At 42.3% G+C, this 114,969-nt stretch overlaps 1 protein-coding gene across 1 annotated transcript; it reads left to right on the top strand.

Moving 5' to 3' along the window:
- The first annotated feature begins 22,557 nt into the window (after positions 1-22,557).
- OXSR1 (oxidative stress responsive kinase 1) lies at positions 22,558-113,845 on the top strand. The gene is made up of 18 exons (XM_066350697.1): positions 22,558-22,964; positions 45,889-46,001; positions 51,805-51,913; positions 58,713-58,854; positions 75,200-75,255; positions 82,001-82,110; positions 83,949-84,050; positions 86,814-86,947; positions 90,043-90,091; positions 90,741-90,806; positions 93,528-93,650; positions 97,841-97,873; positions 100,417-100,599; positions 102,646-102,719; positions 106,031-106,083; positions 109,053-109,121; positions 110,306-110,370; positions 111,179-113,845. The coding sequence occupies exons 1-18, from the start codon at positions 22,895-22,897 to the stop codon at positions 111,251-111,253; spliced, it is 1,626 nt and encodes a 541-aa protein (XP_066206794.1). The 5' UTR covers positions 22,558-22,894; the 3' UTR covers positions 111,254-113,845.
- The last annotated feature ends 1,124 nt before the right edge of the window (positions 113,846-114,969 follow it).

The following is a 114,969-nucleotide window of genomic DNA, read 5'->3' as shown; positions in this document are numbered from 1 at the left end:
CTCTCTCCTCTCTAAAATGAATGAATGAATGAATGAATGAATAAAGTGGGCAAGGGACTTGAATAGACATTTCTCTAAAGAAGACACACAAATTACTAATAAGTATATGAAAAGATGCTCAACCTCACTAATCATTAAAGAGTGGTATCAGAGAAGGCTTGCTAAAACAAAAGATTTAAGTAAGATCCAGAGTCTCATAACATAGTAATCAGAATGTCTAGGATTGAAAAACATTCTTCCTACTATGAATCAGAAAAATCTCAACTTGAATAAGAAGAGACAATCAACAGATACTCACACAGACAAGATGACTCAGACACTGAAGTTATCTGACAAGGATTTGAAGCAGCCAGTGTAAAAATGCTTCAATGAGCAATTACAAGCATACTTGAAACAAATGAAAAAATCATCTCAGCAGAGAAATACAAGAGATGAAGAACTAAATTGAAATTTTATAACTGGAAAAAAAGAAAACCCACCTGAAATAAAAAGCTCACTGGCCTGACCAGGCGGTGGCACAGTGGATAGAGCGTCGGACTGGGATGCTGAGGACCCAGGTTCGAGACTCAGAGGTCGCCAGCTTGAGTGCAGGCTCATCTGGTTTGAGCAAAAAGCTCACCGGCTTTCACCCAAGGTCTCTGGCTCAAGCGAGGGGTTACTTGGTCTGCTGAAGGCCCGTGGTCAAGGCACATATGAGAAAGCAATCAATGAACAACTAAGATGTCGCAATGCGCAATGAAAAACTAATGATTGATGCTTCTCATTTCTCCGTTCCTGTCTGTCTGTCCCTGTCTATTCCTCACTCTGACTCTCTGTCTCTAAAAAAAAAAAAGCTCACTGGATGGAGTGGAGAGGACATAGGAAAGAATCAATGAACTCGAAGAATGAATAATATAAATCATCCAATCTAAACAACTGAGTGAGAATAGATAAATAAATAAATAAATAAATAAATAAATAAATAAACAGAGTCTCAGGAATACATGGGACTATGAGAAAAAATTTAATATTTGTGTCTCTGGAGTTCTCCTCTGGTGAGGAGAAAGAATACGGAGTTTAAAAAGTATTCAAATAAATAAGGTTGAAAAATTTCCAGTTATGGCTGACATAAACCCAACAGACTCAAGAATGTGTTTAAATCCAAAACAGGGTAACCCAAAGAAATCTATGCCATGATACAGCATAATCAAATTTATGAAATGGAAAGACGAAGAAAACATCCTGAGAGCAGCCTGAGAGAAAAGATGCCTTCCCCATCATAGAAGAAACAAGCTGAATGGTATCAAACATCAGAAGCCATGAAAGTCAGAAGGAAGTGGCACATTTTTAAAGTGCTCAAAGAAAAAACTGTCAACTCAAAGTCCTATATCCGGTGAAAATCAGGAAGAAAAAATCAAGACATTCTCAGAATTAGAAAAACTACGAGAATTTGTCAATTGTAACAAACCCACCCTTAGAAAAATAGCTAAAGGAAGTTTCTGAAACAATATAAATGAATTTTTATAATCTTGGAACATCAGGAAGGAAGAACAACAGAGAAAAAGATGTTAATACTTTACTTCTCCTCTTGAGTTTTCTAAATTGTATCAGTTGATTTAAGCAGAAGATTAGCGGTTGTGTGCAGGGTAGATTAGGGAAGTTGATAAACAGTGGTCATTTCTGCTTCAAGCCACTACACAAATGAAAAGGAGAAATGAAGTGAGAGCTGGCTGTGAGGGGAGACTGCAGCCCCCACAATTTCCTCTTGCCTCAAAAATTCAAAGCCCCCAGGGTCTAATTCAGTGTCCCCTGTCCTATGCCTTCATGCATTGTCTGATGTTCTCAATTTATGTAGAGAAAATATTTAAGACAGTTATAAATAGGGAAGCGTAAAGGGGCTTGATGGGAAGAAAGGTTTCTATACCTTACTAAAATGGGTAATGTCAAGACAACTAGAACTGAATAAGTTATGTACAAACAATGTTATACCTGGAGCACCTACTAAATATCTATACACAGAGACCCTTTCCAAACATTATAAATAAATCAAAATGAAATTTTACTTGCAATGCTTAAAACTATAGAGATGGAGAATAGACTAGTGATTGTCAGGAGAGAGGGATGGTGGGGGAAGGGGGAAGGCGAATGGCTGTGCTTCTTAACTGTTGTAATAGTTCTGCATCTTCACTGTAGTGGTGATTACATCCACATAGGTGACAAAAAATAGCAAAGAGCTGTACAGACACACTGTACCAACATCAAGTTCCTGGTTTTTGATATTGTGCTACAGTTATAGAAAATGTGTCCATTGGGGGAAATTGTATGAAAGGTCCAGGAACTTCTCCGCACTATTCTTGCAACATCCTGTGAATAATTATCTCAAGATACTATGTTTTTAAAGATTTAATTTAACAATAAAGTAAAAACAAAAGGTTATGTAATAAAGCTTTATTTTCCAACTTATTTTCCCCCAGTTTTATTGAGATATAATTGACATATAGCAATATATAAGTTTAAGGTATAGAGCATAATGACCATATATATATAAATGATTACCACTAGTTAACATGCATCATCTCACACAGATACAAATATATATTTATATATGTTTGCCCTGCTGACAACTCTTAGGACTGCAAGGTTAATTATTAAGTATCATATCGTGCATTACATCCCCAACACTTATTTATCTGCTCACTGGAAGCTTGTACCCTCCGACCACCTTCATTCAATCCCTCCACTTCCCACCCACATTTCTTCTATGAGTTTGGTTTTGGTTTGTTTGTCTAGATTCCACATATAAGTGAGATCATACCATATTAGTCATTCTCGGTCTGACTTATTTCACTTAGCATAATCAAAAATGTATCTTTTAAAAAGTCACATTGCCTGACCTGAGGTGGCACAGTGGATAAAGCGTCAACCTGGAATGCTGAGGTCGCTGGCTCAAAACCTTTAAAACCCCAGGGCTTGCCAAGTCAAGGCACATACCAGAAGCAATGAGTTGATGCTTCCTGTTTCCTGCTCCTCCCCTCCACCGTCTTAATAAAGTCTTTTTTTTAAAAAGTTACATGGTTGCTGACATGTTAGTTACTGCAGGCCTACAATGGTTGTGTCAGTACTGACCACGTACAAGCTTTTTTTTTCTTGTCATTATTCCCAAACAATATACTATAACAGCTATTTACATAGCATTTGCATTGCATTAGGTATAATAATAAGTAATTTAGAGATGATTTAAATTATATGAGAGGATGTGTGTAGGTTATATGCAAATGCTATGCCATTTTATATAAGGAAGTGGAGCATCTGTGATTTTTGGATGTGTGTGTGTGTGTACATCTTAGAACTAATCCCCTGTGGATGACCCTATATATCACAACTTCTTTATCCATACACCCATTGCTGAATATTTAGGTTGTTACCGTGTTTTGGCTACTGTAAATAATGTTGCTATGAACGTGGAACTGTAGATATATCTTTGACATAATGCTTTTATTTCTTTTGGATATATTACCCAGAAGTGTAATTGCTGGGTAATATGGCAGTGTTATCTTAAATTTTTGGAAGAGCCTCCATACTATTTTCCATAGTGGCAGTGCCAATTTACCATCTCACTAACAGCACAGAAGTTTTCCTTATTTTCCACATTCTGGCCAGAATTTATTTACCATCTTGTTTTTTAAAAAGAATAATTTTTATTATAAAAACGATCCCTTATCACATATTTATGTATATATAACAGTCCATGTATTTTCAACCAGCATTTCATTTTCTGTTAGAAAAAACGACTCAAATTTTGCTTTTAAGGACCAATGTTCAATTGATTCTGGTCAAAAGCAGAACAGCCTGACCAGGCGGTGGCACAGTGGATAGAGCGTCGGACTGGGATGCGGAGGACCCAGGCTCGAGACCCCGAGGTCGCCAGCTTGAGCGCGGGCTCATCTGGTTTGAGCTCACCAGCTTGGACCCAAGGTCGCTGGCTTGAGCAAGGGGTTACTCGGTCTGCTGAAGGCCCATGGTCAAGGCACATATGAGAAAGCAATCAATGAACAACTAAGGTGTAGCAACAAAAAAAATGATGATTGATGCTTCTCATCTCTCTCTGTTCCTACCTATCCCTCTCTCTGTCTCTGTAAAAAAAAAAAAAAAAAAAAAAAAAAAGCAGAACATAAACATAAACTAAGCAGGGTTTTGTCCTCAAGGAACTTAAAGCCCAGTTGGAAAATAAAGGAACACAAGCAGGAAAACCCAGAATAACTCAGGAACAGTACATGTAGCCCTCCAGAGCAGATATGCTAGCTGGCAGCAAAGGTAGCATGTCCCACAAGTCCCGAAGACAGAGGGTCTTGTAGGACCAGAAGTGCTGGAAAGAACCCTGCAGGCAGATAACGTTGAGGTGGGCTTTAAAATGTGCCAGAATTGGCCCTGGCCGGTTGGCTCAGCGGTAGAGCGTCGGCCTGGTGTGCGGGGGACCCGGGTTCGATTCCCGGCCGGGGCACATAGGAGAAGCGCCCATTTGCTTCTCCACCCCCCCTCCTTCCTCTCTGTCTCTCTCTTCCCCTCCCGCAGCCAAGGCTCCATTGGAGCAAAGATGGCCTGGGCGCTGGGGATGGCTCCTTGGCCTCTGCCACAGGCGCTAGAGTGGCTCTGGTCGCGGCAGAGCATCGCCCCCTGGTGGGCAGAGCGTCGCCCCTGGTGGTAGTGCTGGGTGGATCCCGGTCGGGCGCATGCAGGAGTCTGTCTGACTGTCTCTCCCTGTTTCCAGCTTCAGAAAAATACAAAAAAAAAAAAAAAAAAAAAATTAAAATGTGGCAGAATTGGTGGAGTAGAGACTAGGAGACAAGGAAGGAGACTGAAACAGGGAATAATGTAGATGCGGAAAGTGAGAGGTACATCCAAGGGCTGGTTGGACAAGACCCTTCAGGTTCCTTAGGAAGCTCCTAGCACGCAGGCCGCAAGCAGGACAATGCGTCTGGGCATGAGAAGACTAGTAAAACCAGACTGTGGAGAAGGCTATTTTAGTGCTATGTGCAGATGTGTTAGGGCAGTCGATAAGCACAGTAGTAATTTCTGCTTCAGGCAAGTGCATAAACAGGAACGAGAAGTGGAGCAACCCCTGACTAGGGGGAGGGACTCTGGGATCCCTCAATTTCCTTTTCTTCAGATCCGACGTCCCCAGGCTCATTGCAGGGGTCCCGCCTAAGCACTCACGCATCAATTCAACCTGCAATGACCTAACCCTGCGGTCATGAGGTCCTGAAGGTGGGACAAGTCCAAGAACCCACAAGGTAAGTATTATGTAGTCTTCGCTATCTCTGGCTCTTCTGACTGAATATCTATAAGTAGCTTTTAAAAACAAAACAAAACACATGTGTTTTAAGAAAATCAGCCTCTGCCCTGGCCCATTAGCTCAGTTGATTCAAGTGTTACCTGGAAATGACAATGTTGTGGGTTCAAGCCCTGGTTAGGGCACGTACAGGAAGCAGCCAGTGAACACAAATGTGGAACTACAAGTGAATGCTTCTCTCTCTCTCTCCCTCTCCCTCTCTCTTAAAAAAAAAAAATCAATCAATAAAAACATATATATTAAAAAAAGAGACTATCAGTCTCATCCACTTCAAGGTACCTCTTTCTAGAGCAGCAGTGTGCAACAGAAATATATGAACTACATATATTTTAAAAAATTTTGGCCCTGGCCAGTTGGCTGAGTGGTAGAGCATCGGCCTGGCGTGCAGGAGTCCCGGGTTCAATTCCCGGCCAGGGCACACAGGAGAAGTGCCCATCTGCTTTTCCACCCCTCCACCCCTCCTTCCTCTCTGTCTCTCTCTTCCCCTCCTGCAGCCAAGGCTCCATTGGAGCAAAGTTGGCCCGGGCGCTGAGGATGGCTCTGTGGCCTCTGCCTCAGGCGCTAGAATGGCTCTGGTTGCAACAGAACGATGCCCCAGATGGGCAGAGCATCGCCCCCTGGTGGGCTTGCGGGGTGGATCCCGGTAGGGCGCATGCAGGAGTCTGCCTCCCCGTTACTTCAGAAGGATACAAAAAAAAAATTTTTTAGTAGCCATGTTGAAAAAGTAAAAAACAGGTGAAATTAAATTTAATATACTTTATTTAACCTAATATATCTAAAATCTAATATCAACACGTAATCTATATAACAACTATGAGATTTCAAAATTCAGAGTGTGTTTTACAGTTATAGCGCATCTCAATTCAGACTAGTCACATTTCAAGTGCACAATAGTCACACGTGGCTAGTGGCTCCCACATGGGGCTGAGCAGTGGTCCAACCACGCTCCTCACAGTGCTGTCCCTGGACCAGCAGCATCTATATCACCTGCTGGAAATAAGGACTCTCAGGCCCCACTCTGGACCGAATTCATCAGATTCTGCACTTTAATAGGACACCCAGGTGACTCATAGGTACAGAAAGACTGAGAAGCCCTACCCCAGACATTTGGGAAGAGAGGTATGGGATACAGGTAAAACTTGGAGATATTGTGGGTTCTATTCCAGACCACCACAATAGAGTATTGCAATAAAGCAAGTTGCAATCTTTTTTTTTTTTTTTTGTATTTTTCTGAAGCTGGAAACAGGGAGAGACAGTCAGACAGATTCCCGCATGCGCCCGACCGGGATCCACCCGGCACGCCCACCAGGGGGCGACGCTCTGCCCACCAGGGGGCGATGCTCTGCCCCTCCGGGGCGTCGCTCTGCCGCGACCAGAGCCACTCCAGCGCACGGGGCAGAGGCCAAGGAGCCATCCCCAGCGCCCGGGCCATCCCAGCTCCAATGGAGCCTTGGCTGCGGGAGGGGAAGAGAGAGACAGAGAGGAAGGAGAGGGGGAGGGGTGGAGAAGCAAATGGGCGCTTCTCCTGTGTGCCCTGGCCGGGAATCGAACCCGGGACCCCTGCACGCCAGGCCAATGCTCCACCACTGAGCCAGCCGGCCAGGGCTGCAACCTTTTTTTTCTGGTGGAGCATCTTGCCTTCCATTTGTCAACAACTCCACCCCTGTGAAGCACAATAAAGAAAAGTGCAATAAAACGAGGTCTGCGTGTACATGGGAGCTTGACTCCTCAGCATCATTTCTCCTCTTCATCCAGCTCCATGCCACAATTTCCCTCAACCCCCAGCTCCATGCATAGATCTCAACAAGCAGCACCTGGCCTTGAGGCAGCACTGTGATTGGTTCAGGCATGTCATGTGACCAAGCCAGAATCCCAGCAACCTGGGAATTCCACTGTGCTTGAGTGAAAAAGAAAGGCTGTTTAAGTTCAGGACCCACTTTAAAACATCAGGGGAGAGCCTGGCTGTATGGGAAACATGTATGGAGGAAAAAAGAGCCCCCCTCATTTGAGCCCCTGCTTCCAGCCCTGCAGCTTGACTTTTCAGACATGTGAGCAAGTTTCCTTTTGTTTAAACTATAGTTTGAGGTGTGTGCTATCTTGTCTCCAAGGCCACTGCCTGACTATATCTCCTTCAACATTCTACCTGTGCTCTCAAGGAGAACACATTAGATTAGTTCGTGGAGGAAAAGAAAGCACAGACTTCTTTTTACGGATGAATGTGCGCATGAACCAGCCATATGTAGTTAACCGTTGCACCATAGCCCACTCTGTTGTGGCTCCAAAAATCAGCAGTAAAGGATAGTCTCCGGTGAGCAGTAGTTCGCTGATCTACCTAAGGTACAGATTTTTTTTTTTTTTTGTATTTTTCTGAAGCTGGAAACGGGGAGAGACAGTCAGACAGACTCCCGCATGAACCCGACCGGGATCCACCCGGCACGCCCACCAGGGGCGATGCTCTGCCCACCAGGGGGCGATGCTCTGCCCCTCCGGGGCGTCGCTCTGCCGCAACCAGAGCCACTCTAGCGCCTGGGGCAGAGGCCAAGGAGCCATCCCCAGCGCCCGGGCCATCTTTGCTCCAATGGAGCCTTGGCTGCGGGAGGGGAAGAGAGAGACAGAGAGGAAGGAGGGGGGGGGGTGGAGAAGCAAATGGGCGCTTCTCCTATGTGCCCTGGCCGGGAATCGAACCCGGGTTCCCCGCGCGCCAGGCCGACGCTCTACCGCTGAGCCAACCGGCCAGGGCCTAAGGTACAGATTTAACATGACTAGTGGGCAGAATGGCCAGCTAGTCAAGAATATGGAAAGAAAAAGATTAGAAGATTGGTGACAATGAGGTCTAGGGGAAAGATGGGCTTCGTGCAATACAGAGAGTGTAAGGATATTTATATCCTGCCTTGGCTGGGTAGCTCAGTTGGTTAGAGTGTTGTCCCAGTATGCCAAGGTTGTAGGTTTGATCCCTGGTCAGGGCCCATACAAAAATCAATGAATAGGCCCTGGGCGGTTGGCTCAGTGGTAGACCGTTGGCCTGGCATGTAGATGTCCTGGGTTTGATTTCTGGTCAGGGCACACATAAGCAACCACCTGCTTCTGCTCTCCTTCCCTTCACCCTTCCCTCTATCTCTTCCCTTCCTGCAGCCATGGCTCGATTAGTTCGAATGCTTCGGCCCTGGGCACTGTGGAGCCTCCACCTCAGGTGCTAAAAATAGCTTGATTGCAAGCATGGCCCTAGATGGGCAGAGCATCCACCCCAGACTGGGGTTGTGTGGGTGGATCTCTGTCTGGAGGCATGCAGGTGTCTGTCTTTCTATCTCCCCTCTTATCGCTTGGAAAAGAAGAAAAAAGAAAATAAAAATCAACCAATGAATGCATAAATAGGTAAAACAAAATTGATATTATTATTTTTTCTCTTTCTAGAAAACAATCAATAAAAAAAAAGAGCCCTGGCTGGTTGGCTCAGTGGTAGAGCATCAGCCTGGCATGTGGAAATCCCGGGTTCGATTCCCAGCCAGGGAACACAGGAGAAGCACCCATCTGCTTCTCCACTCTTCCCCTTCTCCTTTCTCTCTATCTCTCTCTCTTCCCCTCCTGCTGCCAAGGCTCCGCTGGAGCAAAGTTGGCCCGGGCGCTGAGGATGGCTCCATGGCCTCTGCCTCAGGTGCTAGAATGGCTCTGGTTGCAATGGAGCAACACCCCAGATGGGCAGAGCATCACCCCCTAGTGGGCAGGCCAGGTGGATTCTGGTTGGGCACATGAGGGAGTCTGTCTCTCTGCCTCCCCACTTCTCATTTCAAAAAAATACAAAATAATAATAATAATAAAATAAAACAAATTTTAAAAAAGGATAGAAAAAGATATTCATGTCCTACATAATGCTCATCCAAGGGCATCTGTTGTAGATGAGACTCTCAACAATCAGGAGACTCAATGACCCAACTTGTGGACATCAAATGGTCTCTTCCTCAGGTGATCTGGGGCTTGGTTGATAGATCCATTTACAAAGTGGCCACAGTGACAGGAAAAGAGGCTGTGGCTGGGCCCCACAACATAGAGCTACCCTTAACAAGCTGATCTGGCTTCTGCCACCACTTTCTCTGTGGGACGGGTTTTAACTACAAAATCAAAATTCTTAATATATATACGTCTATGCCGGTTGTCTATTTTCTTCTTAAATAAGCTTTGATAATTTCTATATTTCAAGAAATTTGTCCATTTCACTTAAGTTGTTAAGTTTATTGGCACTAAGTTGTGCATAATATTCCCCTATTATCCTTTCCATATCCATAAGGACTGTAGTGATGTCACCTCTCTCATTCCTGATATCAGTAACTGATGTCTTCTCTGCCTTTTCCTGATCAGTCTGACCAGAGGTTTAACAGATGTTTGGTTTTTTTCAAAGAATCAGTTTTTTTTTTATTTCATTGAGTTTCTCTATTGTGTTTTGTTTACCATTTCATTGATTTCCACTCTGGTCATTATTATTTCTTTTCTTCTGTTTACTTAGAGTTCACATTACATTTTTCTTTTCTATTTCTTTAGACTGAGGTGATTGACTTGGGACTGTTCTTATTTTGTAACAGAGGCAGTTAGTGCTGTACATTTCCCAGAGAACTGCTGTTGAGTGCCCAACTTGTTTGTTCAGAAGCTGTGTTGAGCTTTAGAAATGGCACTATCTCGCCTGACCAGGTGGTGGCGCAGTGGATAGGGGCTGGGATGCGGAGGACCCAGGTTTGAGACCCCAAGGTTGCCAGCTTGAGCGCGGGCTCATCTGGTTTGAGCAAAGCTCACCAGCTTGAGCCCAAGGTCGCTGGCTCGAGCAGGGGGTCACTCAGTCTGCTGTAGCCCCCCAGTCAAGGCACATATGAGAAGTCAATGAATGAACAACTAAGGAGCCACAACGAAGAATTGGTGTTTCTTGTCTCTCTCCCTTTCTGTCTGTCTGTCTGTCCTTATCTGTCAAGGAAGGAAGGGAGGGGAGGGAGGGAGGGAGGGAGGAAGGAAGGGGAGGGGAGGGGAGGGAGGAAGGAGGGGAGGGGAGGGGAGGGGAGGGGAGGGGAGGGGAGGGGAGGGGAGGGGAGGGGAGGGGAGGGGAGGGGAGGGAGGAAGGAGGGGAGGGGAGGGGAGGGGAGGGGAGGGGAGGGGAGGGAAGGGAGAAAGAAAAAAAGAGAGAGAGAGAGAGAGAGAGAGAGAAAGAAAGAAAGAAAGAAAGAAAGAAAAGAAAGAAAAAAGAAAAGAAACAAAGAAAAGTGGCACCATCTCCAGGGGAACCAGCCAGACACCTGGATTTCCCCAATAAGTTGGGGAAAGTTATTTGTCTATACAGAGTAGACACATATCATGGGTTTGGCTTTGCCTCCCCTGCCTGCGGTATTTCTGCCAGTACCACCGGTTTATGGACCTGCAAATGCCTTAGCCATCGCTATGCTATCTCACCCAACACTGCTTCCATCGAGGCACCACACGTTATGGCAAATAAAGTATGACAATGGCCTCATGTTTTAGGTTCTTTTGGTTCACTAAATGCTGCTTCTCAGGTCTCTTCCCCTTCCCCTTCCATCTTGTCAAGATGGTGTCTGGGAGTGAGGCACTCAGGAGAAGAGAGGCTCACATGTGACTTTGTGGTAGAGGAAAGGAGCCCCGTACAAGGAACACGTCCTTGTACTGTCCTCTGGTTCTGCCATGGAATACCCAGCCTGACTCCTGAGCTCCTCTAATTCCCTGCTGAGATGCAAGACCCTTATGTGGCCTTTGGAGTGTAATACCAGCACCCAGAGCTGAAGTCTGTGGTTCCCACCATTTGCCACAAAGTCCTACCTTCGCAGCCTTTTTGTCCCAACTCTCTGTACAGCCTTGGCAACACCTCCTCATGCCTTCATGGGGCACGTGGAAGCCTTTTGTTCTTCTGCAGACCGAGTATGGGCCGTGAGGGACCGAACATGGTGTCCTGGTGTTCATAGGCCTAGACTCTGCCCCCATTATTTCTACATTCTTGTTTTTCTAGTATGTTGGACATGATACAAAGCCAAGCACAAGTCTTCTCAGAGCAACTTTCAGCCTCCCCCAAGCCACACCTGATGGGTTAGGAGGTTGTACAGGAGGCGTCCTTGGCACTCCAAATTTGCTTCCTTTCAAAGTCTCCCTGCCAGGTGAAATGTTAAAGTACTGCACACGCCATATGTACACACATTAACAGGTGAAATTACCCAACTACACACTGAGAAAACAAAGGTTTTTTCCAGCTGCAACATAGTCTGTACAGCTTTACTTTCTATAGACCGACTCGGTGCTTGTGCAATCTGCAGTTAGTTCCACATTATTTTCCAGCTTTCAGGCTGTGTCCCCAGGCTTAGTGGGTGCATAGGAAGACCCGATATGACCTGATCGGTGGTGGTGCCGTGGACAGAGCACTGACCTGCAATGCTTATGTCACAGGTTTGAAACCCCAAGGTTGCCAGCTTGAGCGTGGGCTCATTGGCTTGAGCGCAGGGTTGATGGTTTGAGCGTGGGATCATCAACATGACCTCTAAGGTCGCTGGCTTGAATGCCCAAAGTTGCTGGCTTGAGCCCAAAGGTCACTGGCTTGAGCAAGGTGTCGCTGGCTCAGTTTGAGCCCAAGGTCTGATCCCTGGTCAGGGCATGTACGAGAGGCAATCAATGCATAACTAAAAATGAAGCAAGTATGAGTTGATGCGTTCCTCTCTCTCTAAAATAAAAAATATACATGTATATCCATTATAGCACTATTCTATAGTGGTTACCACAAAAATACCGCATATTTCAAATTATTTTTCTCTCAAGTATTTGGGTGGGTTAAATTCTTGGTCAGGCCTGAGCAGGAGGAGGCGCAGTGGATAAAGCGTCAGACTGGGAAGCGGAGGACCCAGGTTCAAGACCCCGAGCTCACCAGCTTGAGCGTGAACTCATCTGGTTTGAGCAAAAAGCTCACCAGCTTGGACCCAAGGTCGCTGGCTCCAGCAAGGGGTTACTCGGTCTGCTGAAGGCCCGCAGTCAAGGCACATGTGAGAAAGCAATCAATGAACAACTAAGGTGTCACAACGAAAAACTGATGATTGATGCTTCTCATCTCTCTCTGTTTTTGTCTGTCTGCCCCTATCTATCCCTCTCTCTGACTCTCTCTCTCTCTGTCCCTGTAAAATAAATAAATAAATAAATAAATAAATAAACAAACAAACAAAAATTCTTGGTCAGGGCATTCTGTAGGACACTTTTATGTAATTCCACCTGAGAGGTCAATGTGGACCTCATTATCTTCATGTCCAACTAGATGCCATGTGGGAAGATGTTATGGGGAGATAGGGGGGTTGCTTCAGGTTAGCACTTACTAGACAAGGTTATTTCCAAAAGACTGAGCAGAAGAATCTGATCATAGTAGGCTAACACCTTTTCTGTGTGCTGGATGGGTGAGCGCAGCAGAGACTCTGTGCTAAGGTCATGGAGAGCCCTCCCTCTGGTATGGTCTACTGCTATTTCCCAGGGAAGTAATAGTAATTCTGGAGTCCTGGTCCCTTTGGCTGGTGGAAGGCAGTCTCCTCGTTAAACAGACTGCTCACCACTGTATACGTAGAGAATAGTTCATAAATGTTTGTGCACACTGCATTTGATAGGGTATTTTGCTGTCTTCATTTCTTATGTAAATTTTTTAAAATAGATTTTTAGAGAGAGGAAGGAGGAGACAAAGAGAAACATTGATTTGTTGTTCTACCCATTCATGCATTCATGCTCTGACCAGGGATTGAATCTGCAACCTTCGCATGTCAGGACAATGCTGTAACCGACTGAGCTACCAGGCCAGGGCTTGTCCCCATTTCTTGATGTCCTGAAATTTCCAATTCAATGCCCAGGCCTTTCCAAGTGAGAGGAGGAGAGATAGAAAGACAGACTCCTGCATTCGTCCTGACCAGGATCCACCTGGCAACCCCGTCTGGGATAAATGCTCTGCCCATCTAGGGCCATGCTCACAACTGAGCTATTTTCTTCCTGAGGCAGAAGCTCCATGGAGCCATTCTCAGCACCTGGGGCCAATGTGCTCAAAGCAATTGAGCCATGGCTGTGGGAGCAGAAGAGAGAGGGAGGAAGTATGGAGGAGAAGCGGATGGTTGCTTCTCCTGTGTGCCCTGACCAGGAACTGAAGCCAGGACATCCACATGCTGGGCCGACATTCTTACTACTGAGCCAACCGGCCAGGGTCAATTTTTAAAAAATATTTTATTTATTGGTTTTTAGAGAGAGAGAAAGGAGTGGGAAGCAACTTGTAGTTGCTTCTCTTATGTGCAAGCCCGAGGTTTCAAACTGGCCGCTTCAGCATCCAGATTGATGCTCTAACCACTGCACCACCACAAGTTGGCCATGGCGGGGGTGGGGGCAATCTCTCTAATTTTGGTAGACCTGAAACCCAGATTTGCTTATTCATGTTTGGTGCTAAAGGCAAACAAGGCTTCCCAATCCATTGAGTAAGCCTTAATTTCCTTAATCAGATTTTGCAATAAGAAATGAGGCAGTGCTATGAGCAGCAGTGATTCAGCAGCAGTGTAATGAGAAGCACATCATGCAGATGGTGGTTGGAACCTGTCTTTCCTGAGTAAGCAGACCTGAGTCAGATATATGGTAGGCACAGTTGCTGAACCGGCATTCCCATAATGCTTTAGAAATGTTCTATTCCCACCGACTAATAAATAACAGTTATTACCTTACTGAACACTTACCACAAGCCAGGCACGCTGCTAAGCATTGCCAGGAATTCCTGGAGGCAAGTTTCTTAACCTTTCTCAGTCTGTTTCCTCATCTGTGAAACCGGCATAAAAATCTTACAAGGCTATTTTAGTGACTGCATGAGGGATTTATATTAGCGCATTGCCTGGCCAACTATAGGCACTTAAATGGCTACGAAGATTTTATTGTGCTTTTTATCTGAATTTATATTATGAAACTAGGCATTAAATCCCATGCTGTCTGAATTGACTCAGTCCCTGAGTTCAGAGCGTGAGGGATACCAAGTTATCAGAAGATAAATAGGAGTATTCAGTTCCTGAGCTTACTAGTGAGATAGCTGTATTTTTGACTGTTTTTATAAACCACACCCATGCCCTGCAGATTCTGATACTCCTGCCTAAGGTTGATGATGAAATGGTATATACATTTTTGCAAATTGTCCTAAAAAAGGAGAGAAATGTTGCTCTTCATAAATTTCTAGACAGCCCTAAGGTAGGCAAACACCCAGCCAGCCCCCAACTCCACAAAATCCTTTACTTCCTTTCTAGTGATAGGGTCCCCCCCCCCCTGCCACCTCATGGGTGACCCACAGCTTAATTTGAAATGCAGAATATTCACAAGAAGGAAAACCTGTGGGTACCTGGCAGCACAGGCCAAGTGCCCAGAAATGGTCTGGGTAAGGCGGCAAATGGACATGACTGCCCTCGGGGCCGGAACAACCTCAGAAAAAGTATTCCAAGCAGGGGGAGGGGCAGGTGATCCATCTGCTGAACCTAGCAGGACCAGTGAGACTTGTGCTGGCGGAGCAGAAGGAACGCAGCATTCCTGGAAGGAGGACCCACCTGAACAACGGGGCAGAACGGGGCACAGTGAAACCAGGCTGAAGAGAGCACTGAGGAAGGGGTATCACCCTGGGTACCCTAAACATTGGCACTGCAAGGCGTGAGACACGAGAAACCAAACTCTAAAGGATGAAATATATTATATATATATATATATATATATATATATATATATTTTTTTTTTTTTTTTTTTTTTTTTTTTTTTTTTCTGAAGCTGGAAACGGGGAGAGACAGTCAGACAGACTCCCGCATGCGCCCGACCGGGATCCACCCGGCACGCCCACCAGGGGTGAGGCTCTGCCCACCAGGGGGCGATGCTCTGCCCCTCTGGGGCATCGCTCTGCCGCGACCGGAGCCACTCTAGCGCCTGGGGCAGAGGCCAAGGAGCCATCCCCAGCGCCCGGGCCATCTTTGCTCCAATGGAGCCTTGGCTGCGGGAGGGGAAGAGAGAGACAGAGAGGAAGGAGGGGGGGGGTGGAGAAGCAAATGGGCGCTTCTCCTGTGTGCCCTGGTCAGGAATCGAACCTGGGTCCCCCGCACGCCAGGCCGACGCTCTACCGCTGAGTCAACCGGCCAGGGCCAAGGATGAAATATATTTTAGCAGAGCACACAAACATATATGAATAGTCAAGGACTTGTATCCCCATCAGCAGCTTAAAAACCAGAACATTACCTGAATCTTGTAAGTCTTTGCGTATCCTGCCCTGGCTGCGTCCTTCTTCTGTCCCCTAGAGCTAACCACCAAACTAATTTATTCGTTGTTGTTTCCTTGCTCTTCTTAAGCATTAAAAAAAAATTTGTTTTAATTTTTTATTTTATCGAGGGTACGTAGGGGGGGGAGAGAGAGAGAGAAACATTTTTTGTTCCTCTTATTTATGCATTCATTAGTTGCTTTTTGTAGGTGCTCTGCTCTAGGATCGAACCTGCAACCTTGGTATATCGGGGATGACGCTCTAACCAACTGAGAGGTACCTGGCCAGGGCATTCTCTTCTTAAGAATTTGAACAGCCTGACCAGGAGGTGGCACAGTGGATAGAGCGTCGGACTGGGACGCGGAGAACCCAGGTTCAAAACCCTGAGGTTGCCGACTTGAGCGTGGGCTCATCTGGTTTGAGCAAGGCTCACCAGCTTGAGTCCAAGGTCGCTGGCTTGAGTGAGGGGTCACTCGGTCTGCTCTAGCCCCCCCACCCCCCCACCCTGTCAAGGTACATATGAGAAAGCAATCAATGAACAACTAAGGAGCCTCAACGAAGAGTTGATGCTTCTCATCTCTCTCCCTTCCTGTCTGTCTGTCTCTATCTGTCCCTCTTTCTGACTCTCTCTCTCTGTCTCTGTCAAAATAAATAAATTAAATTTTAAAAAAAGATTTTTTTTTTTGTATTAATATTTTTCTGAAGTTGGAAACGGGAAGGCAATTAGACAGACTCCCGCATGCGCCCAACCGGGATCCACCCGGCATGCCCACCAGGGGGCGATGCTCTGCCCATCTGGGGCGTCACTCTGTTGCATCCAGAGCCATTCTAGCACCTGAGGCAGAGGCCACAGAGCCATCCTCAGCGCCCGAGCCAACTTTGCTCCAATGGAGCCTGGGCTGCAGGAGGGGAATAGAGAGACAGAGAGGAAGGAGAGGGGGAGGGGTGGAGAAGCAGATGGGCACTTCTCCTGTGTGCTCTGGCCGGGAATCGAACCCAGGACTCCTGCACACCAGGCTGACGCTCTATCTACCACTGAGCCAACCGGCCAGGGCAAAAAAAAAAAAAAGAATTGAAACAGAAAATTTTATTCCATTGTGATTACTTTTGACCTTTATTTTTTTTTAATTTTTTATTTATTTACTTTTGTTTTAGAAATTTTTTAAATTTATTCATTTTTATTAGAGAGAGGGGAGAGAGAGAGCGAGGGAGAGAGAGAGAGAGAACAGGGGGAGGAGCAGGAAGCATCAACTCCCATATGTGCCTTGACCAGGCAAGCCCAGGGTTTTGAACCGACTTTTGACCTTTTTGTGAATGCAATCACACTGTATGTATTCTGTTAGTTTTTTTCTATTAGCAGTGTTTTGAGGTTCAACTGAGTTGTTTTATATAGTTGTAGTAAGTACATTTTCACTGCTGTTTAGTATCCCCTGTTTGAATATTTTTACATTCTATTTGGGTGATTTCCTTTATTTATCTATCTCAAAACATGATGATTTAGGTATTCTTGCATATATTACTTAGTATGTATGAACAAGAGTTTGTTTAGGCAGGGGTAGTCAACCTTTTTATACCTACCACCCACTTTTGTATCTTTGTTAGTAGTAAAATTTTCTAACCACCCACCGGTTCCACAGTAATGGTGATTTATAAAGTAGGGAAGTCACTTTACTTTATAAAATTTATAAAGTAGAGTTACAGTAAGTTAAAGCGTATAATAATAATTACTTACCAAGTACTTTATGTCGGATTTTTGCTAAGTTTGGCAGAATAAATCCTTTTTTTTTTTTTAACAGAGGCAGAGATAGACAGGGACAGACAGACAGGAACAGAGAGAGATGAGAAGCATCAATCATCAGTTTCTCGTTGAGCGTTGCGACTTCTTAGTTGTTCATTGATTGCTTTCTCACATGTGCCTTGACCGCGGGCCTTCAGCAGACTGAGTAACCCCCTGCTGGAGCCAGCGACCTTGGGTCCAAGCTGGTGAGCTCTTTGCTCAAGCCAGATGAGCCCACGCTCAAGCTGGCGACCTTGGGGTCTCGAACCTGGAGAACCTGGGTCCTTCCGCATCCCAGTCTGACGCTTTATCCACTGCGCCACCACCTGGTCAGGCGGCAGAATAAATCTTTATAAAACAACTTACTATAGTTAAATCTATCTTTTTATTTATACTTTGGTTGCTCCACTACTGCCCACCATGAAAGCTGGAACGCCCCCTAGTGGGTGGTAGGGACCAGGCTGACTACCACTGGTTTATGTATGTAGAAATGGAATTGCCAGACTATAGGAGAAGCATAGGTCCTGCTTTTCTAGGTAATACCAAAGTGCTTTTTCAAAGAGGTTGCATTAGTTGACATTCTAACTAGCAAAGGACCAGAGTTTTGTTGCTCTTCATCTTGACTAATACTTTAGTATTCTCTGTTTTAAATTTTGCCTATCTGGTGAGTGTAAAATGGTATTGCATTTCATATTATTTTTCATTCCCTGGATTATTAATGCAGCTGGGGTTTATGTAAAGGGTCCCCAAAATATTTTTGTGGAATTGATCTTAATGAATTGCTTTAAAGAATGCACATCGTTAGTGTTATACAGTATTGGAATATTTTCTCCTTATAGTTCAAACAGCACACATAAAGCAAATGTGTATTACACCTCTGTGCATCTACCAGACCTTCTTCTACAATTTACATACAGTATGTTACGGACCAATGTCTGTGTATCCCCCAAATTCAAGTGTTGAAATCCTATCCACCCAATGTGATATTAATAGGCAGGGCCTTTGGGAGGTAATTAGGTCGTAAGGGTGGAGCGCTTGTGAATGGGATTAATGTCCTTATATGCAGAAACAAAAGAGCTTACTCCAGCCCACTGTCCTGTGTGGATGCAATGAGAAAATGACTATCTACAGGCTAGGAAGCAGGTCCTCACCCAATGCCAGATCTGCTGGCAGCGAGATCTTGAATTTCTCAGACTCCAGAATTGTAAGAAAAAGAGTTTGTGGTGTAAGCCACCCAGTCTATGGTAATTTGTTATGGTAGCCAAGACTAAGGCAATGTAGAAATCAAATTTATCTACAATAGGCTTGTTTACCTTCATTGCTTGCTCACTTAGCTTGAGCTCATCACGTTGGCATGGTGCCAGTCTGGGTGAACCTGAAGCTACTGTCTGGCTCAAACAGCTTGATGCTGAGACTCTACTTTCTGCACGGGCTGATTTTTTCTCCCTGTGCGCCCACCTGTTTCTTATAGGCTTTGAGTGTCTGTTACCATGGACTTTCATTTGAGCCCTGCAACATGTCATCCTTGATGATGTCTTCTTTAGGTGTACTTATAAGATTTCCCCCTCATTTGTCCAAGTAAAAGTATTAAGGAAAATTATATATATATCAGCCTGACCAGGCAGTGGCACAGTGGATAGAGCATTAGCCTGGGATGCAGAGGACCCAGGTTTTGAAACCCTGAGGTCCCAGCTTGATTGTAGGCTCATTCAGCTTGAGCACGGGCTCACCAGCTTGAGTGCAGGGTCTCTGGCTTGAGTGTGGGATCATAGACATGACCTCATGGTCACTGGCTTGAACCCAAGGTCACTGGCTTGAAGCCCAAGGTCGCTGGCTTGAGCCCAAGGTCTCTGGCTTGAGCAAGGGATCACTGGCTCAGTTGGAGCCCCCCCCCCCCCCATCAAGGCACATATGAGAAAGCAATCAATGAACAACTAAGGTGCCGCAATGAAGAATTGATGCTTCTCATCTCTCTCCCTTCCTGTCTGTCCTTTGCCCTCTGTCTTGCTAAAGAAAAAAAAAAGCAATATATATACATCAGCTCCCCCCCCCCAAGGTATTAGCTTTCCATGGGGCTCCAGACCCCTACCTTGTTCATGTGTCCCCTACTTTCATACTCCATCTACTTAATAAACACCATGCCTGAATGTGTGTCTGTGCGGGACACTTACTGTTCCAGGGACAGGCGGGAGGCACACCTATGTGAGGTATGGCTGTTGTCCTTCTCAGAACAAGAATAAGAGATGACATTATACTACATGTGACATGTGATAAGGGATAGATGGGAAAAAGATTCTATCAGTTTAGTTAGTTCTGGCACTGACATAGAACTGCTGAGAAAATCAGCTCATGACAGAGACATGAAATTTTGCTTTTCTTTACATTCGGGTTTCTCATAGTGTACACAGAATTTTCTAGACTTCAAAAACTTTCATTAATGGTGCCCATAAAACCTGAATTAGTGCAGCTGTAATTACTGCTTCAAGGCATCATCAGACGTGAAATCAGTCTTTCCCCCCCTACACTGCAGGTGCTAAAAGCAGAGCACAAGGCAGATAAGTTGCTTTTAAAGGCAAGAAAGGAGCCCTGGTCGGTTGGCTCAGTGGTAGAGCGTCGGCCTGGCGTGCAGAAGTCCCAGGTTCGATTCCCGGCCAGGGCACACTGGAGAAGCGCCCATCTGCTTCTCCACCCCTCCCCCTCTCCTTCCTCTCTGTCTCTCTCTTCCCCTCCCGCAGCCAAGGCTCCATTGGAGCAAAGATGGCCCGGGCGCTGGGGATGGCTCCTTGGCCTCTGCCCCAGGCGCTAGAGTGGCTCTGGTCGCGGCAGAGCGACGCCCCCTGGTGGGCAGAGCGTCGCCCCCTGGTGGGCGTGCCGAGTGGATCCCGTTCGGGCGCATGCGGGAGTCTATCTGTCTCTCCCCGTTTCTAGCTTCAGAAAAAATACAATAAATAAATAAATAAATAAATAAAGGCAAGGAAGAAAGGGAAGTGTGTATATATATTTTCTCTCCTGGTTTTTCAGTGAAGACAGTGATTCTCAATTTTTGGGTTTTTGTAGTATTATAGATGCTGTCTATACTGCTCATATACTTTGGGCCTCCTACTCTGAAGTTTGCTTTCAGAGAGTTCTAGTACATGAGAAAGACTGCCTGTGTCTCTTACCGAAGTGCTTTGGTGACTTTAGGAATGCGTTGAGCTGGGCAGAAGTGCAGGAGCATTAATACATGAGAGAAAGGAGACGGTGGGTGGGAAAGTACCTCACCTTTCTTGCCCGTGGGACAATTCTGATGTGTGTTCATTACTCAGACGGTTCACAGCAGGACTGAGCCCACACAACAACCTCTCATTAATGTGCCCTTTAATGACATTATTCCTTCCTTTCTTCTCTCACTCCTTCAGAGTCCCTCTTAGAAAGTCACCTCCTAAATAAACTGTTTGCACCCGAATCCTGGTTCAGAGTCTGATTTTGGAAGAAATCCAAACTAGGACAAGGCCTCCTTTGAAAATGTGTGGAAAAGCAAGGTTCCTCTCCCCAGGAAACTATGTCATGCTTTTAGGAAACCTAGGTAAGATTTGGTGATACTTTGGTATTAGGGCCAGGGTTCCAGAAGCACCCTAACTCCCCCATCCTTCCCCAAAAGATTACTGAGGGAGCCATACACAAGGACCAGCAGCCTAACAAGAAATGAGAGGATTACTTTATTAATAGCTTCAAAGTGCCTAAAACCCCTTTATACCCTGCTTCAAATACTGTATGTGGCTGGCCCCCATTCCGTTTCTCTTCCAGCGGTCCCCTCCAAACTCCCTCACGCACGGCAGGGAAAAAAGATGTCAGGAGCAATGTCTGACACCCATTTCTACAGCAAGGGTCTGTGGTATGCTTTCAAACTTGGGAACTCGGGCACCTTTGCTGGGGCTGGAATAGTCTATCCTCTTAGTTTCCACCAGTTGAATTAATGTTTCCGTTGCAGGGTCTGGCACAAATGCCACCTCCTCCGGGAACCGTTCCCCAATCCCACCAGCCAAGCGGAAACCTGACAGCTCCATTCCCACAGGGTCCCAGGACCGGTTTGGGTTCGGCTTCCGGTCCCTGACCAGTGAGCCTGCCATCTACAGCGCAGCACAGGGCTTCCAGGGCCTGGCAGGTCAAGGTCAAGGTCAAGGTCAAGGTCTCTTCCTTCAGGATTACCGTTGGTCCGCAAGATGTCCAATAAGAACAGTTCCGCACCAAGCCGAACCCATGTTGATACGCCTCTTTTCCATTTTACCAAGCGCGTTCAATGTTCACCGCATTCATTTCCCCAGTGGGTCTAAGAGGTCCCCCTGAGAAAAATGAAGTTCAGTGAGGTCATACCAAAGTCAAAGCCCTTGAAACCGGCCAGTTCTCAACTGTTTAATGGCCCAACTTTCCGAAGCCCCCACGACAGATGCTCCAGACCCAAGGATGAATGAGAATGAGCGCAACTCGCTCCCAGCCCAGTAAGGTGGTTGAGAACCGCGACGGGCGCTGCAGCAAGAACTTCCGCCCGGGAAAAGGTGTCGTCATGGGGCAAGTTTCCAGTTCCACTCTGTCCGTAGCCCAGGGCCTTTTCTCCTACTTGGCAGCCTTCCACACTCCAAGGCTACCCCACCCAACTACTCCCCCCGGCTTCTCCACACCCTGCGAAGCCGTTTGGACGTCTCGAGGGTGTGACGATTACGCCGTGACGTTGCTCCCGAGAAGGGCAAGCTGGCAGTGTACTAGCGATCTTGAGGGACTGAAGCCCTAGCGCGGAGAAGCGCGTGAAAGCCTGGAGGCAGGACTAACGTATGACTGATGTTCACACGTACCCATTGCCTTTCGAGTCCTTCTCAAACCAACCAATGAATGCAGTAACGTAGACGGCAACGTGCCCCCGCCGCCAGAAGTGACTCCGCCCCCTCCACTTGACCGCCCTTGGTCGCCATGCTTAGTGTGGCTACAGTCTCTCTGCAACTTGAGATTCTTCTCTGGTTCTCCGATATCCTCGCTGAACTCTTTCCTAAGCATTCCTTCCCTGGCATTGTCAACTTCCACCTTCTCGGGCTACTTGCTTGCTCTCTGCTAATCCAGACACACTTGAGATGGCGGCCGGGAGGCCCGGGGCTGAGGCGGGGCGTGACCGGCGCGGTGACGTCAGCGCGCTGCGTGTCGGCAGGTGAAGGGAAAGTTTGGCCCGTGCGTGGGGCTGGGGTAGAGGGCGGGACAGAGGGGCCGGGTCCAGGCGAAGCTCTTTTGGCTGCTGCAGCGGAGGCCGAGGCCGAAGCCGGGACCTGGACCGGTCCAGGGAGTGCTGGAAGTGGAGGAGCGGGAGGCGAGGTCCGCCGGAGCTTCAAGTACCCGCTGCTCTGTCGCGCGGTGACCCCGCACCCCGGCGTCCTCCGGACCCCGTGGCTGTTCTCGAGGAGATTGGTGGGGTCGCGGCGGCAGCGGTTGGGGGTGGGGAGAGGCGCGGCGAGGAGAGGAGAGAGGTCAGCGATTTCGCCGCAGGACCGAGATCTGTGCTGCCGTCATGTCCGAGGACTCGAGCGCCCTGCCCTGGTCCATCACCAGGGACGATTACGAGCTGCAGGAGGTGATCGGTGAGAGCTGGCGCCACTGAGTGGGGAGGCACCGTTCTGGGCAGCGGGTGACCCGCGCCGCGCGAGCTCGGGGAGCGCAGGACTCACAGATAGATAGTAATGGGCACTCGCGGGTCCCGGGGGGGTGTGTGGGGCGCGTGGGTGAGGCTCCGGGTTTGTGCAGCGCGTGTGAAGCAGCGAGGGGGCTTTGAGTGGCGCTCCCGTGGGGCAGGGTAGGTTGGGTTTGAGGGGCACAGGATACGTGTTTGAAGCGGAGCGACAGATGTGTCTTGGAGAGAAAGAAAAGTGCAGGCGTGGGGCAGGCCCTCACAAGGCTGTACAATAAGCGGGACATTGGAGTCGTGGCACAGCCACCTATTTTGGGGATTGTGGGAGAGGGTGCTTTAGTTCACCCCGCATCGGTGCGAGAACCCTGGAGTGCCCACGAAATGCCAGGCGTTGCCGGGGTGGAGCTCGGGGTCCTCTCCAGACGAAGCTGCAGGTACCGTGCTGAGCAACGTGGACACAACTTCCGATTGCTTGGAACTGACTTTCTAGCCGGAGAGGTCGACATTTAAAGAAGTAGGCAAATAAATTACAGGTTTTGGCAAGTGCTAGGAAGGAAATAAGATGTTCTGATAAGGAATAACCTGGAGACCTCGTTAGGGTGATTTCAAGGAAAAATCCATTTTCGAGGCATTTAAGTTGAGCGCAGAAAGATGAGAAGGCGGCTGAAGAAAGAGCATGGGGAAGATTTTTCCTTACTGAGGGGTGAGAAAATGCAAGGTCCTGAGGAGGGAGAAAGCTACACGTGTTTTAGGAGCTGCAGGTGGACTGGGAGGATGGAAAGAAACGTAAGGGAGAGAGGCCAGATCTTCGGGACCTTCTCAGCCCTGGTAAGGATTTTGGGATTTTAAGTGTTATTGGAGGGCTTCAAGCAGGGACATGACATGGTGCGTCTGGCTATTGTGCGTGGAGTGGATTTGAAGGAGGGCCGGGAATACCAGTTGACAGAGACTGAAACTTGCACAAACATAGATTGTAATTCTCAGAGGTACAGTGATTGGGGGAGGATAGGGACTGGGGATGATGAGGGGAGTACTGTTGAACAGCAATAATCCAGGGACTTTAGAAATAACAAAGGGGTGGGCTTAGCCACACAGAAGCTCAGTCCAATTGAACGAGCAGACCGCTGTGTATTGGATGAATGAGATTGTCTACCTGCTAGATCAGCATCCTGTCGTAACATTGGTTTTATAACAAAGACTGGCTGAAAACTCCCTAGTTGTTTTGGGGATGTGTTTATTGTACTGTATCTGTTTTAGAGACACTATGTCATATGTATTTTCCTTCACTTGCCTCTTGTATCAAAACAAATCTGGGCTAAGTTTTATCTGAAAGACATCATTTTTCTTAAGTCATTTCATGGGCTTGTTTTCTTGCTACACGCTGAGTCTTGACATGTACTGGTTGGTTCTAAAGACAGTGAGCTAGGTCTCTGTCTTGATTGATTGCTTCTGAGCCCCTCAGAGTTTCATACTGAAGAAAGGGATTAAATGGGAGATTCCAAAGTAAAGAAAAAAGTCCCTAAGATCATTTTAGATGAGTCTGCTTTCTTGTGTGGTGTACATCTTTCTAGGGAGAAGAGAATGCTTGTGGTCATTCTTAATGTCTTTACTATTAAGGGGACATAGGGCTCTAGAAATTTAGAGACTGGTGTCCTCAGACCAAAAAGGTGTCCCTGAGTGGAGAAGGGGAGTCTCAGTTTTCCGGGATAGGGTTAGTCTTTATCTCATTCTCAGAGTGGTCTATGGATGAAAGGGTAAGAACTACAATGTAATTTTATTTCATTTATTTATTTATTTTTCAGTGAGAGAGAGAGAGAGATAGACAGGAAGGGAGAGAGATAAGAAGCATCAATTTTTTTTTTCCATTTTTTTTTTTAATTTTATTTATTCATTTTTAGAGAGGAGAGAGAGAGAGACAGAGAGAAGGGGGGAGGAACTGGAAGCATCAACTCCCATATGTGCCTTGACCAGGCAAGCCCAGGGTTTTGAACCAGCGACCTCAGCATTTCCAGGTCGATGCTTTATCTACTGCGCCACCACAGGTCAGGCAAGAAGCATCAATTCTTTGTTGTGGCACCTTAGTTGTTCATTGATTGCTTTCTCATATGTGCCTTGACCTTGGGGGCTCCAGCTGAGCCAGTGACCCCTTGCTCAAGCCAGCGACCTTGGGCTCAAGTTAGCGATCTTTGACTTCAAGCCAGTGACCTTGGGCTCAAGCCAGCAACCATGAAATCATGTCTATGTTCCCATGCTGATGCTGGTGACCTTGTGCTCAAGCTGACAACCCTGTGCTCAAGCTGGGTAAGTAAGCCCACTCTAAAGCCTGATGAGCCCGCACTCAAGCCAGGGAGCTTGGGGTTTCAAACCTGGGTCTGCAGCATCCCAGGCCAATGCTCTTTCCACTGCGTCACCGCCTGGTGAGGCTTATTTATTTTTTTAAAATATTGGTTTTACAGAGAGAGGAGCTGGGGGGAGCGAGAAATATCAACTCCTAGTTGCTTCACTTTAGTTGTTCATTGCTTGCCTGTAGTATATGCCTTGACCATTTGTTGTATGTGCCTTGACCAGGTAAGCCCAGGGTTACAACGCGGCGACCTCAGTGTTCCAGGTCTGCGTTCTATCCAGTGCGCCACCATAGGTTAGGCCATTTTAACTTAATACCATACATTTCACACATTTTTAAGTATAAAATTCAGTGATTTGTCTGACCTGTGGTGGCACAGTGGATAAGGCATTGACCCGAAATGCTGAGGCTCTTGGTTCCAACCCCAAGCTTGACCCGATCAGGCATATACAAGAAACAACTATGAGTTGATACTTCCTGCCCCCCCCCTCTCTCTCCTCTCTCTAAAATCAATAAATAAAACCTTTTTTAAAAAGCATATAGAAAAATTTACTGATTTTTTTTTTTTTTTTTACAGAGGCAGAGATAGGGACAAACAGACAGGAACGGAGAGAGATGAGAAGCATCAATTATCAGTTTCTCGTTGCGTGTTGCGACTTCTTAGTTGTTCATTGATTGCTTTCTCACATGTGCCTTGACCTTGGGCCTTCAGCAGACCGAGTAACCCCCTGCTGGAGCCAGTGACCTTGGGTCCAAGCTGGTGAGCTCTTTGCTCAAGCCAGATGAGCCCGCGCTCAAGCTGGCGACCTCGGGGTCTCGAACCTGGGTCCTTCCGCATCCCACTCCGACGCTCTATCCACTGCGCCACCACCTGGTCAGGCCAAATTTACTGATTTTTAGTAAATTTACTATATTACACAACAATCAGCATAATCAAGCTTTAGATCATTTTTATCGCCTCATTGAGATGCCCTGTGGCTGTTACAGTTACCTCCTGCTCCACCCCGGGCTAGGCAACCACAAACCTACTTTCTGTCTCTATAGACTTGTCTCTTTTGTACATTTCATATAAATGGGATCATACAACATGTGGTCTTTCATGTTTGGCTTCTTTCACTTAGCATAGTACTGTTTTTTGAAACAATTTTATGGAGATATAAGTTACATACCAAAAAATCCACCTGTTTTAAATGTATCATTCTATAGTTTTTTAGTGAATTTACAGAGTGGTTCATTCATCACCACAATCCAATTTTAGAACATTTTCATCATTCCATAAAGATGCCTCATGTCCAGTTGCAGTCACTCCCTGTCTCCACCCCTGCTGCAGGCCGCCACAGATCTGTTTTCTGTTTCTATGAATTTGCCTTTTCTGGACATTTTTTTTTTTTTTCCAGAGACAGAGAGTCAGAGAGAGGGATAGACAGGGACAGACAGACAGAACGGAGAGAGATGAGAAGCATCAATCATTAGTTTTTCGTTGCTACACCTTAGTTATTCATTGATTGCTTCCTCACATGTGCCTTGACCGTGGGCCTTCAGCAGATCAAGTAACCCCTTGCTGGAGCCAGCGACCTTGGGTCCAAGCTGGTGAGCTTTGCTCAAACCAGATGAGCTGTGCTCAAGCTGGCGACCTCGGGGTCTCAAACCTGGGTCCTCCACATCCCAGTCTGATGCTCTATCCGCTGTCCCACCACTTGGTCAGGCTGGACATTTCTTATAATCATATATGATCATTTGTGTTTGATTTTTTTTTTTTTTTGTATTTTTCTGAAGTTGGAAACGGGGAGGCAGTCAGACAGACCGGGACCCACTCGGCACGCCCACCAGGGGGCGTCGCTCTGTTGCAACCAGAGCCATTCTAGCACCTGAGGCAGAGGCCACAGAGCCATCCTCAGCGCCTGCGCCAACTTTGCTCCAATGGAGCCTTGGCTGCGGGAGGGCAAGAGAGAGACAGAGAGGAAGGAGAGGGGGAGGGGTGGAGAAGCAGATGGGCGCTTCTCCTGTGTGCCCTGGCCGGAATCAAACCCAGGACTCCTGCACGCCAGGCCGACACTCTACCACTGAGCCAGCCGGTCAGGGCTTGTGTTTGATTTTTTTTTTGTTTGGCATCATGTTTTTCTGAGGTTCATTCATATTGGAGCCTGTACTATGCATCGTCTCCCCCTTTTCCAGACACCACTTGATGGACGTTGGATTTCTGTTTTTTGTTTGTGAGCAGTCACATCAGATCTTCATTTGAACCTGTTTCCTTTTTCTTGCATGTAATTGCTGGGTCATATGGTAAATTTATGTTTTAACTTTTTAAAGTGACTGTACCATTTTACATTTTTATTAGCGATGTACAAAGGTTCCTGTTTCTGTGTATTCTTGCCAGCATTAGTTGTCTGTCATTTTGATTGTAGCCATCCTAGTGGGCATGGAGTGGAATCTCACTGTAGTTTTGTTTTGCATTTTCCTAATGACTAATAATGTTGAGCATCTTTTCATGGGCTTATTAGCCTTCCAGATATCTTTGCTGAAATGTCTATTCAAATCTTTTGCCCGTTTGGGTTGCACTCTGCGTTCTTTTCTTATTGAGCTTTAGGGGTTTGTGTATATATTCATTATGGATATATAATACATGATTTCAAATATTTTCTCCCAATCTGTAGCTTGTCTTTTCAGTTTCTTAATGATGTCAAAATACAAAAGTTTCGAATTTTCATAAACGTTTATCACTTATTTTCTTATTTTTTCCCCCTTCTTTTCCAACTCAGAGGAGATAGAGAGACAGACTCCCACATGCACCCCAACTGGGATTCACCCGGCAGCTCCCATCTGGGGCTGATGGCTCTGCCCATCTGAGGCCATGCTCACAACTGAACTACTTTTAGTGCCTGAGGTGGAGGATCCACAGAGCCATCCTCAGCACGTGGGGCCAACATGCTCAGATCAATTGAGCCATGGCTGCAGGAGAGGAAGAGAGAGGGAGAGAGAGAGAAAAAGAGAGAGAGAGAAAGGAGAGGAGAAGAGGGGGGGCGAAGAAGCAGATGGTCGCTTCTGTGCCCTGATGGGGACTCAAACCCAGGACATCCACACGCTGGGCTGATGCTCTACCACTGAGCCAAACACAGACAGCCAGGGCTGCTACTTTTTTCTTTATTGATTGTGCTTTGGTGTGTAGTAAAGAAATATTTACTAATCCAACATGACAGAAATTTTTCTTATGTTTTCTTCTGAGTGTTTGTTATAGTTTTAGCTCTAAGGTTTAGGCCTCTGATACATTTTGAGTTAATTTTTCTGTATAGTGTGAGGTAAGGTGAACTGGCTTGTTTTACACATGAAAACATAGGCAGAGAAGGGTAAAATGACTTGTGTAAAGTCATAGAGCTAATTAGTGGCGGAGCTAGTACTGGTATCCAACTCTCCTGTTGCCTATTTCAGGATCCTTGTTCGTGCATCTGTATTTGATTGGTTTTTGGATATAAACTGGAAGATGGTGGTCAGAGCCTGACAGATGAAAGGAATAACATTACAATGAAAAAACCTGACAGGAGCAGATAATTTTGTTGATAACCCTTTTATATGTAGTAGGATTTGTTCCTTTTTGTGTATTTTATAATTTTTTTTAAATGTTCTACCTCTCGTTAGTCAATTTCTACTACTCTTCACACATTCTCACTCCATCTTCCCAACAGGGATGGGGAAAAAAAGAGTTTCCTTGAACTACAGTACAGCCTAGTACAAGTGGCAAGGCTCTATAAAGCAGTTTACTCTTAGTCTAACTCTGCTTCCTTACCAAAATGTTTGGAGTACAGTATTTTATAATAATCAGTGGTCTTGAAAATAAATCTTTTGATTTCTTCAGATTACACTCAATTTTTACGGAAAACATGAGCAGAGTCCAGAAAAAGAAAAGGTTATAGGGGGTTATTTGAATTTTCTGTTTTCAAGGGATTATATTTTAAGGAAATGGTATAATGATGTCTCCTTTCTCACCAAAGCACATACATTACTTTGAACTGTAATTTTTTTCATACATGCTATTTAGCACTATAATATTTGGGGGATTAAAATTTTTTTTAATTAAGTGAGATTGGGGAGACAGAGAGACCGATCCCCACATGCTCCCCAACCAGTATGTCAAGTCTTCTATGGGGCAAAGCTCTGTGCATCTGGGGCATTGCTCTATTGCTCAGCAACTGAGCTATTTTTAGCACCTGAGGTGGAGACCACAGAGCCATCCTCAGTGCCTGGGGCCAACTTACTGGAATCAATCCAGTCATGGGTGTGGCTGAGGGAGGGGGAGAGAGAGGGAGAGAAGAGGAGGGTTGGAGAAACAGATGGTCACTTCTCCTGTGTGCCCCAACTGGGAATCAAACCCCAGACATCTACATGCCAGGCTGACACTTAACCACTGAGCCAACTGGCCAGGACCAGTGGGATTAATTTTTTACATTCTATTTTGTTTTCTCTTTTATTTTAAAAAATTTTTTTTGTGTTTTGCTACTGTTTTCTTTTTCTAATTCACTTTAGAAAGGAGATAGAGAGGGAGAGAGAGAGAGAGGAGAGAGACAGAGAGAGAAGGGGGGAGGAGCAGGAAGCATCAACTCCCGTATGTGCCTTGACCAGGCAAGCCCAGGGTTTTGAACCAGCAACCTCAGCATTTCCAGGTCGACGCTTTATCCACTGCGCCACCACAGGTGAGGCCTATTTTGTTTTCTCTTTTTCTGGCAAAATCCTACAGAGAAAAGAAAATTTTCTTCCTCTAACATAATAAAAGCATACAGATTGGGAATTTAAAGGACTTAACTTTTAAAGAATTTTATTATCTCAAACATACTTTGGCAAGATTTGAAGTTCCTTAAGTATGTTTACTTGTAAAAAATATTAGTATTGTTCTCATTATAACATCATCTTTTTAGTGTTTTTGATCTCTTTTATTATATTAGAGTTTCTGACCAGGTATTGTACTGTATTTGACATGTTGAAGCCATGCAAGAGCATGGGCTTTGGGTTAGACTGACCTGGATTCAAATTCCGCCTTTTCCTGTGACAGCCTGTGTGATCTTGGACAATTCCTGTAATGGTTTTAGCGTCAGCTTTTTTCCTGTAAAATGGGATAATGGTACCTACGTCATTGGGGCTGATACATGGATTAAGTGTGATTGCTTGTAGAAAGTGTTTAGCTTGTATTAAATGCAAGGAAGGAAATTTGTTTTTCTTCTTGTCTTTACATTTCCTACTTTTTAATATTGCTGTGAAATACGAATAGGATCAATTTGAAATCTTGTAACACAAATATTTTGAATTTGTTTTAATGCTATTGGATAATCTTTCCATCTTTTACTTCCAGATCTCATTGAGGTTTGGGTGGATTTAAGGATTTATGTTGGACATGGTAACACAGTGGGGTAAGGCTCTGCCACCCACGGTATTACCCACAATGCAATATGATGGCACTGTGGGAACCAGTCTGTCAAGGGCTGTGCCATGTGCCTTTTATTGGAATGCGTCTTGAAAGGTCTCAGTAGACACTGACTGTTTACCTCAGACTAAGTGTAAAAGTGTTTAAGGTCTGTGTTTAGTAAGGTAAGATTCCTCTAGTTTTGACACCAGTGTAGGTGACCCTCTAGCTTGATTCTCTACTTTCCCCTCTCCTTTTTTATTTTTAATGATTGTTCACTTCTAAAATAGTGGTTTCCAAATGCAGATTCCAGGACCCCACCTCTAGCTTCTCCATAAATGTGAACGGCATCATTCTCTCAATAGTGATGCTTAATGGTTAGTTACGGTGACATTTTCAAGAAGGCCAGCTTTGGGCCAACAACATCATAGGGTTGTATCAATCAGGGATTTCATTTGGCTGCCCCAATGGGAAATAAATAATAATAGCATAATAAAATACTTTTCCTCCTTTATATCACAAGAAAGCTGGGGAGGCCAAGGTGCGGGAGGTGCCCAGGCTCCTCGTTTTTCTCTCCTCCACACGCAGCCCACGACTCTCATTCTCATCGTTCAAGGTAATTGTTGCACCTGTAGACTCGTGATTGTGTTTCAGGCAGAAAATTATGGCAAAAGGACAAAGGCGCGTGACAGCTTAGTTGGCTCCCTTCCAAAGGACTTTCTTTCCTGGAAGCCTTAGAGACGTCCGTTTCAATTTTATTGACCAGAATTATGTAATTTAGCCTTTGCAAGGAAGGATGTGAAGTGAAACTTGTTAGCTGGCATGTTATTATTATTATTATTATTATTATTTTAGCTGGGCATATTATTACTTCAAATAAAGCTAGGTGGACATTTTGTTATTAAAGAAGAGGAGAAAATTATAGGTTGGACAGGCAACTAAAATAGTTGGCCTCTTTTTTAAAAAATTAAAATAGTTAAATAAGCCTGACCAGGCGGTGGCACAGTGGATAGAGCATCGGACTGGGTTGCGGAGGACCCAGGTTCGAGACCCCGAGGTCGCCAGCTTGAGCATGGGCTCATCTGGTTTGAGCAAAAGCTCACCAGCTTGGACCCAAGGTCGCTGGCTTGAGCAAGGGGTTACTGGGTCTGCTGAAGGCCCACGGTCAAGGCACATATGAGAAAGCAATCAATGAACAACTAAGGTGTTGCAACGCGCAATGAAAAACTAATGATTGATGCTTCTGATCTCTCTCCGTTCCTGTCTGTCTGTCCCTGTCTATCCCTCTCTCTGACTCATTCTCTGTCTCTGTAAAAAAAATAAATAAATAAAATTTAAAAACAACAACAACAACTAAGGTGTCTCAATGCTCAACGAAAAACTAATGATTGATGCTTCTCATCTCTCTCTGTTCCTGTCTGTCCCTGTCTTTCTCTCTCTGACTCTCTCTCTGTCTCTTAAAAAAGAAAAGAAAAAGCCCTGGCCGGTTGGCTCAGCGGTAGAGCGTCGGCCTAGCGTGCGGAGGACCCAGGTTCGATTCCCGGCCAGGGCACACAGGAGAAGCGCCCATTTGCTTCTCCACCCCTCCGCCGCACCTTCCTCTCTGTCTCTCTCTTCCCCTCCCGCAGCCAAGGCTCCATTGGAGCAAAGATGGCCCGGGCGCTGGGGATGGCTCTGTGGCCTCTGCCCCAGGCGCTAGAGTGGCTCTGGTCGCAACATGGCGACACCCAGGATGGGCAGAGCATCGCCCCCTGGTGGGCAGAGCATTGCCCCTGGTGGGCGTGCCGGGTGGATCCCGGTCAGGCGCATGCGGGAGTCTGTCTGACTGTCTCTCCCTGTTTCCAGCTTCAGAAAAATGAAAAAAAAAAAAAAGAAAAGAAAAGTTAAATAAGACATTGGAAGTGAATAATTTAACCTGATACATAGTAATCAGTTAATAAATGTTAGCTTTAACCTAAAGAGGAGTTGCCTACCAATTAAGAGCATGGTGTTGAAACATCATGTAGTTCTGGTTTTAGGCCCTACCCTGCCTCTTACTAATTAATTTATGACCCAAGTCTTACACTTGCTTACATTGCTTTCCTTACATTACTTTGTAAGATCAATAATGCCTAACACATGAGGTTTTTGTGAGTTGAAAAAAAGAAACCCAATCAATAAAAGTGCTCAGCACAGTACTTGGCACACAGAGCAAGTGTTCAACAATGTTCATACTCACGGTGCTAATTGTGAGGTAATGCCCAAGAATACTGGACTGTTTTTGTCTTTGTTCTGTCCCACGCAGGTAATTTTATTTTCTTGAAAAGATATGGCACTACTTGATTAATTTGTTGAGCACATCCCGAACTCCTTAGATGTCAGGCACCATTCTGGATGCTGGAGATACAGCAGCAAAGCAGACAGACGGAAGTCCCTCTGTTTCGGCGTCAATAATCTAGTGGTGAAGGATAGCAATAGAGCAGGGAAGGGATTAGGGACTGCTCGGGATAGAAGCGAGTTTTAAATAGATCAGTGAAAGCCTCACTGAGCAGGTGACATTGAGGAAGGACCTGAGAGTGGTGAAGAAGCGAATGTTGTCCTTACCTGCAGGAAGTTTGTTCTAAGCAAAGGGAGCAGGAGGCTCAGGGCCCTGAATGGGAAGCATGCTGAGGTGACTAAGGAGTAAGGAGGCGGGAGAGGCTAGGGCACAGTGACACACAGTGTAGAGGCAGACAGGTGAAGAGATCAGGAGAGTCAGGTGGCAGGGACGTGTGGTCCTAACCATCAGGTCGTGTGAAGCCTCATAAACCATTGTGGGTATTTCTTTTGCTTTGAGTAAGATTAAAAATCGTTGCTGGGTTTTAAAGAGAGAATTAATATGATCTGGCTTATGTTTTAAAAGGATAACTTGGGCTGCTAGGTGGAGGATAGTTTTGTAAAGGTTCAAGGGTGAAAGACGAGGTTATCGGTGAGAGAGGTAGTAGGGGAGGTGGTGAGAAGCAGTCAGATGCTGGCTGTAACACTGAAAAATTAGAGAAGTGTCACTGGATTAGTTGTGAGAAGACTTGAAGATTTTTGGCTGGAGCGTCTGGGAGGATGGCATTACCATCCATTGAAGTGGGAAATCACCAGAGTGGACGGGAGAGAAAGGGATGAATGTTGCAAAACCATCGGGCCTGCCTGAATAAGTACCCAAAGCATATAGTGGGTGTCTTTTTTTTCATCTTCGTATGGAGAGAATGGCGTAATTTTTGTGATGACTATTCTTACTGCTGTTTCACCAGTTCTAGAAGCTTTAATTTTCAGCATAACTCTGATAAGAGGCTTTATTTAGAAAAGGGTTTACAAAATTGTAAATTCCTATATTTTGCATGGTTCAGGTGACAATGCCTTACTCATCTTTTATAATGAACAATCTGGGCTAGCTCTTTAATAAATGCAAAACCTTACTAAAAAATACTTAAAAACAAAATCTTTAGAATGTGTATCTGTTGTCATGATGGTTGATTAAAATTTGGGGGGAAATATCTTCAAATGATTTGGTTCATTTGATAGGAATGATACACAATTTTTACTTTCTCTTTTAAATTCCTGGGTCTAGTAAAGTGGAGAGAGACTGGACGTTTTTTATTCCCCATCATGCCTTTGGGCAGGTCCTGTTCCGTCTCAGTAGGTGAAGTTACCCAGTTTGAAGGATTTCAGGAGCAAGTTCATTCATATTTTTGTGCATTAGTTCATTCTGTTGTGTGATGTACACTCACTCTGCAGGTAAAGAACTAACTGGCAGAGACGGTGCAAGTGGGGATGTAGGGAATGGGGCATTGTGATGCACAGCAGTGGAAACCAGTGAAAGTTTGAACTAGGATATTTTACTGGAAGTTGTTTTATACTTGCCATTATATTCTTCGTATTAGGCAGAGGCTCATTCGAGGTCATTGGAGTAGTATAGCTTTCACACCTTGACTAACATATTTCTAACATACCCTTTACATGTTTGCATGTGTATTTGTGCTGAAATAAACATTTTCTAAAATAAATTTTTTTACTATGTGCAGTGCATACTAATGTTTTCTGCTTTATTCTATTTACTGTAAGAAAAATGATGGTTGAAGCCAGTAAGTTGACTTGTAGTTTGAAAAATTCCACATGAAAGAACCTGTTTGAAGAAGAGATAGAATAGTTTCAAAATTTGTATCTCTAATCCTGTTTGGTGCAGACACTGTGGAAAGCAGTATGGAGTTACCTTAAGAAATTAAAACTGGAGCCTGACCTGTGGTGGCGCAGTGGACGAAACTGACCTGGAACACTGAGGTTGCGGGTGTGAAAGCCCTGGCTTGCCTGGTCAAGGCACATACAGGAAGCAACTACTAGGAGATGGTGCTTCCCGCTCCTCCTTCCCTTCTCTCTCTCTCCTTCCCTCTCTCACCTTTCTAAAAAAAATCAATAAATAAAATCTAAAAAAAAAATGTTTCTTTAAAAATGGAACTGCCTCTTAACTCAGCAATTCCACTTCGGAGAATATAGCTGAAGAAACCGAAACACTAGTTGGAAAGAACTCATGCAGCCCTACATTCATTGAAGCCTTATTTACAACAGCCAAGATTTGCAAGCAGCCCTAGTGACCATCAGTAGATGAGCGGATAAAAAAGCTGTGGTTCGCCCTGGCCGGTTGGCTCAGCGGTAGAGCGTCGGCCTAGCGTGCGGAGGACCCGGGTTCGATTCCCGGCCAGGGCACACAGGAGAAGCGCCCATTTGCTTCTCCACCCCTCCGCCGCGCTTTCCTCTCTGTCTCTCTCTTCCCCTCCCGCAGCCAAGGCTCCATTGGAGCAAAGATGGCCCGGGCGCTGGGGATGGCTCTGTGGCCTCTGCCCCAGGCGCTAGAGTGGCTCTGGTCGCAACATGGCGACGCCCAGGATGGGCAGAGCATCGCCCCCTGGTGGGCAGAGCGTCGCCCCTGGTGGGCATGCCGGGTGGATCCCGGTCGGGCGCATGCGGGAGTCTGTCTGACTGTCTCTCCCTGTTTCCAGCTTCAGAAAAAAAAAAAAGAAAAAAAAAAAAAAAAAAAGCTGTGGTTCATTTACGCAGTGGAATACTACTTGGCTATAAAAAAGAAGGAAATCTTACCCTTTGGACCTGGAGATTACTGTGCTAAGTGAAATAAGCCAGTCAGAGAAAGACAAGTACTGTACCCTATTATTTAACTCATATGTGGACTCTAATGAACAAAATAAACTAAAAAAATAGAAACGAACTCACAGAGAACAGACTGACAGAGGGGAGGAGGGTTGTGGGACTAGGTGAAAAGGTGAAAGGATTAAGCAAAAAAACAAACTCAGACACAGACAACAGATGGTGATTACGGGAGGGAGAAGGGGTGGGGAGAGGCGAAAGGGGACATGGGGGTGTCAGAAAGTGATGGAAGGGGATGTGACTGGGCTGGTGAACACAATACAGTGTACAGATGTATTACAGAATTGTCCGCATGAAACCTGTAACATTTTATTAACTGGTGTTACCCCAATAAATTCAATAAAATTTTTAAAAATTCTTTTTAAACTTTATTTTTTAATTACAATTTACATTCAATATTTTGTATTAGTTTCAGGTGCACAGCACTGTTATTAATTTTTACAAAAATTGATGAGTTGTTAAAATCATTATAAATAGTCTGACCAGGCGGTGGCGCAGTGAATAGAGTGTCGGCCTGGGATGCGGCGGACCCAGGTTTGAAAATCCCAAGGTCGCTGACTTGAGCACAGGGTCACCAGCTTGAGCACGGGGTCACCGACTTGAGCAAGGGGTCACTGGCTCGGCTGGAGCCCCCTTGTCAAGGCTCAGATGAGGAAGCAGTCAGTGAACAAGCTATGGTGCTGCAACTTTTATTATTATTTTTTACAGAGACAGAGAAAGAGTCAGAAAGAGGGATAGACAGGGACAGACAGGAACGGAGAGATGAGAAGCATCAATCATTAGTTTTTCGTTGCACATTGCAACACTTTAATTGTTCATTGATTGCTTTCTCATATGTGCCTTGACCGCAGGCCTTCAGCAGACCGAGTAACCCCTTGCTCGAGCCAGTGACCTTGGGCTCAAGCTGGTGAGCTTTTGCTCAAACCAGATGAGCTCTCGCTCAAGCTGGCGACCTCAGGGTCTCAAATCTGGGTCTTCCGTATCCCAGTCCGACGCTCTATCCACTGCGCCACTGCCTGGTCATATAAATAAACTTTTAAGATAGTCTTCCCTATCATATTTACATTATTTGTTGCTATTTTCTGTGAAGTAAAATTTTTCCTAATGAAAGATGGAATACCAGTGGGCATTCTGAATTAGTGGTGTTAAAAGTAGTAAGTTTTTTTGTTTTTTTTTTAAAGATTTTAGAGAGAGAGGAGAGAGGGAGAGAAAGAAAGAAGGGGGGCTGTTGAGCAGGAAGCATCAGCTCGTAGTAATTGCTTCTTATATGTGCCTTGACCAGGCAAGCTCAGGGTTTTGAACTGGCAACCTCAGTGTTCCAGGTCAATGCTTTATCCACTGCGCTACCACAGGTCAGGTGAAAGTAGTATGTTTTCACTGCATTACAATAATCCTTTATGTTAATTCCTTAATATATTTTTCAATTGTAGCATTGGAGCCCTGGCTGGATAGCTCGATTGTTTTGAGCATCATCCTGATACGAGAGGTTGCGAGTTCGATACCCAGTCCGAACACATACGGGAACACATAGATGTTTGTCTCTCTCTCTCTTTAAAATTAAAAAAGAAAAAAAATAGGCAAGTGATCCTACAAGTCTCTTTATTGTCAGGCATAGGAAACATTAACAAGCTGTCTTTTGGCCATTTGTTAATTATAGCAGAATTTAATGTCTTGCTTCAAGGGAGTTTTGTTTATTGAGTGAGTCTTTGAGTGACAAAAAATTATTTTGGTATATAAACAATTATGATCAATAATACCTAGGTTTAGTGTTTCATTATTAGTGAAATTATATATGTGTTTAATTATGACTAGAAATTAATAACAACTCAACTTAAAATCACATGTTCCTATATCTATGTTTTAACCCCAGGATGGTTTTGATTTATGTAGGACATGACACTAGTATATTTAAAGCTAGTATTCAGGTTTTATGTGTATAAGATAAAAAAAAATCAATGTTGAATTATCCAGGGTAGAATTACTAGTTTGAGAATTAATACTGGTTCAGAAGAATTCCAATCAATCAATCAAATAAGTAAAATAAAATAAAGTAAAAGTAAAAAGAATTTCACCAGATAGTACACTTGTGAAAATTAAAATAATAATGAATCAGGGATCGCCTTGGCTGGTTGGTTCAAGCGGTAGAGCGTTGGCCTGGCGTGTGGAAGTCCTGGGTTCGATTACCGGCCAGGGCACACAGGAGAAGCACCCATCTGCTTCTGTACCCTTCCCCCTCTCCTTCCTCTCTATCTCTTCCCTTCCCACAGCCAAGGCTCCATTGGAGCAAAGTTGGCCCAGGCACTGAGGATGGCTCCATGGCCTCCACCTCAGGTGCTAGAATGGCTCTGATTGCAGCAGAGCAACGCCCCAGATGGGCAGAGCGTTGTCCCCTGGTGGGCATGCTGCGTGGATCCCGGTTGGGCATATGCAGGAGTCTGTCTGCCTGCCCTTCCCCTGTGCCCCCCCCTTCTCATGGGAAAAATATTGAATACAAAAAAAAAAAAAAGAATCAGGGATGACATCTATATTAGAAGATGTTTGTTATTTGAGACCAAAGGTACTCTGTAGAGGCACGTTGTATCTTTTGTGATTTGAGAATGCCTCACAGTTTAGGTCAGGGGTCCTCAAACTACGGGCTGCATGCGACCCTCTGAGACCATTTATCCGGCCCCCGCCGCACTTCCGGAAGGGGCACCTCTTTCATTGGTGGTCAGTGAGAGGAGCATAGTTCCCATTGAAATACCGGTCAGTTTGTTGATTTAAATTTACTTGTTCTTATTTTAAATATTGTATTTGTTCCCGTTTTGTTTTTTTACTTTAAAATAAGATATGTGCAGTGTGCATAGGGATTTGTTCATAGTTTTATTTATTTATTTATTTTTTATTCATTTTAGGGGGGGGGAGAGAGTAGAGAGAAAGAGAAGGGGGAGGAGCAGGAAGCATCAACTCCCATATGTGCCTTGACCAAGCAAGTCAGGGTTTTGAACTGGCAACCTCAGTGTTTCCAGGTTGATGCTTTATCCACTGCGCCACCACAGGTCAGGCCTGTTTATAGTTTTTTTTTTTTTTTTTTACAGGGACAGAGAGAGTCAGATAGAGGTTATAGACAGACAGAAGAGAGATGAGAAGCATCAATCATCAGTTTTTCGTTGCAACATCGTAGTTGTTCATTGATTGCTTCCTCATATGTGCCATGACTGCGGGCCTTCAGCAGACTGAGTAACCCCCCCACTCGAGCCAGTGACCTTGGGTCCAAGCTAGTGAGCTTTTTGCTCAAGCCAGATGAGCCCGCGCTCAAGCTGGCAACCCCGGAGTCTCGAACCTGGGTCCTTCCGCATCCTAGTCAGACGCTGTATCCACTGCGCCATCGCCTGGTCAGGCCATAGTTTTTTTTATAGTCCGGCCTTCCCACGGTCTGAGGGACAGTGAACTGGCCCCCTGTGTAAAAAGTTTGGGGACCCCTGGTTTAGGCAGACAGGTATGTGACTTCCTCTCCGGCATTTCTCAGAGGGAGGCAATGGACTCCGACTGAAGGAGAGAGAGAATTCTGTTTTCTTCTGGGTTTGCACACAGAAGGAACTAAGAGAGGAGGGGATGGAGCGGGAGCAAACAATAGCGAGCTCTAACATTCTGCCTGACTTTGACCCATACTCATTCCAGATAAAGAGCTCAGCCAAGAAGCAAACTGCAAACTATTTCCAGAGTAGCCTATTAGATCTTTTCTTTCTTTTTGAAAGTTTGTAGCAGCTTTATTCATAATTGCCAAACTTGGAAGCAAACAGGATGTCGTTCATTCAGTAGTTAACAGTATTGGATGGTTTTTATCAAGCATTGTGTTAGTGTTCCTAAACTGGTGTCAAAATAACTCAAGTACACTATTGGATGATGTCACTGAATGGTAAATGTTTTCTCGTATATTGAATTTTATTTTGAATTTTGCTTTACATGAACTTTGTGCAGAGTTTTTACTTAGTTTGTTATCATTGTGATGGTTGTATGTGTGGCTTTGGTCAGAGATTAACAAACAAAGTCTGTTAAATTGTATAGTTACATATGTAAATTGTTTTCAGTTTTAATGTTCATAGCATGTTAATGTTAGCAATTTGGTGGCATACTTGAAGAGATTTTTTAATAACAGATTTATTGATATATAATTCACATACGAAATTTTCCCTTTTAAAGTGTACAATTCAGGCCTGATCAGGTGGTGGTGCAATGGATAGAGTGTTGGACTGGGACACGGAGGACCCAGGTTCGAAACCCTGAGGTCGCCAGCTTGAGCATAGGTTCATCTAGTTTGAGCAAGGCTCACCAGCTTGAGCCCAAGGTTGCTGGCTTGAGCAAGGGGTCACTTGGTTTGCTGTAGCCCCCTCCTTGTCAAGGCACATATGAAAAAGCAATCAATGAACAACTAAGGTGCCGCAACAAAGAATTGATGCTTCTCATCTCTCTCCCCCTTTCTGTCTGTCTGTCCCTGTGTGTCCCTCTCTCTGTCCATCACCCCCCCCAAATTGTTTAAAGTGTACAATCCAGTATAGTCATATAGTTGTTGTGCAACCATCACCAGAACATTTATTGCTGAATAGTATTTCTCCAACAGTGTTTGTTTAACCATTCATCTGTTGTGTGATATTTGGGTAGTTTCCAGCTTTTGGTTATTATGAATAAAGCTGCTATGAATATTCATATACGGGTTTCTGTGTAAACATATTGATATGTTTTTATTTCTCTGGGATAAATACCCAGGTATACAAGTGCTGAGTTGTACAAATCCACTTTTAGTTTTAAAAGAAGTGGCCAACCCTGGCTGGATAGCTTCGTTGGTTAGAGCATCATCCAGAAAGTGCAGAGGTTGCTGGTTTGATCCCTCCCTGGTCAGGGTACATACAGGAACAGATTGATGTTCCTGTCTGTCTCTCTCTCTCTCCTTTCTCTCTTGCTAAAATTTAAAAAGAAAAGAAAGGAAAAGAAAAAAAGGCCAACCCTGGTCACTTAGTTCAGTTGGTTGGAGCATTGTCCCAATATGCCAAGGTTGTGGGTTCCATCTCTGGTCAGGGCACATGCCCAATGAATACATAAATAAGTGGAACAGAAAATTGATGTTTCTGTCTCCCCCCTTCCCTTCCTCTCTCTAAAATCAATAAAATAAAAAGAAATGGCCATAGAGTTTTCCAGAGTGGCTATAGCAGCAGCAATGTGTGAGTGATCCAGTTTCATCATATCCTCACCAGCATAATTTAGTATTATTACAATATATTTTAGCTGTTCTGAAAGGTTATCAGATCTCCATTGAATTGCTTTTGCGCCTTTGCCAAAAATCAATGTACCATTGGTGTGAATCTTTTTCGTGGTTTTCTTTTTTGCTCTGTGTGTGTGTAGCTCTCTGCCAGTACTGCACTGTCTTCATACTCTTTTTTTTTTTTTTTTTGTAAGCGAGAGACAGACAGGGAGAGAAATCAGAAGCATCAATTCTTCATTGCAGCTCCTTAGCCTAGGGCAGGGGTCTCAAATTCAACTCAGCATGTGGGCCGCAGAGCAAGATCACAGCCATTCGGTGGGCCGCACTAGGTCTACAAAAGGCAACTGTTACGCAACACTTTTCTCACTGCAGTTGAAAACAAAAAAAAATCAGTACAACAAGCACAATCGTACATGCAGTTTACTCAGTGTCACAAAACGACCAGAAACTGTAGTTCGCATCACAACTGCTGTTAACTAAGCTAATATCTAGCTAGGATGCTAGAGAAATGAAAAATACAAGTAGGCCCCTAGGCTTACTTAATTTTATCCAAAATATTTTGAACTTCGTGGATTAGTCTGTGGGCCATATAAAATTGTTCGGCGGGCCGCGAGTTTGAGACCCCTGGCCTAGGGGTACAGCAGAGCGAGTAACCCCTTGTGCAAGCCAGTGACCTTGGGCTTTAAGCAAACAACCTTCAGGCTCCAGCCAACAAACATGGGGTCATTTCTATGATTCCACGCTCAAGCCAGCGACCAAGTGCTCAAGCTGGTGACCTTGGGGCTTCGAACCTAGGTCCTCAGCATCCTAGCATAACGCTTTATCCACTGTGCCATTGCATGGTCAGGCTATTATTTATTTTAATTAAAAAAAATTTTTGAGAGAGAAACATTGATTTGTTGTTCCACTAATTTATGCACTTGTTGGTTGATTCTTGTATGTGCCCTGACTGGAATTGAACCTGTAAGTAACCCTTGTGTATTGGAATGATGCTCTAACTGAGCTATCCAGCCAGGCTGCCTTTTATTTTTATTTTTCTTTATTGTGGTTGCTAGGATTTCCAATACTGTGATCAATAAGAGGGATGAGAATGGACATACTTGCCTTCCCTTCCACTCTTCCAGGGAGAGCATTAAATTTTTCTTCATAAAGTATGTAGCTTACCTATTAGGACTTTTTTATAGATATTCTTTATGAAGTTGAAAAGGTTTCCATGAGGCTGAAGAAGTTTTTCTCTATTTCTACCTAGTTTTCTAAGAGCTTTTTATCCTGAATGGTGTTGGATTTTTTTAAAAATGCTTTTCTGTGTTAATTAAAATCATAAAATTTTTCTTCCTTAACCTGTTGGTATTGTCATTAATTTTGATTAAAAAGATCAAATATATTGCTGAGTTTGATTTGCTAATACTTTGTTAAGAATTTTGCTGCTAAGTTCATGAGAGATACTGGTCTGTAGTAGTCTTAGGATGTCTTTGTCTGGTTTTTGTTCTTGTTCATACTGGCTTCATAACATAAGTTGGGAAGTGTCCCGCATTTTCCATTTCTGGAAAACATTATGTAAAATGGCTATTAATTCTTCTTTCAGTGTTTGGTAAGATTCTCCACTGAAATCATCTGTGGTGATTTTTTTCTGAGAACTTATAAATTACAAATTTGATTTGGAAAATAGTTACAGGATTGTTTAAGTTACCTACTTCATCTTGGCTGAGTTTGGTACTTGTTTTCAAAGACTTGGTCCACGTTTTTCTAAATTGTAGAATTATGAGTTAAAATATTTTGTAGTATTTTTTTAATTGAGATAAGTCACATAACATGAAATTTACCATTTTAAAAGAGTACATTCAGTGGATTTTAGTATGATCAGTGTTTTGCAACCATCACCACTGTCTGATTCCAGAGTATATTCATCACCCCAGCAAGAACTCCTTTACCCATCCAGTAGTGACTTCTCATTCTCCTCTTCTCGCAACCATTAATGTATGTTCTGTCTCTGTAGATTTCGCTGCTCTGGACATTCCATAATAGACCATATTCCCCCATGTATAAGACACTCCCTTTTATAAGACGCACCTTAATTTGGGGGCCCGAATTTTGAAAAAAAAATGTATTGCATAAAGTTACTAAACTCAAGTTTTATTCATCATAAATTTCATACAACTCCTCATCACTGTCAGAACTCCCATCCATTAGCTTGTCCTCGTCTGCGTCTGATGACGAATTACTGTCTTCAACAATGAGTGCAAAAACAAGCCCGAAAAAGCGGGAAATGCAAGTAAAAATCTACAATCACTGTATAAGACGCATCCAGTTTTTAGACCTCAGATTTTTAGGAAAAGGGTGCGTCTTATACATGGGGGAATGCGGTTTATGGAGTCATACAGTATATGGTCTTTTGTGACTTTTCTTTCTTTCATAGCATGATGTTTTCATGGTTTGTCCATGTCGTTCCACGTATCAGTACTTGCTCCTTGGCTCATGGCTCGCATTATCCTGACCTGTGCTTTCAGGTATCATATCCTTCTATGATCTTTCTGCTTCCCTTTTTTATTTTATTTTATTTTATTTTTTTCTGCTTCCCTTTTATAAAGACCTTTCTAATTACATTGGGCTCACCCAGGTAATCCAGGACAATCTTCCTGTCCTTAATTTAACTTAATAACATGTGCCAAGTTTTTGCAATATAAGGGAACATTCACAGGTTTTAAAGATTAGGACATGTACGTTTTGGGGAAAGGGCATTCTACCTACCACATGGACTTTAGAAATTTTATTATTATCCCACTGTTCCCTGAGGCTCTCTCTCTCTCTCTCTCTCTTTTTTTTTGACTTAAAGATTTTTATTTATTTATTTATTTATTTATTTATTTGGTATTTTTCTGAAGTTGGAAACGGGGAAGACAGTCAGACAGACTCCCGCATGCGCCTGACCAGGATCCACCCGGCATGCCCACCAGGGGGCGATGCTCTGCCCATCTGGGGTTTCGCTCTGTTGCAACCAGAGCCGTTCTAGCGCCTGAGACAGAGGCCACGGAGCCATCCTCAATGCCCGGGCAAACTTGGCTCCAGTGGAGCCTTGGCTACGGGAGGGGAAGAGAGAGACAGAGAGGAAGGAGAGGGGCAGGGGTGGAGAAACAGATGGGTGCTTCTCCTGTGTGGCCTGGCTGGGAATCGAACCCGGGACTCCTGCACGCCAGGCCAACACTCTACCACTGAGCCAACCGGCCAGGGCCGGCTCTCTCTCTCTCTTTTAATAAATAAATATTTATTTATTAAAATTTTTTTTATTATTATTTATTCATTTAGAGAGGAGAGAGAGAGAAAGAGAGAGAGAGGAGAGACAGAGAGAGAGAAGGGGGAGGAGCTGGAAACATCAACTCCCATATGTGCCTTGACCAGGCAAGCCCAGGGTTTTGAACTGGCGACCTCAGCATTTCCAGGTCCGGCTCTCTTTTAAAGTCTGTTTTCTCTCTGTTGTTTAGATTGAGTAAATTATTTTGGAAATTGAATTTCTCAGTTGTTTGATTTCCATGTAGTACTTTTTTATAACTTCTATTTCTTTGCTGAGATTTTTAGTTTTAAAAAATTTTTAAAAAGAAGTCTTAATTCTTGAAGCATTTTTATCATGGCTGCTTTAGAATTGTCCAACCTGAGATTCATTTTGGTGTTAGGATCAGTGTGAATGTCTCTTTTCATATAAGTGTTTCCTGGTTCTCGGTATGACATGTGATGATGATGATGATGATTATTATTATTGTATCCTGGACATTCAGGGTACTTATGTTAGGAGATCTTGATTCTGTGTAAATCTTCTGTCTTCCTCGGCAGTTACTCTGTGTAAGTTGAGGCATAGGCCTGGCCTACTTTTGTCAGCTGTGTCAATCCTGTGGTAATTTAGTTTTCGGAGCTCTCACAGTGCCAGTCTTTTCTGCTTTATTCTGGCGCCATAGGAACTCCTGTTTGAGCTGTACACGTGTTTCCTGGGCTGACTGTTGGGTGTGGGTCCTCCATTCTGCTGCTACTCAGGGCAGTTTGGCCAGACGTTGCCCGGGGTGACAAGGATGTTTCCCCAGGCGTTGGTAATGCATGGGCAGGATCTAGCCTGTTGCTGTCTGGGTCTGGGGTGGCGACCCAGCTGTCCTGGGTAGGGACTGGGGAATCTGTCTCCCTCTGCATCTCTGCTGAGCTTCCCTTTTCACAGTCCTTTGGCCAGAAAACAAGGTTTTCCCATTTGTTTGTGAGTCTGCCTGTCTGTCCGTGTTGGAGGTTTCGGGTTGCAGTCTGTTCTGGTGCCCACTCGTGGGTGTGTGGGGCATGAAAGCGCAGTGAGCCCACAGCGGTGCTCCTCACACTCCGTGGTCCCTAGCAGTTCACCGTCTTTCTGCATTTCAGAGGCAGTGTATGATGTTGAATTATTTCCAGAGCACTAGTCGTGCTTAGAGGAGTGGGGAAATGCGGGCTCACACCACCACATTCTAAACTGGAGCCCTGGCAATTCTGATAGCTTGCTTTCTTTTTTTTTTTTTTTTTGTTCGGTACTGGTGTTTATTAGCAACTTTATGAAATGGTTGAGGCTTTTGCTTTTATAGACACCCACTTCTTAGAGTGTTCCTCTGCATCTATTGGGTGTAAGAACAAGATAAGGGTTAATTAACTTCTCTTGTTTAAATAGTGTGGAAATAAGAAATGTCATGTTTTTACCTATCTATTTATTTGCTCATTTATGTATTTATCTTTAGGGAGTGGAGCAACGGCTGTGGTCCAAGCAGCGTATTGTGCCCCTAAAAAGGAGAAAGTGGCAATCAAACGGATAAACCTTGAGAAGTGTCAAACTAGCATGGATGAGCTGCTGGTAGGCGCGTCTCCTATTTCTTAAATGGAGAGGTATACTGTGTACGTTCGTGTTAGAGTGGGAGGCACTTGAAGCTTTTTATTCCTTGTCTAAAAGTTTGTGATTTTTTTCATTAATAGTTAATGTTTATTGTAAAACACAAAAATTCAGGTAAGTAGAGAGAAAATATCTAGTTATAATCCTGTCATTCTGAGATCAAGCTTGCTATATAATCTTTCAGACTGCACATTTAAACATCTTTGTATATTCATGATAATATAACCATACACTTTCTCTTTTTATTGAAAAATTTATCACAATTCCTTCTGTGTCTATAAATATGAATTCATGTAATTTTCAATATGTGTGTAGTGTCCCATTAAATATGTAGACCACAATTTATTTACCATATTCTCTGGTATTAGACAATTACCTTGCTTTCTCTTTTTTATTGTTAATAAGTGATGCTTGCTTATTTTTCTCTTTCCTTAAAATAATATCATGCAGTTGTGATTTCTGGGTCAAATGGAATATTCTTTCAAAGGCTCTTGGCCTCCTACGAACATGGTTTGAATCTGCATTCTGATCACTGATGCGTGAGGATGGGTAGAATGACCCGGCAGCATGGGCTCCTGCAAAGGCCAGAACAGGGACGAGAAGAGGAGTCCCAAGGGTTCCTGGCTGCAGGAACTGTTCTGTGGCATTAAAGCTAGTCACACAGGGAGTGTTTTGTGCTTCTTTTATGCACCATGACACCCAGAGTAGTTTATAAGTATGTAGTAAGTGTTCAGCAAGGGACATAAGATAGATTTTCGAATCACTTAACTTTTTAAATGCTCAATTTCTTTGACTTAAAATTGACTTCATGAGGTTTTTCTTGAAGATCAAGTGCCAGAGTACTTGAGAACTATATAAACTGCCATACAAATATGAACTCGTATTATTATTTTATTAAGTAATTTCTTGGAGATCATATACAGCTAGCGATAGAAAGAGCAGGAATTAGAATGTGGCTAATCTGACAGTCCAGAAGTTTTTTCCAGTGCCCCAGACTGGATTTAATTTCTGGTGTCGTCTGTACCGAGTATTAGGGAATAATCGGAATAAAAGGAAAAGAGTGAGTAGAATTAGATCTTGAACTTTCAGAAGACGAGACAAGTGTGTTTCCCCAGGCGTTAGTAATGCACGGGCAGAAGCTGAAGAAGAAGTCGGTTGCCAGAGTGATCTTGAGGTGTCTCTGGTAGGAGAACACACGCTTGCCTGATGGTCTTGGCTTTACAAATGCCAGCAATACTGAACAGCAGTGATCACAAAAGAAACCTAAATCGTAAACTAATTCTGTTAAAGAAAAACAGTATTTTTAACTTATACAGAGAGGGTGGGGCAAAAGTAGTTGTGAGTATGCAAAAGTTTATTCTTGGATTATTTATTAATTATTGTATTATTTTTCCATACGAACAACTGTAAACCTATTTTTGCCCCACCTTGTATATTAAACCAGTAATCTAAGAAGCCCAGTATAAATTCCTATTATTTGCCAGTTATTTTACATAATATATAGATAATGTGAAGATGAATGAAAGTTTTATTATTATTACTTCATGACTAAAGAAACTGAGGCTCAAAGTTTAAATAATTTCACTAAGTTCACATGAAGAGAGTAGCAAACGTCTTTTGGAGCCCTTAGTCACTTAATGTGTATTTTAACCCCATAACCACTGCTGTGAGATAGATCGGAGTTCCATTTAATAGGCAGGGGGAGGATATCATATGATAAGTGTGACAGTCTGGATTAAAAATCAGGTCTTTCTGACTATTTTCCTACTTCATATAATACTAAAAAATGATTATAATCTTAATTCAAGGTTAGAACATCTTTTCTCAAATATCATTTGACATTCTTGAAAGTAGTATTTGTGATATTACAGTAGGACCTTTTAGAGGAATGGAACTTTGACATAGTTTAATTAGGAAAAACATTAGTTAGCCTTCCGTAAATTTTGGCCACATATTTCAGTAAGCTTTATGTTGCAGATGTAGTATTTATATATTTGGCAAATAAGTAAGCATTGGAGGAAGTGACATTTAATAAAGCATGTTTCAGATAATTGTTTTTTTGGGGGGTGGGTTGGGGGGGGCAAGCAGGTAAGTCCCCACTAAACCCAGACACATGAGGAGTATAAATCATGCCTGGCTTATTGGTGGTGTTCATGCTGTCAGAACCCAAGTCTGAGTACTCCAGTTTGGAAATATATGAAGCCCTTGAGTTTACCTTAAAAAGTCTTAAAAAAAAAAAGTCTATAATTATTGATAGATCAGCATAGTAGACTTTAGATGTGCTGATTATAAAGTTCATTTTCAGAATTATCTTTATTTTAATGCAGACGGGTGCTCTGGGTTCTCCAGAGAGTACTGATGGGAACCGACTACAGGGGTGTCGTCTGTGACAGTTATCAGAGGAGACGGCGCATTGCTCCTTTCTCCTGTCAAAATGTTTTCTTGTCTGACAGCCTTTGCAGAGTGTGACGGGAAAACCAGCTGTCAGAGCTTACCACATTTATTTTCTGCAGAGATTTTCCTCATAGGCTTTTCTTTAAGAAGAGCACACAGTGCAGTATTTTGAGGTCTTTCTCTTTACTAGCTGCCAGGACAAACATCTGAGGGCAACATTAAGAAGCTTAAAATGTTTTTCCTTCTACCCCAGAGGCTCACAATATAGTCAGAGCCTAGATGCTCTGTGTGTAAGGCAGAGCATGGCGAATGCCGGGAAGGTTCTCAAGTTATGCAGAAGTAGGAGGAAGAAGCAAGCTCCCTAGTCACGAAGGTGTTTGTGTCTTGGGCCTCTGGGGCTGGGGAGACTTTGAACAAGCAGAGATGGAGACCCTGCCTGGCTGGGGTTTAGAATCAGGAATGAATAGATATTCATATACATATTCATAAGTATTCGGGTAACTGAAAAACATTTGTATAAAACAATTCTTAACTATATTATGTGGAATGCACTGTTTTTTTATTGTTTTCATTTTTTTTTTTTTTTTTAACACAACTGGATTTCATGATCCATATGAGCTACAACCCATAGTTGGGTCATGAAATTTAGTTGCTTTTCATATGTGCTTTGACTGGTGGGCTCAAGCCGAGCCAGTGACCCCTTGCTCAAGCCAGTGACCATGGGGTCATGTCTATGATCCTGCACTCAAGCTAGGTGAACCGCGCCAAGCCGCTGTCCATCAGGGTTTCCAGCCTGGGACCTCAGGGTCTCAGGTCGATGCTGTATCCACTGTGCCAGCACTGATCAGGTAGAAGCCTAGATTCTTGAACACAGTCCTTGTTGATGTGGTCCAGGTAATTAACCAGAATCATTAAAAACCTATTTATCTTTTCTATTTTAGTGTCAGTTGAGTTGGACTTTGTATAGGAAGTTTTCCCTGATAATAACTCCTATTTTTTGATAATTTGCCTCTTGGATGAAGTCATGCAGTGTCTTGTACTTCTCTTATTAAACTATTAAACTGTTTACCCGTCTGTGTTGTAAATTAGTATTTGTCTAATTTCTTTACCAGACTGTAAATTTCATGTGGGCTCACCATTTTTAAATTTTATTTTATTGGGAGAGAGAGACGCAAGACAGAGAGAGGAACGGATAGGGACACACAGGAAGGGAGAGAGATGAGAAGTATCAGTTCTTTGTAGCATCACATTAGTTGTTTATTGATTACTTTCTCATATGTGTCTTGACGTGGTGGGGGGGCTACAGCTGAGCCAGTGACCTTGGGCTCAAGCCAGCTCCTTGGGCTTCAAGCCAGCGATCTTTGGGCTCAAGCCAATGACCATGGGGTCATGTCTGTGATCCCACACTCAAGCCAGCAACCCTGCGCTCAAGCCGGATGGATGAGCCTGTGCTAACTAAACTAAGACCAGCAACCTCAGGGTTTTGAGCCTGAGTCCTCTGCATCCCAGGCCAGTGCTCTATCTACTGCACCACCGCCTGGTCAAGCTGGGCTCACCATTGTGGTCAAGCACTTAACATTGTGCCTGGCATACAGTCAGCACTGGGTAAAAATCGGCTGAAAGCATGAGCTGCTTACCCCAGACAGGCTTACTCACTGTGTTTTATAATCCCTCTTGCATATTTCATCTTTTGTTTTTGTAATTACATATGCCTTTCACCTTGTATTGCTCTAATATCTCCACATCCAGCAGAGCTGAGCCTAGTTTCCACTTCCTCTGTGAAGACTTGTTGCCTGCCCTACCTGTTCTCTCTGGATTTTTTTAACATTTATTATCTTTACTACTCTTTGTCATATATGTGCCTCCTGTGTACTCCCTCTCATATGTACTTATCTCTTCGAATCTGTATAACTATGTCAGCAGACAGGTGCTCATTTTAGTTCCTTCTTCCTTTTCCTCATATTTACTTAGCTTTTAGTACAAAAGACTCTGCTAGTAACCTAGGGGATTGCAGAAATATATACTGTAAGGTCCTTGCCATAAAGCCATTTGAGTAGAGAAGATAAGAAAAGAAAAAGTGGCATTTATTGAGCATTTCTTTGAATCAGGGCTGTGGGCAATTTTTACACGATTGATTTTACTGAACAAATACCAAGGTCATAGGGCAAATCCATGAGTCAGTAAAAAAGCTGTATAAAGTGCTGTAGGATTTGTTCATTCAACAAATATTTATTGAAGGTGTACCATGTGCCAGGCACAATGACAAGTACCAGAAATACAGAGTCTTAGCTCTCATTGAACTTGCAGTTTTGTGAGGGACACTGAAATGTAAACAGGCAGTCACAGTACAGTATGACAAGTTAGTATGTCATACAGAGAAGTGTGGCGAGTTCCACAGTGCTTAGGAATCCACTTTTAATTACTTGTCTTCATGGCACTCTTTCTAGTAAGGAGGGACAGACACACAAGCACCCAGGGGATAGTCAGTACCTGTGGGCCATATTCAGGGAGCTTAGAAGCCGAGAGAAGGGACCCCTAACTCAGCCTGGGGAGCTGAGAGGAAATTCCGACCGAGTTCAGAAGGAAGAATTGGTGTTTCTAGCTAGGCAGAAATAATGAGAGGCATGTACTGAGGCAGAGGAAACAATACGGTTAAATGTCCCCAGTTAGAAGAAGCGTGACTCATTTGAAGTGACTGTGGAGGATCACAGGGCCGAGGTATGGGGGGGGGGGGGGTGAGGGAGCAGCAGTGAGGCTAGAGACCTAAGCAGGGCTCTGCTCACACTGGGCTTTGTAAGGCATTTGTCAGGTCAAATCTAATGTAAATTCATGAACAGAGATTGTGTAAGCTTAGACTTCTGGCTCAGGTTTCTACTTTGGATTTAGTTTATGACCTTGCTTTGTTTCGGCATATTTCTCATTAGAGTGAGAATTGTTAATCGTTCACAAAAATGGCATAAAACAATATTTGAAAGGAAACCCACAAACAAACAAACAAAGCCACCCTCTGCTTATTAGTAATGATCCTCTGTGGCTGTAAAACCAGATTTCCCAAGATGATTTTTCAAGGGCACCTTGAAGTCAAAGTATGTGTCCCTGTGGAGGCCTGTGTGGTGCTGTGCCCGTCACGGGTGTGGTAAATAGTTCGTGTTTCTAGTTTCAAATATGACTAGTGTGAGTGGAATGAGGAGAGTCACAGTGGATTGAGGGAGACTGAGTGGTTTTCATATTAACCATTCTTAGAGATATCAGGGCCACGGAGATCCCAGAACGGTCATGGCATAGTCTTGGGATTCCCAGTCTGTGTTCACTAACTTGTAGTATTGTTTTAGGCTTGCATATAATGAGTTTCCATGTTTTCTTTTCTTTGTAGAAAGAAATCCAAGCCATGAGTCAATGCCATCATCCTAATATTGTGTCTTACTACACGTCTTTTGTAGTAAAAGATGAGCTGTGGCTAGTCATGAAGCTGCTAAGTGGAGGTGAGTAAAATTCAATGAAATGTTAACTTCCATGGGTTGGAAAGTTAATAAAAATGTTCTTCTATTCTGGTTTGGTTTTCATGGACATTTGCATTTGAGGATATACTAAGAATAGTATCTGCTAATGATACTAATATACGAGCTGAGATGAGTCTCACACATTGCATTTGGTTGTCATGCCTCTTAGATTTCTCTTAATCTAGGACGGTTCCCTCCCACTCCCTGTCTTCTGTGACAGGTTTGCTGAAGGGTCTGGTGTGAAAGGTCTGATGGTAACTATCTTATGGACTGTTCCTCATTCCGGACTTATCTAGTTATTTCTTTTTTTCTTTCCTAGTTATTTCTTGATGGTGATGCTTGAACTTGATTTATATTCCTCTATTCTTTGCAAATTGGAAATTGATCTAAAGCCTTGATTATATTTAAGTTAAATATTTTGCATGCAGGATTTTGTAGGTGATGCTGTGTATTTCATATTGCATCGGGCTGGGAAGTATTTGTCACCTGGTTGTCTCTTTAAGGGTGATGTTAATTTTGGTTGCTGAAGATTGTGATAGGCCACTCCATGGAAAGGTTAGCCTTTTTTCCCTTTGCAGTGAGCAAGTACTCTGAGATGATACATTGGCACTGTGAGTATTCTAGTTGCTCATAAATCTTTTGTCTGATGATTTTAGCATCTATTAACAATCCTTGTTAGAATCAATTGTTTTGTCAGGGGTTGCAGAATGGTGGTTTTTCTTATTGCATCCTTTCTTTTACATTTATAAACTGGCATTCTTCTGTGTAGAGGAACTTGACCTTATTAACTGGGGCTGTTTGAATAATCTGTGTTGTTCCTACTGAAAAGGCAAGTTGAATACTTGGTTCTTTTATTTTAAGGACCAGTTTTTGAGTGTAAAGAGTTAGTTTAATAACCACCTCCAGAGGTAGCAAATGAGGGGGTCCCCCACCCCCATTTTAAGGCTGTCAGATTTTTGAATATTATTACATAGACTCAAGAATTTTTTTATGTTCAGTGTCTTTCAATCAATTATACTCTGTTCTTTTGATGCTCAGGTTGGCCAAGATTTTGTCAGTGGGAGTCCCTTCAGGCTTGCTCTTGTGTCCTTTGGAAATGAATCCGTCAATCTTTGATAACTTCCTTGTTTTTTGATCCAAGAATTCTTAGACTCATGTTTCTATTGCTTTTCCCAGATTAAGGACCAGCCAGTATTCTTGGGGGCTCTGAGCTTTTTTTTATGGGGAATGGTATTTCGAAAGCATAACTTGGATGCTTAGGATGCTTTTGCTGTTACTTTGTTATTGCTTCTAGTTGAAAGAGCTTGGAAATGATAGTATATTAAAAACATGTGATGATTTTATAGTAATGCTTCCAATTCCAGTTTAATACTATAGACCTTTAAACTTTCTTCTTTTTTTTATAAAAAAAATTATTAGTTGATTTTAGAAAGAGAGGAGGGAGAAAGACAGACAGAAGCATCAATCTGTTCCTATATGTGCCCCGACTGGGGATTGAACCCACGACCTCTGCATATCAGGACAGTGCTCTAACCAAACGGGCTATCCGGCCGGGGCTAAAACGTTCAAATACACTTGAAATTGTTTCTCTTACACAGAAATTCTTGGTCCCCAGCATTAACATGATTAATTATGTGCTTCATCTTGCAGTAAATATAGTTATTTCTGCTTTAGTCCTTAGAGTAAAATATAAGTATTGTGATTGCAGCAGTGGACCTTTGGCGTGTGGAGAGTGGACATTTTGTTATGGTTACTTGAAGGCCCATGCCAGGCAGTAAATTAGGCATTTTGCTAAGGCATGGAGTTGAACCAGGCGGCAAAAGTGTGAGAGGATTAATGAGTGATGGAGCCACCTGACTTTCCCATTGCTGTTCTGCTTGGTTTTGTTGGCATGTGTATTTTGTGGGAGCATGGTTTTCCATTTTAGAATGCAGGGTTACAGAAAAGAAAGCCCATATTTTTTTGCAATTTTAATATCATACCTTGTTAAACACTTGACTTCCCCAGAGAGGTTGTGAAGGAAAGAGCCTAGGCTTTAGAATGAAATTCTACTTTCTTACTTAGCAGATATATATCATTGGGCAAACAATTTCAACTCTTTGAACCTGTTTACTTGTTTGTTAAATGGGGATACCTTTCTGCATTTCAGGGTATTGGGGACGAGTGAATGAGATGTTTGTAAAGCCTCCAGCACTGTGCTAACATGTAGTAAGGTGCACGAGAAATTTTAGTCATTAAAAATAATAACCCCTTGTTATTTGATGCTTTTCAGTGTAGCCAGAATCACCTTTTTGTTTCAATCCCATTAGTGACACACTGGAGAAACTGGATTGCTTTGTTAAAGGCCCTGTTCATATGATGGTTGGAAGCCTTGCTAACACCAACCACCTTTCAAGATGGTGGTCAAGCATGGTTCTTTCAGTATGGACAGATATGGGAATATTAGGTAATACTGTGTCTTTCGTTATTGATCACGTATAGCATAATTTTTTTTATTGTAATTTACAAAAATGTGTAATACAGAGTTTTTTAATGTTTTGCTAAAAGGTTCCCTGATGAATAGGAATAAATTGTCTGCTTCACTTTCTGGTCCAGACTCGTATGCCAGCCTGTCCTTTCTGCTACCCTCTTAAGCAGAATGGTTTATTTATAGATATAAAGAATCCATGTTCTCTTAGTGAGCATATGTCCTGATCACCGAGGGGGCAGGACATGTATCTGGGTGGTGTCTTAAAGGAACCTCTCTGTCCCTCCTGGTCTTAGGTTTCCTGGCACAGTGTTCAGTTCAATTGTTTTTTAGCCTAGCACTCAGCACCTTTCCTGGAGTATAATTTTCAAACATGTTTCAGGCATTCTTTTTATATGTTTATGAGTCAGCAGAATCTTACATCTAAATCATTTTTTTTTTTGAGAGGTAGGGAGAGAGATGAGAAGCATCAACTCGTAGTTGCGTCACTTTTAGTACTTTAGTTGTTCATTGACTGCTTCTCCTATGTGCCTTGACGGAGGGAGAAGGGCTTCAAGCCGAGACAGGGACCTTAGGTTCAAGCCAGCTACCTTGGGCTTCAAGCCAGTGAGTGACCTTGGGATCATGTCCGTAATCCCGTGCTCAAGATGGCAGCCCCGCACTCAAGCCGTATGAGCCTGCACTCAAGGTGACAATCTGGGGGTTTTGAACCTGGGCCTTTAGTGTCACAGGTCGCTGCTCTGTCCATTGCGCCACCACCGGTCAGACCATCTAAATCTTTTAAAATAATAAAAATTTTGTATTTCTTTTAGGAAAATGAAATCTTGCTTTTATAGTTACAGAGTGAATACACATTTAAACTTGAGATAAATTATGCAATATTAGGAAACAGTAGGTAGAACTAAGCACTACTTTAAATTTTAAAAAATTTTTATTTTAATTCTTTAATTTGTTTAATAAGAGGAAACTGTGTCAAGATAGCTCAATTAAAATTCCATTCATCAAATAATTATTGATCACCAACCAGCACATTGGTGAATCGGACTGTCAATTTCTTGCTCTTATGGATCTCCTAGTTCATAAGGAAAAGTTACAGTTAACTAATTGTTAGTGTTTAGAGTGCCCTGACGAAACAGGTGCCAGACTTAACCTTACTGAGGGAGAATGGATGTGCTGGGTTAACGAAGCCTTCCCTCTGGAGGTGATACTCAGCTGAGACTGAACAGGAGGTGAAGTGGGAGGTGGAGGTGGTGCCAGGGGGAGGGTGGAGAAGGGGTCCAGACAGAGGGAACACTGCACAGAATTGTCTGGAGGTGGGATGGAGGAATGTGGTGTCTTAGGAGCTGGTGGAGAATCACAGCTGGAGCAGGGAGAGCAATAGGAGACCTTTGAATAACTAAAAATGTATACACCCAGAATCAACAAAATGCATAGGTTACCTTCTTTCACATCAACTTTTCCAGCCCAGATATTTAAAGCAAAAGCATATTTTTGATTATGCAACATTGTACTGATACAGAATTTAATAAGCTAATTAAATCTTAAAATGAATTGCAGCTGTTACTCAAAGCCATCAACCAAGTAGACATTATAGTTAAAATAAGCTTAAGTTTGTCAATATTTTAATTCATAATGTTTTCTTGTAATTATAATATTCTTCTTTTGCTAATTAAATATCTAATCTTGAATAATTAGATTTATCAGTGTAGGAAGTTAATATTTAGAAATTAGAAGCACTTTTTATCTAAATAGCTATTTCTACAATTTATAAGCTGCAATATAAGAGTTTTAGAAATCAAAGTAACTAATGAAGCTTTTGAAAGGAAAGAGAAAGGAGTACTTGTTGTTAAATGCTGCCACATGCTAAGGACATCGTATGGAAGAGAAGGGGCAATCTTCCAGGACCAGTATGTTTTAGTCAAGGATGTTGATCTTACTGGATTGATCATCCCTCCACTTATAAAAATCATATCGTTTGGAGACAAACTGAAAAGACATTGTTATCACAGGGGCTTCTCATCTAGCTTGTTCGGAGTATCTGTTCTGGACGTAGACTGGGGCTGTGCATTGCTTTAACTTCCCCATTGATCAGTAGATGATGTGAAATTAATAAAAATCTTCTAAGATTTTGAAAAGGAGTTCCTGCTTCAAACTTTTAAAAACTTTGTATGTGCTCTAGGTTCTTTACTGGTTTATTTCCTCAGTCCACCAGACTGAAGTTTCATAAAAACCAGCAGTCGTGCCATATATATCTTAACATACTCTCTGGCACCCGGTTCTAGATTTCGCGTAATATGGCTTAATTGTTGAATGAATAAGTTGTGTTAATTTTTGATTCCTAGTAGGAATTTCCCTCCCCCTTTGTGGATCAGTCTTGTGAACCCCAGCAGTGAAGAGGGGAAGTGAGGTAATGTATTAGAAGTTATCTGGTGTCTGAAGCCTCGCTGGTTCTTTGTCTACAGAGTAAACCGCCCATCTCCTGCTGCAGGTGCAGAAGGTGGCCTGGTTTCCAGAGAGGGAGGGAAGATCTGGGAGTCCTATTTTCCCTTATGAACTTTCAATCAGTTTTCCTGTTTTCCCTTCTTTCAGTTCCCCCTCACTTGCCCTTATGTGATCCTTATATTCTGAGCTTTTTTGAAGCTCTTGGTAGAGATCACTTTTTCCCAATTGGCATACTTCTCTGTAGGCATTCAAGTTTCAAATTTCTTCACTCTGCTGAGTTACTTTTTCTGCTTTTCCTCTTCCAGAATATTGTCTCTTTTATCATTCTTGTTCTCTTTGTTCTGGCTTTATGCCCTTTAAAAAAAAAATCAAGTTTATCAAGTTAATGGATTTCAAGTGGGAATTAAAGTAAACATGAGTCAGTCTCCCATGTTTTTAAGGATTTCATCTAGACTACTTTTTTTTGTTTTTTTGTTTTTCATTTTTTTTACAGAGACAGAGTCAGAGAGGGGGATAGATAGGGACAAACAGACAGGAATGGGGAGAGATGAGAAGCATCAATCATTAGTTTTTCGTTGCAACACCTTAGTTTTTCACTGATTGCTTTCTCATATGTGCCTTGACCGTGAGGCTACAGCAGACCGAGTAACCCCTTGCTCGAGCCATCGACCTTGGGTCCAAGCTGGTGAGCTTTGCTCAACCCAGATGAACCCGCGCTTAAGCTGGCGACCTCGGGGTCTCGAACCTGGGTCCTCTGCATCCCAGTCTGATGCTCTATCCACTGCGCCACTGCCTGGTCAGGCTAGACTACTTCTTTACATCTCTTTAGAAGTACATTTTTTTGTTTTAAGTGTGTAAAATAAAAAGTGCCCACCAGGGCAAGTTTTCAACAGAAGCAGGTATTTGCTTTAATTTTAGTCTTGATCATGAAGGTCTTGAATTTTAGTCTTGATCATGAAAGTCTTGAATTTTAGTCTTGATCATGAAAGTCTTGAATTTTAGTCTTGATCATGAAGGTCTTGTGCCAAGAAATGGGCATCCGGTATTTGTAGTGCAGTTTATGTTATGTTCCAGCGTTCTTGGTTCAATTTCTAATATTGAAGGTGGTTTTGTTTTGGTTCTGTGATCTTCATGGGCTATTGACTGACAAATCTTACACATCTCTACCAAACTTAACAATTAGCATTCTGTGATTTAATTACCATATAGGTATTTTTTCCCTCTCTTCCCCTAATTTTTAGTAGGAGCATTATTTATCATCCTGGGAAAAAAGGGCTTGGTCATTCATCTGGGCTATTAAGAGAACTGCCATTTTTATTTTTTTTATGTTTTTCTTTGCCTTCCCTAGTTTCTTTCCATTATTTATTAACCTGAAACATAATTTTAACGCTTAAGTTAGTTTGAATAAAAGTGTGATCTTTATTTTTTAAGTATTCTGTAGTTTGACTTGCATTTCAGTTTTATTTTTCTATTTTTATTCACACAGTGTTGCATTCTCTAACCTGATGTCAGAGCCTAAATTGGTTTGTGATATCTTGTATTAAAGTGTTAATTGATGGGCATGGTTAACCGAGGCATTCTTCAGAGGTGGTTAAAAATTCTCTACCTTTCCCAATTTCTAGTTAGAGGTCTGAAGATGACGCTGGCGTGACACTACTGTTTGGGTATTAGCAGGCTGCTTTGTGTTTTAGATTGGAATTGAGCATAAATTATTAATTTTAAACTTTTGTATTTCTTTATATTTTCTAGTTTTTCTTTCTTTCCCCACACAATTAAATTTATCAAAAGGTTTACATGTGTTCTGATTTCAAAATGGCTCTGAATCCTTGAATAAGTTAAGAACTTATGGGAAATTGTGTCTTCTGTTTTCAGGTTCTGTTCTGGATATTATTAAGCACATTGTGGCGAAGGGGGAACACAAAAGTGGAGTCCTAGATGAACCTACCATTGCGACAATACTCAGAGAGGTGTTGGAAGGGTTGGAATACCTGCATAAAAATGGACAGATTCACAGGTATGTGAAAGACAGTATCTTACCGTTTGGATAAGTGCAGTGGTAGTCGTGCTGTATCATTTCATTGAGGCCATTTCTCATTCTTTTGCAGAATTAAACATAAGCTGAGTGCTAACGTGGTTATTTGTATTACTAGTTTCAGTACATCGTGGTTAGGGGTTTAATTAACATAGCTAGTAAGTATTTTAAAATACAAAACCAAAAATAATTCCTAATTTCTTATCTTATGGAACATAATATAAATTGCACTGAAAAGACTGGATCCCATTTCTTGGCATAAGACCTTAATGGTCAGTCACTGCAATCACTGATTAATAGTTTGGAATGTTTCCAGTTTCTTTTATGTGCTAAAATTTTTTAAATCAAAATTGTGTATAATTTTGTCTGTTGCTCTTTTGTTTCTTTTAATTATATCTTGAATATTTTTTCATATTGTAAAATAACATTTTTTATTAAAACTTCAAAAAAATAACACTTAAAAAGCTATATTATACAGTAGTACAATGATAGTAGGGGATTTTAATACCATATATCAGTGGCTAGATCATCTAAACAGAAAATTAATGAGAATAATGGCCTTAAATGTCACATTAGACCAGATGGACTTAACAGATATTTATAGAACATTTTATCCAGCTGCAGAATATACGGTTTACAAATGCTTATGGAACATTCTTCATAATAGACCACATATTAGGCAACAAAATAAGCCTTAAGGATGTGAGGGCAATCTGGCTGCGACATCTGTCACCCTGTTGATCTCCGGGGTTGATTCCGCTGACCTGGCCGGCTAGGTGGCTGTCCCCTTATTCCCTCACCGCTGTATGTGTGTCCCTCCTGAAGCTGCATGCTCCGTCAAAGAGGATGACCTTCCCCCTTAGAGGAGAGGACCGTTCTTTGGTCAGCGATATACGAGTAGCTGCACTCCCCTGCTAGAACCTCCAAACAAGCTCTCAAAATAAGCTTTTATGAAAGAAAATTGAAATCACATCAAGAATCGTTTCTAACCACAATGGCATGAAACTAGAAATCAGCTACAATGAGAAAATTGAAGTAAACACAAATACTGAAGACTAAACAACATGTTACCAAACAGCCAATGGATCAAAGAGTAAATGAAACAGGAAATCAAAAACTATCTAGAAACAATTGAAATGGAAAACACCAACTTTTCAAAATTTATAAGATACAGCAAAACTGTTCTAAGAGAGAAGTTCATAGCTATCCAGGCCTATCCCCAAAAATGAGAAGAATCTCAAATAATTCTAACTCTACGCCTAAAGGAACTAGAAAAAAAAGAACAGACAAAGCCCAAAATAATGAGAAGGAAAGAAAGAGTAATGATCAGAGTTGAAATAAACAAAATACAAATTTAAAAAACAATAGAAAAAAATAAAATTAAAGCTGATTTATTGGAAAGATATATAAGATTGACAAACCTTTAACTAAGCTCATCAAGATAAAAAGAGAGCCCAAATAAAATCATAAATGAAAGAGATGTACAACTGACAGCATAGAAATACAAAGAATCATTGAAGACTACTGTGAACAATTGTATGCCAACACATTTGATAATCTAGAAGAAATGGATAAATTTCCAGAAGTGTGTAACTTTCCAAGACCGAATCACAAAGAAATAGAAAATCTGAAGAGACCAGTTACTAGTGAGGAGATCTAATCAGTCAGAACCTCTCAGCAAACAAAATTCCAGGATTGAATGTCTTCACTGGAGGAGTCTACCAAATTTTAAAAGAAATACAATAATCCTTCTCAAACTCTTCCAAAAAATAAAACAGGAAGGAATATTTCCAAACTCATTTTACAGGGCTGGCATTACCCTGCCAGATACCAAAGCCAGACAAGGATACTACCAGAAAAAAAAATTACAGGTTGATGTTTCTCATGAACATAGATGCAAAAATCCTCAACAAAATATTAGTAAACTGAATTGAACAATACATTAAAAGAATCATACCATAATTGAGTAGGATTTATCTCAGAGATGCAAAGATGGTTCAACATTTGAAATTGATCAATACGCTCTACCACATTAACAAAATGAGGGATAAAAATCATGATCATCTCAAAAGATACAGAAAAAGCATTTGACAAAATTCATCATCCTTACATGATAAAAACTGCTAACTGGGTCTGGAGGGAATGTACCTAACATAATAATATGTTATTATATTATTATACTATGCCATAATAATATGACAAAACCACAGTTTGCATCATGCTCCGTGGTGAAAAGCTAAAAGCTTTCTCTAAGATCAGAACAGGACAAGGATGCCCATTCTCACCACTTTCTTTTTCGTTTTTGAGAGAGGTAGGAAAGGACAGATGAGAAGCATCAGCTCATAGTTGCATGACCTAGTTGTTCATTGATCGCTTCTCATACGTGACTTGACCAGGGGGCTCAAGCTGAGCCAGTGATGACCCCTTTACTCAAGCCAGTGGCCTTGGTTGGGTTCAAGCTAGCAACCTTGGGATTTATGCTCGTCAAACTGATGAGCCTGTGCTTAAGCTTGCAACCTCTGGGTTTCAAACCAGGGACCTCAGCGTTCCAGATCAACTCTCTATCCACTGTGCCACCACCCACCAGGTGCACCCTGAGCTCTGTTATTGAACATGTCACTGAAAGGCCTAGCCAGACCAAGTAGGAATGAAAAAAAGAAACAACATCCAAATCAGAAAGGAAGAAGTTAAACTCTCTTTGCAAATGGCCTGATATTATATATAGAAAACTCTAAAGACTGTATCAAAAAGTATAACTAATAAACAATTTCAATAAAGTTGCAGGATACAAAATCAATGTACAGAAATTAGTTACGTTTCTAAACACTAAGAACACTCTATCAGAAAGAAATGGAAACAATCCCAGTTACAATAGCATTAAAAAGCACAAAACACTTAGCAATAAATTTAATCAAGGAGGTAAAAAAATCTGTTGACTGAAAACCATAAGAGGTTTATAAAAAAAAAATGACACAAATAAATGGAAAGATAGGTTAGAAGACTTAATATTGTTACAATGTCCATATTACCCAAAGTGATCTACAGCAAGCGTCCCCAAACTACTGCGGGTCCGCATGCGGCCCCCTGAGGCCATTTATCCAGCTCCCACCGCACTTCCGGAAGGGGCACCTCTTTCATTGGTGGTCAATGAGTACTGTATGTAGCGGTGCCGCAAAACGCAGCGTCGCTCACGTACAGTACTACTTCTGGTGATGCCGACGCATGCGTCATGGCTCTGGAAGTGCATCATATCACGTTATGGCTAGCAGTGACAAATATGGAACCGGACATTGACCATCTCATTAGCCAAAAGCAGGCCCATAGTTCCCATTGAAATACTGGTCAGTTTGTGAATTTACTTGTTCTTTATTTTAAATACTGTATTTGTTCCCGTTTTGTTTTTTTACTTTAAAATAAGATATGTGCAGTGTGCGTAGGGATTTGTTCATAGGTTTTTTTTATAGTCCGGCCCTCCAACGGTCTGAGGGACAGTGAACTGGCCCCTGTGTAAAAAGTTTGGGGACCCCTGATCTACAGATTCAATGCCATTTCCATCAAAATTGCAATGGCATTTTTCACAGAAATAGAAAAAAACATTTCTGCTTGACCTGTGGTGACACAGTGGATAGAGCACTGACCTGGAATACTGAGGTCACTGGGTTCGAAAACTTGGGCTTGCCCAGTGCAGGTACATAAGGGAAGCAACTACAAGTTGAAATAAGAAAAAACATTTCTAAAATTCATGTGGATCCACAAAGACTCCAAATAGCCAAAGCAATCTTGAGAAAGAACAGCAACACTGGAGGCATCAGTTCCTGGCATAAACACAGACACATAGAGTAATGGAACAGAATAGAGAACTCAGAAGAAATACACCCATGCAAATATGGCAAATTAATTTTTGACAAAGGAGTCAAGAATATACAGTGGGAAAAGGATAGTCTCTTCAATTACTGCTGCTGGGAAAACTGGACATCCTCATGCCAAAGAATGAAACTGGACCCTTATCTTATACCATAGACAAAAGTCAACTCAAAATGGATTGAAGACTTGAACTTAGAACCTGAAACTATAAAGCTCCTAGAAGAGCCCTGGCTGGTTGGCTCAGTGGTAGAGCGTCAGCCTGGCATGCAGAAGTCCCGGGTTCGATTTCTGGCCAGGGCACACAGGAGAAGCGCCCATCTGCTTCTCCACTCCTCCCCCTCTCCTTCCTCTCTGTCTCTCTCTTCCCCTCCCGCAGCCGAGGCTCCATTGGAGCAAAGATGGCCCGGGCGCTGGGGATGGCTCCTTGGCCTCCACCCCAGGCGCCAGAGTGGCTCTGGTCGCAACAGAGCGACGCCCCGGAGGGGCAGAGCATTGCCCCCTGGTGGGCAGAGCGTCGCCCCCTGGTGGGCGTGCCGGGTGGATCCCGGTCAGGTGAATGCGGGAGTCTGTCTGACTGTCTCTCCCCATTTCCAGCTTCAGAAAAATACAAAAAAAAAAAAAAAAAGAAAAGCTCCTAGAAGAGAAGAGAATATAGAGGGTAGGCTTCTTGACATTGTTCTTGGCAATGATTTTTTTTGGATTTGACACCAATAGTAAAAGCTACAAAGGCAAAAATAAACCACTGGGACTACATTAAAAAGCTTCTAAAACAGCAGAGGAGACCATCAACAAAATAAAAAGGCAGCCTACTAAATGAGAGGAAATATTTTCAGACCAGATACCTGATCAGGGGTTAATGCCAAAATATACAAGGAACTTACACAATTCAGAGGCCAAAATAACAACAACAGAAACCCAACCCAATTAAAAAATGGGCAAAGGACATGAATATACATTTTCCCAAAGAAGACAGGTAAATGGTCAATGGGTACATGAAAAAATGCTGGACATGTATGAGGGTAATGCATATGAAAACCACAATGAGATGTCATCTTACACTTGTTAGAATGCCTTTTAGCAAAAAGACAGAAGATGCTGAAAAGGAAACCCTTGTGCACTGTTGGTAGCAATGTAAACTGGTACGGCCACTATAAGAAACAGTATAAAATTTCCTCAAGAAATTAAAGGTAGAACTACCACATGATCCAGCAGTTCCATTTCTAGTATATACCCAAAGGAAATGAAATGACTATCTCAAAGAGCGCTATACTCCCATATCCATAGAAGCTTTATTCAAAATAGCCAAGATATGCATACAACTGAAGTGTCCATCAATGGATAAAAATATGGTATGTATAGAAAAAGGTAAATACCACATGGTACCACTTATAAGTGAAATTAAAAATAAAATGTTGAACTAATTGAAACAGAATAGAAAAGTGGTTGCCAGAAACTGGGGTGTGGGAGAACTAGGGAGAAACTGGAAAAAGGATACAAACTTCAAATTACAGGATGCGTAAGTTCTGAGGATCTAATGTATAGCATGGTAGCTATCTATATATGCAGTAAATTCTTAGTTAACGGTAGATTCTGCAACTTTTAAGCAAAATGATGTGTAATGAACTCAATTTTACCATAAGCAAATTGATATAAACAAGCATTGAGTCGATGCAGCATCTCATTAATATTATAATGAAAAGATGTTGAACAAAGGACATTAATATAGCACTGGCTGTAGTTGGTAACAATATATTGCATTATTGCAATTTGCTAAGAGACTATAATTTAAATGTTCCCGCCAAGAAAAAAAAAAAAGAAATATGTAAAGTGATAGATGTGTTAATATACTCAGTGGGGGAAGATTCTTTCTCAGTACATAACATATCAAACCATCACATTGTACACTTGATATATCTTACAGGTTAGTCAATTATACCTGAATTTAAAAATTGCCTATTTAATCCTAATCCCTCAACAAACAGACAGCAAAAGCCCAGAAAACAACTGATTAAAAGATTGACTACCAAGTTGTAAAACTGAGGTTTTAAGGCAGGGATAGTCAACCTTTTTATACCTACCGCCCACTTTTGTATCTCTGTCAGTAGTAAAATTTTCTAACCGCCCACCGGTTCCACAGTAATGGTGATTTATAAAGTAGGAAAGTAACTTTACTTTATAAAATTTATAAAGCAGAGTTACAGCAAGTGAAAGCATATAATAAGAATTACTTACCAAGTACTTTATGTCGGATTTTTGCTAAGTTTGGCAGAATAAATCTTTATAAATTACTATAGTTAAATCTGTCTTTTTATTTATACTTTGGTTGCTCCACTGCCACCCACCATGAAAGCTGGAACACCTAGTAGTGGGCGGTAGGGACCAGGTTGACTACCACTGTTTTTTTTTGTTTGTTTGTTTGTTTGTTTGTTGTTTTCATTTTTTCTGAAGCTGGAAACAGGGAGAGACAGTCAGACAGACTCCCGCATGCACCCGACCGGGATCCACCCGGCACGCCCACCATGGGACGACGCTCTGCCCACCAGGGGGCGATGCTCTGCCCATCCTGGGCGTCGCCATATTGGGACCAGAGCCACTCTAGCGCCTGAGGCAGAGGCCACAGAGCCATCCCAGCGCCTGGGCCATCTTTTGCTCCAATGGAGCCTTGGCTGCGGGAGGGGAAGAGAGAGACAGAGAGGAAAGCGCGGCGGAGGAGTGGAGAAGCAAATGGGCGCTTCTCCTGTGTGCCCTGGCCGGGAATCGAACCCGGGTCCTCCGCACGCTAGGCCGATGCTCTACCGCTGAGCCAACCAGCCAGGTCCGAACTACCACTGTTTTAAGGAGTTATCAGAACACGGAGAGAAAAAGCAAGGTTACCAGCTCACACATACACACTTTTGAATAGGTTACTCTGAGAATTGCAGCACTTTAAAGAAAATCAGTGTAAAATGGGTGATATCAGCTATTTATAGAAACATCTCATTCTAAGAAAAAAGTAATTCTTTCTGATTGTCTAAATTATCTGGCCAGCTTTAAGTCTTACAAAGAAAAACAAATTCTCATTTATGAAGTTTAACGGAAACGGTTAACTTAAAGTATTTTTCATCTAAATTTATACTAGTTTTATACAAAGTTACAATAAGGTGTTAACAAATGACTTAAAAAGGAGGACTAAAGAATGGGCATTTGGAAATATATTTCCCACACTGTCAGGAAGAAAAGGTGCCCTAAGAACAGGACTCCTGTCCTTTGGATGGTGATAACCCTGTGAACACGTACCTCGATACTGGCAGTAGACATGACACAGTTACTGTCTCAGTTCTGATTCTGTGTTCGTCACACAATGTTCTCGAAATAAATGTGCCAGAGGCTGTTTACTGGCCCCCAATATGACTCACCTTCTTGAATTAAAAAAAAAAACAAGCCATTTTTACTGGGCACATGATCACCATAAGAAAGGCAACATTTCATAGCCATCCATGCAGGTCACTTAGAACCAAAGTGCAGTGCACTATTTACCAGGTTTTAGCACTACTGACTTTGGGTTCATCAGTTCTTTCTTGTAGGGGCTGTCTTGTACATTGTAGGATATATTTCGCAGCATTTCTGGCTTCTACCTATTACGGCAGTAGCACCTCCCCCCCAGTACCCACTGTGACAACCAAAAATGTCTCTAGACATTGCCAAATTCCTGAAAACCACTGCTAACGGAAAGTGGCATAACCTGTATTTCCCCTTTCCTTCCTGTCATTGAAATGTGGATGTGGTGGTAAGCCATCATACACTATGTAGCAAGAACTTAGAGATGGTAGAGCAATAAAATGGAAGGAGCCCAAGTCCCTGACTCTGGACTACCTACTGGGCATGTGGACTGATGTTACTAACACCCAGACTATTTATTATGTGATGAGAGAGAAAAAATTTTTTTCTATAGCCATGTAGCTGGTCAGAGATTGACAAACTATCCTACAGGCTGGATCTAGCCTTATGCCTGTTCCTGAAAACAAATTAAAAAAACAACAACACACACCCATTCATTTTCAGACTGTTTATGGCTGCTTTCCTACTACAAAGACAAAGTAATGGTGACAGGAAATCTGTCCCACAAAGCCTAATATATTTAATTCTCTGGCTTCTAAGAAAGTATTTGTTGACCTCTGGTATAGATGATAATGACAACTAGCATCCACTGAAATGTGTATATTAAAACTACTCTAAATGCATTGTCTACATTACCTCATTTAATCTTCACCGTTAATTCATGAGGTAAGGACTATTATCCCCATTTTACAGATAAGGAAACCTAGGCCAAAAAGTGAGTTAAGTAACTTGCCAAAGGTCACCTACCTATAGACGACAATACTGGGCATGTGGACTGATGGGTATACATTTGTTCAATATCAGTTATACATATTTGTAGTTGCTAGCTCAATAGAATTTAGAGCTGCCACTGAAATTATTTAAATAAACCAAATGGCTTATTAAATGTCAAAGTCTTCACTTCAGAAAACAATAAAAGTATATCTTTTTCCTAAACCTTTACATATGCAGAATTTATATAATTAATAGTAAATTAAGCTGAAATACACATCATGGTCCCTGGCTTTTTTAGAAAGCAGTGAATTGATTCACATGAAGTTCAGGCACCAATTTAGTCTGTGCTCAATTTTATATGATTTTAACATCTACTTTGTAAAATAGATCAGCTCTCATAAATGAGTATAAGAGACAGAAAAAATATTGAAAGAAATAATGGCCGTAACTGCCAAATTTGAAGAAAGACAGTACAAATTAAAGAAGCTTGAACTACAATTAAGATAAATACAAAAAGGTTTATACCTAGACTCCTCTTAGTCACACTGTTGAAATCTGAACACAAAGAAATATCTTGAAAGCTGCAAGAGAAAAACAGCTCCTCATGTGTGTGGGAGGGAGCTTTATATTGAATGTTTGTGTCCTCTCAAACTTCATATGGTGAAAGCCATTCTCCAATGTGAATGGAGAGTTAGAGGTGGGGTCTTTGGGAGGTGATTATGTAATGAGGGTGGAGACCTCATGAGGGGTATTAGTGCCCTTATAAAAGAGGCCCCAGGGAACTCCCTTGTGCCTCTGACGTATGAAGACACAGCAAAAACATAGTCTGTCTCCCAAGGCTCACAGCTCTGGTTCTTAAACTGCCCCTTTTTATTTCTGAAACCAGGATTTCCTTTTTTATTTTATGTTCAGCTATGTGACACATTTCCCCCTAACCTCGCCAGCAGCTCTTTGTGTTTGTGGCGAGGGAATAGTGTGTTTTGATGCAAAGGCCTGTGCAGTAATGATGAAAGCCGTGTTTGCCTCGAATCGTTTGCTGTGTTGCTGGAATGGATGTTCTCTAGGTCAGTGGTCCCCAACCCCTGGGCCGTGGACCAGTACCGGTCCGTGGGCCGTTTGGTACCGGTCCGCAGAGAAAGAATAAGTAACTTACATTATTTCCGTTTTATTTATATTTAAGTCTGAACAATGTTTTATTTTTTTAAAATGACCAGATTCCCTCTGTTACATCCATCTAAGAGTCACTCTTGACACTTGTCTCGTAAGTTCGACAATTATATTTAAAAATACCACAGTTTTTACGCCGGTCGCATAATTTTATTTTGTGCATTTATCTGTCCCACCCTAAAGGCCAGTCCGTGAAAATATTTTCTGACATTAAACCGGTCCGTGGCCCAAAAAAGGTTGGGAACCACTGCTCTAGGTCACTCTCTAAATCAGGGACTTTTTTTTTTGTATTTTTCCAAAGTTAGAAGTGGGGAGGCAGTCAGACTCCTGCATGCGCCTTACCGGGGTCCACCTGGCATGCCCACCAAGGGGTGATGCTCTGCCCATCTGGGGTGTTGCTTTGTTGCTGCTAGAGCCATTCTAGCACCTGAGGTGGAGGCCATGGAGCCATCCTCAGCGCCTGGGTCAGCTTTGCTCCAATGGAGCCTTGGCTGCAGGAGGAGAAGAGAGAGACAGGGAGGAAGGAGAGGGGGAAGGGTGGAGAAGGAGATGGATGCTTCTCCTGTGTGTTCTGGCCAGGAATCGAACCTGGGACTTCCACACACTGGGCCGATGCTCTACAGCTGAGCCAACCAGCCAGGGCCTAAATCAGGGACTTTTTAACCTTGACTACATATTGGGACCATCTGGGGAACGGTAATAAGTACCAATTTCTGGATCCACCATGTAAGGCCAGTGGCTGCTGCCATGGCCATGCAAATTCGCATTGAATTTGGGCTGATGGTAAAGGGACTATGGAGCCAGAAAATGGTGGGCCATTTCGTTTATTAGAGTCTCCTAATGGCGGACGAGCAAACAGGCAGGGAAGACCACTTCCCTCTCACTCAGGGCTCCCAAACCCCCACTCTTTCTCTGCCTTTGGGGACTCACAGGCCCCCACTTGCCTCACCAGGGCTCCCAAGCCCCTCAGCACTCTAGCAAAACAGCTGGGTGGAAATACACCTTTTCTGGCAAACAGTCGCCTCCTCCCTATGGAGGCAGGCAGTTTGCAATTTACAATCTGCCGCCCTGAGGGCAAGTACTGCAACCTTCAGTAGACTATACACACATGGTGCTGCCCAAGCCAATGCAAAATACAAGCCGAGCAAACCTAAACACACTTGTTTACCCAACATACCGCTAAAAATTCATTTAATTGATCTGGGATGAAATTTTGGTACTGGGACTTTTCAAACCTCCCCAAGTAGTTCTTATATGCAGCCAAGGCTGAGAACTGCTGCTATGCTTAGCTGAGAGGTATGCTGAGACTTCAGTAGGCGTGGGGGGGAGTTGTTTTACTGGGAAACAGAGATAGGTATTTGTTGGGCAGATAAAATATATTATGCTCACTTTGTTAAAGATGGCTCTGCCCATGTGGAAACCCATTGCCTAGGTGATATTAATGTATGTTGGGGGTGGGCTGTGGGCAGGCAGGATCCTTGTAGCCTGGGGCTTGGTTTTAGGACTAAGCCTTTCCCACCCTTTTTGATGTGGGGTGGTGCAATCCCATCATGCCTCAGATAAGTGACTTTGTATTAGAGACTTCCCTATTTTGTATATTGGATTAAAGGTTTTGATTTCTGCATTATAAAGTGGGGCAGACCTGGAGCTTGCTCTCTCGGTTCCTGAGATTAGCATTAGAGGAGAAAGCAGAGAGGAGAGCAGAGAGAGGCCACGTGGAGGAGGCCAGGAGAAGCAGCCAAGATGGCAGAGTGTTGAAGTAGAAGCCAGTTTGTGCAGAGAGAAGGAGATGGGGAACAGAGGTGAATAAGGCTGGTGAGCTAGAAATCTTTAATTCTAGGAAACCTGGATAAGTCAGTAGCTTTGTGAGCACTGAATGAGTGGGTTTTGGAGCCCAATGTTTGTTTTACTTGCCCGCAGGTTGCAAGCTAGGATTAAAGTTGATGGCCCACCAGTTCTTGGCTCCATTGTTTCTTTACCGACTATCCGAATCCAATGCGAACCTGCATGGGCCAAGCAGCTATGATGGTGGCTGTGGCCACTGGCTTCACAGTATTTTTAGTAGGTTTTGCTACCTCACATCTCTTTAAAGTCCAGTTGTTTCAGGTTGATTTGTGTTAGCCTGGTGGATCAGGTCAAATAGTTTTCCTCCATCTCTGCTGTGTTTCCCCTTGGTCCTCTAGACTTTAGAGCAGGAGTCCCCAAACTTTTACACAGGGGCCCAGTTCACTGTCCCTCAGACCGTTGGAGGGCCGGACTATAAAAATCTATGAACAAATCCCTATGCACACTGCACATATTTTACAGTAAAAAATACAAAATGGGAACAAATACAATACTTAAAATAAAGAACAAGTAAATTTAAATCAACAAACCGACCAGTATTTCAATGGGAACTATGGGCTTCCTTTTGGCTAATGAGATGGTCAGTGTGCTCCTCTCACTGACCACCAATGAAAAAGGTGCCCCTTCCGGAAGTGTGGCGGGGGCGGATAAATGGCCTCGGGGCCATAGTTTGGGGACCCCTGGCTTTAGACTGGGGTGAATAGGTCCTAAATTAGATTTATACTTTTCTCTCTGTGTCTACTTACCCAAGTATTTTTCCCAGTAAAGAATTTAGCTCTAACAGAAATGTTAGCTGTTTAATCAGTTTAATATGCCTACATGTAGTGTGCTTGCCAGCTTTTGTTATGATTTGTTTCTTTTGACCTTTTCCAAGTTTTCCATAAACTGTTTTGATTGATGAGTCATAAAAATGTTATGGGGAAAAACTTGTGTGCTGTACTAATGAGAAAGTCAAGCATGTCTATGGTATTTCTTTTCATTTTAAAAGGAATTTGTAGCTTTGGTGCAATAGTGACATGTGAGAAATGGCAGTAAGCCATGAGAAACAACTCACCATTCTTACTATTTAAGAGTGGATGGGGCACCTGGATTGCTTTATACTCTTTGTGGCAGAGTAAAAACAGTTCTTGAATCAAGAACTGGATTGATCGCCAGATATTTAGTTGAAAACCTTCTTGAAAGGTCAGTTGTCCTGGTGGTGTGTGAGGACAGACTGGGTGTGTTTGGTTGTCCAGCGAGCCATTTTGCTGCATGACTTTCCTCTGCTTCTCCTCCGGGAAGCGGTTCTGTAGATTGTGCATGACTTTCCTCTGCTCCTCCGGGAAGCGGTTCTGTAGATTGTGCATGACTTTCCTCTGCTCCTCCTCCGGGAAGCGGCTCTGTAGATTGTGCATGACTTTCCTCTGCTCCTCCTCCGGGAAGCAGCTCTGTAGATTGTGCATGACTTTCCTCTGCTCCTCCGGGAAGCGGTTCTGTAGATTGTGCATGACTTTCCTCTGCTCCTCCGGGAAGCGGTTCTGTAGATTGTGCTTGCGGTTTCCAAAGGGGGTCATGAATTCATTATCTGGCAGATGGCTCAGGAAAGGCAAAGGCTCTGCTGAAAAGGGATGACTGACTCTCTACTTATGAAAGACAAAACTTAGGAAACGTTATTAAATAGCTAATACATATACATGTCTTAAAAAGTTCAAACAGCACAAAAGGGCATACGATAAAAAAAAATAAGCCTCACTATCAGCTGTAGCTAAATTATGCTGATACTGTATACTCTTGAGATGATGTGATGAAATGCACTTTACTTCTGTGGTTTTCGCTTCAAGAACTCATAACACCCGTCTAATCATGAAGAAAACACGCACATTCCATTAGATGGGAGTCCTACAGGACACTAGATCGTTACTCCTGAAAACTCAAGGTCAGGCGTCCCCAAACTACAGTGGGCCGCATGAGGCCCCCTGAGGCCATTTTTCCAGCCCCCACCGCACTTCCGGAAGGGGCACCTCTTTCATTGGTGGTCAGTGAGAGGAGCACTGTATGTGGCGGCTCTCCAATGGTCTGAAGGACAGTGAACTGGCCCCCTGTGTAAAAAGTTTGGGGACCCTGCTGGTCATCATAAACAGGGAAAGTCAAAGAAACCATCACAGGCAAGAGGAGCCTAAGTAGAAATAACAACTAAATGTAATATATATACTGAATAGGATCCCCTGGAACAGAAAACGGGCATTAGGTATAAACAAATCTGAGTAAATGTTGGAGTTTTACTTTTAGTTAATAGTAATGCATCAGTACTGGTTTGTTAATTGTGGCAAAAATACCATAATGATGTAAGATGCTAACAGTAGGGGAAACTGTACTAGGTTATGAGAACTCCTCCGCACTGTCTACTCAATTTTTATGTAAATCTAAAACTGTGCTAAAAAATACAAGTCTTCCCTGAACCCCTAGTACTGTGGTCTGAAGGGAACCCACTTCTTGCCATTTTCTTGTGACTCCCTGTGGAGAGGTTTTAGGCCAATATAAACATAATGTGTGTATTCCTCTTCCTCCTGCTTTAAAAAAAAGGCAACATGCTACCTGTAATATTCTTCACTTAAGATTATATTTGGAGATAGCTCCATGTTAACACATATTATATTCATTAGTATTCATAGTATTTCGTTATATAGATATACCACAGTTTAACTGATGTCCTGTTGATGAGTAGTTCGGGTCATCCTATTTGACTGCATTGTATTGGTTTATAACCTTAAGGTTTGGAACAGAGTTAGGAGGAGCTGGCACGATGGGAGGGCATAATCAAGTTTTATTTTGATATTTAGTTTCATTGCTTGTTTTCATACTTCATTTTCTCCAGAAAACAATCAAATTTTATTTTAGTGTTTTCTTGGGTTTATTTAATATCATACTTAGTTCCATAAGAGGTTGAGACAGGCTGTGTCCTTTATGCTTATTGAAATCTATTTGATGAATATCTGGGAGATGCTTCTATGTCCTAATCATAATACTAAATAAATAAGTGCAGGTGATACAGAAATGTATTATGATATAGGAAGTGAGATGGCTCATGATGAAATGAGAAAGACCCAGAAGTATGATCATATTTTCATGATCTGTATTAACATTGTATTGTAACCTGATGTAAAAGCACAGAGAAGGAAGTGGCTAAACTATACATTGTTTTTTCCATTGAGTTTTAGGTGACATCCAGATGAGCTCAGAAAAAAAGGGAGTTGAAGGTTCATGGTTGACTCAGTTGAATGGTCTTTGTCACCAAGGGAAGGGAATGTCCTCAATTTTCTCCTGTTCATAAGTATCTAGAGTCAGAAACTTCAGGTTTGTAGAGCAAAGTAAGTTAGCCTCCACTGTAAGTCATCCTCTGGGAAAATGTCCTGTAAATTGTTTGTATTTATAAGCAGTACAAAATACTCAGCAACATAATTTTCTTATGCTTTAGTATATATTCAGGAAAGGTATTGCATACTCTGATATGGTGATGCTGCTACCTACAGTTGTGAAAACTGTTGTTCCTTGTTTACCAAGGAATGGTGATATGTAAAGATGGGAGAGAACAAGATGGACAGGAAAGGGATAAAGAATTGTGCTTTGCACTGGTCCCTTTTCATGACAAACGAGGCCTTCCTCCATGAGCTAGCCTTGCTTTTCTTTCTTGTCTAGATTCAAGGGCTGGCTCTCTTTTGTTTATTTAATTATACATGTTTTTAATTACAAAATAAATAGATGAGTCTTTTCCTACAAGATATCCAAACACAGTTCCCCTTGACTACAGTCTCACTCCTTCCCACAAAAGGAACCTATTCATTGCTGTCCGTTTGGTGTATACGGAAAGGTGTGTGTGCGTGTGTGTGTTTGTATTTAATATTAATGGTGTCATGCAAAGTGCACTTCTGTTTGATTTGTTCACTTCGCAGGATGTATTAGAGTAGTAGTTTTCAAACATTATTTTCCTCATGGCACACATAAACTAATTACTAAGGAAAAAGAGGGTCACTGACCTTTTCTTTCCTTAGTAACTAATATATTTGTGCCATGAGAAAAAAAATGGTTGAAAAGTGTCTGTATTAGAGGGCATTGCAAGCCGTAACATGTTGAATGACTTTGTTCAGATCTTGGATATAACAGGATTAATTTAACCTTTCTGCTGTTGTTGGCTTTCTAGGCTGTTACCATTTGGGGTTGTTATTCCAAAATGCTCAGTGAACCCCCTTGTCCATTTCCTGTACATTGTAAGAGTTTCTCTAGGTTATCAAGAAGTGGATTTGCTACTCACAGAGTTTAAGGACTTAAAATTTTGCCAGATACTACTAACATGTTGTTGCACGAGAAAAGCAAGTTATAGATTGGAATGGTTAGCATGATATCATTTGTGTTGGGAAGCCCTCTCCCTCCAATTATTTTATAAGAACATATTCCATTAATCCAACTGATAATGGTTGAAAATTTGGAGGAAATACTAGACTTGAGAATAGTTGTAAAAGGGACTTTGGCCTTTTCAGTGATGTTTAGTTTTATAACAGGAATATATTCATGTATTACTTGAGTTGCTATAGTAACCAATAAAATATAGAGATGTTTAAATAATTTATATCTTTATGTTACAGTCATATAATAATTCCTTTTTACCTTTTTTATTTTCTTGAATTTATTGGGGTGACATTGGTTAATAAATGTATATAAGTTTCAGGGGTATAAGTCTATAATAGTACATCATCTGTATATTGAATAACCCGTTTTCAACCACATACCGACCACTTAAAATTTTTGATTATATATTAGGGTGTAGAAAAAAATCAATATATTTAACAAAGTAGAATAGGTGAGGGTCAAATTTTTTGGCCACTATTATTATCCACATCGCATATTTAATCACCTTGGGTTTTCTAGATTTTATACTATAGTAAAAATCTATATGTTGTTATTCTAGCTTTCTATTTATAATGTTTGGAGTCTAGTAGAAGTGACTAAAATTTAAAAATTTTTACTATTGGCCTTAATAGCCTTTAATGCAAAATGCAGCAGTTAAATATTGCTGTGTTATGTGAATATAGTAAACAGTTGCTTAAATTAAATGACTCCAAAGAATACATGTTATTTTAATATGTAACTTTTGTTTTTCTTAAAGAGATGTGAAAGCTGGAAATATTCTTCTTGGAGAAGATGGCTCAGTACAGATTGCAGGTAATAATTAGTATTTCTTTTTATTTTTGATTTAATGATCAATGGAACCACATTACTCATCTTTGTGTTTTCTTCGTTAATTTGCTCTTCTCTTCCCTGCACCGTTTCTAGTCAAGAATCCTATGTTGGCACATCGCTGCTGACTCTCAAGATACTCTTCAGTACTCAATCTTCATTTCTGATCGTAGACATTTCTCTAACCATTCTTCATTACCTTCTAGTTATCCACTCCTTTTACCTCATTAGGTTCTCCTATGGGTTCTTGTAGCATTCTGTTACTTTCCTTTAAAGGAGAACTAGTCAAGAAACCTCATTGAGTTTAAGAATACATATGCTATAGAAAGGTGATTCAGAGCTGCTTCTGTACTGGGAAAGATGGGGTATTTGCCAATTAGGAAGAGGCATTTGACAGGTAGAAGTGCACTTTTGGGAGGTTCAGAGCCTAAGAGATAAGAGTTGGAGCCCAGGGTCTGCCAAAGGTGCTGCTATACTGGTAAAAGAACCCTTGCTTCAGGCTGAGAATCCAGAACGGCAGACCCCGGGTTGTTGAGCAAGCAGATTACCTGAGAAAACCTCAGCTTGGTCCCATGTACACTGTAATAGCAGTCAGGTGCTAGGCAGAAGGATGATAATCACCAAAACTTGGTTCTTTCTCTAGCTTTAGAAGATAACTGAGACACACATTTTCATGTCCTAAGGTAAGGGAATATTTAACCAAGTCACATAGTGCTTTAACTGAAAGGAAAAGATCAATAAATTTAACTCTTAAAATTAGCAGCTTCTGTTCATCACAGAAGCAACCAACAGTTTGTCCCCATTAAAAAGGCAAACCACAGAATAGGGAAGGCATTTGCAGCATGAATACTGGTAAAGGGTTCAGATTTAGAGAATATAAAGAACTTACTAAGAAAAACATCTGATTAAAAATAGATTTAAGATGTTCCAAATGAAGACATCAAAACATAAATGTAATACAAGGTGTTCAGCCTCACTAGTAATCAGTTAAAAGCAAAGTAGAATAACATTAGAATATTATGTTACACTGATTGAGCTGGCAAAAACTTCTAGCAATACCAGTTGTTAGTTTGTTTTAATTTTTACTTATTGCTTTATCTTAAAGGAGAGGAAGGAAGAGAGAGAGAGAGAAACATTGATTGGTTCCATTTATTTGCGTATTCATTGGTATCTTGTATGTGCCCTGACTGGATATTGAACCTGCAACCTTGGTATATTGGTACGACACTCTAATCATTCGGACTATCCGACTAGGACATACCAGTTTTTAGTTTTGATATAAAGCAAGGAAAAATTTTAGACTCTGAGTGTGGGACTGTAAATTAGTATAAACACTGTATTAAGTTAAAGCTATGCATACTCTAAGACTTTGGCTTCTAGATGCATGGCCTAAGAAACTCATGGTGCTTATAAGCATTAAAAGTTTGAAACAGTCCCAGGCCCTTCATTAATATTATAGAATGGATAAATTGTGGTTAGTATATATATTAGAATACTGTCTAGTGATGAAATTGAATAGAATTACAGCTATATACAAAAACATTAATAAATTGTAAAGACAGAATGAAATAAGCCAGTCAGAATACAGGGGTTGGCAAAAGTAGGTTTACAGTTGTGAGTATGTGAGTTTGTTTTTGTATTATTTATTAATTATTGTGTTATTTATTATTATTAACTACTTTTGCTTACCCCTGTATATAGCACGTGATTCTGTTTATGTAAATTCAACATGGGGCAATTGTGCTGCATTGCTTAGAGAAGCAAAATGAAGTGGAAAAAACCTAAAGAGGATTCTGGGAAAATGGTGACTAGGAATCACCAAGAATCTGTCTTCCCACATAGACAGCAATTGAAGTCGTACAATCTGTCTGATACACAGTGAGGTCCTCGAATAACATTTTATGCATCATTTTGTTATGATATTGATGAGATGCTGTAGGAACTTAATTCTTGTTTGTATCAGTTAGCTTATGGTAAAATTTGTTTCATTATACCTTGTTTCACTTGAAATCACAAAACCTATTGTTAAGTGAGGACTTACTGAAACTGTTTTGCAATTCCATAGACCTTTGAAATCTTGAAAATTCTAGAGAAGATCTTGGAAGTTAAATTTTGGTTATTTTGGTCAATTTCAGAGCCTCTCATTCCTCTCCTATTAGCCACATTGCATATGTTTTTGGAACAATTTGCATAGAGCAGGAATCCTGATGGGTGTGATTCCCAAAAACAAAAGCTTTCTGTTCTCCAAATATCAGTCATCTGTGTTCTGATCACTGATTGCTGCTTCTGACATCAAAGGTGCCAGGATTAGAGGCAGGCATCCATTATGGTTACACCCTGCCACCCCAAATGGTTTCCGGGGGCTTCACAGGCCAATACCTTTTTTCCTTTCTAAAATTTTTTTCTTCTTTCCTCTTTTGGAATTAGACATTTAATCCTGGAACATTAAACAAACAACTACATTTGCCCTAGGTGGTAGGTCAGTTGGGAGCATGATCCCAATATGCCAAGGTTGTGGGTTCTATCCCTGGTCAGGGCACATAATACAAGAATCAACCAATGAATGCATAAATAAGTGGAACAACAAATCGATGTTTTTCTTTCTCTCTCTTTCTTTCTCCCTTTACCCCTCCCTCCCTTCCTCTCTTTCAAAAAAAATAGAAATGTTTAAAAAAAAACAAACTACATTTACAGGGAAAATTGGAAAGTGACTACACATGCCAAGGAAAAAGTGCAGAAACGATCTGAGAAGACCTTAAGTTTATACCTCAAGGTGATGTTTGACATAGACACAGTCTACAACAACCTAAAACACAAAAACATTAACAAAAAAACAGCAAACCTTGGAAAGGGGGTAGAATCTGATCTCCACAGTTGCCATATTATTAGATTCAAATCTCCAGTTTTCAACAAAAAAATCAAAGGCATTCAATGAAACGTCAAAGTACAGCTCATTCAAAAGAAATACATAAATCAACAGAAATGGTCAGTGAAAAAGACCTGAAGGCATATCTACTAGACAAAGATTTTAAAACAGCCATTTTGAAGATGCTCAGAGAAGTAAAATGAAAACGTCATTGGAAGAGTCACTTGCGGATTTGAGTTGGCATAAGAAAGAATTGGTGAGCTCGAAGATAGGGAAATGGAAATTAGCAATCTGATGAATAGAAAGGAAAAGGCTTGAAGGAAAGTGAACAGAGCCTGAGGAACTAGTTGGACACCAGTAAGTGGACCAGCATATTGTGGGAAGCCTGGAGAAGAGAGAAAGAGGCAATGAGAGTATTTGATGAAATAATGGCTGAAAATTTCCCAAATTTGATGTAAGACACGAATATAAATATCTAAGAAGCCCAGTGATATCCCAAGTAAGAAAAATGCTTAAAGACTTACACAGAGATACATTATAACCAAATTTATAAAAGCCAGGGACAAGAATCTTGAAAGCAGCAAGAGAGAAGTGACTCATCACAAGGGATACTGAATAAAGTTGTCAGCAGATTCCTCATCAAAAACTTTGGAGGTCAGAAGGCAGTGGGCCAATATATTCAAGTGCTAAAAGAAAAAAATTATCAACCAGGAGTCCTGTATCTGGTAAAACTCCATGAAAGTGAGGAATAAAAAGCATTCCCAGATAATAATAAAAGCTGAGAGAATATGTCTCCACTAGGCCTGTCCTACAAGAAATGCTCAAAGTGTCCGGCAAAGTGAAATGAAAAGATGCTAGACAATAACTCCAGGCAGTATGAAGAAATAAAGATCCAATAAAGGTAAATACACGGGCAAGTATAAAAGCTGTTATTGTAAGTATTATTGTAACAATGGTTTGTAGCTCTTGTTTTTGTTTTCTACATGATTTAAGAGACTAATACCCTACTAAAAACAATTATTGGCCTAAAAGTTAGTATTACAGTAACATTAGTTTGTAACTCCCTCTTGTTTTCTACATGATTTAAGGGACTAATGCATTTAAAAGAATTATTCATTTATGTTTTTGAACACACGATGTTGTAAGATGTAATTTTTTGGCTTCAACAACAAAAAAGTGTGGGAACAGGGCTGTCAAGGAGAAGAGTCTTTCTATGTATTGAAGGTAAGCTGGTATACATTGAAATTAGAATGTTTTAATTGTAGAATGGTAAATGTAATTCCTGTGGTAGCCACATAGAAAATAGCTATAGAATATAGACTAAAATGAGAAAAAAAAATTAAGCTTTTACAACAAAAGCAACTAAACACAAAAGAAGTAATGCAGGAAATGAGGGACAAAACTATAAGACAAAGAAAATAAATAACACAATGTCTAATGTATCTTCATATCAGTAATTGCTCTAAATGCAAATGGATTAATTCTCCAGTCAAAAGACAGAGATTGGCAGAGTGGCTAAAAAACGCATGATCCAACCACATGCTGTCTATACGGGTTTTCAGTGAAATTTTTCGTAAGTCAAAATGGCTTAAAGAATATTGCCCTCTTTCAGAAAGTTATCTTTAAGCCACTTGCTCTCACAAAAACACCTGCATTGGTATAATGGCTTTTTTGGTTAAAGTGAAAATTTTCTTTGGGCTTCTTTTGGTTAGTGAAAACCAGTACTCATATAAGTCTTTTATAAAAGCCAAGTCGCATAACGCAAACTAGAAAGGGGGAGATAGCCGTATTGTTAAAATGTCAGTGCTACCCAAAGTGATCTACAGAATCAGTGCAGTCACTGTCCAAATCCTGAGGATTTTAACCTCAAATAGTAAAAATAGTCTTGAAAATGAATGGCCAGAGCTGGAAGATTGACATTTCCTGTTTTCAAAACTTAATGCAAAATGACAATAATAAGAACCGTATGTTTAGGCATAAAGATAGAGACCAATAAAATAGAAAAGAAAGCCCAGAAATAAACCCTCACAAACAAGAAGTGGCAAAAATAGGTTTACTATTGTTCTTATGGAAAAGAGTACAATAATAAATAATAATACAAGAATAAACTGTTTTGCCTACTCGGAACTGTAAATCTACTTTTGCCCTACCCTGTATATGGTGAAAAATGGTGTTGACAAGGGTGCCAAGACCATTCAGTGGGGGAAGGACAGATGGTGCTGAGAAAAATCATACTCCCATGAAAAAGACCCGTAACACGATATACCGAAATTCACTCGAAATGGATCACAGGTCTGTCTATATAAGACCTAAAACAGTGAAACTCTTAGAAGAAAACGTAGGGCAAAAGTTTAATGACATTGGATTAAGCAGTGATTTCTTAGATAATGATGCCAAAGAAGAAAAAGTAGACAAATTGAAAATTAAAAATTTCTGTGCATAAGACATTACCACAGAGTCAAAAGGCAACCCATGAAATGGGAGAAAATATTTGCAAGTCATATACATGATAAGATACTAATAATGTCCAGAATTTACAGAGAACTAAAACTTAACAAAAGAACAAGGTATTTAAAAGCGTGCTTGAATAGGCATTTCTGCAAAGAAGACATACAAATGGCCAATAAGCAGATAAAAAGCTGCTCAACATCATTTAATCATCAGGGAAATACAAATCAAAACTACAAGGAAAGGCCTCCTGGCCGGGTTGCTCAGTTGGGTGGAGCATCTTCCTGATACGCCAAGGTTGCAAGTTCGATCCCCAGTCAGGGCACATACAAGAATCAACCAATGAATACGTAAATAAGTGGAACAACAAATTAATGTTTCTCTCTTTCCCTTCCTCTTTCTCTCTAAATTAAAAAAACAAAATCCAAGAAGATACCACCTCCCCCCTACCAGGATTACTATTGTCAAAACAAAACAAAATAAAACCCCCAGAAAATAGCAAGGATATGGAGAAATTAACATCCTGTTCACTCTTAGTGGAAGTGTAAAATGGTAGAGCTTGCAGTGCAAAACAGTATGGCAGTTCCTCAAATAATTAAAAATACTGTCTGACCCAGCAGTTCGACTTTTGGGTACGTAGCACCAAAGAACTGAAAGTAGGGACTCAAACAGGTATTTGCAGACCCATTTTTGTAGCAGCATTATTCACAGTGGCTGAATCCTGGAAGCAAACCAAATGTTCATCAGTGGATGACTCAATACACAAAATGTGGTTTGTACATACATAAAATGGATCATTACTGTATTCAATTTATAAAGGAAGAAAATTCTGACATACTGCGTATGACACAGATGAACCTTGAGGAAAATATGCTAAATTAAGTAAGACAGTTATAAACAGAAAAATACTGTATGACTCCACTTCTATGAGCCACTTAGAGTAGTCAAAATCTAGAGACGGAAAGCAGAATGCTGGTTACCAGGGACGGGAGGAGGGGCATTAGGGAATTATTGTTTAAGGGGCAGAGTTTCAGTCTGGGAAGATAAAATGAAAGAATGGAGTGGAGCAAGGAGGCGAACCTGAGATGCTGATGATGGTGTGTGGGGGTAAAGAGGAGTGGAATGAGGACCTGGTAAGCTGGGTTTTAACTTAGTCTAGAAATGAAGCAGTGGCAGGAACTCACTCGAGCTGGCCTGTCCACTCGGATGTATACTTCTTGTTTCTTGCACAGTGGCGCCGCGTCCTGGCCTCTTTCTTTTTCTCTACCCGAATGAGACTTCCTTTGTTCACACACACACACACACACACACACACGTTCAACAGAAGGAAGATGTCATGCTGTTTGTATATAGAACTTTTCATTTATGTTGCTAACTGTTCTTTTAATGCCTTGCGGCTGTTGTATTCTATTTCAGACTTTGGTGTTAGTGCTTTTTTAGCAACTGGTGGTGATATCACCCGAAATAAAGTGAGAAAGACCTTTGTTGGAACCCCTTGCTGGATGGCACCTGAGGTCATGGAACAGGTACTGTGTCTTTTTTAAATGGTTTAGGCTGTTGTTATGAAATGGAAAAAACTGAGCAGTGTTTGCCTTTGTTTGGTGTACAGTACTAGTTAGCTTCAGGAAATACATGTCTGTTTCTCGGTTAAGACTTTCATCCTCCCTTATAAAAAACAAACAGAACTTTACAGAGGATGTATGAAACTAAGGATTTATACCTTAGTACGCATTAAATGACCTGATCGTTTTACACGCAGTCTTGCTGTTGTGGTTCTGGAGGGACTGGTTTTCTCCACGTGCCCATTTCCTGTTTGCTCTCAGACAGCAGCAGTCTGATGTCACTCACCCATCACCTTATGGAAACTGTTAAATCTCAAAACCAGTTCTCATTTCTCATCTTGTTCTCTCTGTGGCATTTGGCTCTGGTGGCCATTCCCACCTTTCCCTTCCTTACCTGTCCAAGTGTCGTTTTCTGATCTTTTCTGCTTGTTAGGCCAGTTCTTTAACTTCTTCTCTGGCTTTCCTTCTACTGCAAAGGACTCTGCTTTCTAGGGCCTTGTTCCTGAACTCTTCTCTTCTCTGACATACTCATTGGATATTCTCTTTGCTTCCCACTTACTAATTATTTCTAAATAGTATCCAGTCCAAGCCTTTGGATAGTTATTTCTAACCCTCTGTATGTGTTTTGAAGAAATGTCTTATTTGTCTATCAAACTCAGTATGTAAAACAATTTCCTTTTCGCTCTGTTACATAAATGCCTTTATTCCCCCTGTTGATGAGAGAAGGATTCCCACAGTAGGGTCATGTGGATGGTTGAACACAACACCTGACACTGGACCGATGAGATGGGTAGCAATTTGTTAGTGGCAAACCTACATAGCTGCGGAGAGGAGGACACTGCCCACCACACAGGCTTGCCTTCAGGAAGAGCCCGAACAGCTGCTGTGAGGGACAGGTTTTGTGGTATCAAGAGAGTGAAATGCCCTTTGGTTTCCTTGTGAAGATATGATTGGCTCATTTGAATAATCCAAGGGCTGGCAGGTAGCGGACACCTGCTACTCAGAATAAGCTGGAATTGTACCTGGTCCATTTGATAAGTAGGGTTGTTGGGCTAGGGGACCGTATCCTCAGGCACAGAGAGGGGAGGGGAATTTGCACTTAGGTCATTAGAGGCCCTCCTATTTACCAAATGGGGTCCAGACAGCACACAATATGGAGTTTTTATTTTAGGTCTCATATGTTCTCCAAATCTATTTTTCCTCCATATTTATTGCTTAGAATAGAAAATTAAACTACTTAGTTATATAATGAGCTGGTGACAGTATAAGAGGAGAGGAATTTGGCAATATATTCATACCAACAGCTTTAAAAATATTCACACCCAGCCTGACCCGTGGTGGCGCAGTAGAGAAAGCATCAACCTGGAACGCTCTGGTCACTGGTTTGAAACCCTGGGCTTGCCCCGTCAAGGCAGAAGGTTACCTGTATAATATTTCTTTAAGTGAATATACCATACTTAATAATTAACCCATTGTTGGTGAACATTCACTCAAGTCACCTCGTTTTTTTTCTTCTTCTCCCTGTTCCCAAGCATATTTAGCTTTTGCCTACTTTAGATATGTTAGGCCATAGCTGGGTAGCTCAGCTGGATAAAGTATCATCCTGATTCTGCCAAGGTTATGGGTTTGGTCCCCGTTCAGGGCACATACAAGAGTCAACCAATGAATGCATAAATAAGGGGAACAACAAATCAGTGTTTCTCTCTCCCTCCCTTCCTCTTTCTCTAAATGTCAATCAATAAAAAAATTAGGAATGCTATTATGGTGGTAAAAGTAATTGAGTACATCTCTGTTCTTCACAGGTCCGAGGTTATGATTTCAAAGCTGATATCTGGAGTTTTGGGATCACAGCGATTGAACTGGCCACAGGGGCAGCTCCTTATCACAAGTATCCACCAATGAAGGTGAGGCTCATACTCACAGTACTGTCCTAGCTCATGTCCCAATTCCAGTAGCAGTTAAATCTGTATTAGATATGTGGTGTTTAGTATTGTACATCGTAGTTGACCTTTTTATATGATGACAGTCTATCCCTGACTCAAACTAGTTGATATTAAGATCTGCTGTCTCTAATTTTAGTGTGTGTTTCTGATAGTCACCTTTAATGGAGATGAAGAGCCTTAATGGGGATGATGATCATTTCCATTTCATAAGGCTGTTGGAAGGGTCACAGAGTAATAGTAATTCTAGCTAACGTTCATTGAGGTCTTATTTTGCCAGGCACTGTTGTAAGTGCTTTTCATGTCTTAAATAAGTGTTCATGTGCCATGTATATGTCTTGTTCTTGTTATTCTTGAATGAAAGTTCAAATAGAAATTTGCTTTGTGGTAGGACACAAAGCAGCTTTTATTAAAAGGCCTGTTGTTATTATTTCCTGATGTAGTAGTTATCTGAAACATAATTGTTAATCCTGTGCCCAACATTAGCAACAGAATAGCTTTTGTGTTCAAGATGGTGCTGCCAGTACTGTTGGTAACCGTTTTGATCTGCGGCCCCTTAGTTGTAATCTGCACATGAATTCTGTTCTTCTGCTTGTAGCTGTAGCTATTGTTTATAGTTCTTCTTGCCAACTTTGCAAGCTCTCCTGTGACTGTTTAAAATGGCAAACCACCATTGTGAATTGTTGTCGTATTGATATTATTCCTATCTGTGTGAGCTGGTGCACTTCAGAACCTTTAAAAGATGTCATCCTGCCCCTTTATGGCTCGAACAGTTTAGAGAGGGGCAAAACCAGTAAAAGGGTATATGAAAAACCTCTTTCTCTATGTCCAAAACACACACACACACACACACACACAAATACATGTTTGACAGGTAAAAATTTTGATTTTGTGGAAGGTTAGTGATATTTTTAAGACCATGGTTAAAAGCTGAAGACTCCTAAGAGAAAGATTTTAAGAAGGATTTTTTTTCATGACTATACGGTAGGAGGCTAATTTTAGGCCAGAGAAATGGCTTATTTTTATTATTTATTTATTTATTTATTTAGTATTTTTCCAAAGTTAGAAGCGGGGAAGCAGTCCGACTCCCACATGCACCCAACCGGGATCTACCCGGCATGCCCACCAGGGGGCGATGCTCTGCCTATTTGAGACGTTGCTCCGTTGCAGCTGGAGCCGTTCTAGCGTCCGAGGTGGAGGCCATGGAGCCATCCTCAGTGCCTGGGCCAACTGCTCCAGTGGAGCCTTGGCTGCAGGAGGGGAAGAAAGAGAGAGAGAGGAAGGAGAAAGAGAAGGGTGGAGAAGCAGATGGGCACTTCTCCTGTGTGCCCTGGCCAGGAATCAAACACGGAACTTCCACATGCTGGGCCGATGCTCTACCACTGAGCCAACCGGCCAGGGCCCAGAAGTGGCTTGTTTTTAAAATGAAGGTTGGAGGTAAAAGAACAAGTTTCACTTTTCATCCATTGTAAGCTGTGACTCCTGCAATTATTGCACAAACATGCAGTGAACATGTTTGCTCAAAATGAGATCACCAACCTCAGTAAGTCTGTTTCAATAAATGTAAATATGAAAAGCAGATAAACATAAGTAATAATTCTGTTGTAGGCCCCTTTTATTTTTTAGTGTTGATTTTATATTTAGGAAAATAGCTTACAATTTTATAAAAACATGGCAAACAATATAGATAAACACAAATCACCAAAGTCCCATCACATAAACATGACATCTATACCCACATCTCTGCATTCAGCTAGTGTGTTGCCATGAAAGTCAGAGAAGGCAGGAATGGGCAGATTAGAAGTTCATCCAAGGGATGGACTTGCTGCGGGTAATGGAGGAAGAAGGAGAACTAAGAAAGGCTCTAGGTTTGTTAACTATGACATCATCAGAGAAGGCCAAGATTACAAAGTATCGAGTTTAAACAGCCATAAATAGGTAAAGTAAGCAAGTTCACACTCTGAATTTTGCCATAGTTTAAAGTTTTTCAGATAGTTTGGCAGTATAAGAGTTGGGACAGAAGACATGAAGAAAGGATTCTAATCAAAGGTTGTACAGTGTGGACACAGTTGAGCCCTGGTGGGCATTTCATCTGGGAATCCAGGGTTGTTGTTTTTTAATTAAAAAAAATTTTTTTTGCCTGACCAGATGGTGGCGCAGTGGATAGAGTGTCAGACTGGGATGCTAAGGACCCAGGTTCGAGACCCCGAGGTCGCCAGCTTGAGCGTGGGCTCATCTGGTTTGAGCAAAAAGCTCACCAGCTTGGACCCAATGTCGCGGGCTCAAGCAAGGGGTTACTCGGTCTGCTGAAGGCCCGCGGTCAAGGCACATATGAGAAAGCAATCAATGAACAATTAAGGTGTCGCAGCGCGCAAGGAAAAACTAATGATTGATGCTTCTCATCTCTCCGTTCCTGTCTGTCTGTCCCTGTCTATCCCTCACTCTGACTCTCTGTCTCTGTAAAAAAGTAATAATAATAAAAAAAAATTTAAAAAATTTTTTTAAATTTATTTTTAATTTTTAAAAATTTTTTAAAATGGAATCCAGTTTTTATAGGCTATTGTTTATGTGGATAACTCTGGGTTCTGAGTAACTGACCTAGATGTGAACTTTTAGAAAATAAAGTCTGCTTGTCTGTTGGGGGTTGTCTGTATTAAAAAATCTTGGCCACAGTATTTAATTTTCCTTTGAGTCTTCAGAAGTTTTATTATATTGAAATTCTTACAGGTTTTGATGCTGACACTGCAGAATGACCCTCCTTCTTTGGAAACTGGTGTTCAAGATAAAGAAATGCTGAAAAAATATGGAAAATCATTTAGAAAAATGATTTCATTGTGCCTTCAGAAGGATCCAGAAAAAAGGTGAAATATGAGCTATAGCTTACTTTGTTGCGAGAGAGACAGTGACAGAGAAAGAGAGGAGAAGCATCAGCTGGTCGTTGCAGCACTTTTAGTTGTTCATTGGTTGATTTCTCATACATGCCTTGATGGAGGGCTCCAGCTGAGCCAGTAACCCCTTGCTCAAGCCAGCAACCTTAGGCTCAAGCCAGCAATCTCAGGCTTCAAGCCAGTGACCTTTGGGCTCAAGCTAGCAACCATGGGGTCATGTCTAGGATCCCATGCTCAAGCTGGCAACCCCGCACTCAAGCTGGTGAGCCCACACTCAAGCTGGAAAGCCTACCATCAAGGGCAACCTTGGGGTTTCAAACCTGGGTCCTCGGCATCCTGAGCCGATGCTCTATCCACTGCACCACCACCTGGTCAGGCTCCACTATATTTTATTATTCTGTTTCATATACATATATATATATATATGTATTCATATTTGACTCAGTTTCTTAGAAACTGAACTAAGAGCACTTTAATTTTGACTTCTCTAATGATCAACAAAAATAAATGATTTAAAATGACTAGAATATTTAATGGGGCTTCAGAATTTACTGTTGGAAATACTGGAAAGGGTAAAAAAAACTGGGAGCAAAGTTCAAACCTGTGTTTTTTCAGACTTTCTGTTTCTGAATAAATTGTTATAAAAGATAGGGAACACTTTGCTTCTGCCACATTAGTTGACTAAACTGAATTCTCTTACTACAAATACCCACAAATGCTGGATAAATCTATCAAACTTAACAACAACAACAAAAAACCCAGAGGTGAGCTTGCGATACAGGGAAGTCCTCCTATGTCAGAAATAATGAGGAAGGCATAAATTCGAGAAGAATCCCGAACTAACCCTGTGGCTGTCCACGGCTGCCCACCCCACTTCCCCATAGAGACTGGAAGTGAGACTTAGGCTCACCCAGGAGAGATTTTGAATTGTGTCTGTGTCTTGAGGGAAAGGATAGACCAGAAAACAAAAAAAAATCTGTCCTTCATCACAAAGACACAATAAAAATCTCTCCTGCATAATCGAGCCCTTAACCAGCATAGTCTTCAGTGTACAGTCTGAATTTTATACTACCCACGTTATCTGGGAAACCACAGGATTGGAAAGTAAAATTATTACCGAGTCAGTTTTATTTTTGGCAGAAGCAGTCGCAAAACTGCACTATTAGAACACTGAAGAGTTCAGGACTGAGATCCTTGCACATGATGCCTCACTGACGAGAAGAGAATAACTCGGAATTACAGAACACAGTGAAATGCGGTACCGTGAGCTAGAGTCAGCAGACAGCAAGCAGAAGCATTAGTTCTCCAAACACTTTGGATAGTAATGCAAAGATATCTAAAAAGGCCATTAAATAAGTGTATTTAAAATAACTTAAAATCATAAAAGAAATCAAAACCATAAGAAAAGAATATGACTATGACAAAAGAAATCAAATAACTGCTAGAAATGACAAATAACAGTAATAAAATTTAAACTTAATGGATTTCCTTCAGTGTAGATCTGACGTTAGTGACTTGCTTTTGATGACTAGGAAATGAAAATGGGAAAGCAGCTTTAGTACAGAGAAACCGGGTAGATACCTTCTTCACCAAGTGAACAAGGTTACCATCACCATTAATAAGACATATCAGTTATGATACACTCCCTGAGATGATGAAGTGAGAAGGTACATTACCTCTGAGGTATTCTTCCCCCAAATCTATGACTTCATCTATAATGAGAAAACATCAGGCAAATTGAGGAATATGCTACAGACTACCTGACCAGTACTTTAAATCCAAGTGTCAAGGAAACGAAAGACTAAGGAGGCGTTACAGGTGGGAGGAGACTAAGGAGAAATGCCTGACCTGTGGTGGCGCAGTGGATAAAGCGTCAACCTGGAAACACTGAGGTTGCTGGTTCAAAACCCTGGCTTGCCTGGTCAAGGCACATATGGGAGTTGATGCTTCCTGCTCCTCCCACTTCTCTCTCTCTCTCTCTCTCTCTCCCTATCTCCCCACTCCTCTCTAAAATAAATAAATAAATAAGAGAAATGAAGACTAAATGTAATATGATATCCTGTATGAAATCCTAGACATTAGTGGAAAAATTGGGGGAATCTGAATAAAGTTTGTAGTTTAGTTAATAGTATTATACAGTGTTAATATTTTTAGTTAATTTTTTTTTTTTAAGTGAGAAGCAGGGAGGCAGAGAGAGAGACTGCCGCATGCACCCTGATTGGGATCCACCCAGCAAGCCTCCTATGGGGCCGTTACTCAGCAACTGAGCTATTTTAGCCCCTGAGGCGAGGCCATGAAGCCATCCTCAGCACCTGGGGCCAACCTGCTCCAACCAAGCCATGGCTGCGAGAGGGGAGGAGAAAATGGGGAGAGGAAAGGGAAGAGAAGCAGATAATCACTTCTCATGAGTGCCCTGACTGGGGATCAAACCCGGGGACTTACACACGCCAGGCCGACGGTCTTATCTACTGAGCAAACTAGCCAAATACAGTATTGTTTATTCTTTATTCTCAATTGTACTCATTTAAAAATTTGTGAAATTGATAATGATGCCTTTTTACTCAAATAAAATAAGTAAGACTAATGCACAATTGAGTTAAAATTGAGTTTAGATTAAATTTGGGGAATATCCATTACATTTAGAATCTTTAGTTTTTTTAACGGATATACATAGTTAACCAAGTTGAAGGGTGCAAAAAGCAGAGGACTTTGAGAGTTTAGATGTATTTTTATACCTTGTTAAAGTAAATTATTTAGCCTACTTCTTGGAAAATAATATTAAATAGCAAAAATATTGGAAGCCACTAAGAAATTATCCTTTCAAAAGAAACATTTCACTAATGATATGTCAAAGAACTTATAATTATTATCAGAACATTTCTGTATGAGTCATTATTGTATTTAGTGTCCTGTACCAAGTTTATCCTACCTTTTTCTTTTCAGCAGGTTAAGGAGTGGAGTACACTGAATTTTATCTTAATGCTTAAGAAATCATTTTCTCGTTTTTGAAGATAAAAACCCACATTACACTTGAATTAACTGTAAAAAACTTTCTTTTCTCGTTTTAGACCAACAGCAGCAGAACTGTTGAGGCATAAATTTTTCCAAAAAGCAAAGGTAGGAAATTCTAACCTCGGATTTTATATATTTGTTTGCTCTTCCTCAGTTACCTAAATTAGGTTCCCTGTTCAGAAGTTGTATTATCTTAAGATGAGTTAGATAAAGTTAGCAGAATGATAGTAGGTCAAATAGTTGCTGAGGGCTGGTCTGTACAGTCCTTGGTAATTCAGATACATGCCTTAGAATAAGTAAATTTACTTTTTATATAAATTAAATGTCAACAGGTTAAATTTATAACAGAAACAATGAATATTACATTTTGCCTTTATAAATATAATCTGTGAAAAAGACTGAACTCTCATTTCAGCGTTTACTACCAAATAAGTAAACATCTCATTTCCCAAATATATCAGATAAGTGAGATGGTACTGTAGTTGGAAATAGTGCAACTATAATCCCAAAGGACATACGGTAGAAAGCAGACTTTTCATAGGTAATGGTTTATAGCAGTGCACCAAAGCTGTCTGAGTTTATAAACCCGGGGTGGTAATGACCTAAAAGAGTTTACGATAAATGAAGCTTTTCTCAAACTTCTTTACAAAAGTTACTTTGTCACATTTTAATATTGGTGAACATTTCTTTGGCGATTTTTTTTAGTTCAATAAAAACTTCTTGTAAACATAAAATACTTGTATTTTCTATCCAGAATAAAGAGTTTCTTCAAGAAAAAATATTGCAGAGAGCACCAACCATTACTGAAAGAGCTAGAAAGGTAAGTGGGTATTTAACTCCGTTTTCCTGGGAAATTTCTTAGAGTGGGTTTACTTTTGCATTTTGAAAGTACAATTAAGTATTACTTTGTTAACAGTATGGGTATACTTTCTTTCAGCCGTTTCTTTAGCATTCTTTGATATATTTATTCAGTAAATATCATTAGTTTGCTGAGTGCCTAAGGCATTCCTCTGCTTGTCTACTAGACTGAAAAGATATGTTAGACATTTGATGAGTTAATTCTAAACTGTTAAATTACTCCAGTGGTATGAGATATGAGTGGTTGAGATACGAGCAGACCAACATACAAATTTTTAAGATACAAGCTGCGACTCAGTCCGTATTTTTGTTCAAGATCCGAGCGAAATTCTGAGATACAAGTCATGATTCGGGAAGCTGCCGCTAGTTGGCGTGTTGGCGCACAGGTCCAGTATCAGCAGCACAACACCAGCATCTCGTTTTTTTCTCATGTGTTACCCACAGAATCAAGTCGAATCTCGTACACTGTACTCGTTCTTGCATCATTTTTGCATTTTTACTACCCTTTTTTGTGCTTTCATGGGGTTGAAGAAAGTGGGTGTAAAGGACAGTGGTGAGAAGAAGAGAATGATGTCGATAGAAGTAAAGCAAGAAATAATAGAAAAACATGAGCGTGGTGTACGAGTGATTGAACTGACAAGGCTATACGACCGCAATACATCTATAATTTGTACCATCCTTAAATTAAAGGATGCCATCAAAAGCTCAAATCCAGCGAAAGGAACTACAATTCTTTCCCAGTTAAGGACAAATATCCATGAAGAAATGGAGAAGCTTCTGCTGGTGTGGGTGAGAGAAAGAGCTGGCAGGAGATACAGTGATGGAGACTGTGATATGTGAAAAGGCACGTATTATTTATGGCGACTTGAAGAAGAAAGAACCATCAACCTCAAAAGAGGCATCAGAAGATACATTTAAGGCAAATCATGGCTGGTTTGAAAATTTCAAGAAGAGATCTGGCATCCACTTGGTGGTGAGGCATGGTGAAGGTGAATTGTATACTTTAAATTGGTTGCTTATATGGTATATGGATTATTTATCAATAAAGCTGTTATTTATTGAGCATTTTGAGAAGGGCAGCATCACCAACAGAAAGCTCTTGGAAACTGACAATATTATAGTAGAAATAAAACACAATACAAACACTATAGAGTCAAGTTAAGGAAATTTCACAGAAAACAAGAATCAAAAGGCCAAGAAATAAATAACAGGAGAGATAAGACAAGAACATCAGAGGATCATACGAAAAGGTTTAACAGATGAGTAAAGAGAGTTCCAGAAAAGGAGAACTTAAAAGAAGAAGAAGGAGGAGAAGGAGGAAGAAGAAGAAGAAAGAAGGAGGAGGAGGAGGAGGAAGAAGAAGAAGAAAGAAGAAGAAGGAGGAGGAGGAGGAGGGGGAGGAGGAGGAGGAGGAGGAAATAATAATAATAATAATTCTGGAAAATCTTCTAAAATCAATGGTCATGAATTTCTAGATTGAAAGAGCCCAAGTACCTAGCACGATGAATAAAAATAGACCAACACTAAGGCCCATTACCACGATAGCTTGGAATACTGAAGGCAAGAAAGATTACAGGAGAAGGAGGAATGCTCACAGACAGATCAGGAGTCAGAAGCACCCTGGAGACCAGATCACGCTGGAGCAGTAAGGTTCCGCTTTATCAAAGAAAATTATTTTTAACCCAGACTTTTGTTTTGTGTTTTAACCAGACAAACTGTCAGTGAAGTGTGGAGATAGAAAAAAGATATGTTCAGAAATGCACGGCTTTAGTAAGTGAGCCATGCTGATAGTATAGGAAGTACACTGAGAACAGGAAGCACGGTCCTCTGGATGACGGCAGAGTGAAGTCTGAAGTGCCGGACCTGGTGGGAAACCTGTCCCAGGGTGGAGCAGGTCGGGAGGCTCTGTGGGAGGCTTCCTCAGGAAGATGAGGTTGATACAGAATATCTCATGTAGATGAATGTGCTGAGAGAGGATTCATGTAGCTGGGAGAGAACTGGGGAGTAAATTTGCCAAGTACTTAGAAATAAGCAACTGTTAACTCCAGGGAAAACAAAACTGTTACGCAAAAAAGAAAAGTAACTATATGGTATAATAAGACTCAGCTGTATTAATTATATAATCAGGTTATGTAAATACTAGGTATTGATTTAAACACAAGTACAATATATCTTGAGAAAGTAGAGGGCTTATAATAGGGTTAAAGACTCATCTTCCATAGTGGGAAATCTAATAGATAATTCCTAAAACCAAAAAACTCCAGGGGTAAATAATGAGACCATGTTACACAGAGAGGTGAATGTAAAGTCCAAAAGAATAAGCTAAAATGGGTTTGAAATGGTTGCTTGTGGCAAAAAAAATGAAAGGTAGGAGGTTGTTGTTTTTTCTAAATAACTGTACAGGTATAATCATGATTTTAAAAAATAAAATTAAAAAGAAAAAAGCAGAATACTCATTTGGCCAATGATGTCACATAAGAAGGACTTGCATGATGTTCGGGTTCAGGGTCTAAAAGTGTGGGGACATCAGTGGTTGTAAGAACGAGATTGTGAACAGAGCCAGCAAGGGGTGGAGATACTTACAGGGAAAAGGATGATCCGCATACCGTCTCAAAGTACAGAAGGAGACGAACATGGTAAATGTCAACATTATTATAACCTACCTCTCTCTTCCAATGAGCAGGTTCGGAGGGTACCAGGCTCTAGTGGCCGTCTCCATAAGACAGAAGATGGTGGCTGGGAGTGGAGTGATGATGAATTTGATGAAGAAAGTGAGGAAGGGAAAGCAGCAATTTCACAACTCAGGGTAAGTTTTGTTAAACTACATGCTCTAGTTAGGCCTCTTTCTGTCTGAAGCCTCTGAGGCTTTCTATATTCTGTGATTCCCGTCAGCCTGTCCAGCTAAAATACACAGCTTACAGAAGTGAGGGATATTTCAAAAATGAATATGCAGTGATAAAATATCCCCTCATTTTTGTGAGCAGTATATAAAAAATGCATATGTTAGTGACAGAATATATTTTGAACAACTTCTCAGTATCAGGAGCCCCAATTAATTTTACCTGGAAAAGTGGACTGGCGGGTCTGTTTGAATATGCTAATATTTAGGAATATGCAAACGATTATAATCTCAAATCTAGAGATGAAGACTACAGTGTCTAAAATGAAAATACATTGAGTAGGAATAATGGCTTGATTATGCATTGCAAGGAAAAGATTACTGAACTTGAAAGACTAACAATAATAGAAACTTTGTCCCTGAGGTCTGCCTGCCTTCTATCTGACAAATAATAGTGTATCTCGTGTTCAGTTGGTATCTCTTGGATTGGAGCGGGGGGGGGGGGGGGGGGGTGTGTGTGTGTGTGTGTGTGCTAGAAACAGTGAAGATAGGGGTCTTATTTTTGTTTGTTTCATCACTCTTGCCTAAAGTTAATGCCCCACGTTGAGCATTAGGACTCAATCCCAACAATAGAAAACAAACAGAAAATCAGATTTATAGAATATTCTAATGCCTGAGATGGAAAAGAAATTGGATGGGATTAGCAGCAGATTAGACACTGTAGAAGAAAAGATTAATGAATTTGAAGGCTAGCAATAGGAATTGCAAAATTAAACTGAGAAAAAAAATAATTTTTAAAAAACGAAAATAGACTCAATGAACTAATACAAACATTAAGAAGCTTAATACAGGCCCTGGCCGGTTGGCTCAGCGGTAGAGCGTCGGCCTGGCGTGCGGGGGACCCGGGTTCGATTCCCAGCCAGGGCACATAGGAGAAGCGCCTATTTGCTTCTCCACCCACCCCCCCTCCTTCCTCTCTGTCTCTTTCTTCCCCTCCTGCAGCCAAGGCTCCATTGGAGCAAAGATGGCCCAGGCACTGGGGATGGCTCCTTGGCCTCTGCCCCAGGCGCTAGAGTGGCTCTGGTCGCGGCAGAGCGACGCCCTGGAGGGGCAGAGCATCGCCCCTGGTGGGCATGCCGGGTGGATCCCGGTCGGGCGCATGTAGGAGTCTGTCTGACTGTCTCTCCCCGTTTCCAGCTTCAGAAAAATACAAAAAAAAAAAAAAAGAAGCTTAATACATGTTATTGGAGTCTTCAGTGTTTATAGGAAATATTAATTTTGAGGTCATTCTAGCCTTGTGACTGCTCAGACCTTTTGTGGGATAAGAAATGGGTGGTGGTATATCTTGGCCTGCTTCTTGGAGAAATGGCTGATTCCAGGGCTTAATGCAGGTAATATACAAGATGAGTCTGGAATACCTTCTTTTGTCAGAAAGAAAATATTTCTTATTAAAACAGAAAGTCATAATAATATAAGGCTGTTTGATGGAGCTCCCAGTGGCCAAATTAATGAGAGTTTAACCATCAAAATCATCAAGTTCAGTAATAAATTACAAATAACTTGAAAAATAGGAATCTACGAACCCATACCAAAAATTTGAGGAAAGGGGATAGTTTTTCATTATAGTAAACTGCCAGTGCTGACTTGTAAATGTTGTGGAGTGTTGGAGAGGAAAAGTTATCATTATCATCATAAAGATTAGATCAGCAAGGGTGATTGATCATCAGATGCTAAGTATAGGGGAAGATTTTGAATAGCAAGATATTGACATGATTTTAATGTGTCTCTCCAAAGTGCCTTTTAGTTGCAAGGGACAAAGTAGTTTCTGCATACTGGAGAAATCAGAAAATGCCCTGAGTCGATGATTAAAATGAACATCACTAATGAGGGGCAGATAAATGTATGATTCCCTAAGACAGGGGTCAGGAACCTTTTTGGCTGAGAGAGCCATGAACGCTACATATTTTAAAATGTAATTCTGTGAGAGCCATACAATGACCCGTGTACATTAAGCATTATCCAATAAAAATTTGGTTTGTTCTGGAGGACAGCTGTGATTGGCTCCAGCCACCCGCAACCATGAACATGAGTGATAGGAAATGAATGGATTGTAATAATGAGAATGTTTTCTATTTTTAACATTATTTTTTTTATTAAAGATTTGTCTGCTAGCTAGATGCAACCATCAAAAGAGCCACATCTGGCTTGCGAGCCATAGGTTTCCGACCCCTGCCCTAAGATATGATATCCTAGGAAGGGCACATCTCTGTGTAGAACCTAGCTGAGAATACATATAATAAGTCAAATCAAAAGGAGCCATCAGATAAACCACAGATCAGGAGAATTCTATTCAAGTAAAGTGTGTATGGGATCAGGGGAGATATTCTTCAAAAATATTTATGTGCTAGATATAAAGAATCTGAAGAGACATGACAGGCCTGACCTGTGGTAGCGCAGTGGATAAAGCATCGACCTGGAATGCTGAGGTCACCGGTTCAAAACCCTGGGCTTGCCTGGTCAAGGCACATATGGGAGTTGATGCTTCCTGCTCTTCCCCTCTTCTCTCTCTCTCTCTCTCATCTCTCTAAAATGAATTTTAAAAAAAGAGAGACATGACAGCTAAATACATGATCGTAGAGAACATCCTATTTTGAAAAAACAAACAAAAAGACATCATGGAATTGATTGAAAAAGTTGGATTATGGATGATAAATAAAATAAAAAATAGTATTATTACCCTGGCCGGTTGGCTTAGTGGTAGAGCATCAGCCCGGCATGTGGAAGTCCCAGGTTCAATTCCCAGTCAGGGCACACAGGAGAAGCACCCATCTGCTTCTCCACCCCTCTCCCTCTCCTTCCTCTCTGTCTCTCTCTTCTCCTCCTGCAGCCAGGGCTCCATTGGAGCAAAGTTGGCCTGGGTGCTGAGGATGGCTCCATGGCCTTTGCCTCAGGAGCTAGAATGGCTCTGGTTGCAGCAGAGCAACGCCCCAGATGGGCCGAGCATCACCCCCGGTGGACATGCTGGGTGGATCCCAGGAGGGCACATGCGGAATCTGTCTGTCTGCCTTCTCCCTCACCCCACCTGCTTCTCACTTTGGAAAAAATACCAAAACAAAAAAAAATAATAATATTGTTAAATTTACTGAAGTTGGTAACTTCAGCAGTGTTCTGTAAAAGAATGTCCCAATTAAGAAATACTCAGTGACTATTATTCATTGGTAAAAGCTATGATATATGCAGCATATTCTCAAATGATATGAACAATATGATTAATGGTATTATATATATTATATATGTGTATCTTTAAAAAGAGAGAACATGAGCATTGAAATAATAAAGTAGATGAGTAAAGGCTATGAGTGGGTGATCTGGTAAAGGGTATACTGGTGTTCTTTCTGTTGTTTTTTTATATAAGTCTGAGATTTTTCCTAAATATGAAGTTAGCAAAAAAAATGGTTTGGGGTTGGCCACATACTTGCTGTGATACATTAGCTATTATCCAAACCTGGATTCTCCTTAACAAAATAGTGGTGAAAATTTTAAAACAAGCCTAAGCTTACCTTTTAAACAGTGTAAATTGATATTTGATAAGGGAGAAGAGTTTTCTTTTTATCTTTTAATTCTTCGGTAGTATCCAGAATTACTTCTGGTTTTGATTTTTTAAATAAATTTAGCCTAGATTATTTTCATTTGGCAGATTATAATTGGTTTTTCAATTTTAGTTCAAGAATTTTCTCCATTAAGGCCCTTACTCAAAATTACTCTGTGTTAAGAATGTATTAAGTAATTAGCTTGAAGGTTGACATTGGTCTGGGATATTATGCATATGTGTTTATAATTAGTTGTAAGAATTGTACTTTGAAAAATGTGACCTTTCTACTATCTGAGAACTCAATCTCATTATGTTTGCTTATAAACGTCAAGTTGTGATTTCTTCAAATACTGTGAGCACAGCCACCTGGACAAGGAATTCAATAGTATGATGACAGTTTTCTTTTTCCAGAAAACTTGCGGTAGAGTTACCAGTGAGTTCATGTGTGGATCAGAGTGAAACGGAGTTGACTTGCATTTCAACATTCCGTGCAGTTTGGAACTGACTGCGAGTAACCTGAGTTTTGAATTAACAAGCTTTTTTTTTTTTTTTGTATTTCTTTTAGTCTCCCCGAGTGAAAGAATTATCAAATTCTGAGGTAAGTGGTTGTGATTATTACCTCATTAAAGAACATGAGCTTTTGGTTTGGTTTTAATGTTTAGCTTATTTTTTTTAAATGTGCCCAAAATGGGAATGAGACTTTAAACAAGTCAGATTTTATCAGATATATCAATTCTGAGTTTGAGTGGACCTTTGTGCACTCATTTTAAAAGTTGGCCTAAGAACCCAGAAAGTTCCTCCTTGTTTGCTTGACTTTATGAATTACATTTTTGGCTTGGGCAACTTGAAGTAAAAAGTAATTTTTTGGCATTAATCTGTCCAGAAATGTGTCATATGCCACCTTTACATTTTTGGATTTTTTCCCCAGCCTCTTAACTATATAGATTCATGTGTCTGTAGTGACTGCCCCAGTGTGGTGGAGAACCCCACTGGACAGAATCCTGATGGGCCGGCCTGCCCGGTTCTCAGGACCTGACAGAGGCATCGTTTCCTGGCTGCGGTGTCGTGCGTTCTTCCACCGGCAACATCTGCATTCTGAGCTCAGTGTTGGTTTTAATGGCACAAGTCTGGCTCTTAAACCAATTTGTTCTTGCCCCTGTGCTTAAAAGTAGCTTTTTTCCACTTTATTTGTGTGCATAGTTTACAATTTAGGTTCACGATTATGTATAGAATTTGTGTGCATAGTATTATATTGTTTAAGACTAAAAATAAAAACTACTTCAGCATATTAACTGGCCGTATCTGACAGTTTATACCAGTTAGAACTGTTCATTAAGATCTCTGGCGACTCCTCTTCTTGGAATGTGATCGAATTGCGTTCCCCGGCCACTTGAGGTTATGCGCGGCCGTGGCAGTTACTTCAGCCAGTGAAATATGAGCAGGAGGAGCAGCCACTCTTTGGTCCGCTGGCTCCCTGGCCTCTGCCACCATGACTGGCATCCCTGAATGAAGAGGATACCTACCTTAGCCTCCGCTGGCCAGAGTAGACATGAAGTGTGTGCAAGCAACACCTTTTGTTCTTGTCATTACTGAAAAATTTAAGATTGTTACCCTCTAACTTACTACCTTGACTAATTTTTAGTTTCTCTGAAATTGAATGAGGGGGTATTTTAGAGATTATCCAGTTTTTCTTTTTAGTCTTGTTCCTTTACCTAAATAGCATCTACCATTGCTCATACTTACATTCTCATGCTTATTACTTTGTTGTTGATTTTTAAATTATGGTAAAATATGTATAACAAAATTGACTACCTTCACCATTTTTAAGTGTACAGTTCAGTGGCATTAAGTACATTCACACTGTTGTGCAGCCATCACCACCACCCAACTCTAGAATTCTTTTCATCTTGCAGAACTGAAACTCTGCCCCCAATAACTCCTCAATTCTCTCCTCCCTGCAGCTCTGGGTAACCACCACTTGTCTCTGAATGTTACTACTCTAGACATCATATAAGTGGAATCACACTGTATTTATCTTTTTTGTGGCCGGCTTATTTCACTTAGCATAGTGTTGTCAATGTCCATAAATGTGACATGTATTGGAATTTCCTTACTTCCGTTTTAAGATTGAATAGTACTCCATTGTATGCACGTATCCTCTTTATTGACCCATTCATCTGTTGGTGAACACACAGATTGCTTCTGTCTTTTGGTTATTGTTAATAAAGCTGCTATGACTAGCTGCATAAATGCTTATTTGAGTTCCTGCTTTCAGTTCTTTTGGGTCTGTACCCAGAAGGGAATGTCTGGATCCTGTGGCAGTTCTAGTTTTAATTTTTTAGGAATCACCATAGTGTTTGCCCGATAGCTGCACTGTTTTATGTTCCCACCTGCAACGCACAAGTTTCTAGCTTCTCCATAGTCTCTCATTATTTTGGTCTGTATAACCTTTTTGTCTTTATTTTTGGTAAACATATATGTGCATGTTTCATTCTGAAATAGTATTAATAATTATATTAACATTTGATAACTCTTGGTTTCTTCTATATGAAGCTAAATTAACACCAAATTTTACTTCCTTGATTTTGTTTCTCTGTTATGGGCTGTTAGACCTCTCGTATCGCCCTTCTAATGCTTTTTCTCTTTTAACTCTAAGTTTTGGCCACTGCATTCATTTCTTTTCACTTTTTGCCCTCCAAGTTACATAATTAGAATTTATAAAATATTTCAGACATGTAAAATAATATATATAATGTCTGTATTAGTTATAAAATTTTATATCCATTTTGAAAAAGCCTTTAAGATATGTTAAGGAATTGTTGGTTGATTTTCTTTATAAGTAATGGACAGTTCCTAGACATAGAAAGAAAAATGTAGTTTCTATAATTTTGTATTGCATACTTAAATCTGTATTTTGGACATGCAATTTTGCTGAATAAAGGGGACAGATAGATGTAGTTAATAAATATGATATAATGAACGGCTATTCTGAAGAAAATAAAAGTGAACGGCTAATAAATGCTGCCGCATCACCAAACCTCAAACAACCATGCTCAGTGGAAGTTGCCAGAAACAAAAGAATGCAAGTGGCGCTGAGTGAAACATTCCTCAAGGACATGCATCTGTGTGCTTTTGTTACAGCTGTTTCCAACAACTGATCCTGTGGGTACTTTACTTCAAGTTCCAGAACAGACCCCTGCTCTCCTACCTCAGCCAGCCGGGCCGACACCCACACAGCCGACTCAAGTCTCCCTCCCGGTCCCGGTCCCGGTTCCGGTTCCGGTCCCGGTCCCCGTTCCTGCGGAGCCCGCCAGACCAGCTCAGGTGAGGCAGGCCCACTTCGCGACTGGTCTTCCACGACGCTGTAGAGCAGGGGTCCCCAAACTTTTTTCACAGGGGGCCAGTTCACTGTCCCTCAGACCGTTGGAGGGCCAGACTATAAAAAAACTATGAACAAATCCCTATGCACACTGCACATATCTTATTTTAAAGTAAAAAAACAAAACGGGAACAAATACAGTATTTAAAATAAAGAACAAGTAAATTTAAATCAACAAACTGACCAGTATTTCAATGGGAACTATGCTCCTCTCACTGACCACCAATGAAAGAGGTGCCCCTTCCGGAAGTACGGCGGGGGCCGGATAAGTGGCCTCAGGGGGCCGCAGTTTGGGGACCCCTGCTGTAGAGCGTGGAGGGATGTGGGACATGACCCAGTGTATAAGGTTGATGTCTTGGGAGATTTTGAAACAAGTTAGAATTCTTTTTTCACACTGTTAAATGTATGCAGATAAGAGAGTTTTATAAGGATCATACAGGTTTCTAAGCAAAAAATAACAATAAGTTAACAATGGAAACATTTCAAACATCAAAAATCTGGGAGTTAATTTATTGTCAGCTTTTTATTAGATTATTATTCTGTTGACTTCATAAGGCAGCTGACAGTTACGTTGACACTAGGAAGTTCGTTACCTGTTCTCTTTTGCTCACTTGCATTTGTGTTATTTATTGATACTGTCTCCCATTCATGATTTTCCTGTGTTACTCTTTTAAAGATACTTGTCAATTTTGTGAGGGTTGCTCATATTAAAATGAGATATGAGAATCTGTAAATCCATGTGATCAGGCGCACAGAAGCTTCTGAAAGCAGCTGAGGGAGTGAGGGCCCCACGGTGCCCCCGGGCACTGCGGCTCCCACTGCTTCCTCAAGAAACCCGAGACCCTGCGCAGCGTGGGACCTCTGCTCCAGGGTTAGAGGAAGGGTTTACGTGTCTAGGTATTTGTTCAGTATTAGAGGCTTCATTTTTTTCTAACTTTTAAAAAATTTTTATTTTGTAGAGAGAGAGGGGAGGGACAGACTGAGAGGAAGGAAGAGAGATGAGAAGCATCAACTCATAGTTGCGCAACAGCACTTTAGTTGTTCATTGATTACTTTTTCACATGTGCCTTGACCACGGTGCTCTGGCCAAGCCAGTGACCCCTTGCTCAAGCCATCGACCTTTGGACTCAAGCCAGCGACCATGAGGTCATGCCTGTGATCTCACACTCAAGCCATTGACCCCGCACTCAAACTGGTGAGCCCTGTGCTCAAGCCTGTTACCTCGGGGTTTTGAACCTGGGTCTTCAGCATCCCAGGCCGACACTCTATCCACTGGTCGGGCTTTTCTAACATTTTATATGGAAAGAACTAAAAATGGGAGTTGTGATTTTTTCTTTTACGCCCCAGTGGTGGTCTGCCTTTGGAGACCCCTGAGCACTTCCAGTTCGTCATGGTGCTAGCTTCCTGTCACCTTTTCATCACCCAAGCTGTCCATTTCTGCCACCATGTGAGAAAAGATAAGGTTGTCTTATGAGGACTGATGCCAAGATCAGATTCATTTTATAAACAACTTAAATAGAATGTATATCATCCAGTAAGCAAGAGATGGCTGTCCGATTCAGAAAGGATTAGTTTAGCCGTTCTGTAAGACCTGGAGCCTCCAGGGTGGGTGGCTTTCCGATGGGGCCAGTTTAGACCCTACCTATGTGTCGTCCTAGGATACATGGGCAAATTTTTTAAAGGGAAGGACCCAGCATTGTGGTTTTCACCCTTGCCGAGAGAAATACAGATCTGAAAACGTGCAAACTTTAACTGTGGCCATGTGCAGTTTCATGTGGATTTGGGGTTATCTTTCCAATCATGTGTGACTCAGGCGAGCCTTCAGCTCTTGCTGCTCCCTGGAGTGCAAATCCTCCCACCCAAGGGCCTGGGATGGCCTCACCTGGAGAAGGAGAAAATGCTGCAAGTGGACAGTTCCTGTGCAGACGACCAGCGGTCACCCCCGTGCCTGATGGTCTCGGCACTGACTTTCCGCCTTTCACTGTGTTTAGGCTCAGTCTTCAGGAGGTTCAGGAGCAGCTTCACAAGAAACCAGGATCCCCATCAGCCTCGTACTAAGATTAAGGTAAGTAGACAGCTTTGTTCTGGTTGTTTTCTGATACTCTGCACATGCTGTTTTCTCTTCGAAAGTGACTCCTTGTTCTGTACCTGAGCTGTCTGTGCCTGAGAGGAGCCGGATGGGATCGTGTGCTGTTTGTCTGCAGGTGTAGTATTTCCCTCAGAAATAGTAGCAAGCGAGGCCCTGATGTCAGCAGGCCAACTGGTACATTCTTTTAGTTGTTTCTCCATTAATAGTGACAAATTTGTGCTTTTGCGATATAGATAGTGTAGGTTAGGAATACGGTCTTTAAATGAGGAACAGCTTCTAAGGGAGCAGCATGAAGTTGGCTTATATGAAAATTAGTCTTGTGATTGTAACCATATAAATATCCTGGACTCTGGCCCTGGCCGGTTGGCTCAGTGGTAGAGTGTCAGCCTGGCGTGCAGGAGTCCCGGGTTCGATTTCTGGCCAGGGCACACAGGAGAGGTGCCTATCTGCTTTTCCACCCCTCCCCCTCTCCTTCCTCTCTGTCTCTCTCTTCCCCTCCCGCAGCCAAGGCTCCATTGGAGCAAAGTTGGCCTGGGCACTGAGGATGGCTCTGTGGCCTCTGCCTCAGGTGCTAGAATGGCTCTGGTTGCAACAGAGCTTCGCCCCAGATGGACAGAGCATCGCCCCCCTGGTGGACATGCCGGGTGGATCCCGGTTGGGCGCATGCAGGAGTCTGACTGCCTCCCTGTTTCCAACTTCAGAAAAATACAAAATATATATATATATATATCCTGGACTCTGAGATCAGCTAACCCAAGAGTGGAGTGCTTTCTGACTATGATAGATTGAATGAAGGCCTTGTTCTTAACAATGAAAGGGGAGACCTCTAAGCATGTATTTGGTCTGTTTCTTTATTTTATTCATTTTAAAGAGGAGAGGGAGAGACAGAGAGAGAGAGAGAGAGAGAGGAGAGACAGAGAGAGAGAGAAGGGGGAGGAGCTGGAAGCATCAACTCCCATATGTGCCTTGACCAGGCAAGCCCAGGGTTTCGAACCGGTGACCTCAGCATTTCTAGGTCGACGCTTTATCCACTGCGCCACCACAGGTCAGGCCTGTTTCTTTATTTTAAAGCAAGTGCTCTAAGCTGATGCTTCTGGGTGGCCATGACAGATTGCTCAGAGGAAGCGCCATAGGTAGTCTGTTCACGTTAAACCTCCCTCTCTTTGCAGGCAGTTGGATTAGGATTCCAGAGCATTCTTACCAGGATAGTCAAGAGTTCTACTAAATTACATTGACTGTTCCTCCTTCCACCTATGAATTCCTAGTCATCTTCTCAGTCTGACACTGATTAGAAGTAGAGAGGTAGCAAGAGCTGTTTTGAGAATGTTTTGTTTTTACCACTAGGAGCAATGAAGTAGGCCACAGATGTGAAGGAAGCAGATTTGGTTCCTTTCCTTCATAGAAGTCTGCTCACTACACCTTGTCTCATCTCAAACAGTTCTGAATTAATAGAATGTTGTAGTAATCTCATCCTACTTACATTGTACATAAAGAAAACCACTTATCTCTTTTTGAAAATGTTTTGATGTCTTATAGCAGTCAGTAGTTACAGCAGTCAGTAGGTATAGCAGTCAGTAGTTACAGCAGTCAGTAGGTATAGCAGTCAGTAGTTACAGCAGTCAGTAGGTATAGCAGTCAGTAGGTATAGCAGTCAGTAGACAGTACAGGAATCCTCTTTGACTTGTGCTTCAGGAAGAGACTTATAATTGATGTGGTCAGCTTTTTAAGAGGGTGGTTTTTTTCTTTTTTCTTTTTTTAGTGTTTGCTTTATTGAGTTTTGGGAGGAGGAAGGGGGAGAGAAAGAGACAGAGAGAGAGAGAGAGACAGGAACATCAGTCTGTTCCTATATGTGCCCTGACCAGGGATCAAACCGGCAACCTCTACACTTGGGGGGATGCTCTGGCCAACCAAGCTATCCAGCCAGGGCGAGAGGGTGGTTTCTTAATGGACTATGTTGCAGTCCTATGTATAGAGGGCGAGGCTTGACTCTTACTGTCAGTGATGAAGACTTTGAAGTTAAAAGAGTAGAATAGATTTAGGCCAAATAGTATATTGTCTTTAAAGGTATTTGTGCTTGGCAAGTCAGTTAAATCAGTAAAGTGATGCCTGACATTTTATCTCAATTTCAATGAGCTTCGGGAACAAATAGATTGAACAATTAGGTAGCTAGCAGACTATCTATAGCATTCTTAGCTATTGTGGAAGTATACCAAGAAAGCAGAAAACGAAATACTTCACTTGATAATTGAGTCTAGATTGGAAGTTGATTTGAGTTATTTACTAGCATAGCTAAAAACAAAGTTCAGGTAGTGTACATGCAGAAGTGTAAGTCTGTAGATACACAAATGTGCAGAGAAAGCAGTGCAAGGGACAGAATCAGTGGGGGCAGATTGTTTTGGAAATGGGAAGCTGTATTTTAAGCTCAATTTCAGGAACATCCTCAGGTATTTGTCAGATAGACCTAAGCCCTCTGCATTGCTTAGATAAAATGGATTTGGGTCCTCAGTGATCAGATATGTGTGCCGTTAGACATAATGTTCTGATTTCTCCACCTTCAACCAGAGCCTCCAGGGAGCCTGGTTAATCTTGGTGCATGGTGTGTGTGGTGAGTGAGTGCTGTCATTGTCCTCACCAGTCACATGTGTGAGTGTATGGAGTCATGTATTAACTCTGCCTATATGGGCCCAATTGTTTTTCTGTCTTCTCAGACTGCCCAGATCCTACCTATCCATTATTTCCAATCTAAAAACTACTTCTAAAGTTTTTTCTTATCCCATTAGGATCAATCATATGATCTATTGGAACAAACCAGTCATTTTATTTATTTTTTGTATTTTTCTGAAGTGAGAAACAGAGAGACAGAGAGGCAGACTGCTTGTGCCCAACCGGGATCCACCCAGCATGCCCACTAGGGGACAATGCTTTGCTCATCTGGGTCTTTGCTCCAATGCAACCGGAGCCATTCTAGCGCCTGAGGTGGAGGCCATGGAGCTGTCCTCAGCGCCTGGGCCAATTTGGCTCCAGTGGAGCCTTGGCTGTGGGAAGGGGAAGAGAGAGATAGAGAGAAAGGAGAGGGGGAAGGGTAGAGAAGCAGATGGGTGCTTCTCCTGTGTGCCCTGGCCAGGAATTGAACCTGGGACTTATACACACCAGGCCAACACTCTACCGCTGAGCCAACCGCCAGGGCCACAATCCTTCTTGAGGTACAGCTTTCCTGATATATGTTGGCAGAGTCTTGTGCGTAAATTCAGAAACTGACTTCACACATTCTGGTTTTTTTCCCATAGGAATTCCAAGAAAGAACTAAATGATATTCGATTTGAATTTACTCCTGGAAGAGGTGAGTTATCAAAAACATTGGAAACAAAATAACTTCTGATTTGTTTAGTGAAATGTGTTAAGTTTTCATCCTTGAGATAGATATATTTTACTATGTTAAAGGATGATAAAAATATCCCTGATTCAAAGAATTTTTAGGGGCATGTGAATAAAATTAAAATGTAATTTATTTACTACTGACTTCATTGAGAAAACCTAGTACAGTTGACCTGTGGACAGCATGAGTTTGAACTCCGTAGGTCCACTTATACACGGGGGTTTTTTTGTTTGTTTTTTTGGGTTTTTTTTTTACAGAGACAGAGAGAGGGATAGACAGGGACAGACAGACAGGAACAGAGAGATGAGAAGCATCAATCATTAGTTTTTCGTTGCGCATTGCAACACCTTACTTGTTTATTGATTGCTTTCTCATATGTGCCTTGACTGTGGGCCTTCAGCAGACCATGTAACCCCTTGCTCGAGCCAGCAACCTTGGGCTCAAGCTGGCGACCTCGGGGTCTCAAACCTGGGTCTTCTGCATCCCAGTCCGACACTTTATCCACTGCGCCACCGCCCAGTCTACACGGGTTTTTTTCAGTAAATACTGTGAATGTATTTTGTCTTCCGATTTTCTTAATAACATTTTCTTTTCTCTACTTTATTATTAGAATACAATATATAACACATAAAACATACAAAATATGCATTACTTGACTGTTATTGGTAAGGCTTCCAGTCAGCAGTAGGCTATTTGTGGTTAAGTGTTGTGGGGAGACCAGAGTTATACACGGATTTTCGACTGCAGCGGCGGTCAGACTCTAACCTACCCACACCCTCCGCATTGTTCAAGGATCAGCTATATTATAGCGACAGTAATTAGAATAGCTCTAATTTTCTGCTTATTGTAGGCCAGGCGTGTGCTCAGATAATGCACATTATCTCATTAAATTCTCAAAACAGACCCCTAAATAAACATTATTATCAACATCGTACGGATGATGAAATCAAGAGAGGTGAAACAGCTTGTTGCAGTTCAAACAGCTGGAAAGCGGTATAGCCGGAATTCAAACCCACACCTGTCATAGTGCGAAGTCCTGCTCTTATCACTGGACTTGGTGTTCTCCCTGACAATAAAGAAGAAACAAGGCACCCAGTCTCCTGTCTCCTGAGGCTGAAACTGAGCCAGTTGTGCATAGTTTCTGGCCGTGAACTTCTCCCTGTTTGTCACTCAGGGTTCAGATTTGGGGAGTGGCCAGCAGCAGACACATACCTACCTGTCCTTGGTGCCATGCTCAATCTTCCTGCTGTCTGGGTCTCATCAGCAACTCTCAGCAGACACATACCTACCTGTCCTTGGTGCCATGCTCAGTCTTCCTGCTGTCTCGGTCTCATCAGCAACTAACTCTCAGCAGACACATACCTACCTGTCCTTGGTGCCATGCTCAGTCTTCCTGCTCTCTGGGTCTCATCAGCAACTAACTATCAGGGAGAGTAGATGCAGATGTACAGAGGTGTGTTCACCTTACTTTTTGTTTGTTTGTTTGTTTTTTTGTATTTTTCTGAAGCTGGAAACTGGGAGGCAGTCAGACAGACTCCCACATGCGCCCAACTGGGATCCACCCGGCATGCCCACCAGGGGGTGATGCTCTGCCCATCCGGGGCGTCGCTCTGTTGTGACCAGAGCCACTCTAGCACCTGAGGCAGAGGCCATGGAGCCATCCTCAGCACCCAGGTCATCTTTGCTCCAATGGAGCCTCGGCTGCAGGAGGGGAAGAGAGAGACAGAGAGGAAGGAGAGGGGGAGGGGTGGAGAAGCAGATGGGTGCTTCTCCTGTGTGCCCTGGCCGGGAATCGAACCTGGGACTCCTGCACGCCAGGCCGACACTCTACCACTGAGCCAACCAGCCAGGGCTCACCTTATTTTTTAAAAACCAGGCAGAGTCACATATTCAAGAATTAATTCAAATCACTGGTTGTCTGCACAAGTGTGCACACCCCTTCCTGAGGTCCTCCCGTTCCCTCTTTGAGGCTCCTCGGTAGGGGCAGCACTGAGTCAGTTGCAGGCGAGATTAATTGGGGATACTCTCTTTTTTTTTTTTTTTTTCACAGAGACAGACAGACAGTAACGGAAAGAGATGAGAAGCATCAGTCACTAGTTTTTTGTTGCAACACCTTAGTTGTTCACTGATTGCTTTCTCAAAAGTGCCTTGACCGTGGGCCTTCAGCAGACCAAGTAACCCCTTGCTCAAGCCAGCGACCTTGGGTCCAGGCTGGTGAGCTTTTTGCTCAAACCAGATGAGCCCGCGCTCACACTGGCAACTTCAAGGTCTCAAACCTGCGTCCTCCGCATTCCAGTCCGACGCTCTATCCACTGCGCCACTGCCTGGTCAGGCTGGAGATACTCTCTCTTCATCCTTTTAGTTTCTCTTTACACCCATTGTTCAGATTATACCACTCAAAATAATTAGATATAAAGAAAAGCTCATCATAATAAAAAGTGATTTTAGCAAAAAACTTGGGGTATGATCCCCCAAAACAAGAGATATCCTTTTGGTTTTTCAAAATTTAATTGAGAAAAAAATATCATGGTTTTATTTGCCCTGGAGACGTTGCAGACGCGTCGTCTTGTCTCAGCTCATCGGGCTCTGGTCCAGGGCTGCCCTCGGATGGGAGTTTCCACTGCAGAATCCCTGCTGGGTGCTCTCCCAGCAAAGGCCTGAAACCCACCCAAGTGACACCATTATTTAGAAAGTTACTTGTACATTGAGCTGATCGTTGCTGTCTGGGTGTGTCACCTTGCCCTGTAGCTGATCTGTGAGAATCCCTCACTTGAGGTAATCTTAGTGGTTGGAAAACTTTGTGTGAGAGGAAGATCCCCCCACCTATTGGTTCTGTAGATTTAGCAGCTAAAGTCTGGCAGTGCGGACACCTGTGCTGAGAGCTAGCGTGCTGTGCACGCGCAAGAAATGGAGTGCCTTCTTTGTTCTTGCAGATACAGCGGAGGGTGTCTCTCAGGAGCTGATTTCTGCGGGCCTGGTCGATGGGAGGGATTTAGTCATAGGTAAGTCATTCTTTGCCCCTGTGTGTCTGTCTCTGCACTTAGGACCAAGAGAGCCAGACTTTCATTGCATTGAGCATGCCAGTGGTTCTTGGGATGATTCTTGGCTTGGCTGAAATGACTCATTGGGGACAGTTTCTTACAAAAAAGAAAATGTCACTTCTGAATGTGCTTTGTGACCTCCAGTGGTAGTGAAAGCCTACCCAGGTCTCTGGGAGACTCCAGTAGAAGTGAGGACAAAAGTCACAAGGTAAAGTAAGCTTGGCCATGTCTAATCCATTTTGGAGGATGAACTCTACCCTGTGGAGCTAAGAGATAGGCAAAAAATTCTTTAGAGATACAGTCCTAGAAAAAGCAGGAAGTAAGAAAAGGCACAGTCTGGCCATAGGGACATATTCTTTTTTTTTTTTTTTTTTTAATTTATTAATTAATTTATTTATTTACAGAGACAGAGCGAGTCAGAGAGAGGGATAGACAGATAGGAACGGAGAGATGAGAAGCATCAATCAGTTTTTCGTTGCGCGTTGTGACTTCTTAGTTGTTCATTGATTGCTTTCGCATATGTGCCTTGACCGCGGGCCTTCAGCAGACCGAGTAACCCCTTGCTGGAGCCAGCGACCCTGGGTCCAGGCTGGTGAGCTTTTTGCTCAAGCCAGATGAGCCCGCGCTCAAGCTGGCGACCTCGGAGTCTTGAACCTGGGTCCTTCCACATCCCAGTCCAGTGCTCTATCCACTGCGTCACCACCTGGTCAGGCAGGGGACATATTCTTAAAGACCAATGTCTAGGGCAAGTCAGTAAAGATTCAGAGTACTAGTTTAGGCTTTGTGGGTCATATCCAGTCTTCATTGTTTTTAAGTCATTCTGAGCTCGCAGACAGAACAGAAATAGGCCACAGGCCCTGGTTTGCCAACTCTCTGGTCAGAAAGTGGCAAATCATGCCTCTTTCACCTGAGTGTCTTTCCTAAGTTAATACAGCATCTTAAGGCTCATTTGACCATGATTCGAGATTTATTTGTGCTACTTGGGAGTTGAATGTAAAAGATACTTTAACTTGGCAGTGACTTAACTTTCTGCTTCTATTTTAATTGTACATAGAAGATTCTAAACTACCATTGAACTGCTTAAAATATGGTTGAAAGTGGATTTACTAAGCTTCTCATTACTTTCTCTGTTTGTGTGATTACAGTGGCAGCTAATTTGCAGAAAATTGTGGAAGAACCTCAGTCAAATCGATCTGTCACTTTCAAACTGGTACTCATCCCTTCCTCATTAAACCATCTCCCTTTTTCCAGCCAGCCGCCCTGTAGACCAGCTTCCACAGCCTCCGGGGGATGAGAACTGTAAAATACCGGGACCTGTGTTCACGTCACTGCCTCCGCAAGGCCCTGGGCGGAGTCTCCCTCCGAGGGGGCTCCCTTCTTCTGCCCCTCCCAGGAAGCCTCCTGGCCCAGGCCCTGACTGTCCTCAGTAGAGATTGTGAGGCAGTTTGACTCCGGACACATGCCCATCCCCCATCCTTTCTGGAAGAGACCCTGTCTCCTGCCTCCTGTTTCTATCTCAGGGACCTGTCCCCCACTGCCTGCCTTCCCACAGTCCCCATATCAGTTTTTTTGTTTGTTTTTTTTTTTCTTTTTTCTGAAGCTGGAAACAGGGAGAGACAGTCAGACAGACTCCCGCATGTGCCCGACTGGGATCCACCCGGCACGCCCACCAGGGGGCGACGCTCTGCCCCTCTGGGGCGTTGCTTTGCTGCGACCAGAGCCACTCTAGCGCCTGGGGCAGAGGCCAAGAAGCCATCCCCAGTGCCCGGGCCATCTTTGCTCCAATGGAGCCTCGCTGCGGGAGGGGAAGAGAGAGACAGAGGAAGGAGAGGGGGAGGGGTGGAGAAGCAGATGGGCACTTCTCCTGTGTGCCCTGGCTGGGAATCGAACCCGGGACTTCTGCATGCCAGGCCAACGCTCTACCACTGAGCCAACCTGCTAGGGCCCCATATCAGTTTTAATTGTCACCTGCCATCTGTTTAGAAGTAGCCACAGCTTCTCATTTTGTTGTTCCATAGGCATCTGGTGTCGAAGGCTCGGATATTCCCGATGACAATAAACTCATCGGATTTGCGCAGCTCAGCATCAGCTAAACCCAGCCCTGGACGAGGAGGTCTCAGGAGAGCCCACACATGCGCATCTCTGTCGCTTCCGTTGGCCTAACCCACTACTGCCAAAGAACCCAGCAGCAACCTCCCAGATAGGAGCTTTAGGACTCTCTCTTTATGTTCTCCTGCCTCCATCCCCCCTTTCCCACAGGGAGAGGAAAGTTAGGTCACCTGTGGCCAGCATCCCTTTAAAGAATTCCTTCGGAAACGTACTGCCCACGCCCAGTCTCCCTCCGTCTGAGGAGTGGCCCGTGCGCCCCAGCCCAGAAGGGACAGCCTTCAGCTCACCTTGCCTTACTCCAGCGATGGCGCCGGCTGGGAAGTAGCAGCTGCACTGGGCCTCCCGGGCCGCCCGTTTGCCCGCACCCGCCAGGCTCTGGGCATCGTGGGATATCCCTGTACCCCACTGAAGTAGCCATGAACAATGGACTGTTCAGCTGGAGCCCAGAGAATTTAATTTAGGGATTTTTTTTTGTATCTGGTGTGTATTCTAGCAGCCTTTGTTAGGGAAAAGCACAGTCTCGGGCGGAGGCGGCCGAAACTGTCTTTTAGTTTTGTTCGTGCTGTTTCTAAGCATTTTGTGGAAGCTGCTCTCAGGCCCCCTCTTCACTGCTCCCTCCAGAAAGGGAAGCGAGCCTTAACTTCAGCTGGTGCAGGACGTCGGACTAGTCCACCTTCGGCCATCGGATCCTTCACCGGGGAGCTTGGAACACATCAAGTCTTGGCTTGAAAAAGTGAATTTTCCCAGCAGTGGTTTTTGGACAGAAAAATCATAACTCATATCATTGTGGAAGTTAATTTATTTTCAGAATTTAAAAAGTTAAGTTGAAGAAAAACTACTCCTCACGCCTCCTGTGAAAATCAGTTTGCCTGGCCTCGGAGTCATGGGGAGGCAGACAGAGGCTGAGATTTCTACAGCAATATGGAGCCTCGTGCTGGCCGGAGAGGCCCCCTCTGCGCCCCCTGCACTCACCCTCTGGGGCGCTCTGAACCCGACCGCCACGGAAACGGAAACCACATGTGCCGTGACTTAGGATTTCTGAGTAGACAGTATTCATTTGATTTTCTACAGAAATAATATAAATTATTCTTTAGGTTTTAAAAAAAAGAGCACTCATAATGCAATATGTGAATAATCAGTGGGGTTAATTTTTTTTTCCTACTGTTTCACAGCCGGCCTTTGTCTAACTGCAAAAAGCCCTCACTTTGTATAGGAAAGGGGCCCTCAATCTGGCCTTAAAGACACACAGACAGGGTTGTTGGCCCCTGGAAGTGGGAAGAGCCACCTCTCCCCAAGTGGCTTCAGTCCTTTCCGCATTGTTGGTCTGTGAGTAACAAGGTCGCTTCGCCTGATTCCCTCTTGGCGCATCTCTGGAAGTTTCCCCCACGGTTGACTTGTCGCAGTTCTTGTTTCATCCTGAGCTTGTCGTTTGAGTCACGAGCTTTCTTCACCTAGAGCTTTCTTCACCTACCGGGGTACAAAGGCATGTTGGGAAGGGGGCGGATGTTGGGAGCAGGTGAGAGGATGAGGTTGAGACGGGCTTTGGGAAGAAAGGGGACTAGAGGATCAGACACCAAAGCCCTTGGTCCCAGCGGGACTGGTAATCGGAGGGAGCCTGCCCAGTCGGGACGGAAGGAAGAGGTTGATTGGCTTGTTGGAAAGAAGATTTAGCTTTTCCTTTTTCTTTGTTTTCTGTTTGTTTGTTTGTTTGTTTTTGAAAGTGGGTAGCGGGAATGAGGACAGGGAAGTAGGAATACGTTTGAAAAAGAGGTAGTGTCTCTGGCACAAGACTAGTGGCTTACCATATATAGTCTGTGTTTTGGTGTCAAATAAGCCCATCATAGTTACTTGTTTATGAATCCAGGGGGCGTGGCATCACTGCTCTGGCTTTCTGTTTGGAGGTGATCCGCAGCCCAGGCGGGGGTTAAGCAGCCGCCCACCATCGGGCCAGTTTCTCCAGCCAGCCATCACCTGTGAACCGCAGAGGGATGGCCGTGACAGTGGGAGTGGGCTGGGGCTCTCTCCTTCCTTTCAGTTCATTTCTTGCCCTGCTGGGAATTAGGAGGCAGTCACCGAGCCCTAGGACTGTGTTCTTTCTTCTGCATGATGTACGGTGGACTCTTTGCTGACTTGCGCAGTGATGCTGATAAAATTAAGTGAACAGAAACTTCCCAGGTGGGACAGCACGTGACCTAGTGAGACCTCGCTCCTTTTCAGGAGTGGTGGGTGTTCAGGGCCCACCTCTGTCCTGAGATTTCCAGGATTCCCTGGTCCCTGGGGTAGGGACTGATTTTAGCACAAAGGAACACGTGCCAATGCTGTTTGTGAAATGTATGGTCTTTCCGAATGACTATTGGATTTGTTTGGGTTTTTGCTTAAGTTTTGAACCAAATCCTAGAGCCAGCTGATACTATTTAATAATCTGGAGTATAGAATAATGGTGAATCAATAAATAGAGGTTCTCCTTTTGATGTATGCTAGATTACGGAAGATGTAAAATATTTGACCCCCCTTTCTTTGACTTTGTATTTTGCTGCATGTTTCCTTCATTTTTAATCAATAAAGAATAAATTGTCTGTGGTGGTGTAAGGAATCTTTACTTCAGCAGCCAGGAGTGGGCCAGGGAGTCACCACTAACTTTAATTTTTCATGCAAATACAGAAAAGCCAACTTGCACATAAACTAAAAAAAAAAAAAGGTTTGTATTGATCTACAAATTAGAGCAGTTTAAACTCTTTGTACAGATGGGGGACAGATCCCAAAAGGGGAGAGAGGGGATCTGCCCAAGGAATTGGACTAGTTGGGATAAAGAACTTCTGGACGAGTCTTCTCTGGTTCTGCTGGTGGACTGGGCAGGGGCAAGGTGTTCATCCCGAGCTCTCGGGCGTTCCTTTTGGAAGAAGCTCAGAGCAGGGCTGAATTTGTCTCCACTTGGCTTTGATACACAACGGTGGGGTTTCATGGAAGATTCTAGGCCCCTCTCTATTCCTCCACCTCCTAGATAAGTAATCTCTGACCCATAATTCCTTCCCAGCAAAGGTGGCCTTTGACCAATGATTGGACTGCTTGTGGGTCTTGGTAATTCAGAGCTTGAGCCCTGGAGCCTGGGAATTGGCATTATCAGATCTGATTGGATTTGCTTTGAAGATAAGCAGATCATAAAAGTGGACTCTGACTATTGTGGGACAGAGGAGGTGCTGGTGATTCAAGGGGCCGTGGTGTGTGGGGGATGGGGACACAGCAAGCGTGAAGAGCACCTCCCCACTTGCCTGTTCTCTGAGATCAGGTCTTGTCGAGAGGCCTGATCCCCTAGCTCTGCAAGGCTCAGTGCAAGAGTTCAGGGTGCCTTCTTTGAGTCAGCTCATTGACCCCTGTAGTTTTTAGAGCAGTTTTAGTGTCAGAGAAATAGAGCGGGAAGTACACAGAGTTTCTGTATACCCCCTGCATCCACGTGCACAGACCTCCCCACTGTCAGCATCCCGCACCAGAGTAGTACGTTTGACAGTTGGTGAACCTACGTTGAAAGTCATTATAACTCGAAGTTCATAGTTTACATTCAGGTTCACGCTTCCTATGGTGCATTCTGTGGGTTTGGATAAATGTATAATTACATTATTTACCCTGACAGTTTCGCACATGGTAGTTTTACTGCCCTAAAATCCTGTGTGTTCTGCCTGTTCATTCCTCCCTGCCCTCCAGT

This window comes from Saccopteryx leptura, chromosome 10, assembly GCF_036850995.1.
Source record: "Saccopteryx leptura isolate mSacLep1 chromosome 10, mSacLep1_pri_phased_curated, whole genome shotgun sequence".
Classification (NCBI taxonomy): domain Eukaryota; kingdom Metazoa; phylum Chordata; class Mammalia; order Chiroptera; family Emballonuridae; genus Saccopteryx; species Saccopteryx leptura.
The sequence above is the reverse complement of the archived record's forward strand: the minus strand, read 5'-3'. Positions and strand labels throughout refer to the sequence as shown.

What these genes read in the sequence shown, in the direction of transcription:
- OXSR1 (XM_066350697.1), top strand. Translation starts at nt 22,895, where the DNA reads ATGTCCGAGGACTCGAGCGCCCTGCCCTGGTCCATCACCAGGGACGAT. An exon ending in TGAATTTACTCCTGGAAGAG is followed by an intron (nt 106,084 to 109,052) that starts GTGAGTTATCAA and finishes TTGTTCTTGCAG; the next exon opens with ATACAGCGGAGGGTGTCTCT. An exon ending in GATCTGTCACTTTCAAACTG is followed by an intron (nt 110,371 to 111,178) that starts GTACTCATCCCT and finishes GTTGTTCCATAG; the next exon opens with GCATCTGGTGTCGAAGGCTC.